The sequence below is a fragment of the Macrosteles quadrilineatus genome, unplaced genomic scaffold (genome assembly GCF_028750875.1).
Source record: "Macrosteles quadrilineatus isolate MER2022 unplaced genomic scaffold, UCM_ALF_1.0 Scaffold_2__2_contigs__length_208266976, whole genome shotgun sequence".
Lineage (NCBI taxonomy): Eukaryota > Metazoa > Arthropoda > Insecta > Hemiptera > Cicadellidae > Macrosteles > Macrosteles quadrilineatus.
In genome coordinates this window covers 147,838,428-147,960,323 of record NW_026542595.1, presented here as the reverse complement: position 1 = coordinate 147,960,323, position 121,896 = coordinate 147,838,428, and the positions used below count along the sequence as shown (strand labels likewise).

Below are 121,896 nucleotides of genomic sequence, written 5' to 3'. Positions count from 1 at the left end.
TGAGTGTTTTGCAAATGTCGAATGAGGTCCCCGATGTGAGGCTTTACCAGCTGCTGTCCTCGGAGAGGGTCGCCCGGAGGGACACTCCTTCTTCTGCCTCCTTGGGCTGCCAACGGCCCAGCTTCTCCGGGGACCATTAAGCCGCCCTCCGTCTTCTGAAATCCAGATGGACCACCGCCACTAGTGTGAAATGAAATGACAAGAGCCAACTAACGCAAGTTATTTTTGAAAATATAAACATTTTTTGAAAGACTTCATTTCTAAAGGGGGCCCCAAAACTATTTACAAGTCGTTATTTATTTGTATAGTAGCCTACTTGTTATTTATTTAATTGTTAATTTTTTTAAGTTTAATTAATATTTATAGTTACCGGTACGATCTTTTATTTATTCATTGTTAGGCCTAATTTATTTGTTACTGGTACCAGTTTTTGTAAATTCAGAAGGGTAAGTTTTTTGAATTTAAGTATTTTAGTAAATTAATTCTTTGGATGGATGGAATTTGTTGATTTTTGTTTTGTTGATTATTTTGAAAAATTATAGGCTTTGTTCACCTTTTGTCCTGTCTTGTAATTCACCCACGGCCTTTCAGTTTTTAGTTAGGGTTGTGGGGCGGCCACTCGCACTGTCACTATGGGGGACACGCTTCCAATAGTTGTTCGTCTGGGGACGGTGCGAGGGGTCGGCTCACTAGGCCTACACCATTGAAGTTTTAAAAGCCATACATATAATCGACCTTGGACTAATTTTAACACCTTTTTTATTCATTTTCTCAAAGACTCAAACGTAGAAACAGGATAAAACAATTTTACTGATCGCCGTGAATATTCGCAAAGAAAGAATACTGCCTAATTTTACTTCATGAAGCGAGAGAGCACAATGCAGGCTTGCCTTGGCACATTCATTAATTCAATTAGTGACGGCCAACAATTAGTATTGTTGGCAGTAAACACCTTTCCACCGCGAGCCCGTCATCGCTGCGATTTATGACTTGAGGCAATTGGGAGAAAGCATTTGAAGAGGTGCCAGATTCAACTAATTAATGCAGTTAAGTGATCAGTTATCTTCAGGTGCCGCATGCAATTGCTCCTTGGGAGGTAGACGATGCTGATTGGCAAAATAATCTGATACGGACCACGTGGTGTCTGTTTGTACAGTTGGAAAGATAAACTGATTATCATGCATCCATAAACTAATAACAAACTTTGCTTACTGCTTGTATAAGCCTACTTATCATCTTAGTGAAAAGTCTGTGTGTAAAGTATATTACTGTTTGAAACCATTTCTAGACCTTTACCGCGATGCTTCTGAGACCTTACACCTCTTCTGATTCCCTTTATCCAGCGATAGCTTTCAGAATCAGAAATCGGTTTCAGCTATCATTAATCATTGTACCAGTAAATTGATTGAAACAAAAATATCAGCCACTTCAAGCTGTTATTCAATGTAATGTACACTCATTCTTCATTCGTCTCCACTTAGAACTACGCACATGACAGCATCTACAGCGATTCAGTATAGCCAAAGAATTTTAAGTGTGACAGTGACACTCGTTATTCTATGGTGTCACCTATTGTTATCCAACAGTGGCTTCACTAGATAATAGTTTCAAAATTTTCAGCTTTCGTTGTCAAAGGTATCTTACGACAGACTGTTGAACAGTACTCACCTCCCTCCCAAATACAGTGACTTTTCCATAAGAGATCCCAAATCTTCTCCTTTACTCAGGCCGTAACTATTGTACTATATACGCGTTGGAATTTGTTCCCATCCACCCATTGACTGTCGATATTAGCTTAACGACCCTCTTCAGACGCACCCTAAGTCTACATCATGGAAGTATTTTTATTGCCCGACATTCTACTCTGGCGAAAGTTATGAGCGCAGCCCCGCCTGGATTTTGGACCGTCTTCTCCAAACTGCCCGCGGGGTCGGTCAGCCTCAGCGTCTTCGGTCCACATTCCACCAGAGGATCGACTCGTGTTCGGCAATCGAGTGATTAAGCTCTACAGCTTGGCTATCTGAAAGCTGTAAAATGTTTGTTGGTCGTCATGTTCGCCTTTGACTACCAATTTGTCCATGTTGCGAATCGGTTTCTGGAAGGATTGCGTCATTGAAATTCTTTCGAAATGAATTCACTGGTGTCTTTCGGAATTTTCGCGTTAAACTTTCTTTCGTTTATTCTTCAGTTGGTGAAATATTTTACTTAAAACTGCACACGGCTTCATAACTGTGTTTGAACTTGGTGACACTTTTTAAATCAGAAGCATACGTCCTAAATATTGAAGGCTTCACGAGCGTATAGAATCGAGCTTGAGTGTACAAAGTAATCAAGGTAGAAAAGATTATTTTACAAAAATCACCCAATGTTGGATAAGATAAAACATCGACTTCAGCTACTGAAGTAGACACCTTTTGTAATCCAGCAGCCAGTGAACATAGTTGATTGAGCATATACGTTAAGAATGAGTTCTAAAAAGTATAAGTCTAAAATGTATTACAAATTTAACATGATAACAGTGGCTATTTTACGATAGTGTACCTCTCTATTCAGAGCTTCGTGACACTGTTGAAAATATTATTACTCATCGTAATTGACCACTTACTTAGCCAGTACTCAAACCAACTTTACTTACAGTACTCAACTTTACTTACCTTATATTACTCAATATTCAATATTACTATTAGTTTTTTTCTTGATTTTTATGTTTCAAAACAAATCTCACAATAGTGATACACAAACAGAAATCTTTAACACAAACTTACCAACAAAACTATTCGGATTTCCAACTGTAAATGCATTAGTCAATTGAAAAAAATGGAAAATGAAATCTCGGATTGACGTTGCATGACAGTCGGGGAAACCAGTAACCTTACCAACTGCTTCGTCATACCGTCCTCGTTTACCTGGTCGTCACTTTCCCAGATACCGCGTGTCGCTAGTTATGTTTTGTGTTTGTGTGTGTGTCTTGTGTGTCTGTGTGAGAACCCACGGTCCGTGGCGCAGCAGACCTACTGCTCTGTTTGAGCGCAATTAAGGAGCACTAACAGTTTTACGGTTGCTCCAAGCGACTGGTGGAAAACGTGGAGTCATTATGACCCTACCTGTCCCTTCTGTAGGGCATTTGAATATGGACAGGATTATACGGTAGAAAAAAGATTAGGGCCTACAGATCATTATCTCTGGGGTCTCTGACTTTTATTTTTGTCTAGTCTATCCGTGCTTCACAAGGAGTGTGGGCACCTTATAGAAAAGTTTAGGTTCTTTACTTTAGGAGCACAGTTATAGTATTTATATTCACTATAGAATTTCACATATTAAGACACCCTCAGTTTTTTACTAAAGGAAACATAGATAAATGAATATCTCGCTAAAAAATTATCATTGAAGTTATCTATTAAATTGTGACTTATGACGGTTGTTAGAGTCACAAAATGTGCTTTAATTTAAAACTAGAGGACCCACGCTGCTCTGCAGCGTCAAAATAAATATAATATCCAAGAAATAATGAAATTTACGATTTTTTATTGAGTAATACAGTATCTTGAGCTTAACTGATTCAAACGATCAGTAGCTCAAATTAAAGCATATAATTTACTGATTGTTTTGAGTCCAAAACATATAGAAAAACATGTACAATATTGGAGCTATTAGGCTATATATATTAAATCATATAAAACCCTTATTAAAAATAATGTTTATGTTGGTTTTTCACCTTGCGTTTGCTTGAAACTCCTCCGATTTGAATAACTAATAGCTTAAATGAAAGCCAGTATTTCATTAAAGGTTCTTAGACTAAAATATATAGGATTATACAAATATATCCGGCGAAGGTACATCTTAAATTGATGTAAGAATTAGAAAAAAGTAAAATTATGTGTTTTGGTTGAGTAATATAGAAGGAAAATATTTACCGATGCTTTTTGTTAAAACTTGGCATGCATGCCTTCAATTTGAGACCTCAATCATGAAAATCGGTCGGGTAGAAGAGCCTAACAAACTCGGAAAAGAAAAACCAAATTTAACTCCCATAAGAAATACATGGGGAGCAAATTTCGTTTATGCATACACCGAGTGAGATTATACATAATTATATGCCGATGCTTGATGACAAATCTATGCGTGCATACCTTCAATTAGAGGCCTCAATCATGAAAGTCAGTCGGGTAGAAGAGCCAAACGAACTCGGCAAAGAAAAACCAAATTTAACTCCCATAAGAAATACATGGGGGGCAAATTTCGTTTACGTATATGCCGAGTGGTATTATAGATAAATATGTGCCGATGCTTGATGGCAAATCTGTGCGTGTTTACCTACAATTGGAGACCTCAATCATGAAAATCGGTTGGGTAGAAGAGCCAAACGAACTCGGCAAAGAAAACCCAAATTTAACTCCCATAAGAAATACATGGGGAGCAAATTTCGTTTACGTATATGTCGAGTGAGACTATAGATAAATATATGCCGATGCTTGATGGCAAATCTGTGCGTGCATACCTTCAATTTGAGACCTCAATCGTGAAAATCGGTCGGGTAGAAGAGCCAAACGAACTCGGAAAAGAAAAACGAAATTTTTTTAATATATAAGATAAGATAAGCTGTCCTTGTAGTTAGACATAAATAGAAGGTTATTAAAAAAGGTATTTTACAGGAACACATTTTAAAAGTGGAACGATAACATAGCAACAAAAGTGAAACCTTCACTAGGGTCGAAAAGAGCCACTTTACGCCCTAGCGATGATAGTGACTATTTTAGGTTGATGTTGGTTTAGTGTTTTAGGAAAAAGGTAACGAATTCAAAAGGTTATACTAAATAGGTTTTGACGAATAACATAAAAAAACTAGCCATACAAGTTTGCAAAATATAAATATCACGAGTTACATTTAGAACAAAGTATTATCGGAATAATATCCCCGCAACCCATCGAGATATACACCGACATGCTACAACTGTCGTTTTGTTTCATGTTTCCACAATGATCAACCCTGGCAGGAAGGGAACCGCTATGTAACGCAAGTTCCGCCGTGTCGCCCCATAAACACACATCGATTGGCTGGATACGGTTTAGTTTTGTCATTGTAGATGGTTTCGGTTCCCGATCTGTGGTCAAACTGCGCTCCAAAAGGATTAAAAGATTCAGAGACCATCTTTATTACACACTTTATCACATCTTTATTAACACATCTTTATCCGCGTAAGTTTAGGACAGGTTGTTTTGCAGGCAATTTTTAGAAATTGTTTCTTGTGTATCCGATTTTGATTTTCCAATTTTTGGTTTCTGTGTTAGGCATATTGTATCGTCAGAATATAAAACTACTGTTATCCAAATCCATATTGTGATCAAGAAAAGATCTAATGACTGAGCCTTAGAGAACTCCATAAACTCGAGGACAATTTGTTTGGCTGTTAATTGCTATTAAAATAATTGTATGGTTCAAAAGAGGGGGTGATTTCCAATGAAGAAATAGGTCTACAATATAACTGTAGACCTACAGATTAAAGTGGTCTCCGACCTAACAGGTAACATAGGTCTCAACATTATCACATACCGGGATAGAGTGGTAGTTGGCGGGATTTGAACTTGTGCTTTCTGCACAGAAATCTCTTACCCTCAAAACACTTGACCAGATGTTCTCATACCAAATTAAAATCTATCTGTTTCCTCTCATCAAGTTATTTAAGACTCATCCTCTTAAGTTTTAAGAGGATGTTGTGCGAGACCAAGTCACATTTTTTACAACACATTGATCACAGGGGTTTGCAACAAAGTGTTCTATTCATAAACAGTACTGCTTATCAAAACCTCTTTGATAACTGTCTCTTAGGTAATCCATAGTGCTAGGGGGCCGCCGTCCAAAAACTCCTTCTGTAAGGTAACTATTGTGAAACGTTACCAAATTGAAGGGGCCCAGTAACGAGCCAGTCGCGAGCCAATCAACCTGTTCCGCCAGAAGAAAGTTATCATAAAAGCTCCATCACAAGTGGGGACTAGGAATGCTGACTAAATACTAGCCTACTTTCCTTTTCAAGATGAATTTTCAAACGCGGGGGGCCGCAGTGGGTCAGACAGCTGGTGGGGGGCAGAGGGGGTTATTGGAAGGGGGTTCAGGGGGGACGGACTGTTCATTCATCCCACAGTACAGCCTGTCAGTATCAGTTTGCGGTTGGTTAGTGGTGAAGTGAGTGTTTCTAGTGGTTACTGTTCACTGATAATGGTGAGTCTACTTTACCTACATTGTAGTATGTAGAATTAAATATAACTGTGATCAATTATTTCAATGTTAGTGATTTCAGTAGTTGTATATTGAAATGTTGTGTTGTAAGGAATTGCATATTTTTTCAGTATTTGTATATACATATTGTGAATTTATGTGGAGATATACATAATAATAGTACTGGGAATTTAAATAGTAACTGTATCTTGTTGTTTTTAATTCATTTTGATTGATTCGTTGGTTGCTTAAAAAAAGATGCATTTATAAGGAACATAATTAAAGTCAAGACTTTAGTGTATGTTTACGTAAAATTTTGTAAAGGCAGTACGTTTTATTTATGATAGTACCTGTATGAGATGAGAACATATTAAAAATAATACACGCTTGAAATATAGAGTTAGTCCTACTGTGAAACCACTCAGTTAAGTCTCTCTAGTACTAGATATAACACATGTACTCGCATTTACGACGGACATTCGTGCTTAAATGCTACGAATAAAAAAATATTTAGCTATATCAATAAATTATAATAATTATGCTTTAGTTGAGGAGAAGTATTAAACATTAGTACAGTGGCTCATACAACTACGTATTTCAGATTTTTAATCATTTTACCTACGACCATTTTTTTCTTCTTTTTTTAGTAGCCGTTTCAGTTCAATTCTTACAATTGAAAAGTTTCACATAAAAGAATTGTTTACTTTCATATCAGTATAGTTTTCACTCATAACAACACGGACCAATAAGGTTCAAGGATTGAGAGAGAAGAAGTAACATTGTAATGATTTGAGCTTCAAATGATCAGCCAATTCAGGCCAATTTAATTGTTGAGTGCAATTAGTGTTTGGTACAATTTTTCGTTGCATAACTATCAATGAGTGGTTATAACCGAAAACATAACCTCTCTTACAAGTATGATTTTAGTAAAACACTGTCGTAGATAAAGTAGTGTACACAACTCGCGTAAATAGTGTTAACGACACTCGTAATAGTTTTAAGACACTCTCAAAGGCTTGTACCTTAATTTTTTTACTCGTGTCGTTTACACTATCTTTACGCAATCATTGCGTTAACTGCTATACTCATAGAAATTGTAAGTGCTTGGATTAAAGTATAGTCTGATTTTTAGAGAAAGATCTCCCCCCTGAGTGAGACCTTCAGTGTTTATGTACGTTAAGTTTGATATGAGCCATAGAGCCTAGGCATATCACAGAGCTAAACTATTGTCATTATTGTATCAGGATAAGAGCCCATGTCTTCTTAGCAGAAATTACCCTCTAGACCAGTCGTGTCCCTAGTTAATGTATTCTTAATATGATTAGAACTATTTGATTTTAATTTCAAAATAGTATTTTATAATTTGACATAATTGTATACATCCAAAAGACTATTATTTTGTTTCGTTTTGGTTTTTTTAATTTGGATTATTATTTAATAACTTACAATCAGGATATATTTGGCATAAACCATAATCAATTGTAGAAATCGTAAGTAATTATGTAATTGTGTCATTTTCAGTGTAGTCGATTACGATCGATACAATTTGTCTTTCAGATCAAAGTATTTATTCTTGAACCAAATATTTAGTGTTAGGGATAAACAAATCTTATATCTTAGAGTTAAATGTGTCTTGGAATAATACTTTTTGTATACAGTACAAACTAGTTTGCCAAAAAACAGCAATATAGACTTGTTTAGTAGCACGTCGATTGTTATAGCAGTATTATCAATGGTTATAGTCCATAAATGTTAAATTGGGCTTTCAAAACATGGTTAGTTACATATTTGATAAATTGTTTAATCCAACCAGGATTAAATAAAGGACAGTATTAACACTATCTTTGAACTAGCCTTGTACTCAATTTCGGTCAAAATATTGCTCTTACCTTTCTGGCAAAAATATTATGAAGGCGTTTGTTGCTAACCCCTATTCATTTTACCATCCTTGTCGACTTGTTAAAAGGAACTATATAAAGTCTCTATTTATTAGCTTTGTGTTTTAACACATTAGAATTGATAATTGTTGTTAAAGTATAAGTTAGATAAGCTTTATAAAATCTCTAGAAAGCCCGAATGAAACATAAGGTTTGCTGTTTGCATAAAATACTCGAAGAATATCTTTAAATTAAGTTAAGGAGAAGCTTTATTAATCAGATAATTTTTAATTTGATTTTCAATGAGTTGACGATTTGTTTAGTTAAAATTTGCACCTGTTCAAAGCATGTCTTACCGATAAGGTTTGCTTAAGTTTTATAAAATCCTAAATCTTTAGTAAAACATATTTTAAATTTTTAGCGTGCTTATAAAAGTGTTGTTAAACTTAACTTTAATGTAATTTGACATATTTGCCTATAGAACATACCTAGCTATATATTTATTTATTCATTTAACTAGTTATTGTCTATAACTAAATATTTTAGTCCGGTAAATCCGTTGTAAAACCATGTAGACAAAAATAGCCTACAAATATTGCTTGAGCGTTCCGAGATATTCGCATAAAATAGCGAAATGTTATGGAAACCTTCCTCCCTAGCATTATTTATCACATTCCGCACGGGAAACGTTGGAAGAACAGGCTTATCCATAGCCGTCTCTAGTATATATACTACAGACGGCTATGGCTTATTCCAACTCCGCGCAGTGTTAAAAAAAAATCCCTTAGAAACTAAATATTTTAGTCCGGTAAATCCGTTGTAAAACCATGTAGACAAAAATAGCCTACAAATATTGCTTGAGCGTTCCGAGATATTCGCATAAAATAGCGAAATGTTATGGAAACCTTCCTCCCTAGCATTATTTATCACATTCCGCACGGGAAACGTTGGAAGAACAGGCTTATCCATAGCCGTCTCTAGTATATATACTACAGACGGCTATGGCTTATTCCAACTCCGCGCAGTGTTAAAAAAAAATCCCTTAGAAAGAGTAACTGTGAATTTATATGTTCCAAAGTATACAGTACATAATCATTAACATAGCATACATATTCTAAGCTAACCTAACTTGTTATCTGAATTAAGTAGCTATGGTCAAACAAAAGTTTAACATTACTTTTGTGACACACGGTATGTATAGGGTTTTGAGATAGTTATGGGGAGGAAGAGGGTGGGTGTTAGCTGAGTATAAAAATCAAACCAAAACTTGAATATTTTAAAGTAAAGAAAATAGTTAATTTTCAATGCGCTCTAGCGGAGGTTATTTCTAATCGTGACTAGTGCAATTTGAAGGAAATGTTATCAACTTAAATTTTTATATGAGGTAAAAGTCGCTAGAATTCATATTGGTTTTCGACTTATAACATGAAAACTGAAAAAAGCTTAAATTTCGCAAATTTTTGCGAATATCTCAGAATGCTCAAAAAATATTTGATGGACAACTTCAGATTTGGTAAAGCACTTCAAAAAACATAACTTTCAGATTAAATTCCTTTTACGCCACTTTTCTCACCGTTGGATACGGATTGACTGTACTTAATCTGTCTATATTCTTTGTTTTAAAGGGTTCTCAAAACGATTTTGTGTTTGAGATATCCTTAATACTACCCATTAACCACATAATATACTTGAGTCGAAGGTTACAACAATTTTGTTCATTAAAAGAATTCCAGTTTTTTTTTTTCAAACAAAAATTTATTTAAATCCACAATAATTTTTATCCACATGTTTTTCACCATCGCCCACTGGGAGGTAAGCTACGCTTTTAACTTCGGTGTCTTGAGTCTGTCGTGGTACACCGTACCTCCGCAGTGCAGATCCTCGTCTTGTCTTCTTGACGGTATTCTGGGGCAATGCCCGGCGATGGCTGATCATGAGGAATGGTCGAATTCTTAGGTCACAATAATTTTAATCCTCATGTTTTTCACCATCGCCCACTGGGAGGTAAGCTACGCTTTTAACTTCGGTGTCTTGAGTCTGTCGTGGTACACCGTACCTCCGCAGTGCAGATCCTCGTCTTGTCTTCTTGACGGTATTCTGGGGCTATGCCCGGCGATGGCTGATCATGAGGAATGGTCGAATTCTTAGGTCACAATAATTTTAATCCTCATGTTTTTCACCATCGCCCACTGGGAGGTAAGCTACGCTTTTAACTTCGGTGTCTTGAGTCTGTCGTGGTACACCGTACCTCCGCAGTGCAGATCCTCGTCTTGTCTTCTTGACGGTATTCTGGGGCTATGCCCGGCGATGGCTGATCATGAGGAATGGTCGAATTCTTAGGTCACAATAATTTTAATCCTCATGTTTTTCACCATCGCCCACTGGGAGGTAAGCTACGCTTTTAACTTCGGTGTCGTGGTACACCGTACCTCCGCAGTGCAGATCCTCGTCTTGTCTTCTTGACGGTATTCTGGGGCTATGCCCGGCGATGGCTGATCATGTGGAGTAGCCAATAATTATAAACTCGTTCATTGTCGTATTTCACTGGAATTTTGTTGTAATTTGGAGCAAGTGCTAGTAGTCATCACTTGCTAGGTCTCTCTCCACACTACTATCTTCGTCTTCTAGGACCACCTGCTGGCGCTCCTGGGTTTTCATTTTTTCTACATACCGGTGGCGTATAACAGTAATCATCACCGCGCCCCCTACGACTCCTAGGTAGGAGTATGCACTGAGTTTTAGAAGAAGCGGTAATTTATATCTATACATGTTTCCTAATTGTTTGAATGATTGATTAAAAAGTATGTTGTTTCCTAGGCAATTTTAACCCATTTCAGTATTCACAATTTATTTTATCTCCAACGCTACCAATTCTACGAATGGTGTCTTGTATTATATTTTTGACAGAGATTTAGTTTTCTCTACTACTTTTGAACATTAATACTTTGATGGTTATAAAGAATTACGATTATTATGTGTAAATCATAAGCGTTTTCTTTGTGTTGGTTTATTTAAATTTTTTATCCAATTATTATTTTATTTTGTTTGCACTGTTTTTTATCGATGATCTTCGCAAATAAAATTTGTTTACGTTAAAACAACCAACATTTTACAAACATTTTAACTTTTAGCATACAGCGTTTTCTGAAAAAGTAAAACAGTCAACGTTTAGTGTCCAGGTTCATGAGCCATACAAACTTGCCAACTGCTACTGGGATGATTATGATAAGGTATATACATTGATTTTGGTTTCTCTTGTCAGCCATTTGGACTAAGTGTTTTTCTAACGGCCAATATTTACAGTACTTTACAGCGTTAAGCGTCCATTTTCAACTATAATTTTAGTATACCGAAACCGACAGACAGTCATTTAAACATAAAGAAACCATCAACATGGAAACCACTAATAACGATAGTTTGCCGACAAAACATTTGCCTAACACGAGTTAAAGTCTTTCATAGCATATGCTTAATTCTTTTCTAGCAGTTATCATCACTTAGCCATTTGATAAAGGTGCCAAAACCTCTTTACCAACCAGTCGCAGTTGATTCAATATTTTACTCTGGGACTTCTTGCACTTGTTTGATTATACCTTAAACGGTTTATACCGGATATCTTACGGATACCGGATGCTGTTAAATCGCGTCCTGCCAATGCGGTTACAGGCTGGGAATGTATAATATCGTGAAAGTGACAGCCCGGCGAGGTGACAGCAGTCGTCAACTCGTCAACCAGCGACCGGACGCCGGATTTGGAGGGAACTCTCTCGCTTTGAGAGGGAAAGTTGAAGACTAAATAAACGCCACGCAATGACACCTCCACGTGTCATTAGGTTAGGAATAAAACGAGGCGAAGATGTTGTTGTGCTTTCAGGCGTTTTTAACGAATTTCGTAAAGAGAATAGTTTAATTAATTTTTAATGAGGTAGGTGGATGGAGTAGATACGTTCTACAACAAATTGTGTTTTTGTTTCATGAGAGAGATGTAATTTGAAGAAATCACATAGGGACAACAAATTGTGTTTTTGTTTAATGAGATAGATGTACTTTGAAGAAATCACATAGGGACAACAAATTGTGTTTTTGTTTAATGAGATAGATGTACTTTGAAGAAATAACACAGGGACAACAAATTGTGTTTTTGTTTCATGAGAGAGATGTACTTTGAAGAAATCACATAGGTGCATTTGAAAATTTAAACGTTTTCTTTCGGTTTAGTTGCAATGTTAGAATTCATCAATACGTAGGGCTATCATAAGCGTAGCTTATATTTCTGGCGAGGAAAACTGGGTAATTTATTGGTACAAAGTTCCTCCAGGGTGGCAATTTTCGTGAAATGAAACACTGTGCTTGTTTTGATAAGCGTCAACACGGTTTTTGAAAAAGTATTTAAATTTTTTTTCTGTGATTCATAGTAAAACATTTTTTGTTATTTTATCAAAAGGTGTTAACAGCGAAGTAAAATTCATGTTTATCAACCTACATAATTAATTCTGTAGACAAAATTCACAAATAGAGACTACAGTACATGTTTTAGTGAAAATCGTAAAACTAATATTAAGATAATAGTAGTGTAATTCTTCAATGCCACGCTCTACAATAAAGTTAGGTTAAAATGTTAAAATGTAATGCTTCACTGAAAATATAAAATATGTATCTCATAGTGATCGCTTCTTTGTCCAGGACATCGTCAAAACCACCCGTTCAAGTTTCCCATAATACCAGCGTAGATGTAACATAACACGAGCTGTTTTGCTCGTTACCGACATTTTAATTGATGAGAATATCTCCTTAAAACTACATTAAAATAGCATAGTTGAATCTTTTTGGATACGAAACAACTTATCTCAACACATCTCTCTGAAAATAAATTAAAGCCTTAAATTTCAAAACTTACATTATTACATTATACATTTAAAGTATTATACATTATTACATTATTACACACAAAAAGTAACTTTATTTTTAAATCAAAGTCGACAGTATTTAAAACAAATATTCAGTTTGAAAGTAGATTTTCCCAGTAAGCTTTCAGTCAATAATCAATAATCCTATACTAGTTACAGGATATATGATTTATCAACATTGTTTTATGTAGGCAGGTAAGCTGGTAGTAACATCCTGTTCCTAATCTCTCAGATTCTGGTTTAACTCTCAGTTTTATTTATAGGATTTCTCTGTGTAAAACCACTTTACTCTATGCATTAATCACCTTGTTTTTTTATTCGGATGGAGTGATATTTAACTGAATATTTTTTTCTAGTTTTGAGAATTTTTAAACTTTGTTCACATGACGTCATCATTATTTCTTTATACTGTAACTATGTTGTGGTATTTCTATTAACTATACTGTATAAGGATTTGGAAAATTATATAATTTTGATTTAAAAAATGTCAGTTTAGTGACAATTATGAAAGACTATTTTCTGTCGGATTTAAACACTCTCGGTTAAGAACTCATGCGAGAAACATTTAAACATTAAGGTATGAACCGAATACTGTACAGTATTAGGGGTTTACCTATTGCCATACAAATCAAGTACAAGGATACCATATTAACGCAGTACTATTGAACAACCCCTCCCTATATGAACCCGTTTACATCGTGGGTGTATCATGCTGTTCTCCGTGTATATTCATCAATCTTATGAATTAACTGAAGACAGTTTAATGGTTTGTTATTATCCCTTAAAACTTACATATTGACGTCTTCTGTTTCTCAAAGGACTGCGAAGTGTAACAAATAAAATAATAGGCTACGTAAATATAAATGAAACTTATAAGTGAGTTATAAGTGTATATGGTAGATCTACGTGTAGATATGTAGATGTAGATGTACAGTATTAGTATTTCTTGGTGTTTAAGGGTCCAGTAATATAACTTCGAAGTCAGTATGACCACAGAGAACTGTATGTCCTTTGATCCTGAACCCAAATCATATTTTCATGTATAATTTGACTGGCTTGGTAGCTGAGTGGTCAAAATGCTTTTCTGACAATCAAAAGGTCACCGGTACGATCTTGAGAAAATTGAAGATTTTGGTTCGAAACCGGACTCAGCTGTTCCTGAAAATTCGCCTTTAAAATGATCCTGACTGATAAACCAGCTGATACTATCAGTAACATAGCTACACAGATCATCTCACTCCATTCTACTCTCATTTGGGTTAAAATACTCACTTTAGGTGGTGACTCATCTCAAATAATTGATAATTGATAGTTGATTCATCATTCAGTCTAACATAAAATGGACCCTTTGGTTGATAATGATGAATAAATAAGAGAAAACAATACATTTTACTTTTTACAAGTACAGTATTTCAAATGCCATGAACTAATACATTACAATTGTATTAATCCCTAATTCGATGCAACTCATTGATGTCCATCGAGGATTCACGGTGTTTTCCACCGGTTGTTGGTTTTTGTTCCGCAAACGTGTCATCCGGCTAGACTTATCGCTGTAGAGAAAACACCGGACACTCGCCACTCGCGTCACGAACCCTACATGACGTCACGTACTTGTACATCACGTGACATGATAACGTCCTGGACAACTGTGGGTCCTCCGAGAACACCAGGACTTGGCTCATAGTAGCCTTGACACTTGTCATAAAATATATAATGCAACATAGCTGGGAAACTGTTTATAATGTAGATGAGGAGGTCGGTTTGGACCTTACCAAATAGACAATAGCTTGGATAGAAACTGCTTCTCTTGATCATTGGTCTTTCAATAGACACCCCTAGTGGTAGGAACAGCTGAGCTTAGCCATTCATAGCTACAAAGTACCTCACTTCATTGTACCTTAGACTATTGATAGACGTTGACAACTCACACTCGCTATAGCCAGTTTTAAGGTGCAATTGAACTATAAAATCGAGACTCAGACTGCTGTCAAATATGCCAACTATTTGGCTAAAAAATCAACTTATACTAAATTATTGCAAATATTATGTTACATAAATTATCATGTTACCAATAATTATAGGAACTAGAATAAACTGTATCTCACAGTGAAAAGCTCATTCAACAATGTTGTATTATTTGTACAACGGTATAACCTTAACGTATAAAGTTGTTTATATTAAACACGTGAATACGTTGCTGTCTTGGTTGTGATTATGCTTCTGGGGTGTCTCAGTAAAGTTAAGATTGTACACAACAAATCAACCATTTTAGAAGCTTGATTGTCCTATGGTAGGTAAAACAATAATATTCTCCTTCTTCACGTTCTCACCCCTTAGGAACTACAGGCGGGGACACACTTGTCATACACCCTTCCGATCCGACTCCGATCATACTGTGGTACGACTGTCGGAGAGGGGAATGGTACTTAACTTTGAACGCGGGTGTTTACACCTCTCAGACACGCGTCACGTCATACTCCGATCCTACTCCGATTTTGACTCCGATCATGCACCAACACTGCAGTCTATTGGTTTGTCGGATGCAGGACGGGTTGTTTCTTAAAAATCACCTTTATTCTTAAGGTTTAAGAATAATGGTTTAAAATAAATATATTCCGATGCATGATGTGAAATCTGTGCGTGCATATCTTCAATTTGAGACCTCGCTCATGAAAATCGGACGGGTAGAAGAGCCAAACGAACTCGAGAGAGAAACCCCAATGAGCTTAATATATAAGATGGGCACTTAAGTAAACAACCTAATATTTCATTCCATGCAGAATGGACCCAAATTCTCCGTTTTCCACTGCCCTCCAGAGATGTCTGACTTTCTTCCTCTTCATCTAGACAAACCGCCATAATGGCTGAATCCCGAAGTCCAAAGTTTTTGAACATGTTTACCACCTTCTGCACGTAGTCTACAAATCAGACTGGCGAGTGTTGATCAACCGGTGGAGGAAATCGGAGACGGGTCGGAAGCGTGTATGACATGTGCGTTCACCCCCTCCGATCCGTCGCCGATCCCTCTGGAATCCCGCAAATCGGATCGTAGTAGGATCGGAAGAGTGTATGACAAGTGTGTCCCCGCCTTACGGTTAGAGATACTAGTACACACTAATTCTAGAACAGAAACCTACATGGGCCTTCACAAACAATTGACGTAACTGGTCCGAATCCCATACTAATAACATTAACATATGGTTTAGAGTTTAGACAGTTCCATTGAAGCATTGTTAAATAATGTTTATTTTCTGGCCAGTAACATATTTTTTATTTTTATGATCCATAGTCTGTTCTAGTATTCGTGCCAGTACTACATAAACTAAGTTCACCAACTTTGGTTAGAAGTAACTTTGTTCTGATCATCCCTCGTTATCTCAAGAAGTAGATCAGTCAGCTACAGCTGTGGTTATGTCACCTGCTCAAAACCGCACGTTTCTCTTTAAATAGAGCAGTTTGTATAGTTTACACGGCTACTGATTGCGGTAACCCAGAAACAATAATTCATCCTAGCATCGTCCTATGTTGTAGGTTATCCTCAACCTTTTGATCAAAGGTACAATAGACTAGTTCAGTTTTGGAGAGGTTGGGATGCGTATTTCGGTTCAAAATAATCGTAAATACTGCACCGAATGTATACATCAGCCCAGCGATAGTGACCAATGGCGCATTAGAGATACGAGTATAATACGTTTCACCTTGTACGATTTGAATTCATTTGTAGCATAAAAACTCACTTTTTTAAATTTAGAAAGCTCTCAAATTATTTTTCAGTGGACCTACATTCCTATGTAAAACCCAAAGAATAAGACGAGTTTGGAACCACTAGGTTGAATCTTTAGCTGTAAGATTCATGGTCGTAATCCATTTAACCGTCACTTAACATCTTAAGATTGACAGTCAACTGGCTTGACGACCAAAGTAACATGTCGGACAACTGGTAGGCTCCCGTGCCTAGTATTTAACGAGACCTACAGCCACTAGTGCTCATGGCGGTGTTTGAAGTGGTAACATCTCGACAAAGCATCACCGTTGCAACGTCCTAGATCGTGCCTACTATAGGCCTCCTCTCATCGCTGACACGGCCAACACTGCGCAGTACCGTTAAATGCCCGCTGAATACAGTTTGAGTATGCACCGTTTAGCAAAGTCACAATCATACTTGAGTCTTAATTACGTAGTTTATAACTGTTTGTTGACATTGGAACCAGCTATTAAATATATCAGTAATATCAAAAGGCGAAGTTATTTTGCTTTGCAGGTCGAAACTGGGCATACTGTTAAGCAAAGTCATGAGTGATTGACTTAGAATGCTATAACTGTTTGCTGATATTGTTAAAAATATATATTACACAGACCAATAATAACAGAAGGACTTCTATTGTGTTCCGCAAGTTAAATGAGGAGTAGTATGTAGATCTCAGTGTTATACTTAGGAACAGCAGTAGGCCTATATTGTAACGCATGCAAAAAATTATAAACTTTTTTCTAACAATCCTTGCTAAAATAACTCATATATAATACAGTCTCTACTATTTCACAACATTTAACTCATATAGGACTTTTTCCAACACTTTATAACTTGTACGTAACAATACATAATTGAAGTTTTAGGTTATGACTCGGTACTCGGTTCTTACCCAACCTAACCTAAACTAACCCAAAACAGAAATTATGGTCGTCGTATATGTCCCAATTCTATTACAACATAACGTATGCTGTGGTGTCCAAGAAATGAGAATCAATTACATGCACTCAATACTACTAAATGGTAAAAGCAGTAGTAAAATAATCACATGAGTACTTGATTGACCTCAATCACCACAGTGTTAAGTGTTGTTGGAAAGTCTAGGTTTATACAATGTCGCCAAGTGTAAGATCGCGTGCTTACAGCAACTAAGTTCAAAACGGAGGTGGGAATGCAAGGCGAGCAACTATCCTTGCCAAGATTAAAAGCTGTAAATTCAACCTTCACCACTAAGAAAATGGATTTTATTTCCGGGACTGAAACTATATTTCGTCCTTTCACAGGTTGGGCAAAACACGAGTGAGCTAACAAGACGTGGGTGGGTCTGCCTTTCGAAACGAATAGATACAAGAAAACCTAACGATAACATAACAATATCAAATAACTGGAACTTAACAAACATTAATAATAACGATTGCCATTGCGAAGCGTTTTATATCTAAAAAAGATTCAAAACGTTGTATTAAATTAGCATAATAAAAATCGGTTTTAAACACTATCTTCGTTAAAATCACAATAATTGGGAGCCCATAATAATTATAATTGATCTATACAGCCACAATGAATAACTGTTCTTCGGATCTACTACTGTAACTGTTAAACTAACTTTCGGACTATAGTTAGTATATAGTAAAGAGTATAGGATTATTGTAGAAATAGAGGATAATTAGGGTTTCAAGAAAATACAAAGATGCTACATATTTCAAGGCCTATCCAATACAGTACATAACAAGAAAGTGTCTGGGTCAAGAAAAGACAAGAAAGTTGTTTTAAGAGTTTGGAATCAGTTCCATTTTATCAATAGGTTTTAATTGGTAACGGATAAGGAACCAGATGCCGTTGATCCATAGCACAACAACACTTAGGGTGCACACTGGAGAAATCCGTTTCAGGAAACCGATTTCATGAAACGAGAAACTTGAGTTGCTCGCAACAGATGGATTAGTTTAACACAGGGCAGTGCACACTGCGTTGCATGGAACTGTAATTGCATTTGTTTCTTGCAACTGGTTTACATGAAATCCAAAAAACAGATTTCGTATAGGCTTCAGTTTCACGTTTCTATTGGCTTTTATTGATTTACCTCAGTGTATTGCTATTTTTTCTCAGCACTCGGAGCTAACCTCTGGTTGGTGTCCTTCATTGTTATTAGTGGGCTAAGTAATTCCACCAAACGTTCAAAAAGAGGATTTGGCATACTAAAAAATTTAAAAATGTACAGGATCACTGCATAATTAACGAGCTAAAATGTAAGTATTGTGTTGACCATCCCTAATCAACGGCGTGAACCCAATACTTCCTTCTTTTACATAGTTTTATTTAGCCACCACCATCATCATCATCCGAGTTCATATCAAGAAACTGATGGTATCCCGATTCTTCTGTGTGCGTTTGTTAAAGAAATGGTGTGCTTGAACTTGAAACAAATTTGACCAGTTTCCTGAAACGTGTTTCTCCAGTGTGCACCCTGCCAGAAACCATCCAACCAATCGATCGATTACAAGTTAAATACCCAATGCTGTATTTAACTACTCAAATTGAAAATTACCAAAACCAGTTTGTTTTCTCAACACACGTTTGAAACAATTATAAAATTACCGATTTCGCACCGCCAACTCTCCCCGTGCCACATTCTGCACCCTGACATGTTCGTGCATGACGTGGCATGTTCAGGCATCGCGTGACGTGTTCCAACACGTGTTCGAGTCCAGGGCTGCCAAACGGCTGTATGTCATTACTACCAACCTTTCAGATCCGACTTGAGTGTGTCAGTTTTTTTGCGACGAGAACCGACTCAATTAACAGTTCTTCCACTGCAAGTATGCCGGACATGAAAGTAGGAACATAATGTGTCAAATAGGCCTATTTCAGAGAAATTATGATATCATATCTTGTTGAAGTTAATGAAAACCCGTTGTGAAAAGTGTCACTTGCTGAAACTAGAAGCTATTATAGTTTTTATAGTGGTATATAAAACAACGCTTGTTACAGGAGTAGTATTAAAAAAAACTGGAAATGTAATATTTCTCATGTGGAAAAGCTGTTGCGACCACTCGAGTTTAAATTGTGTATTCGCTATGTAAATGCCTTCTTAAAAATGTGTAAGTCAAATACTAAATTTTAGTTTTCTTCCTCAATAAATCAATCGCAGAAAGAAAGAACACCCTAACGAAATCCTATATTAAAATTGCACTGACTGAAATAGTTTTAATTTTATATATATTTCATAGGGAGAACAAACCCCAATATAATTATATAAAAAAATAGAAGCCCTTCTAAACAAGATTTTTTTTTAAATTCAATGGGTAAACCTATACTAGGGAAACCTCCTTGACAAATAACTCAAACTATAATTGATAGCCAAAAGTTTACAACTAAATGTTGCTCTGATCAAATTTGAAAAACTAGTGGAAGATTTGTTGTGGAAAACCAAAAGTTGCTCCTCACTAATATCATAGATAAAAGGAGTAGACATACTCATGTACATACTCCTTTTATCTATGCTAATATTGAGCAACTAGTGGAAAACTTAATCCAAAGAATCGGCCACACCCGGGGTGCGTGGAGTGGCCAGGGGGGTTTTCACAGCTAGTCGCAAAGCGCGTAGTAACTAGTCTTCCACTTTTTGTTGTAAACTTTTGTATATTTACCAAATATCCGCGGAAAACCAAAATTTAGTGGAAGACTTGTCTCTACACTAGTGGGTTACAGGAAAAGTAGCTGTATTTGTTAGAAAAAACAACTAGTTACCAAGCAACCAGCAACTAGTGAAAAACTTTTAGTGGAAGACTTTGGTATAAACGCGGCATAAAATTTCTCTTCCTGGCGAAGAATTACGGTACCCTATTGCATAATAACTTTGGATACTGCTAGTATAATCTCATTCAACCAGCGATTACATGATCTAATGTAATCGCTGCATCCAACTGAAGCCTATTTTAATGAGTGTATCACCATCACGTTACCGTTTTGGGACACTCAGGAGTATGTTTAATCTACAATTCACTTCGACTTACGCACTATCCAACACATTTTATCTCACTAAAATCTCCCCTCTAGTCATTACACTTGGTCGAACAAAAGATACTGAAACATAACTGAATAAACTCATTACCTATTCAATCAACACAGCCCCTTCTGCGGTAGCTGTTGAGTGTTGTCATGTAACAGTTTGTCTCATAAATATGTATAAATGTCCCACACCTCACTAACACACCGGAGATAAGGACAACCAGTCCAGACAATAGTGTTCTTCTATTGTTTGCGACAACGTTACGTCAAGCGTCCTTAACCCAGACTCTAAATTACTTGATCTAAGGTCTTTCAAAGCTTCCTCAGAGCTATGATTTAATAGGTTTCCAAAACGTTGCTGTATTTATAAAATGTCTTTTGTGTTTTCTTATGTGTGAGTAATTTCTTAACGTTTTTCAAAGGAGTTTATGGTCTTGTCACTAACATAGCCCTGATTCTTAGAAGCATATTTAATAAACAGAACGATATTGTAGCTCATATAAATATTTATTTATTACTTTATTAGACTCACACACATATGCACTATCACATATTAAGTTTTATGTCAAATGTAATTTTTGCGTTAGTCTGTACTGAATCATAAAAATGTATAAGATAATAAGGATAAGTTATCTCTTGTAAATGATACGATGTTTACTCGTTTCCTGTCACTGCCTAAAAGAACTCATCAATCAACACACCTGTGAAACCTCTTGAAATATCAACATGAAAAGCCAAAGTTTAGAAAGTTGATCATTAATTCATCCACCTCGTCAGCTGGCCGACATATTTCCAACTGCTAATTTTCGATATTGTCAAATCAAAACCCAATCATAGGAGCGGAAGCGGCAACAGCTAACAGCTGGAGAGAGTGAACCAGGTGTTGATGCTTTATGACAGTGACATAAACTTTAATGTCGCCGCTACAATGGAGTGAGGAGCGGTTACTTTCACTTCAGGTAGAGATAGGTGGTCAAGGACTCCTACAGTGGGAATGGCAATAGCTGTAGCGGTCCACGGCGCTGCAGAGAAGTAACAAGGATACAGAGAGTAGCCTATTATTTTGGTACTGATATCAAAACGGTTACTAGGAGTTTAGGGGGTGAGTTTGACGTGGTCAATGAATCTGATAAATAAAGGGAATGACAAAACTAGATACAGCGGTTGATATTAGCCTACTGCTGCAGAGAAGTAACTGACGTCAAGGTACCTATTATTTTGGGATTTTCTTAAAGGCGACTGAGTTTTGTTGAGGGTTCAGCTTGACGTTGTCAAAAAGTCGACAGAGTGGGGATGGAAATAGCAACTGTAGCAGTTCATGGTACTTGTAGAGAGAAGTAACAGGCTCCAAGGAACCTACTATTTTGGTTCTGCAATAAACACGGAAATTAGGAGCTAAGGCATAAATTTTGCATAATATGGGTTGAAACAAAAGTGGACTACTCAGAAGACAGGAATACAGTGGGAGAATATAGACATCCCAAAAACAAAAGAACCCTGTGCCATTTCGAGCCCCGCAGGTTTGAAGGGTACGCCAGATATAACGGCGCGAACCCCGTGATCTTTTCGTTTCTGCACAGGTTGTTTTGTTCTTGGGATGTCGTATACGTTGTGAGGCTGCAGAAAAGTAACACGTTTTGAAATTCCTATTATCTTTATTGCGCTATCAAAATAATAAGATTTCTTTAGATGTGAGCTAGGGGTGGTCCGTACAGGAGGAACTGCCAACTGCCGATGCAAAACGTCATCACACTGCTGCAGATAAGTAACAGGTTCTGAGGTAGTCGTTGGTAGCCTACTGTATACAACGGCAACAGTGACTTTTATGGGATGGGGGGGGGGGGGGGGGGTGGGACGAATGACGAAACAGCTGTTTCAAAATTTTGTTTTTAGGTTTGAACTCTACTAAGTTGAAATTGTTTAAAATGCAAACAAGATGGCCGTTGCTGAGCATCAGGATTGAATCTGAATACTGCGTTTGGCAACCTGTTAGTGATGTCCATTGTAAAGCGCAGAAGTAACTATGTAACTTTGAAACATTACTATCCATCTGTTGTATCTTTTTACTTTGAACTGTAACTGCGATTTAAAACTTAATTGAAGCGATTAAGGTTTACTTGTTACTCTCGTTTCATAGATTAACTAATGTAATAGATAAAATAATTATTACAGTCTGCTTCTGTTATATTTGCCGTTTTCCTCGGCTGAGGATGCGTGGTACCATTGACTATTTTCATTTTAAACAGCTTAACGAACTACTTCGGAAGTAGACTATCACATGGTCCTCTGGTCATTTCAGCCATCACATGAAACCAAATTGATTTAAAGCCACCATAAACCACCACGATAATTTGCCTATCCTACAAACTGCTATTGAATGTCCTGTTTTTCCGAACCACACCAAACTCCTTGTGCATAGCCTACATTGAGTACCAACTTAATTTACAACACACAACAAAACTGTTTCTCAACGTTTGCTCGGTTGCTCCGCTCAGTTACTCGTCCTGCACAATACATCGTTAGCTTGTCAACGACAAGTATTGTTGTATTGTAGTATTGTGGTATTGGCGAAACTTGCACTCGTATACAGGTCAACGAACCTGTCATTACTAACCTGAAATGTTTGGACAGGTCGTATTCTTTTTGGGCAACAATTAAAATACATAAGAGTTTAATTAAACACTCGTAAAGCAATGAAAACTACTATTAACTCGTCATTTAAGGACGAGTTATCATACTTGGCGAGATAAATACAGCTGCGTCCAGTCCCTCTGCAAACAGCTATACAGTTAGCCATATTCCTCCAAAGGCTATTGAAATATGGGGGGCTATTCATTAGGCAGCTATCACTAAATTACAAACCAGTGAAAATAACTTCTTTGAAAAAACTGAAATAATTACATAAAATCTTGGATAGGAATAAAAAACTATTGCAAAACTCTACTAATTTGATAAATGCTCTTTAGTAAAGTTGGATAAGAAAACTAAAAGCTTAACAAGTTTAAAAGGACATGAATAGTTTACAATAAAGGTTTTGATAAAGTTATTTATTTTCCTCCTATTTATAACGCAGTCTCAACAAAATGAAAAAGTTCAAAGCTCACTAATAAAATTTCGTAAATCATATATTTTCACGATAATGGTTTTAGGTTTTAATGTGCGGGTATTGTTGGCAAATAATGATTTAACCTAATATTATTAAACTGAAGAGATTACGATTAATTTTGGTCACTCTTAAAACATAATGGTAAGATTGTCATAATAAAGGTTCATGTTTGCTTAGTTTCGAATGTACTACTATCGACTAAATGGTTCTGTTATACATGTGTAAATTCTGAAGTTTGTGATTTACTTTTTACTGAAATACTAAAGAACACGCAATATTAAACAAATAAATAAATTTGGTTACAAAGTGCCATGAATAGTTTCAGCAAATCTGTAATGATAAAAATTGGACGAGGCAGTGCTGTATGTTCTACGTATTGTAGGCCTATTACTTTTTCTTATATCTCGTATCGACAGTTTTGTCGCGTCGTAAATATCAAACAAAGTACAGCCAACCCACCCGCATACAGGTAAATCAAATCCCACTTAGAAAATTGCACAGGTCCCATATGGGGGAGAAATTTGAGTACTTATCTCGTGCCCGGGGGCACCACGAAATGGGGGCAGTATTGCCAAAATCACCCGCGAAAACGGTCCGCCCCGCCAAACCGCAACGCTCCCTGTCTCGTGCTTCATTCTGGCGCGAATTATACTTTGCGAAATTATCTTTTTGGCTTATAAATTATATAGGTAAGTGTCTGTCGAACACGTTGTAAATCATTCGGATCAAACGGAAACCGCAGAGAATCGAATCGTAATATAAATCTCCTGACAGATTGGATCCCAGCTGGTTGAAAGTAGTTATTTGTGAATTTAATTTGATCGATTCGGGAATGTGTTTCGTTCACATATAAAAAGTGTTTCAACGTCTTCAAGAAGTAAACGTAGCAGCTATCCCACAAAATTATATAAGTAAAGTGTTTGTAAACGTTTGTTTGGATGTTTGAATTGATGATTGATTGATTATAAACTGATTTAGCATAAATCAATTTACGTTCAATCTAATCTAATTAAGATTTATTGATCTTGTAATTATTAATTGATCCAATCACAAATACGCCTTATAGTGGGAGAATATTAGGAAAATTGACCTAACAAATTCGGACTAAGTGGAAACTTTGCACAGTTGTTTAGTAAGCCTAAATAAATAAAATATCAAAAGTATACTTTTGGTAAAAATCCAGTCAGGCAAATGGATATTCATTTGTTAATCATATTAACAAACATTTTTTTTCTTATTAGTATTATGATTTAAAGCCCACTTACTATCTCTTTACTACTATGTAACTACTCAAAACTTACATGGTATGTTATTACTCCCGGTATAATTATTTTGTCGGTAAATATTATGAAATTAAACCTTAAAATCCGGACTAAATTGAAATTTTGCACAGTAAGCCTAGTTGATGAAAATGGCAAAAGTCCCCACAAATTCCGGCTGTGCCTCAGCCGCATTTAGTCTGGATTTTAAGGTTGAATTTCCTAATATTCACCGACAAAATAATTATACCGGGAGTAATAAGTAGGCCTACTATATAAGTAGTCACATAGTAGTGAAAAGATAGTGAGTGGACTTTAAACTTTAATACTAATAAGAGAAAACCATTGTTAATATGTCAAAAAATTAATTTCCATTTGCCTGAATGGATCATTACTAAAAGTATATCCTAAAAATGTAAGATATATTCCCTATTTAAATAACTTTAAATTTAACGAGTACTAGGTTTACTGCTTTAGGGAGGGTAATAAAGTGTGTATTTATGTTAAATACTAATAGCTTAGTATAAAATAAATAAATTTGCAAAGTTTTATCCAAATATATCCATAAATAAGCAAACTGCAACAATTTTATTTTCCTCCATAAGAATAACATGGGAATTTTAAATTTAATACTAACTTGTATAATTTATCTCAACAACCGTTAGAGATAGAGCAAACCTTGTAATATAAAAAAGATGTATTTTTAGACGTTCTTTAACTTTTGTATTTACAAAAATTCTCTAATACCAATAGTTCGTGAAATATTGTCAAAAAAGTGAAAATTGGCCGCCATTTTCCAAGATGGCGGCTGAAGCACAGCCGGGATTTATGGGGACTTTTGATATTTTATTTATTTAGGCTTACTAAACAACTGTGCAAAGTTTCCACTTAGTCCGAATTTGTTAGGTCGAATGGCAGTTTTATCCCTAAAATTCTTGGACTATTAAACATGATAAGAAGTTATTGAATCCTTACATAGGACTTTCCTTTGCGGACCAACAGAGAGACGATTTTAAGCTTGTAGTGATATGATGATTGATCAGAAGTAACGACGATTAGATAAACTCTTTTTGACGTGACAGTGACTTTAAATACTGATATAGACATCCCGTGTATATGGACCAGTTGTAACCTATTTTCACATTGAAACAGAAACAGTTAAATGATCCTCTTACAGAATTAGCTACAATGCTGAACTTAGCATACAGATTACGAATTTGCATACATTCGCAAATAATCAAGATTATTGCGAAATTAAAGCAAAACTAGATTTTAATTTGCGTGTGTTTATCTTCACGTGTTTTTGAATTCATGGACAAAGATTCAATTTTCTCCATGAGTATTTGCATTGATAAAACATACTCCCTTAGTATTTGTTACTGACATACACATTGATAGGATATAAAATATGCTAGATCTGGCAATTTATTTTTCTATTAATTGACTTGGTCGAAATATTGTCTTATTCGACACAAATTATTATTTATGTCAGTGCAATCTTGTGGTGACTGAATTCAAATACATCAATTTCTAATCTAAATCGGGTGACAACTTTAACGTTGGTATTTAGGTTAATTATCATTACAGCATTATTAGTAGTTTAATGAGGTTAAAAAATAAACTAAGCTAAACACAGTCAAATAATTCTTCAATACTGTAGAAAAAAAAATAAATAGTCATAATGAACTAGATGTGTTGAAAAGACAGACTGTTATACGCTAACATGTTCAAAAGAATATGGCGCACCTTGCTCATTCTGTAGGATCTAGCTATTGAACTGCAGTTTCTTGTATTATAACTATGGAAATGTTTACAAGAAGTGTATTGGTTTTCTATGGTAGAATTAAAGAACCACACAGTTCGCAGTACTCTTATGCGTTATCTACCCGCTACAGATCATGATACATTATTTGTAAAATGTGTACCAAAAACCCAAATAGTATTGTAAGAGCCAATAAATACGTTGTAATAGCATATACGCTGTTATTTATTGTCCATAATCCGCTATATTGCCAATGATAAGTTTTCTCCCGCATGATTATCAAAGCACTTATTGCGTAAGCTCTAAAATCTGACGTAATATTTGTAGAAAGCTAATCAATTAGCTTGAGGCCGGAATCCCGCATCGCATAAAAGCTTAAGTTTGACGAGTTATGGGGGTTATGGGGGAAGTGTCAAGTTACACCATAGTGTTGATGGTGACGTGAATGGTGTAACTTTGCTGATTAAGGTCGAATGTGTTTTGAAACTGAGGAAACTTCGATCTAGGACACGTAAAAAACTACGAAATAGGAGTAAATTAACATGTATTACTGCTACGTGTCCATGTATCTGAGTTTGTTATGGTATCCAAGTCTAGTAGGACTAGTAACTAGCAATAATGTATGATCGAGTAGCACTCTATAAACAATAGTCCTACATTCCACCAATCTTAGCACGGAGATCGGAAACAAAACAGTAGCTAACAAATAAACGACATCAGAAACTAACACCTACTTCTAGACTTGTACCGGTACCCATAAACAAACACTTCTAATCATCAATCGTTTTTAAAATGCAAGTAAAAAACTGCGCTGCTCCATTTCTTTTGAAAAAGCTACCCATTCGGTTTTATTTATTTCAAAATAATTTGATTCAGATCACTGTATGTTTGTTTGATCTTCTCAATTCCTCAAATTGGGAAAAACTAAGTACGATGGCTATTAGAAGACCCACTGTTTGCCTGGAGTAATTAAATTTACTCATCAACATTTGGCCAAAATATTTCTTACATTTTTTTGCTAACGGACACTTTGATTGACAAATACCAATGTTCATACCCAAGGAATTTCCAAAGGTGCAAAGACCTTACAAAGCCCCTATCCAAAACGTATTTACTTTCTTCACCAAGTTTACTTTGAAGCGGTGTGCACAAAGGAAAATATGACACAATATACAAAGCCCGATTAGTCACGTGGTCATCTGGCGTGACCAGAGACAAACCGTGGAGTGAGAGAGAGGGAAATAGAATGAGAAGAGATGGAGGGAGAGAGAGAGAGAGCCATGTCCTCCTCGGATGAACCTTATAGATGGGGAAAGTGGGTTCAGCGACACTAGGCTGCGTCGAGGAAATCGAAAGTTCCAACTCGAGGTCAAAAATATCCCCGACTTCCCCATTGCTCCTGGGTGACGCAATTTTTTGGAAACTTCCGTGCTGTAACTAGGTTTCAAAGGATTCTTTTTGATATTTTGCATATTACGATTTTTTTTACATGAATGAATTGCACCTGTATTCTATGCCAGGAAACGTCCATGGTTTTTGTAAAGAAGTTAATTTTATTTTAATTCAAGGCTTTCTAAAAAATTTTATGAGCACCTCCAAAAACTTTCAAATAAATGGTGAAATTTCATTTTCGTAAATGTAACGTGCCTTAAAGTTTTGCAACTACATTGTTTTTAATTGGACAGGAATGCACCATTAGAAAACTTCTCATATCGTGGTAGACCTATATAAATATTTGTTATTATTTGATTGGTTTACCTACAGTTATAAGTAAAACTGGCTCATGGCATTATCACATTAACGTTGAAAATCATCGGAGATTAGAAGTTTAGAACTGACCTTCAGCTGAACGATGAAGCTTCAGGACGTCCCATTACATAGATCTTGCTTGGTCAGACGCGTCCATTACCTTTCGGCATAGAATAACAAGTAGACACTATTCCTTTAATTTATTTGTCTACTCCTTTTATCTATGGTACAAGTAAGCAGTACATCACTTATTTTCTCATTATCGTAAGAAAAAAACATAAGCTGATTAAAATACAGGATTTTTTAAACGCTACCCAAACATTACAAGTACTGTGATGCATCACTGTTTAACAACAAAACAAGCTTAGATGTTCGTATCACCTTTGTATGTACTTCATTATCGATCAGCTGATGAGTTTTAGTGTTATTGTGAATTGATTACATATAGTAATCAACCTGGTGTTTTCAGAAGCTCAAATAATGTATGCATTGTAGGTCTTTGTTTATTTAGTTAACTATGGACCCGGTTTCCTGGAATTTGTACTTGTAAATAAAAGTTTATTTAGGTACTGAAATAACAGAATCTTAATCAAACCTTTCTTGGCGTAAAACCAATGACTTACTTTTAACGCATTCTTCTAACTCTTCGAGCTTACGGAAAAACCATAATTGTGTATCGTAAAAATACCTTACTAAACATCATAGATAACGATGCAACAATGCATATCAGCTGATCGACAATCCTAGAAAACAGAGATACCAACATAAAGCTTCTTTTGTCATTCAATGTGTCTTACAGTACTGTTAGTTTGGATTGCGTTACACAAAAGCACCCTCTAATTTTGACTAAAATCTGTGCATTACCCGCTCCCCATCTTGTTTCCCACGTAGAAATATTTTTAGAACGCAGAAAGTGATTCGAGGTCAGTAAATGTCATATGGCTCATTAGAGCGCTGGCCGCGGACATTGAACACCGGAGTCCTCTGTGATAGGCTGGTCCGTTACTTGTAATGGATGCAGCGAGATACCATATCCTGGGCATTGTGACATTGTGTCTATGTCACTGCCCTGACTGACGATAAGGCTTTAATCGAACCTTAAACGGGTGAGAGGAAGCTCAAATCCATCTGATAATGAAAGTAAATTATGCAAATATTTGAAAAATCGTGTGTTTAAGATGCTGTGTTTCGTTATGGGTTTTAATTTTGAGCCAAATTTGCAAAGCTGATTTCTTCTCTACAAATATCTCTAATACGTTTGGAACTCTCCTGACGAACGGTTACTGGAGTCGGCACGAGGAAAATTAGGCGGAATCTCGCAACTCTTGAAACGATGACCTAAATGAGTGAGTTTATGATGAAGAATGATTTGTATCAAAAAGAAAAAGAGCACTTAGTTTGAAAATTAGTAGCTCCTCAAATAGATGTGACGTTTTTGATGAGTACAGGGGAAGCTTTTCTATACCTTGATTGCGAGGAATTTCTAAAATAAACTAAAACCAAAGTCAATAAGAAGAATCAGAGAGCAAACCTAGCGAAGACTAGAGGAGATGTTAGAACGCGTTTGCCTAGTTTCGTGATTTGAGAAGCGCAAGCTTGTCCCAGAGTGCGCTTGCCCAGTGGCGAGCACTGTAACCACCACTGGTCAAGTCGCCACCGGTTTCCTGTAATCTGCTACAATTTTGTTTCAAAGGGCAAGCTTGGCCAAGTGTTCGCCACCATTTTACTTGCCCAAGCGTGCCTCCAATGTAAACGCAGCCTACTTTTTGATTGCGAAGACTCATTGAAACATAGGATTCAAAAAACCTTAAGTGAAATTAAACTAATCAAACATGTCATCGAAACATGTGAGGACTAGAAATTGGCACACTTGTTAATCACGTAGACCCCCTGAAAATACCAAATGTAACTAAAACATGATCAAAGTCGAGTATAAGAACCAGACTTCGCTTGAGAGGCCTAGAGACTAGAGCTAGGCCTACTTGTTAATTGGTGCCGACCGCACGGTTCCGGTCCGATACAAATCATTCTTCATCATAAACTCACTCATTTAGGTCATCGTTTCAAGAGTTGCGAGATTCCGCCTAATTTTCCTCGTGCCGACTCCAGTAACCGTTCGTCAGGAGAGTTCCAAACGTATTAGAGATATTTGTAGAGAAGAAATCAGCTTTGCACGGCTTCATCCATCAATTTATTGGGATTTCAACATTCAAGTAATGCTAAATTACGACTATCACGAGTTTCAATACGCATAATTTAAAGATAAAAAGAAAACTTGTTATCCCCACACTATGGAAATAAATAAAACTAAGGTGATAAATAAATGAGTAAATATCATGTCCATAAGCAACAGAACACATGGATGTAATCTATTATTAATAGGCAAGCATGTTTCTTTTCAAACCTTTTTTCTCAGCTAAAAAATACGCATATAGATATACGTTAGAATTTAAAATAGGTTAATTAGAATGTTCAATCGTCACCTGATATTTTATTACTATCTGAAGGTAGAAAGGGGATTGTAAATCGTACTAACATCTCACGCGGCACCTTGGCATTAAGGTAATACACCGACAACGTGCATAACCTGCGGATGGGTTGTGGAATTGCAGAATCCCTTCAATATTCACGACTTTGCTATGGATTTTATTTTAGGTTTTGTTTTTAAACCCCTATTTTAGTTGCTGATAGCACTAACTGTTTGGTACTAAGGTTAAGGTATATCAATATTCAACTCCAATAGTTACGTAATAGTCTAAAAATAAGCTTTTATCAATGAGTATCAAATGTTGCATTGAACTAGTATGTGGATGATTGTTTATTTATTCACTGACCTAATGACAACTATCTTAAAACAACTTTGTTGTCAGATATACTCATGCGTGTTGTTTTGTTTCAGATGGCGTTGACAGTGCGGCTACTGGTGCCATTGTGTCTTCTGATTGTGGGATGTCTTGGCCAGAAAGTGCAAGAGACAAGGACAAAGCTGCATGTAGCCAGGAGTCTCGACCCTGCGTCCATGGAAGAAATGCAGGTGAAGAGTAGAACAGGAGAAATTGCGACAATATTGGTCAAGAAGAGAGACGGCAGACAACACTTCCCTTTTGTAAAAGAAAACATCAACCACACGGAAAACAAAACTAGTAGTTTAAACACTACAGTCGTGAAGAACGAAAATGTCCCCCAAAACGTTCCGAAACCAGTTGTTGTGTCATCGGAACCGATAAATACTAAAGATGAAAAAGAGATTAGCCCGGTTAGTAATGAGCCAAAAGAATCTGTTAGAGACTCCAAAAACCAAGCTGTGCCTCAGCCGGTTTTCGTAAGATCGACACAAGTATTTGTGAAAGGTCAGCAAAAAGATAGCAGTGACTGGGAAAACAGAGCGCGCAGCTTGATGACGGTAGACTCTGACGGCATTCCGGTAATTGAGGGAGTCAGAATGCCTGATGACGAGAGTGATAAAGTTGTATGGAGAAATGCTCGCGTTATCGATGGAAAACTCACACCTTATGATAAGAATCAGCCCAAGCATACTTTTGACGTAAAGTACAATACTGAAAAGAAGAAATTCAATCCTCAATCAACATCGACAGTTCAGTGGGTCAGAGTAGAACCTGTCAAGCAGACTGTTCCAAAGGAAAGCTACAATTCATACAAAGGCCCCTGGAGTCAAGCTCCAGTCCTTCCTCCACCTGTCCAAGAGAAGTTCAAGCCATCGGAATTGATCGCCGTTGTGACAACTCCAAGTGCTCAAGAGTGGTATGAATTCCACCATCCTCAGCAACAGAACGTCAAAATAGTCGACGAGCCGACTTCATACCTACCCGAAAACGAAATGTACGTACGAGACAGAATTCTAGATTACATCAAGAAAATCAACCGCGAGGAGGTGAACAAAAAACAAAATATTTTCAACGCTGAAAGAGAATCTCGAACTGTAAAAGAAGCTGCACATCCACAAATTCAAGCCCGAGTGCTACAGAATCCAGGATCACCTGTGTATCCTACCTCACTTCTGTACTCACCTCCAAGCCAACAACCATCTAGAGTTTCTTTCGAGGAAGGAGTCCGAACTCCAGTACTCCAGTACGCCCACCCGGAACTTGGCGTCCAGCCGGCAAAAGTAGCTCCTACTCCAGACAGCGAATTGGCCGACGCAAAACTTTCAGACAGAAGAGAACAAGCCCTGGCATACTTCGCTCACGACATTCACGCAGATAGAAGTCCTTACGCTTTCGAGCCCGGTCTAGAAGACGAAGCTAGAGTCGAAGACTTCAGCAACAACGGGAAACGTTCTCACAGCGGAGTTCCTCAAAGGCCGAAGAAAACTTTACCATACTTCTACGCAGATCAGGCTGTCACTGATAACTACCGGGACAAATACTACAGTAAATACAGTTACAGCTCCAACAGCCATCCAACTTACAGTGCCTACCAGAGCTCTGTAGACAATAGACCGTTCTGGCAGAGGATGAGTGACTCCATCAAAGAACATGTTCAAACCAGCATGGACAAGGTCAGTGACCTTACCAGGCCTGTGATGGAACCCTTGGTGGAAGCTACACATAAGATCTCCAAGAACTTGGGGTTGGAATCTACAGGGTACAGGGAACTTAACACAATCAAGGAGAAGCTGGGGATGGCTGGAACACCGTCTGTGATTTTCCCAGCGCTAGGACTCGTGGCCGGAGGAGCGGCTTTGGGCTTAGGAGCGGTCGCAGTGGGGAGGTAAGGAGAAACGTTATATTTTTTATTCCTGCACTACATTTTAGAGGGAAAAAATCTTACGAATTAAATTTACTTTCTCCTCCCGTAAAGAAACCCGGCAGTTATTATCTAGGCTAATTGTTTTTTCCCATTCTATTATCCCTAAAAATTATTAAAGAATTATTAAATTATTAATTAGAATTATTAATGCCTAAATGGCTTTTCAAAACCAGTCAATTGTATATCATCGTTCGTAACAATTAATTAATCAAATCCATTAATATTTTGTGAACTGATTTACATTTTAAATTGAGGTAAACAAGCTCTGCGTAAAATTATAGCCAAAGGTCTTTATTTTATGACATTTATTCCCAACAAATCTGTACAAACGTGACAAACTTGTAAATTAGTCATAGTTTACTGTTACGATGTATGACTAATACCCTTAGTTTGGATCATTATCACACTAATGATCATGACCAAATATGGCGAATGTTTCCCAACATCGTAGCTTACAGCAACAAGCCATCATCACTCATATCACGTCTGCATATTGTTGGTGAAAGTCAATCACGATTCAGTTTGCATATAAAAGAACTATTCAACTTGTTTAGGAAGTCCTTGTTACGTAGTGTGGGTGAGTCTGATTATGTTATGTAACAGACTTTCTTGCATCAACTCATATTTCACACAATCTAAATCCTGTTATGGTGTTGGATGTTTTAAATACACAAACATGACTTGAAATAAGTGAGAGCTCAGCAATAGAACTCCTTTCAGGTTCAGTAGAGGTTAATTGAGTTGAACAGTTGGAAGTCATGTTATCTGGGCTGGGTTCATCTACAGGATTCATTTGTCAACCCCACTTCTAAAATTCCAAAGGAGGACATGCACTCATCTTCTTATCCGACTACTTTCTACCAGTCATGTGTCCTCGCTCCGGGATGCCATGTTAATATTCTTTATCTTGAAAGACGTATCAATATCAAAACCATAGAGTATATGAGAGATATTTTTTTTCCTGGGATATAAGAGCATGTGTGTTTTCTATGGATTCTTAAATGTCTAAATGTGCAATAAAATTGTGATTCATCTACTTTGACTTATGGGTCAACACCCACTCATTTCGCGCATTGATTTAGAGTAACAGAGATCTGTATGATTTTTCTTTTCAAGGTTAGGATTTAAGTTCTTTTCCGATTTATTGGGTGCATCATCTCACTTACATAAACAGGCTGTTTTAATTGCCCCAACGTTACTAATTTAGTAGTTGTTTTTAATTGCAGACACATTATAAAATAAACTAATTATTTTTTGTAAGATATATGTATGACAACCTCAAACGATTCAAACGATTCAAACGATTTCGGTAACATACGGTTCGGTTCGAACGGTTTCGGTTGGTTCAAACGATTCTCCTAAAACGATCTTTGCTCGTCTTTTGTTCATGAAAGGTGTTATTTCATGACTTTTATGAATTTAATATTCTTATACCAAATCTTCTTCCAGGTATTTGGATGTCGACATGCTTAAGAGGAGCAAAGGGTCTGACGGGGCCATTGACGACGACCTATCCGCGGAACATAAAAGAGCGATGGAATCCATAGCAAGAACTCTGGCAGAATCTCCGTCCGTTGTGGAAGGGAGAATCGTCGTTCCGGCAGAGGCGAAGGAAGCCGAGGAGGTCATCAGGGTTGTCGAGGCGGCTGAGGAACAGAGGAAGGTGGAAGAAAAGACGCGAAGGAGGAGGTCTGTAGACCCTGATGAAGCCATGGAAGCGGTTCTGCAGAGTCTGGACTCTCAGAGAACCTACGAGGGGTCCATGCCATCCCATGCGGTCTGGAGTACGACTCCGTGCGCAAAGAAGGTGTTCTGCGAGGTGATGACGGTGCAAAGTGACGATGCGGTCATCCTCACGGAGAAGAAGATGGATACGTATTTAAAAATGTGAGTACCAAGACATATTTTATTCATGGCTTTATGGTTATAGTGAATGAAGCCCATTGTATTTTATGCACAAAAGTCTTTAAAAGTAACCAAGTTGCACAAAATTCTACATACTCGGAAATAAGTGCAATTTGTTCTGCACTTTTATTGTTTTGCTATCTAACACATTGAAGCCATGTAGATCTACTATTCTAAGCTCATCAAATATGTTGGTTTGTTGTTATGAACAACTTAAAACATTTTCGGTTTATAAAATGCTTAAAGCCCACACAATATTTCAGAGTTTCGAAACATAAATATAAACATGCCTTGTAATCGATACATGTACAAATAAATATAGGTTTTTTGTAGTCCAATCGTTTCCGCACAGCAACTTTGTTCGTATTTGCAAAGTTCTACCGAGAAAGATTTATACAAATTATCCATTTTGTAGTTAATGCACTTCAAACTTGTGTAATTACTTTACCCCAAATATATTTACTCCTAAAATTAAATGAGCGCTATAATTGTCGTTTTATATAATGTATAGATTTCTTGATCGACGGCTCATTTCCGCGCGACCTTCGACGTCCTTGCCGCGTTGCCGGTCAACTTTCCGATCACTTCAGTCCACTTTTTGCAGCGACTGCTTTCTATACTCGGCGACAATTAAACGCTTTTGGACATTCTGCCTCTCTCTTACACCACACTTTCTTGGATTTCTTGCATTTTTGGCGGGTGTTTCCCGGTGCCAGTACAGCTTTGCTGACCACTCACTGCGATTTCTACGACAAGTCCGGTTAGAGTGAATGTGGCGGATGTGTTAAGTACATTCTCCTCCTCAAGTTGTTGATGAGACATTGACTTTGGATTTTGCAAGTTCGCATTCTGTACTTGAAAAATCGAGGTTATGTAAAACTTGTTTTAATATGTGTTGTCTGCCTGGTAACACTTGATGCGTTAGTATCCACTTTCTTTCTCTCTTACCGAAGGGCAATCATTACAATATGAGTTAGTCTTTGGTTTCACTTTTAGCATCCAGTAGCCATGTAGTTTACAGATATCCTAACCATTTATAATTTTAAAGGAGATAATAATAATAGGTTAAATACCTTGTATACGTCCTCAATCCAAGTCGTCTTTTAAAATGACTATAGTTTCGGGGCCAACAGCCCCATTGTCAAATTTTCTGTCTTGTTAATTACTGTTTATAGCATTGGTCACCGTTGAAGTACATATATACACATACACTGACACACGAAACATTTATATTTACACGTAACATTGAAAAATTATACTTTTTGGCCGGCCTAAACAAAAGTGATTAACTCATTGTGCGGACCGGTACACTGACTGACTGACTGATTCATGTTAGCCGATAGTGTGATCAGTGTACCGGTCCGCACAATGATGTAATCACTTTTGTTTAGGCCGGCCAAAAAGTATAATTTTTCAATGTTACGTGTAAATATAAATGTTTCGTGTGTCAGTGTATGTGTATATATGTACTTCAACGGTGACCAATGCTATAAACAGTAATTAACAAGACAGAAAATTTGACAATGGGGCTGTTGGCCCCGAAACTATAGTCATTTTAAAAGACGACTTGGATTGAGGACGTATACAAGGTATTTAACCTATTATTATTATTATTATTCAATCCAGGAGGCAAACATGGATAAATTTAAAGGAGAGTATATCGACAGAGTCAAACGTTCTCGGACAGGCACAGGTCTTCGACTGATCCATAAGGAGAAAAAAACTTTTTGAGATGTGTTTTTTCTATGGACAAGTATTTAGTAAAATCGTGTTTACTTGCTACTGTATATAGTCACATGGGCATAGTTTGCTTACAGATTTTGCAACCGGATAAAATATTTTATGAAGCATTCGGCATAATCTTAAACCAATCGATATGTGCATAAACCACACGAACAATATATGATTAAGCCCATCTTCGAATAAGTTAAGTCCGTAAAACAGCATTTAAAAACTGTTAACTTTTATTTTCGAATATTTGCATATGCTAAATGATGTTTTTAACATCCGTAAAAATACCTTTAAGCTAATAGGTGTCCTCTGTTCGTAAAATTATCAACGGTAGTATATGTTAAATGCAAGGAACATAACCAAGTAATACGTAATTACCACTAATAATGGGCTAATAATTAAATTTACAAATAATTTTAATTGAAGAGCAATGTACGTTTTCATTTATTTATTTGTAGATGCTTAATGTCGAAATCGTATTTAATTACCGTGCCATTGTAATGAAACCTAAACGAAGGAAGCCATCAAGGAAAATTAACCATTACTATTCCATCTCGCAAATCCAAGAAGGAATTGTGCAAATGCACCTATAAAAACAGATGGCCCATAAACCTATTCAACTGTACGGAAATCACAGTAAAAGTCCTAATTCTCGGTGAAACTCGTGATAAAAGCCGCTTTTAGCCGCAATAGCTGCTTGGTTTGCGTTACAAGAATGTGTTCGCATTCTGTTGGCGGTGCGGCGTCGCGGCGGCAGATGAGTGGCTGCAGACTTGTGAAAGCAGCGCAAGACGAAGACTGCAAGACCTGTCTATGTGTAGACTTTCACTGCGGCGCGATACGATACAAGCCACCGGCTACCGTCCACGGCCACCGGCTTCCGTCCACGGCCACCGGCTAGCGTCCAAATAAAACAGTTACCGTCTAAGGGCACCGGCTACCGTTTACGGCCACCGGCTACCGTCCAAATTCACAAGCTACCGAAGACCACCGGCTACTGTCTACGGCCACCGGCTACCGTCCAAATTCACAAGCTACCGAAGACCACCGGCTACCGTCTACGCCCACCGGCTACCGTCCAAATTCACAAGCTACCGAAAACCACCGGCTACCGTCTGTGGTCACCGGCCACCGTCTTTGACCGAACGTTTCCGTCTGACCGCCGGCTGCCATTTATACAGCTACCGGCTACAGCCACGACCACCGGCTAGCGTCCAAATTCACCGGCTACCGTCTGACCACCGGCTACCGTCTCTGACCGTACGTTTCCGTGGTCGTAAATATATGGTGTATACATGTACAGTATATAAAAAATTGAACACTCTAAACCATAATGCGTATCTTATGGTTGGTGGTCTTATGGATCTATTAACCAAGTGTTAGGTAAGCATGATTCTTTAAAACCTTTTTTTCAACTCGTGTGCATGGTAAAAATTAGAAAAAAAACATGGACCTTATGGGTTGCCATGCTGGTGACAAAACAACAACGAAATATAAACAGAGGATTAAAATAAAATAAATGGAAGAAATGCCAATCACATGTTTTGTTTACAGTGTGGGGAGAAAATAAAGAAGTCTATACATTACATATATTTTGGTCGATTTTTCAACCACTGGACGACCTCTAGTTGTTATCAAACAATTCTATTAGTACTTATAAAAGAGGAACTGCTACTCTTTTTCTGGAAGATGCTATAGATTACAGTTCATTAGTTTACCAATTTTAAATCGACAAATGTATGTAACAAAACAGACGACCACCTTTAAGAATTTTAATAATTTTAAAAATAAATTGGTCCCAATTTTGGGTTTGTTTTGCACAGATTTTGGTAAAATGTTACACGGATTTATTTTAAACCAATAGTATACATTGGTACACCACTGATACACATACCAAAAACCACAGACAATGGATAACGGTTGTCGGTTAGCCTATCCATTGCCTGTGCAAAAAATCAAATGTTTCGATTAAAAAAACTACAATTGGCCATTTTGATGCATTGGTCACGATGAGTGTATCAAAATCTACCAATTATTTAACATAACTTATAATTATGTCATTTTAGATAAAAAGAATTTTAAATTTATCTAAAAACGTGATGAACAGTATACAGTATGTTTGAGCATTCTCAAATTAGGTCTAAACTTAAATTTATTTTAAATAAAATAATACTTGTTTTGTCATTTAAATAATAGATATTTAAATGTTTTGTGTGTAAATAAATCACTGCACTTTTTGGTTCAATTCAGAATAATATTTTAAGTGAGTTCATAAAATAAAATTGTATTAAGTTAAGCCAGACAGAGAGAGAGAGAGAGAGATAGGCAGACAATGCAGAGGAATGTGCTGCGTATCCTGCTTATCAGTTCCAGCCGACATGATATAGACTGACCAGTGGTTTTTCCTGTACACTGCTCCAACTCACGCAGTTACTATGCAGTCTTCATGTGAATCAAACATTATGAGGGTCTCTGAATCCCTCTAATTATTTTACCATGGGTCTCAGTATCCCATATTAAATCATCAATTATTGACTCTATTGTTTCAACAGAAGTTTTATTTAACCGTGAGGAACATTCACCAGAAGTTTGTGTGCACACAGTGTTATATTTTATTTTCTCAAGAAGTGTTAATCTCCATTACTTGGTATTAACGAACATTCATTAATTTCTTCTCTTCGAGGTCGTGAGTACATCTCTACACATCATTCCTCTCTGTCTATTCCAATTTGGACTTAAATATCTCATCAAGAGAATAGTTTTGATTTGATTTGTAAAGGGTTAATTTAATTTTGTATCATTATAATATTTTCTGAACTCAAATGAATTTATTATTTTTCCAGTAGGTAGTAACTCACTGTTTAGACAGATCAATAAACTTGATTTCTACTATATTAACAAATATCTATTGAACCAGCAATTATTCAGTTTGGTAGCAAAGTCAGGAATTTAATTTTTAATTCCCCTTTGTTCAAACATATTGGTCCTTCGAGCCGGATTAACTTAGTCATTTGTTAATAAATAAAAAATTGTAAATTAAAATATCCTTTTAAAGAAACATATTTAAGGTCATTTTTAAATTGTCAAAGTAAGGTTAATTGTATTTGAAGGTTATTGTAGATTACAGTTGAGAATTTGTTTGTTTAAAGGTAGTTATCATATAAAATATTTGGTATTCATTTGATCTTTGATTAAATTAGATATTTAATCGTAAAACGCTCATACATTTCTCCAGAATTGGATTTGTGGTTTATTGATAATTTTAAGAGTTATTAGGGTTGTTTTGAGAATTTAATCTGAAAATATTTTCTTATGCCAAATAGTTTCTTAACACAAATAAATATTGCTGATTTATATTCTACAATCTTGTTCTATGTGCTACTGTAATATTATATAGGCTACAAGCATTATTGAATAATTTTGCAAATCATGATGTGAATTTTTTTATCTACTTTCATTCTGAATTAGTGGTATTCTTTGTTGATTTTTTTTACTATCTTGAAGTATATAGTACTTGTCATGTTCATACTTTTGTAAAGATTGCTCAAACATTTGTGCCTTTGATTATTTAAATTTTCTCTTGGTATTCAATTTCTGAGGGGAAAATGGATGCAGAAGATTTTAAGCGTAAGGTTTCTGCCTTGAAGCGAAAATTATCAGATAGTGCTAAGGAAGTCCAAACTATTAATGAGAAGGGTAGAGCAGCTCTCAAAGATCCTGCTCAAGTGAACTTATTCAAGGGTATGTTTAAGGTGTTAGAGAAATATTTTTCCAAATTTGAAACTCTTTGGGATGAACTTATTGACCTACATGAAGATGAAGGAAAAGTCTCAGAATTTCCTGTCGAAGCAGATCTGACTATCCAAACTAAGGCCAAACGTTATTACTACGAGGCACACACAAGCTATGAGGCACTTATGGCTCTTGTTCAGACAACATCACCTCCCTCACGCCAAAGCATTAATCCTAATGAATCAGTTATATCATCTGAAAACAGATCAAATAAAATTTTACCTCGGATCAATCTGCCCCACTTCAACGGACAAATTACAAACTGGCCTAAATTCCGTGATGCATTCTTATCAATTATTCATAATGATGCTTTGTTGACTAAAATGGAGAAATTCCATTACCTGGTTTCCTCACTTGTAGGCACAGCTTCTGCAGTTATAAGTAACTTGCCATTAATAGAAGACAATTATGACTTGGCATGGAAGGCATTGAATGACACGTTTAATAATAAACGTATGCTAGCCTCTAACTATTTAAATCAGCTCATCCAGTTTAAGCCACAGCAAGGCAAACCTACCATTGATTCTCTACAGAACTTTGTATCACAAGTTTCAGACAATATTGCAGCATTTAAACTGCTAAAAATTCCAAATGAAGCAGATTTTGTATTGTTTCATATTGCTGTTCGATTATTAGATTCTGCGACCAGAGAACAGTTTGAACTTCAACACAAAGATAAAGATTTTCCTGTCTTTGATGATCTTACAAAATTTCTACGGGAACGATGCCTAGCATTACAGCTCGCCCTTGGAAATTCTCATCAATCCTCACATGACAATAACTCTGCGAAGCCTAGTGGCGCTATTAAAGGATATAATACTAGATCTTCTAGCCGTGGTATGCGAGCTACACTCTTGGCTAACTCACCAGGAAATAACATGCAATCGAAAGATAACAATAAAGGTTTCACATGCTTTCTATGCAACAGTGGTAGTCATACACTCTGGAGATGTAAAGATTTTATGAATGCAACAGTTGATGAGCGACACAAGATGTTAAAAAATTGGCATGGATGTAAAAATTGCTTGTATGCCAACCACACTATAGGAAAGTGTAACTCAAAGTGGACTTGTAAATTTTGCAAGAAGAGACACCACTCGTTACTACATATTCCAACCTCAGCTGATGAAGAACTGAAAGATAATGCTACTAGTGCACCAACTTCGTCTTTGACCGCAACTCTTCCTCAACATAGCAACATATTGTAGGTACTGTAGTTGCTGAGATAAAAGATGCTTCCGGAAGATTTCAACCCATACGTCTAGTGATAGACTCAGGAAGTCAACATTCCTTCATAACTCACAAATGCCTCACCAAACTTGGTTTATCGACAACTCCATATCCAAAGAAGATATCGGCTATTGGCCAGACCATATTTGATGGTGCAAAAGGCAAAGCACTTTGTCATCTGAAGCCAAAAAATCAGGAATCCCCTATCCTCAAAACAGAAGCTGTTGTGATCAACAATATTACTTCATACCTACCCAACTTCACTATGCCTTCTAACTTATGGTCGGAATATACCAAATTTGAACTAGCAGACCCTAAGTTTTGGGAACCTGGACCTATTGAGTTTTTATTGGGCTCTGACTTGTTTCCAGATGTTTGGCTTGGATCTTCGATTACTCTTCATGAAAACCAACCCAAGCTGTTTGCATCAGTCTTTGGCTACATTGCTATTGGGAGAGTTCTTGACTGTCAATCATCCACTAATATGAATGCTTCTTTCTTCACCCTTGCTTATGATAAAGATGATATTCATAATCAGCTGCAACGATTTTGGGAACTCGAGGAACCTGCTTCTATCCCAGTCAAAGAAAACCCAGAAGATTTAGCTTGTGAAAAGCATTTTACAGAGACTCACTACAGACTTGAGAGCGGCCAGTACGTTGTTCACCTACCGTTTAAAAGTGAGCCAAAGCATCTTGGTGACTCTGAAAGAAATTCTCTGAAAAGACTATACAGTCTAGAAACAAAACTGACAAAGAATTCTCTACTTAAGTCTGAATACTGCAATTTCATGAAAGAATACCTTGAACTGGAACACATGAGCCCCACATCATCTACTTCAAAATATGTGATCCCACACCATTCTGTCACTAAAGAAGATCGCTCACAGATTAAGCTCAGAGTAGTATTTGATGCTTCTTCCCTTACTGACTCTAACACGTCTCTAAACAACCATCTTATGATAGGCCCAAAGTTACAGCAAGACATAAAAGGTATCTTGACAAGATTTAGGATGTATCCAGTAGTTTTTGTGGCTGATATAATAAAAATGTACAGGCAGATTTTAGTTCATCCCTCTGATAGGGTATATCAACACATTTTCTGGAGATTTGATCCTTCTGAAGCTATTCAGAAATATGAACTGAATACAGTAACGTATGGTACTACCTCTGCACCTTTTTTAGCCTTGAGAGTCATGAAACAGCTAGCAACCGATGAAGGGACTGACTATCCACATGCAGCAAAGGCTATTCTTCAAGACATGTATGTCGACGATCTTGTCACTGGTGCTTCTACTGTTGATGAAGCCTTGAAACTCAAGGATGAAGTAATCAATCTTTTACACAAAGGTCATTTTGGTCTAAGTAAATGGGCCAGTAACTCTCAGAAAATTTTAAATGCAATCAATCCTTCAAAACATATCAAACAGATCAACCTCTCATCTAGTGAAGATTCAAATGTCAAGATCCTAGGACTTCAATGGAACCCTTCAAGCGACACGTTTGCATACCAGATTGAACAATTTACCCCTGTGTTTACTAAAAGGGCCATCCTATCAGCTGTTGCAAAGATTTTTGATCCTCTAGGATTCGTTTCTCCTGTGATAATGATTGCAAAGAGCATAATACAAAGCCTATGGAAATTGAAGCTGGGCTGGGATTCGGAAATCCCAACTAACTTGAAGACTCTATGGAATGACTTGACTACTCAGCTAGAGAACCTGCAACATCTTAGTATTCCAAGATTTGTAACATCTGACAAACCATACAAATTGCAAATAGTAGGATTTGCTGATGCTTCAGAAAAAGGATATTGTGCTGCACTGTATCTGAGAGTTATTAGTGACAAAATAATTACAAACCTTCTAACAGCCAAAACTAAGTTAGCCCCAATCAAGACACTGTCTATCCCACGCTTAGAGTTGTGTGGAGCCTACCTGCTTGCAACAATATTCCACTCTGTTATGGAAACCCTCAGCCAATTTGCCAGTAATCAGTTTCAGAAGCCTATTTTCTTCACTGATTCTTCAATTGTCTTAGGATGGCTGAATACACCAACTTACAAGCTTAAAGTTTTTGTAGCAAACAGAGTTGCACATATCTCAGAACATACTCCTGTTTCATCGTGGAGACATATTAAATCAGAGGAAAATCCAAGTGACCATGGTTCTAGAGGACTTTTACCAGATAAACTAACTAACTGTGATCTATGGTGGCATGGCCCTAAGTGGATGAATATGCCTGAAGATAAATGGCCAGAGTCTACAGTACAGTTCCAGCAGCAGCCCCTACCTGAAGTGAAAGCTGAACCACAAGTGCTTGTCTCAAATAGTACTGAGCCAGAGCTTATCAAGATGATGGAAAACTATTCTTCATACTACAAACTTCTACGTGTAATATCTTGGATCAGAAGATTTATCTACAATTGTCAAGCTAAACTACACAGTACTAGTCGTCTTAAAGGACCCCTTCAGCCTAAGGAAATTCAAGAGTCCTTACTATCCTGCATCAAGAAAATTCAATCACACTTTTTCTCTATTGATGGCGACAGAAGATGTGCAACTGCTGTCCTCAATAAGTTTCATAAACTTACCCCTTTCTTTGACAAACTGGGGATACTCAGGGTGGGCGGCAGGCTAAATAATGCAGCTATCCCAGAAGATCAAAGACACCCAATCCTTCTGCCAAAGTGTCATTTCACCTTATTGTTGGTAGATTATTACCATAAAATCTACCTACACCCAGGACCCAACTTGCTTCAAGCTCTGATTCAATTACGATTTTGGATACCATCACTGAGAAATATTGTCCGTCAGCGAACCTTCAAATGTCTAAGGTGCTTCAAGCTAAAGGCTGAAACCTTTTCCCCGATGATGGCTGATCTTCCTTCGCAACGAGTGAATGTAAGCCGAGCATTTTTACATGTTGGTGTTGACTTTGCTGGACCTTTGACTATGAGAGAGTCGTTAAGAAGAAAAGCAACCACTGCCAAGACTTACATCTGTGTTTTTGTCTGCATGGCTACTAAAGCTTTACATTTAGAGCTGGTAACCGCACTCTCAACAGATGCCTTTATGGCTGCTTTCAGACGTTTTATTTCTAGAAGAGGTCTTCCTGAACAAGTGTATTCCGACTGTGGAACCAACTTCAGAGGAGCAGCTAATCGTCTTCGAGAGTTAGGATTATGGTACTCCAATCAGACTACACAAGAAGAAATTCTACAGCAAACTACTAAACTGGATGTAAAATGGAATTTCAATCCTCCCTATTCCCCACACTTTGGTGGACTGTGGGAGTCGGCAGTTAAATCAACAAAGACACATTTGAGGAAGATAGCTGGAGAAACTGCTTTGACTTATGAAGAGTGGTCAACCTTGCTCACCCAAGTAGAAGCAGTTCTGAATTCAAGACCACTCTGTCCTTTGTCAGCTAGTCCAGAAGAAACTAATTTTCTTTCTCCAGGACACTTTCTTGTTGGATGTCCTCTTGTTGCTCCTCCCGAACCTTCTCTTCTTGATCTTCGAGAAAACGTCCTTACAAGATGGCAACTAGTCCACAAGATGGTTCAACATTTTTGGAAGAGGTGGCGAGTGGAATACTTGAACATCCTGCAAGCGAGAGGAAAATGGACAAGATCTTCTACAAACCCTAAAATCGGAGACTTGGTTCTTCTTAAGGATCAAAATGTACCTATCTTGCAGTGGCCTCTTGGAAGAATCATCAAGACTCACCCAGGCAGTGATGGAATTGTTCGAGTGATGACTGTCAAGACCAGTGACTCTGAATTCCAACGTCCAGCTGTGAAATTGGTACCTCTTCTTTCAATCAATTCTGACCCTTTTAAGTAAGATGCTAGAAATTTCCTTTGAAATTTCGGTGGGCGGTATGTTTGAGCATTCTCAAATTAGGTCTAAACTTAAATTTATTTTAAATAAAATAATACTTGTTTTGTCATTTAAATAATAGATATTTAAATGTTTTGTGTGTAAATAAATCACTGCACTTTTTGGTTCAATTCAGAATAATATTTTAAGTGAGTTCATAAAATAAAATTGTATTAAGTTAAGCCAGACAGAGAGAGAGAGAGAGAGATAGGCAGACAATGCAGAGGAATGTGCTGCGTATCCTGCTTATCAGTTCCAGCCGACATGATATAGACTGACCAGTGGTTTTTCCTGTACACTGCTCCAACTCACGCAGTTACTATGCAGTCTTCATGTGAATCAAACATTATGAGGGTCTCTGAATCCCTCTAATTATTTTACCATGGGTCTCAGTATCCCATATTAAATCATCAATTATTGACTCTATTGTTTCAACAGAAGTTTTATTTAACCGTGAGGAACATTCACCAGAAGTTTGTGTGCACACAGTGTTATATTTTATTTTCTCAAGAAGTGTTAATCTCCATTACTTGGTATTAACGAACATTCATTAATTTCTTCTCTTCGAGGTCGTGAGTACATCTCTACACATCATTCCTCTCTGTCTATTCCAATTTGGACTTAAATATCTCATCAAGAGAATAGTTTTGATTTGATTTGTAAAGGGTTAATTTAATTTTGTATCATTATAATATTTTCTGAACTCAAATGAATTTATTATTTTTCCAGTAGGTAGTAACTCACTGTTTAGACAGATCAATAAACTTGATTTCTACTATATTAACAAATATCTATTGAACCAGCAATTATTCAGTTTGGTAGCAAAGTCAGGAATTTAATTTTTAATTCCCCTTTGTTCAAACACAGTATACGAATCGTGATCGAATCTCTTAATACCTAGTAACAAATAATTCAACATATCAAAGGAACCGATTATAAAAAGTTAAGCGATCTTCCACAATCCGTTGCGGCAGAAGAATTTAGAGAAAGCAACCGGTAAGATCTTAACCGGACTTCCTCTTCTGGTAATCGATTCGAACCACCGAATCACCGACCATCGGATGTATCGAATGTCGATGTATCGAGTTATGTCGATCGCGGATCTGTTCGTCTTCATTTACATATTTTTAGCGACGCGCCGCGCTGTAGCCTACTTATCTGCACTTTCCAACCAATTATTTATTTATTTATTCCTCTCTTCTGGACGACCTTGAAATAAATCCGGCGCCACTTACTACGTGGAATTGCCGGTAAGATTATCGATCTCACTTATTTAAAAGATTTACTGGCTACTACATTGTTGTGCACAGCTATGCGATAAACATTTATGGAAGTCGTATAGCCTACTATTTTTTATTGGTTTTCCATGTTATACTCGATGGTAATCTGGTTCTTACCACGGATATTAAAATATAAGCGGTATGGATAATAAACATAAACAAATGACATCACTGACCCGAATCTACATTAATTAGGCCTACGCTAACATTTGGACTTGGTGTTTACGTTCGGTCTAGTAACGTAATTTACTTATGTTTCTGATCCATGTTTTACCAAAGAATTGCACGGGTCAAACCTAGAGATATAGCCTCTGGATCGTTATTGAACATAGTTAAAATTCAAGGCTTACCTTACAATCCAATTTATTTTATATTGGAGACCTTGGATAACGTTTGACGTAGATGCCTAGGTCTACACTATAAAATGAATTGGTATGGTAAGCTAACTAACTATTGGTATATTAACTATAAGAAATATGTAGTAACATACCATTGACTACCGTCAAAGATATTACTTACGTCAATAGCTCAATACTGCGTTCATATACTGGATGGTGAATTTCAATCAGAGCATGTTTTGACACAATGAACAATGAATACAGCTCAGGGAATTTAAATAAGAAATGTGTGTTTAAAAATTGTGTAGTTGCAAAAATTTTAACTCACCTTGAGAAGGAGATACAAAATACTTCATTGTATATGCGTTCCTTCAACAACGTGCCACTCATCCTACACTCATCCTTCACTCATATTTGGGTTAAAATACGCACATAGTGGCGTCCCCATCTTAAATAATTGATATAATATCAAGATAAACGACTGCAAATGTTTATATGTCTTTTAACTATAGTTAATATTGAAATGTGAAACTTTAATTAACACACATTGTTTATATTGCAGTCCAATTTAATGCATAGGAAAGTCTGTTTCGAGGAAAGATATTGTTTAACTGCTTTTCAAAGAGTTAACAAGGAGTCTTTGAGAAACTGATGGTAAGGGGGGGGGGGGGCAAGGGTTGTGTCTCAATTCCACAACAATTTAGTAGAACGACCCGTTTTCTGAAGTTACTGCGTTCGTTATCAAAATCACGGTCATGGTTAATTTTCAGTTACTTTCAGTTACTTTTCTCAAAGATCTCACCTTCTCTCCTGGTTTCAGGATCGACCCCGCCATGGCGGCTACGGTCGGCTACCATCTCGATGACGTCATGAGAGCGGTAAGACACAAGGACTGCTCGACGTTCGTCTGTCCATCGGTCACCCCACGGGAGCTCGCAGAATACCCAGGACCGAGATAAACGGGGTGTGGCGGAACTCCTTGACTGTTTACAATTAAGGAGGAGAGAAAAAATCACTGGTGTATACCTAGAAACAGGAGGATACTTAAAACATGTATAGCTCATGTGAATTACATGTTTATGTTTCCTAGTATTGTATTTAAAGAACACATTTACTCGCAAAATTTTGCATCCACAGAATACCTGATGTAAAAAATTGGAATTGACTTTTTAGTATTTGATCGAATTAGAAGCAACAATAATGTTTTGCCTGTCGCAAAATATCTTAAGCTACCTTTGCAGTAGGTGCTGAGATTTGGTTCAGCTTTTTTTCTTATTCCACTCTATAAAAATGTTAGTTAAGTAGGCCGTAGCACGAAAGATCTGAAGATGTATTTTCAAAGTTGAATAAGTTTGACCAGAGGTATTTTGTGACATTAAATTATTCTTCCCCCAGCGTTTGGTCAAAAGAATTGCCTAATTTGTTGGGATATTAAATTTGTGGCCAACAAATCACCAAACGAGAACAAGTTATCAATTCTAAACTTAGATTGACAATGCTTTAGTAAATTAATATGAAATTTTACTTAACGTTTGGTCAATAAATCAAATTAAATAATTATCATCGAATAAGTAAGTTAGAGCCAATTGATCAGCAAAAAACACGTAATCAATTTGTTGTACATATATTTCACGTGTAGAATATTTTTTTGTACTTTGTAAGTTGTAGATTATAATCTAAATATTTATTTACTTGATTTAAATCACTATGTATTAAAACACTACTGAAATACCTTAGTAGTTTATCCTCTATTTGGTATTTTGTTACATTTGGTGTATATCAGTCCAATGTTCTTCTTGTTTGTACATAATTATGTTGTGTGTTTCGATAGTCTCATCATGTTTATCCTACTCTATGCCATAGATATATTTATAATTCAATATTTATTTAGCACTCTAAATTTCCAACCATGGATTCTTTCCAGAGTATTGTTTGATGACGCATATATAGCCTAATCGATTATTGTATAATCCAATATGCAAGTGCCTAGATATTGAAGCACCAAATATGCCACTTATCTACTAATAAAATTAAATTGCCTACACAAAAGCTACAAACTAAGCTTTTCTGATTGTACAGTTCTAGTCATAGATAACGTCCTTTAATAGTACGAGTGCCAGATTATATATATTTATTCATGCTTTCCCGAAATGGCAGACCTATATGATAAATAATTTGTCTTCCTTAAAAATAGACAGCAATTGTTAACTCCCTTGACAAAAATAATGAAATTACTCTAAACTAATATTTTTAACAATTAATAGCTTATATACCAACTCTCTATTAGTTTTGATGAGTATAAAATCCTATAGCCGACATTACAGACTATTCCAAAGTTTATTTTCACCTATTAAAGTGTTTTCTTGGCTAAACACCACCTTGGGGTTGTTTTAGTTCTAAAATAATATACCAGGGTAAAAATCTTAACAAACGTCAGGAAATTCATGTAACATTACCGTAAGGAAACTTGCATACACATTTACCTCCAAATTGTACATTTATTCCTCATCTATTCTTCTGGTCACTAGTTACAGTTGGTCATTAATGTTTCTTAGTTAATTTATTCTGCTATTTTCCATTTAATCTATTCAGCCGATCCCAGTTAATTTTTCGACTGCTCCCTTGTTCATCCGTTTCGCCGATTCCTATTGCATTTTCCTCAAATCTTTGTTCATTATCCAAGTATCACCCTGTTAATCTGTTCAACTTTTTCCCAGTTCATCTGTTTCACATTTGTAGCTCATTTGTTCCAGTGTTCCCTAGTTCATCTGTTCCACTGTTCCAACACGGCCGAGCCCCTTCCGTTTCCTTCTGCTTTCACTCATTTGCATTCCAATCAATTTTATTGGTCAAATCAGAACATAATTTGGATCTGCTGAACGGTCGATTTTGGGGGATCGCGCCATTCAGTTTAATTGTTCACAAGTCAACGATACAATCTGTACCTATATCAAGACCAGTTAGTTCCTTTTGCAAAAAAACACCTTTTTTATCTGGCACGATTTTTAACGTATTAGTATTTGTATTCCAATATACCGTATAACTCTTCAATTCTTCTTTATAGCTTTATATATCTTCTTAGCATTACGTTAACTATTGTAAATATTTAAACTCTAGCTTTGTAAGTATTGTGTATGTAAATTATTTGAAAGTCAGGTGTATTTATCAAAATACAATGTGTGGTTTGTTTTCATTTGCTTTATTTCCCTGTGTTTGAAATTAAACAACTTTTTTATTTGATTTTGTGTAAGAACTAAACTCACGCCGATCTGGGTAGGTAGCACATACAACAGCAGAACCGGGTCAGCCCTGTCAAAGAAGGGCTAAAACTCGGAAAATGAAAGAGTTGTATTAATGAACGTTTTTCTTTGATAAGCAATTGTTCATTCCCATAACCAGAAGCAGCCCTTACTTTATTGTGAGAACTGATCTACATTAGAATCGTTGTGGCGACAGAACAACTGACTGATGGGTCGTTTATTTGTTCTTTTATTAGATTCTTAAATAGTTATTTAAATAGTACACTGACTAGATAATATGTATTGAGCGGCACCAGATGGATTGTTGTTGCTCAGATGTAACCCACAAGGACGAAGGAGAGCTGAGGTAGAGCTCCCTTTAATAAGTTCGCCAAACCCAACCACAATGTTGTGAATAAGTTTATCTTCCAGATATTTATTTATATACTGTATAAAGGTTTCTCTGTTAAAACCTGTTAAAGTAACTACTAAAATACCTGTTCATACGATTTCAATGTATACTCACAGAAGCTGAATAAGCTGTAAAAAACAAGATTAAAACAATGAAAAAAAACTCAAAGCCATTATCTGTACCTTTGCTGTACGTAAATTATTACCATATCCTAAAAGAGGTGTCTGATTATACTTATGTTCAAGATTATTACTGTGCACTTGCCCACATGCAAGCAAAATCAACCACACTGGCTTTCTCACGGTTATGGGTAATTCACAACCGTACTTATGAATTGGGTGATTTCAGACGATCAGGAGTCAAGTTGCGACCATACATTGTTTATTAGGTTGAATGTTTTACTTAAGAATTGCAAGGATCGTATTTAAATTTCGTTCGTACATTACACAAAATACTTTTTGAGATCTACGTAAGTTTGCATACAAAATATGTACAAATACATTTACTTAGATAAAAATGTTAAATCGGTAAAACTTCAGGATCACGATTGAGTAAAATATTCATCACACTCAACTGGAATTCCTGTACTTTTGTTTTAAAGGCCCATTCAATAATTCACCCGTCCTCACGTATCCCAAGTAGTAAGTTTGACTTCAGTTCTAGCAATTCTTTTGTTCTGGTTTACCTTTCATATTTCTCGTATTTTCTCAGCGCTACTGCTTCTTTAACATTCTTGTTATCTGGTAAATCTTCGTTTGTCCAAACTACTCTTTTGATTGAACCATGACCAAATTCATCGCAGGACTCTTGCGCGGTAAACTTTGGAATAAAAATGACGATTTCAAAGCAACTGCAAAAAAAGAATCTAGTTACTTAAAGATAGTGAAATTCGGCCTGACTTTAAACGGTTGGTGGAAAGGTCCACACGATTCCTCCATGAATATACCGTTGGTGCTTTTGATCCAAACCTTTCTTTTTTCCGGCCTCATTGGGGCTACTCACCAGCTTCTTTTTGCCCCGCAGGATCTGAATAAAGCCACCGAACTTATGTTGCATATATTATTTATTGCTCATACGATCATAACCCATTTCACCCTCGCCTGGAAACAACAAACGATCTTGAAAATGCTGGCTCTAGTGGAAAATCGCTTCGATCACTTCAGCGAAAACATATTCCACCAGAACAAAATCGCTGAGGATGAAGAAAAGAACAACTCTAGATATTTAACTGCAATCACCGTGATCATCTCGTCCGTACACCTCAGCTTCATAATAACCTCCAAGGTTTACATGATAAACCTTCCTCCAGAGCAGAAGTCACTCCTGTACCCAGTCACCGTGCCTTTTGAAATGTCCAACACGGTGTACTACATAGTCTACTTATTGCAGTTGATCACTACATTCTTCGAAGGCACCACTCACATCACGAGCATCGCTATTTGTACAGGCTTCATGAACATCCTATGTGCCGAGTACACAGTGCTGGGCAAGTCCTTCAGGCACATGGGCAAGCTGGGCAGACAGCGGGCACTGCAATGCCCAGGAACAGAAGTGGCCCTAGGATGGACCCCTGCGCGACACCACGACTATCACACTCAGGCGTTGCTACGCTCCTTCGTCGACCACCATATACTTATGATAAAGTAAGTATTTATGTTATATTTCCACTTCATAAGCATTATGAAACTTACTGGGAATGATGTATTAGGTATAAAATTGGATAAATTATATTTGCTACTGTACTATGTCCAAAGCAAATTTAGGTCAAAAGTAAAGGTTAGTGCTGAAACAAGTTTTCAAAAGTTCAATCTAATGCAAATTTTGATATAGTGAAACAGCAGAGTTTTATCATATAATATAGTAGGAATGAACAAACAATATTAGAAGTCTCCCTTTTATAGTATTCTAAATGGTGGAAGAATCATACTATACAAAAGCTGAATAAGTAAAATATAAATCACTTTAGATTAAATATATTATATGTTTATATATATGTAATATATGTTTATATATTACATGTTGTTGTAGTGAGTCGGTGGCTCAGTCGGTAGCGTCGCGGACTTCGGGCCCAAGGCAGCGATGTCGTGGGTTCGGATCCTGGTCACTTCCGATAACATTTAATCAGTACAGTTCACCTTTGTACTGTACCGGCTCACTCCTTGCTTTGCTGTTAACGATTCACGCACGGGTGCTTAGTCTATGTGGATGGGCAAATGCAAGGTTAAAAGAGGCCGCCAACCTCTTAAAAAAAAAAAAAAAAATTAATTAAAAAAATAATAAAACAAGAGGTATATGCCCTCCTCTGGTTCAACATTTAACTTTTGAACTTAATCTACATTTTCGTGAGCTAAGTCACGACAGGTTTGCTAGTAATAAAACTAACGGTTTCCGTGGAATTTGGTATTTTGAAAAGTCGCCATTTTTAAACGGTTCAAGAGTTTTTTTTCATATTTTGCACAACAATTGTGGCAAATAAAATAAACATGTTTAAAGAATTTCAACGCTGTAGCCCAAACAGTTAATGAGTTACGAATGTTTTTTGTAAAAATCACATACAGACAGATAGGCCAAAAACGAAATGAGATAGGACACAAATGTTATGTTACATTTGTTTAATCTTTTGACATGCTGAATAACGTGACGAAGTTTGTTCATATGGTTGCAAGACACCCTGTATAGACTAAATGTTAGTAGTTTTCGGGTAACGAGGGGCCTAAAATGAAGCTCGATCTCCATTGTGTTTATCTATAGTTGGTTGACGAACTTGCACAATTCGCCCAATACGTATTTACCAGCTTATAACTTTAACACTCGTATATATTTTGGCGCCCGCAGTTTGAGTGATGCGCATGTTGGTTCGCGAAAGTATTGCACAAAGCTTCCTTCAGTATAAGCGGGAGCTGGAACCGGCAACAGATTTGTCAAGTGTACTTACTAGATCTTAAACTTAAAATCCTACCGTAGAATTGAGTTTTTTTAAGCACAAAATTACTTTTTTGTTCAGTATACTAGGCTAAGTAAAAACTTCATTTATAAAGAAATATGCTCCATAAAAATGTATTGAATAGGGCTATTGTTATAATCTTTAAGGAACAGTAAACTTCTTAGCGCTGTGATGGAAAACGTCCACTAATAATATTCTTTGAACTGGTGTAAGATGTAACTTTTTACATTTATTTGACAAATATTTTAAAATATAATGTCTGAAACAAAAAAATCAATGAATGTATGTTTGTTTAGCAATTAGCTTTGTTTTTCGGGCTCTAGTAACACTGCTCGGTTCTAATACAGTAATTAATTGAAAAATAAAATAAGTTTGTTCAAAAACTCTGCTGTCCTCACTTGTCCATAGGTAAAATATCTAAACACAAATTAAAACTTTAGATGAACCAACATAAACACTTCTCATCAACAATATTAAACATCAAACAAGTTTTACTGTAAGATAAAGAGTTTTTCCAGGTAGAGATATTATTTTCTCCGTGGTATTATTGTGTGATTTACTTGCTACGTATATTTAATTATGTATTTACTTGTCAGTTTTCACAAGGCCCTGCAGTCCACGTTCGCTATCCCTATCTTGGAGATGTTTCTAAACTGTGAGATAATGCTATGTACCTGCTGCTTCCAGATGTTCAAGGTATGAAATATACGGCATTACAATATTTTACTTGAATTCCCTAAAACCTACTATGAACACACAAAATCCTTGCCACATCACAAAAATTTACTTGAATTCACTGAAACATCATCAACTTCAGATAACCCCATTTCCGTATGGATGTAAACAAAATTGCTTCATGGCCATCTGTTTTGATGTAAACTTGAAAATGTGCATATGATTGACAACAGAATTCAGTACAAACTATGGAATTTTAAGAGACTATAGGACGAAGGGCTTTCACGGGATATCATCCAAACCCGCAAAAGCCACATCTAGAGGATAAGAGCTTTAAATTGACACCTAATAATATTAGTACAGGCAAATTAGATCAAATATAGGGAGTGCTCCCCAAAAAATCGTCTAAAGCTGGAAAGTGTTTTAATACCTTTTGGGGGTCCCAAATAAGAGTCCTGTGAGTTTGCGACGGATTCTGACGTCTGCTTAAGTTCTATTTGGGAGTCGAAAAACCATGAAGATTTTGCACTTTTTTCAGCTTTTCGCTTATAACTCCTAAATAACGAATCCTACGGAAAATGCTGCTCAAAGGTTTCTTTTAGTGCATTGAATTCTGCGTCGATTGATGTTAACTACAGGTGCATTTTTGTATAGCAAGTGTCGATTAGGAGTTGTAAGCCGAAAACTGGTCAAATAATCAACTTTTTGGCCTAGTTGATGAAAATGATCCAACTTTAAAAAGCTACAGCGGCCAAACGGCTCGGCCGATTTTGACGTATTTAACACCAATCGACGCAGAATGTAATGTACTAAAAGAGACCTTCGAACAACATTTTCCGTAGGATTATTTTTTTATGAGTTATAAGCGAAAAACTGAAAAAAGTGCAAAATTTTCATAGTTTTTCGACTCCCAAAACTTAAGCAGACGTCAGAATCCGTCGCAAACTCACAGGACTCTTATTTGGGACCCCCAAAAGGTATTAAAACACTTTCCAGCTTTAGACGATTTTTCGGGGAGCATATGTCTAATTTGCCTGGGCTATATGTCCATAAAATAAATATTTAGGGGACGATTTGCTGCACACAAAAATACAACAAAATTCTTTTCATAATATAGATGAGATATGATATTTGGTTGTAGGCCTATTGATTTTTTGTTATGTATCACTATTTATGATCATATTTAGTGCAAGGCCCCACTACAAAAAAGTTTTTTTTTTGTGGGGCCTTGATAGGATGAAGGGCTTTCACGGGATATCATCCAAACCCGCAAAAGGCACTTCTAGAGGATAAGAGCTTTAAATTGATACCTAATAATATGTCCATAAAAATAAATATTTAGGGGTCGATTTGCTGTACACAAAAATCCAACAATTTCTTTTAATGTAAAACATTGATTTGGTTTAAATGATTTTTGTTTAGATGTATCAGAAAGGGGAGTTTGAGAAAGTATCCAAACTGCTGTGCATGTTTTTTGCTCTTCTCGCTCATGAATTTGTATATTTCTGGTTTGGAAGTAGGGTGACTGAAAAGGTATGTTCATTTACTACAGTACCACCGGTGTTTACTGTACTGTATGTTTATTTTTTCCTACCACTGCATGGAAATTATCACATTGACACACCTGTAAACGTACCACGCAAAATGGATCATTACCGGTGATGGTGTCACTCTATCATGCACATAAAGAAAAAGTTAAGCGTATAGTTAAGAGGCAGCATACATGTTCGGCAGCTACATGTGGGTCAAACAAAAAAAGTGTTGATGGGGTGTTTTTTTATTGCAATATGTGACAATTAATGAATGTGATAATAGAAATCTCGAATGATTGGTTAGAAAAGGGTGCTAGTGACTGGCGATCTTTTAAGAAACTAATTACGGTTGTATATGACGTTCAAACAATTCAAATAATTATTTGATTTACTTATGTCATAAATTACATAATATTTGTCATAGTATTAAAATAAATTTTTGTAGTTTACTGTATTTGTATTTGTGGGGACTACTCACTATTCACTACAGCACAATTCAACTCAACTACTTTTGATGCCAAAACAGTTTTTAACAGAATCATATTATACTGTAGTATCAAAAATATTTTAAGTATTGCAACCATTGCAAGTGTCGGTTACTCTTTCACCATTTGAAAACTAAGACTAACAACAGTCTCAGATAGCTCAGAGGTAAGGTAAGAGGCTCATAATAGTGCGGGGTGGTTTGTAAGTATTCAGACTCTGGCTCGATTGGAGTGTTAAAATTGATTTGTTGATTTTCCATGCTTAACAATACGTTTGTTAGAAAAATCACCCTGTTGCCATTTTTATCACTTTTTTTACTTTCCAAATCTAGTAAGGGGTATAACCTTAACCTTGCCTCATAAAACCGCTACCTTCTTTATAACATTGCTACCTTCCGTAGCAAAATATGATAATTTATTGCATAGAAAATACCATAAAACTATTATTTTCTTAAAGAGGAGATTCTAACCTTCATTTTCATTCGGTATATAAAAAATACCCCCGCCACAGCAAGCCTGCCGACTATCGTATTTCCATTTGTCCGAATTAATTTTTAGTTAAATCTATATTAAAAAACCATTATATTTAATGAGTACGGTACCTAGGTTTGCTTCTACAAGGAAACTAATAAAGTGTATTTTTTTAGTGAATAGTTGGATACCTCCAAGTAATTAGATCACAAGATTTGATTCACAAAGTTTAGCGCCCTTTTGTCATTAGATTTACAACAACATACATTCATTTGTAACAAACTTTTCAAAACTTATTTTCCATTTATATTCTTTCTTGGTCTTAAACAACACACAGCAGACAATCGTCACATCCTGATGTCATAATTGTAGTTTGCTGATTTATTTTCTAGGTTCAGAGTTTCTGCTACGACGTCTACGCTTGTGACTGGCATGAGAGATCAGTCAGTTTCAAGCGCAGCTACCGCATAGTGCTGGAGCGCATCAAGCGCGGAGTCACCATTCAAGCGCTCGTACTGCCTGTTAACCTAATCACATTTGCTAAGGTAGGATGTTGTCGAATATATCCAAGAGAGATTTCGGAACAAAATTTGTGGTACATACATCCTAATCATTCCTGAGTCTATACTAACTTATACACTATATTGTCTATACTATACTATATTCTCTATTTTCTCATATTTCTTCAGGCCTCCACACTCAATAGCCTCTTTTTTCCATCAGTCAAATTCAAAACCGGAACCAGCTTTCCTTTTTGGTTTGATGGTAAATTTTACAAGGTATGCTTTACTTTTTAAACACACCTTAAAATGTTATCTGCCGATCCGTAATACAAACAAATCAATTCCATAATGTTAAATCAATCCCTAAAACAATGAAAATATTTTGTATGTTTTAATAGGTTGTTCTTGTTAATGATTTCCTACTTACATTGTTTACAGTGTCTACAAGCAGCATTCTCTTATTTCAACTTACTGCTGGCTTTAAGTTACAAGCAAGACAAGATTCTGAATCAACTTGGACATTAATTATCAGGTTCTGCAGATTGTCAAAGGCTGAAGAAATAGAATACACATTGCTAAGTAGTTACAAAGTGAAAGTACCTCTAGTTAGACACAATCTTTGCATAATGTTCAGACCAGAATATTTTATGTGTGTCTTGAAATTGTTCATATTTGATGTTAATAAAAAGATTAAATGAAAAAATAGTTTTTGTCTTATAATGCTTTAAATCACCTTAAAAGCATTTTGTTAAAAATCACCTGCCAGAAGTACAGTTATATATCCATGATGTTATTGGAGTTCCACGAAACATTCCTTGCTTTAAACATCCTTTATAGCTAAAACACCACAATACTCTTTTTAAACAAGGCTTTACCTCTCTTTGTGTTAAAAATACGTTTTAAAATGGTCTTATGGTCTGTTAAATATTTATCAAGTCTCAAATACAATAGAAAATTTGACAGATAAAGATATACAAAAGATCTGGACCAAAGACTGCTCTCAGATGATTATTTTACACTAGCAAAGCTCGGTCCCCTGGTACTTCTTTTAAAGCTGCAACACAAGATTATAGTGGTAATGAAAACTTGGGGTACACAGTCCTAGATCGATACTAAAACGGAAATAAAGAGGTACGTGAAAATTATTGACCAAAAAGTATCAATCAGACGGAAGATTTACAAATACATTAAGTATGTCTGTACAAAACCCAAATATTAATTGAATTTCAAACAATATAGTTGAGCAGATTCTTGGTCTTTGGGCGATGCACAATAATTCAATTCACCAATATAGATAACCACCACACACCAATATACATCTATTGGAGGTTTTAAAGGGCACCAAAATTCAAATTACACATTTTGACAGTCTTACTTCAAGATAACTACACGATAGAAAGTACACTTTCGATTTTTCTTAGAAAGTAGCCACAAGTGTTTTGTTGATCTTTGGATGCTGCACCAGATAATCTGAGTGGTAGACATGCGATCTAGGAAGTGGAGATAATAGTCCAGTTGTCTCTGAGTCAGCGAAGCATTGCTTCCTTCTGTTGACAAACATGCGTCTCCGACATTTAATTTTCACTTGTATTGTCTTCGGTTACGAAACACATCTGGGGGAGGATGGGTAAAAACACATGAACAAGTTGGTAGGGCTTAGTCTGCTGTCATTGGGGAAGTGAGCAAGATCTGGCATTAGGTTTTGAAAGGTAAGAGAGTTTATTTAGTTTTAGATATTGGTAGATATATTATTCTTTTGAATATGAAATACGAAAAATACTGATGCTAGTAGAATGTTTATTTGTATTAATATGTTTTTTAATCACAAATTAACTTATTTAATTCAAATTATGTAAATTATAAAAATATTCTGATATTATTAATTACTTGAATATTCTTTTTAAGTATTCAACACATTTAAATAAATATAGGCATGTAGAAACACAAGTCCCTAAAATCAACAAGTTATTGTTATATTTAAACTAACTAAAAATCAAATAATCTTTCACGCAGCAGCTCTGAAAATTGTAAGTTAATCATTTTTAGATCACTTTAGTGAAAGCAGAATTTATCGAAATTATTTGTTGATTAGTTACCAACTTTAATTAAAAGTATAATTACAATGGTAGTGTAATCACTTGTTTAATGTAAACGAAGCAGAAGTTTTTTGATCCCAATGTATTTTAAATAGAATATATTTTTTTGTTTTTTCTCCTTTTCTGGTAGATTTGTATATATAATCTGCTATTTTCCTCGACTCTCTGGGACCAAGACCTTTAGTTTGAGCTCTCTCCCATCATCCTGCGAGCTGTCAAACTCTCACAATTTAGATTTTAAAACATTCCTTACATAACTAATAATATAGATTATCAACAAAAAGGATGTAAACATGGAAAATTTGGAAGCCCATGGGGCGTAGCCCAAGGGAAATATGAAAATTAAATGATATAATATTGCATTAGCAACCATTTGTGAGCTATGTTTCAAATTTCAAGTCTCTAGCTCATCGGGAACTTCGTTTAAAATTGATATCAAAATTTGTAGGAAAACGACTAGCGAGCTAATAAAAACAAGCCCATGGGGCGTAGCCCAAGGAAAATATGAAAATTAAATGATATAATATTGCATTAGCATCCATTTGTGAGCTATGTTTCAAGTTTCAAGTCTCTAGCTCATCGGGAACTTAGTATAAAATTGATTGCAAAAATTGTACAGGACAAGAAAGCGAGCTAATAAAAACGTTTTAAAAATACATCAATTTGTAACCAGGCAATTGCAATATAAAATATTTAATCACTAAAATATGCTCAACAAAATTTAAGTTTGTAAGTTATTTTAAAATCATCAACCATGGCTATTAAAATATAAAATATCAAAGTCAAACGAAACATTTAATGTAATTTAGCTAGCAAAAAGTTAGTACCTTTTAAAAAGAAGAGATAAAAAAAAAAAACTAAATAGTACCGTCTTTACAGTCATTACTTAGGTCTTAGTTGTAGCTTTAATTTACTTATCTCTATTCATACTTGGCTTAAAATACCTACTTTATATGGTCACCATTTAATAAGAAAGTATTAAAGTTAAAATAAACCATGCTAGCCATGTTACTAAGTCGTGCTAATATTGTTGAAATACAATTTCGTGCACTACTGAACAAAAACTTGAGACGATGACTAAACTACCACCACCAGGGAGGGAGTAGGTCCTTTATTGTTTTCCCTTTGTATAAGGCAGATTCACTGTTTACAGATGTGGTCCTACATCCCCCTGGCCCTATTGGCCTGTGTGTTGGTGTCTGCAGAAACCCAGAGTGAGAGGGAAGAGAAAGCCATGGACCCAGGAGCTGCTAGATCCATGTTGGCAGACATTGCTAAGGAGCTAATAGCACGGTCTGGCACTAGCAGTCAGGTTAGCCAAAACATGTCTTAGTTCGTAACAAAAAAAAATGCTGCTGAAGGTCTGATGTTTTAAGTAGTGGAAAAATTTATTTTTCAAAATAAAATTAACAAAACCATGTTTAATCTAGAAAAGATACTGGGGAGTTACTGGTCTAATGGTAGATGGCGGGACTTAGATAAGAAAGTTAATTTATTGAATCATTTAGACAACTAGCGGTACCTGGCTGACATTTAATTTTAATTGCAATCAATAATTTATTTTATTCAGTCCCCAAGCATCATGACTATACATGGTCTAACAACTAAGCACAGCATTACTTCTATCCATTTAATCTGGCTGCTTTAGGCAGGCACTTAATTTCCACCAATTTTTATCCTCTCATTTACAGCGATATTTACTATAGTCTGATCCTAACAGGTTCTTAGTCTCAACCTGACCAACATGATCATCCTGCTAGTGCTGAAGGGGTTGCTGCTAGGGGCGGCCATGTGGGGTACAGGAGCGTGGAAGGGACGCAGTGTAGACGAGGTTGTGTCACCCCCCTCCATATCACTTCTGACAGAGTCTGAGCTGGTGTTGCTCATTAGCTACTTGATGGGCGAAGGAGACAACAAGTACGACTGCTTTCTCCGAGTCGCCTGCCAGGAGCCCAAGAAGGCCAGGGAGTATTTGGCTGCTGGCACCATGTTGATCAAAGGAGCCAAAGCCATGGGGAAGTAAGTAAAAAGTGCATTATTTAATAATGCACTTTTTAATATTATTTAATAATGTTGGGTAGTGAAATTTTATTCTTCACCATTTGAGGTTCATTAATTCTCCTTCAAGGTTCATTCATTTGAGATGGGGACGCCTGTGTGTATTTTAACCCAAATATGAGCAAAGCACGAGTGTAGAATAGTGTCATGCCTTCTGTAGCTTTGTTACTCACTGAGACCACATGTTTCAATAGTCTGGAGCATTTTTTGAAATGGTTGTATAGTATTGTATTGTTGAGGGTGGACTCAGGGTCCCAGCACGTCAACCGAAGCTTATTGTGCATGCCATGCCGCTAACTAGGCAAGCTGTCCTTGACCAGTTCCACGAGCTTTGCCTATGTTAGCTTTTGACTTTTGACCAAACCGAGCCGTTCTCCTAGCACCATGTTTGTAGCAATCCAGAAAGATGTGCTTTGCAGTCTCAACAGGCTGTTTGCTAAATCGACACTCCCGGTTGTCATTGTTGATTACTAGAGATTAAATATGTTTACTGAAATACCAGGGTTAATCAGACAAGGTTGCCTTATTTTTATTTTGTCTTCACCCCATGAGGTATGGTTAACTAGCATATGCATTATAATTCTCTGGTATCAAACATGTAGTATTCCATGTGAACAACTAGGTTCTTACTTGAACTTCTGGATAAAGTTATTTGACTATAACCTCACTATATGAACTGCAATAAAAATTGACACCCTGGAGAGCGATGAATATTACTGTTAAGACTTAATGTTTTTTGAATATAGCAATTATTTAATACTCAAATTCTGTATTGTAACCAATAAAAACCTTTTCATTATAAGTTTCCCCATGTACTTTTGATAGTATTCTTTTTTTAATATGCTTGATAAAAATACATTTTGTTATTGAATTTACAGCCTTGAGTACAGTAGACTCCCTCTTATCCGGACTCCTCGGGACCGAGGCCAGACCGGATAACGGGGTTTCCGGTTAAACCGACGTCCCCAAAAACTCGTTAAAACGAACCGTTTACTGTGATATTCAACTTAAATTTAGGAGAGCATTGTATTTAGACACGTGATCACTGGTCTCAAAATCTTTTCCACGAGAACAGTTGTTTCAGTACCGTCCACTTCCTGCCGATCTAGTCTGGTTAAACCAATGTGCTGATAAAAATTGTCTGGTTAAAGAGATGTCATTTCCGCCGAGTGTAGTCCGGTTAAACCGATGTCCAATTAAAAGGTGTCCAGATAAGAGGGAGTCTACTGTAGTGTTATTTCACATTTTGTTTAAATTTAGGAGTACCTATTGTATTGTTTAAATTGGTTACAGCAGTCTTCTTTGTATCTCAAATTGTTTTGAAAATCACCTAATCGCAGCTGAAACACAGCTGGACACTGAAGGTATCACACCAGCTATCAGCTGGATTATTAACTTATTAGGTCTTGAAGAATAATATTGTACAAAACTATAATCCTTTGTGTCCCCTAACAGGATTATCCCAATCAACCCTAAATATGAGAGGTTACTGCAAGAGCTACACAGAGCGGTACAATACAGCAGTTCAGGAGGAGTATGTGATCAGAGGTATTCCTGTGGCCAGAACAATGTGTAGCTAGCGAACAACCTTCAAATCTCAAACTTTGCAGCGACTGCTCCAACAATCAAAGTGGAAACTACTCAATATATTAAGATAAATTATGGTCCGTGAGTTAAACCCACTTGTTACAATTGACTGAAACTGTTATGTTTTTTGTTGAATAAATGTTATCAGTATTAGATTGTTATTAAATGTCCTAGTGACTTATAATCAATGTTTCATACTTTACAGGTTTATTTTTTTAACCGCTAAAGACCAATAAGAATCAGAAACCATTCTGAAGACCAAGGCATGTGAGAGGCCACAGAGAAGCAAAGAAGGAAGATACACTCCATGGTACATTCAAGTGGTGTCTAGGTCAAAGACTAACACCACCCCCCTTGCCATCAAGTAGGAAAAAGGTGGAGGAAGACTTTGAGCCCTGTGCGATAGGAGTTTCTGCACAGAGTTTGCCGATTGGGCTCTTCCTTGCTTGTCACAAATTCCGCCCAAACATACGCTAAAAGCACACGATTGTCTCATAAGTGTGTTTTCTCTATACAATACTTTTGTGGTTACACCTACTTGATGACGGGAGTGCTGCTTGCCAGTCAGTCAGTAACAAAAGTGATATTGTTATATTATTACTAAACAAGTAATTTCTAATCGTTTGTAGGCCACATACAATAACATAACAATTATTATATGCAAGCAATCATTTTAAACTTTGACAAGGTTATTTGCAAACAATCTTTTTCACTACCACTACTTTTTTATTCCGTAAATTCACTACAGAACTTACTTTTCCAGTTTAGTTATGAAAGGTTGGATCAGACATATTCAAACATGTTTACTAAACAGTAGTGAATTAACAGAAACAAAATAAGATAATGATAGTGATAGTTCATTGACATAAAAGGTCCCAATAATGATCATATTTAACATTAAAATCAGTCTTTGGCAAGAGACAGCTCTCCTATTATTTATATGCTGTTATACAACAGGTTGGATTAACATAGAAAACTGCTGTTATTGATTGGCAAAATATGAACTCTGTATCCAAACATGGCAACCTTTAGTTCTAAAAATTCTACGTTAAAAAAATGTTAAATAAGAAATAATGAATCTGTAATTTTGTAAAGGAACTGAGGACTTTCTCAGAAAATACAGTCTCACTCAACTATATAACTGTATAAATAACAATATATATTTTACATCCAGCAATAAGCTGTTAAAAAAATACAATGTATAAATAAATACCAACAATAATGATCAAGTCATGTCAGCTGGAGTGCTTTTTCGTCAATTTCATGGTCAAGGTGAAGATGTGATCTAGCTTTGAACTTTTCCAGTCGTTGTAACCAGTGTTTCCAGTAGATCTGGCAGTGTTTGGGAGCCAATAGGAAGACATCACAAGGATCCCCACTGGTGTATGCCACTGCTACTAGGCCATGGTCCACCTGTCACAAGGAAAGCGCAAAAATGTAATAAATTTTATCCTTCTGCTTCACATTCTAGGACACTTGTTCTACTTACACATAATTTCAGGCAAGGCCTAAACGGTTGCAGCATTATCATTAAGATAAAAATCCATCAGTCATTATCGTGATTAGAGCCCGAGATCTCGTCTGGCCAAAGTCCCTCACTCTACTCTTTATACATGCTCGCTCCAGATGGGTAGGCCTAATATTAGGCCATACGTAAACAAAGATATTCGTCTAATATGTAGGTCTAATTAGTATTAGACAATGATTTGAACATTAAATGGTGTTATAGCTTATAAGAAGTGTGGGCAGTCGGTAAAACAGAGGAACTGAGGTGAGGGATGATGCCAGGAACCATGTTGAGCCTAGGGCTGATAAGCTATCCAGCTATACCATGGAGTAATTAGGACCCAAAAGCTATCCAGGTATATCAAGTTAGATTATTTCTGAAGCATACAACTCAATTATGTACTCATGTTCAATCAGTAGAAAATAAGTTGGAATACAGATTTGAAAAGTACATGTTTTTTACTTTAAAACAAAAACAGTTTAAATACTCACAGCCCATTTGTAGTTAGGATCGTGGTTAATGGCACCAATATATGCTGTTACTTGGACAGGAGCGTCATATGTGTCTTTCAGATCTTTCTTCGGCTTGTCTGACAACTTCCAGTCTATTACCACAGGAATATTTCTGAAAAAATATTACAAATCAATCATACAGTTGACTGAACTCTATTTTACCTAGGATGTCCAAGATGCTTTGGAGTAGTGGTGTACAGTAACTATTCTATACTCTATGCTAGTTGCTAATTCCTATAGGGCTATTCATTCATCTGAATGTTTTGCAATACGTTTTTAAACCAATAATAACAAATTAATAGGGTAAAAAAAATTACAGGTTCACTGTCTTAAATTGTGTTTTCTGAAACCTTTAACCATTACTAGACCTTCCTCATTTGTAGAAATCACAGAGGTTAAAGATCCAGATTCCTCAATTAATTGTTAGGCTTATATGTTTAATTGATTGCATTTGAGTGGATGAACTAGCCAAATACACTTTTTATGGTTTTTTAAAAATAGTTTTAAATTAAACTAAAAGTGTGTACGTCTTTAAACACTTGGTCTGGGAAAAAATCTTATATGTGTAGGAATATTGTGTTCTAAAACTAGTTGTTCCATGTGTCTTAAAAGGGCAATTGAGTTTATAGATGGTAAGTATTAAATGTCTTTTTACAGTGGATAAATGGCCACTGTTTTAAAAACAATTTTTATACCTATATCTTTTAGCGCTATAAACATGGTTTTCTTAGAAAGCTCGAACAAATAAATCATAACCAGTGACCACAGAATAAAGGTCCATCACAGGGAAAGGGCCGATCATAACATTAAAGTCAATTGATTGTAGATTCTGCTAAAGCCCCAGATCAAGTTGATAATTAGATACTCTTTAGTGATCTACAACAGGTGATCAAGATTTAACTGAATATTTCGTTACCTAGAAACTCTATTTCTTTATAAATATTTAAAATGTGAGAGAATATTTTATTTTGCAACAGAATAAAACTTGATCTCACATTTGAAATATGCCAGACTCTCGGCCCCGGATCACCCTACATCATGGTGGAAGCGAGTAAAGTCTTCCACCATGACTTTCCGTGTTCTTCTTTGTATCCACATCAATTTTAATTTTTTTTGTGGGGTTGGGGTAATAGCCTACCCCTAGCTACTTCGGCCTGGAGACCTTTTGTAGCACCCTTTAATTTATTCTGACATCCACATCAATTGGTATACTTATCTTCCACAAAAAAAACCCAAATCTTCCCAACGCCAGACCTCACTTCCTTAATTACATCACTTTATCGGCTTATCTGCCTTTACAACCCCGACTTCCAGCTCTTTCAGTTGAATCATCTTTTCACTATTTAACATATAGCCTACCACATACACTACGTTTCACCTCTTGGAATTTTCCTCTTAGATGACCAATCGCTTCATTTAAACTTCGCTCCCTCGCTTCAGCCTAGCCTACCTTCCCATTCAAAGCAAAGGAAAAGAAAAGTACTCCTGTTGGCGGACAGCCACGCAAGAGGTTGCAGCAGACTACTTCAGGAAGAGCTTGGTAACAAGTTTGATGTAACAACTTTTTTTAAACCTAACGCCAGGTTCTGTGATGTGACCAGTGACATTAAATTGAGCAAGGATCTGACTAACAAGGACTTTGTAGTAATTCTTGCAGGAACTAATGACTTTTACAACAACCCAGTTTATCATTCAGTGAAATCTATCAAACCAGATATTTCCCACCAGTTCAACATTGAAAGACTCTTGGAAAATACTAAAAACACCAACATCCTGGTCAGTGGAATACCTCTCAGGTATGATAAATTAGGAGTTAACCTGAATAGTGAAATCAAAAAGACTAATTCATATTTATTGGATAGGTTAACCGATCTTAAAACCTCCAGGTTTCCTAATATCGTGACTTTGAAGAAAACTGCCTTCAGCAGAAGTGATCACACCAAACATGGACTGCATCTGAACTACGCTGGTAAGCATAAACTTTGTAAAATGCTAAAGGATTCGATCTCTTACCACTTAAACCAGCTAGACAAAAGTGAAACATTAGGCCTACCAATTGTAGATAAGTTGGTGAATCAACCTGGACCCGAGCAAGTGCAGTGTGATAGTAGCCTAACTCTTGACCTTTCCTATAATGGACTTGTTCCTAGCGAAAATGACTCAAATAATGGCGACCTGCAGAGTTCTGATTCAGATAGTAGTATTGTAAATTTTGCTGGTTTCCCTACACCTGAAATTACTAGGTCACAACAATTAAAGAACACCATGTCAAAAAACTTACAAACATCTCTACTAGATCAAAAGGCTTAGATAGTTGTAGGCCTACTGATTTTTCTGAAAATAGGACCATGTCTATAGTATGTACAACAAACCTACAATCAATCAGAAACAAAACTTTGCAGTTGGATATTCTATTAGAGGAATATGGTTGTAACATTTTCCTGGTTAATGAACATTGGCTAAATGAAGATGAAGCAAAAATCTACATTCCTGCTGGATACGACCTCGCCGCAGCCTACTGCCGACCTGGTGGCCAATATGGAGGAACTGCAATATACATAGTCCAGGGCCTGGACTTCAGGATCATCGACATTCATCGATGGACAGAGGTTAGCGGTTTCGAAGCAGCTGCAGTTCTTGTGAGTGACGTTTATCTTTTTGTTTCTCTGTACAGAACGCCAGACTACTGTGTTTATGATTTTTTAGAGAGACTCGAAGAATTTTTAGTTTGGGTTGACTCCAGGTTTAAAAATAAATTCCTTGTTATTGGTGGGGACTTTAATATAGACATACTCGTTGATAGTCCTCAATCCAGAGAATTCTCTAATTTATTAAATTCTTTTAATTTAAGATTGACAAATTTTAAGCCCACTCATAATAAGGCCTGCCTGGACAACTTTATAACAAATATTGATTTCACCAAATTTGTTCAAGACTTGGTTCCTTATAAAATTTCTGACCACTTTTCACTTAATATGAATATTTTAGATGGCTTTGTTAATGCTAGATCTATAGTTCGGCCGCTTAGAAAGCGACCTCCTCCAGCATTGGTTTAGCATTAGCGCGCAGGTCGTTTTCTAAGCGGCCGAACTATAGTCAAAATAATGATCTCATAGAAATTCGTAAAGTAACTAATGATAGTTTATGTAGGTTAAATATATGTTTATTGAACACTGACTGGAGTGACTTGTTTTGTATTAATGATGTTAACGAGGCCTTTGATTATTTTTTAAATGTAGTTCTTTGTCAATTCAATGAGTTTTGTCCTGTAAAAAAAATTAAATCCAGTAAAATCCACTCTAGACCTAAGAAAAATAAAAATAAATGGTTTACACCTGAACTTGCAAAGATAAGGGAGTTTTTGACAATTTTTCACAACAGATTAATGGTAGAAGGTGATATAAATAGAAATAGAGAGTTTTATGTTAGGTGCAAAAAAATTTACAAAAGCAAAATCAAAGAGGCACAGCTGAAGTTTAATGACCATTAACTCAATACTTGTGATAACAAAAGTAAGGAGGCCTGGAATATTATAAAGTCTGAATCTGGTAGTTTTAATAAAAATAAATCCAACCCTATTATAGATGTTGACAACTTCAATGACTTTTTTGTCAATGTAGCAAATTTTGATGGTTCAAACAACAATGCACTCTGCAACTCAAATAGGCCTAGTTCTTTTGATTTATTAATAATCATCCAATGCATTGTTATACTGAAAATCTTAACTTCATGTGGGAGCGTGTATTTCCACAAGATATAGACTTAATCATCAATAAGCTGAAAAACTCCACCAGCAAGGATTGTTATGGTTTAACAACAAACATTGTAAAAAAACTCAAGTATGCTCTTGTTCCTCCTCTGACATTCATTATCAATTTAGTTTTACGAAATGGTGTTTTTCCAAATAATCTTAAGCTTACAAAAGTTGTGCCTATTCACAAGAAAGGCGACACTTCATGTCCATCAAATTACAGACCGATTGTGCTTGTCCCGGTATTTGCTAAGGTTATTGAGTGTTGTATTTATAACCAAATAAGTGCCTTTTTTAGTAATCATAATTTTCTAAGCAACTCCCAGTTTGGCTTCAGAGCCGGTTTATCAACTATCGATGCTTGTAAGTCAGTTGTTGATGACATTCTGAATGCTTTCGAATCACACGCCTTTATAGAGTTAACTTTAGTAGATTTAAGTAAAGCATTTGATTGTGTTTCTCATAGCCTGTTGATTGATAAGTTAAGTTACTATGGTGTAAAGGATAAAACTTTAGATCTATTTAAATCATATTTAGGAAATAGATATCAGATGGTATCAGCCAACAATAAAACCTCTCAGTGGAAAGAAGTCACAGCAGGAGTACCCCAGGGTTCTGTACTTGGCCCTTTTTTGTTTTTAATTGCAATAAATGATCTTCCATCTAATCTCCCTTCAAAATCAGTACTGTATGCAGATGACACCTCCTTAATAGTCTCAAGCAAATCTTTGCAAGAGGTAAAAATTAAAACTGAGGAGATGAAAATAGCAGCCGATAGTTGGTTTAAGGCAAATAAATTTTCAGTAAACAATGACAAAACTGTTTCAATTATTTTTTCACAGACAAATCTTGTATCTGAAGTATCAAATGCTAAACTGCTAGGAATCATATTAGACTGTAAGTTATCTTGGCGTAGTCATACTGAAATGGTTGTTGCAAGGTTAAGTAACTCTTTGTTTCTGCTCAGGAGGTTGAAAAATCATGTTAATCAATGTTTATTATGCATTCTTTCATTGTCACTTAGTTTATGGGGTAACTTTGTGGGGCAGTAGTAGCGGGGCAGTTAACGTTTTTAAAAAACAGAAAAAAGCAATCCGTATCCTAGCTGGCATAAAAAGTAGAGTTAGTTGTAAGACCTTTTTTCCTGAATACAAAATTCTCACTTTACCAAGTGTGTACATTTTGCAGAATACCATTTTTGTAAAAACAAATATGGAACAATTCTCATCTCGCTCATTAACTCACAATCATTACACCAGACTAAGGAATAATTTAGAGTTACCATCATTAAGACTGGCCTCAACACAGCGCAGCTATAAATATTTACAACTCAAACTTTTCAATGCCCTCCCTGAAAATGTACGCAACTTGCCTATTAAGTCACTGAAAAATGTATTGACCGATTTTTTGAACAGAAAGGTTATCTACTCTATCGAGGGATTTTTATCTTTCAAACATGATGATTTTCTGTAAAATTCTAATTGTTAAGTAGGGTATTGTTACTAAAGTATTTAATAATGGTTTCATGAACTGTGATATAATAGTCTTTCATAATAATGTTATTTCTGTCAACTTTATTTAAAAATTTATTGTTATTTAGTTTTAAGCTGTATCTCACTGCCAACTTTAGCCTTTATTATTTTATTATAGGCACTTACCCAACTTGTTTGCTTAACTATAAACAGTATTATTATCATCATTATCAATACATCTCAAATACTTTTGTACAAAAACCCAGTATTATTAGTTTATTAGTATACAGTAGAACCCCTCATCTCCGGCCTTGGTTTTACCGGTCCTCTGTTTATCCGGCCCCTTCCAGGAAGCCAATAAGAAAATGTTTTTCTCGCATCTTACAGACATTTAGATGTTCTCACTATTTATCTGTTTGTTTATAATTTATTTACTGTTTCACTATACTCAATTGAGCTAGTAGGCCTAACCTCTGAACAGTTGGTTGATTATTTTCCAAAGGGGTTAGTACAGTACAGTACCGTACCGGTACATTAATTTTTGTATTTCACTAAGTGGATAAGAAAGTTGAGTAACTTATAAATGCATGTACCATTTAAGTCCTAATGATCTTCAAGTCCAATTAATTCATTGTCATTTTACCTCCATTATTGTTTAATATTTTTTGTAGGCCTACCTGGAATCATAGTATTTGTACTACCATTACTTAACGACTAGCTTACAAATAATTTTTTTTTTTAAGTTATAAACATGTTTATTCTTCTAAAAATAATCCCAGAACAGACTTGAATGATACTTTTGACTGCATATATTGATTAGATAATATTATTAGATCAATGGTCATTTTCATAGTAGGTTGGTTTATCCGCCCAAATCGTTATCCGGCCAGGGGCTTGGTCCCGTGGTGGCTGGATATGAGGGGTTCTACTGTAGCATGTTCATCTATTAACACTTGACTCTCTACATTGTACTTTGAATTGTATATTATCTCCATTGACCTGGCCTATTGTATGACATGTATACTTAATGGCAATTAACTATTTGAATTTGAATTCTCTAAACCCCCACCCCCCACCACCTGTCACATACTGGCGCCTCTAGGCTTGTCTATATTTTCAACCTTCTTTACCATACTCAACCTCCTAAACTCCTTTCCCTCTGGGGCTTTGAGGGTCAATACTTTTAATGACCCGAATTACTTCTTCGGGTAATTCGACATACTACAAATTTAGACACACAATTAGCAGTATATCACGCTTATTTTTCTTCCATCATGAATTACGGTTTAACAGTATGGGGTTCTTCTAGTCACGCCGAACAAATTTTTATCCTCCAGAAAAGAGCAGTTAGAGTCTTAGCCAAAGTGTCTCCAATTACTCACAGTAAAGAGTTTTTCATTCAGTTTAAAATTCTTACATTGTATAGTTCTTATATCTTTAAACTGGCTTTAATGGTTAAAAGTGATTTTGACACATTCATGGAAGATCAACAGAACATCCTCATAACACTAGATTTAAAAACAATATAAAACCAGTTCAACACAGACTTAAAGTATTTCATTTATCTCCTCAGTATGGACCCAAAAATATATAACAAATTACCTTCTTCAATTAGGGACCCATGATTCATTCCCTAAATTCAAAAAGAAGTTAAAAAACTTTCTTTTGGAGAAGGCCTTCTTCTCATTGGAGGAATATATGGAACCAGTGTAGATGTTAAGGCTCAGCATATGAAATTTATTTTAGTAATAGTTTTAGAATAGAAACTATAAATTATTGTAACAATGACGAATCACCTGTTTGAATAAGATGTTATGTGATTATTGGAAAATAAATCAATAAATAAATGCGGCCACTGGCAGTCTCAAGCCTGCAAAATGAGTTTAGCTCTTGAACGCAGAAACTATTAAAAAGACAATATTATTTCGTTAAAGCTAGTTTTTATTGCACTATTATATTGTTAAAAGAAATTTAATAAATATAAACAGCACAAAGCCAACTGTAAACAAACAACAAACCTGAATAAAAGTATGAAATTGAGACTAAAAATGTCTGTTAATTTTAGCTTTACACTTCTTGTAAACTTACTGTCAATTATTATTTTTATCAACATTACAATTAAATTTTCATTTCAATCTCGATATTGCCACAAGAAATAAATAGTCAAGAACCCAACTATGATCTTAGCATTAACGAGGGATCTCAGAACCAGGGTTGCCATCTTTGGTTAGTTAAAAAAAGGGACAGCTCTCCTTCACCCGAGGATCAATACAGATTGAAACAAACAACTCAGAGTCCTTATGAACAATGACTTCAACTTGAATATGGAGGTTTAAGCTATAAAACTACATAGCTTGTTGCTACCACACAACTGACCTGAACAGCGCCACACAGTCAAACACGCCTTTGTAGCCAAGTGTGGGATGAGCGATGACACTCTCCACAGCCATGGGATGAGTGACCTCGTCTAACAGCCACGACAGACTGTTGAGTGCGTTCCTAGTCACCTCACTACACTCCCCCACCTCTCTGTTGAGTACCCTGTGTAGCACTGCAGCGTGGAACTCCCCACCTCGCGCCTTCGAGGCTGCACAAACAGTTACATATTACACTGTGTGAAATGATAACATGTATACACCTGAATTACAAAAAAATAAGTAGTTATTCAATAAATAAAAATGAAAAATTAGAGTTTAAATATATTTGGTTTAGTAAATTCCTTACATGATAGTGATTTTAAGGTCCATTACATGGTCAATACCCTTAAAATAATTTGCTGCTTTGCAACCATCCATTTGATGGTACATACAGGGTGTTAGAGATACCACCAGGGCCGATTTACCGAATAGGCACGGTAGGCACGTGCCTAGGGCGCGAGGCAATTGGCTTTTTTGGGGGGCGCCAAAAATTTGGAAATTAAAAAAAAATTTTTGGTAGTATTTGCATGATATCGCGGTAAACTTCTGATAACCACTCGCGGCCGTGTAGGCATCGTATTCGTCTCCCGCGTTTGCAGCAAGATTCTTACTATTTTCTGCAGTCAGGTCGTTTGGACATAAAATTATCGTCTTCCATGATCGAGGCAATATAAGAACGTATCCCGCAGTCGTGAGGAGATTATTATCATCTACCGAAAATGAGGCAAAATTCTGATATTTTCCCGCGGTCGTGAGGACATTATCATCGTCTTCCGTGATCGCGGCAATATTCTGATCATCCCTCGTGGCCGTGTAGAAATAGTTATTATATCTCCCGCGGTCCTGTAGATATCGTACGTATCCCGCAGTCATGAATCCATGGTAATCGTCTCCAGCGATTGCGGCAAAATTTTAATCATGTCCTGCAGTTTTGTGGAGATCATCATCGTCTTCCACGATCGCGGCAAAGTTCTTGAGGTTTCCCGCGGTCGTGTGGACATCAATCGTCTTCCGTGATTGTGGTAATATTCTGATCATCCGTTGCGGCTCATCTGTAGATAGTAGATACCATCATCGTCTTCTGCGATCGCGGAAAATTCTGATCATCCCTCGCGGCCGCGTGTAGACATTTATTATTGTCTCCCGCGGTCACGGAAACGTCACTGTTGTCATGCGCGATCACGGTAAATTGAAAACTCTAGGTAGGAATACAAAATTCACGGTTCAAAGATCTCCCGCATGATTCCCGGATTTCCCGGTCGATATACACCCTGTTATATACAGGGTGGCTGAAAAGTAACTTGCACCCCCACTTAACTTTTCAACCATTTGAGATATTTGAAATAGGTTTGCGGCAACCTTCTTAGATATGACGGGCTACAATAATTATGGTCAATTTTGAAAATTTTGCCCTTAGGGGTAGCGGGGGTAGGGGATAGCTAAAAATTTTCAAATAGCAAGTATAGTCGAGTTTGGTATCATTTTGTAGGTCTTGATGAAACATAACAATTAACATAAAGAAAATATAAATCGGACCATTAATAACAAAATGGCAGCTAAAAATGATTGAGACAATGGTTATTCAAAGTAATTTTGCGCTGCCATTTTGTTATTAATGGTCCGATTTCTATTTTCTTTATGTTAATTGTTATGTTTCATCAAGACCTACAAAATGATACCAAACTCGACTATACTTGCTATTTGAAAATTTTGAGCTACTCCCTACCCCCTCTACCCCTAAGGGCAAAATTTTCAAAACTGACCGTGATTATTGTAGCCCTTCATTTCCAAACAAGTTGCCGCAAACCGATTTCAAATATCTCAAATAGTTAAAAAGTTAGGGAGGGTGCAAGTTAATTTGTTTGCCACCCTCATTGTTATTTGGATTTAAAACGTTTTAGGGCACCATTTTGTTATTAGTGAGCCGATTTTGGTTTTCTTTATGTTGATGTTCATGTTTCGTCAAGACCTGTAAAATGATACCAAACTTGACTATACTTGTCATTTGAAAATTTTGAGCTGCCTCTTACCCCCGCTACCCCTAAGGGCAAAATTTTCAAAATTGACCATAATTATTGTAGCCCCTCATATCTTAGAAAGTTGCCGCAAACCGATTTCAAATATCTCAAATGGTTGAAAAGTTAAGTGGGGGTGCAAGTTACTTTTCAGCCACCCTGGATATATTGCAAAGGGGCGCTACTATTAGACGTGCCTAGGGCGCTGACAGGGTCAAAAACGGGCCTGGATACCACCGTTGTGCTCGGGGACTATTCAAGATAATTAAATGATTTAAACGTCAAATTGAAGGGAAAAGAACAAAGTTTTTTCTCATACTTTGATACAATTTGAAATAATTTAATAAAATTCAGATTTTCATCCAATCTCATATGAGGGTAAAACTGGCTTAGTCTGTACGCTTAGGGCGATCGGCGGGTTTATCTGGTGTTTTAACTGAATCTTTTTAAGCACAAAGACTTTATCTTTTACAGATAACATCATGAAGTTTTTATTTAGGTATGTTCAACTGACTTCGTCAGGCAATCAATTTTTTGGGGCTTCTGATGCAGAATTGTCGGATTTCTTCGACTATGTCATCGCTTGTTTTTAGCCGGCCAGGTGAATGTCTTTTCAAAACACTACGGTACTACGAAACGGTACTTTCGTGTTAAAGGGAACATTCATTATTATCGATGATTTTTTTCTCGATATATCGATATTAACAAATTGAATCATATCAGCTGACAATTACGATAAATTTTGTCCAGTATCAACAAACAATAATACAATGAAACTGTTCTAAAAAATAACCTAACATAACTAACCAAACTTTAACATTTAAAAATTCCGTGTTTTACTTGCCTTTACTGTTATCAAACGGAATTTTTAAATGGTACAGCAAGTTTGGTTGGTTATGTTATGTTAGGTTTAATTTCTTAATCCATATAATAGACTTTTAGCCTAAACAAGATCAGTTGTCAATTTGTTATGGATTGGAAAAAAATATCGATATATTGAAAAAAAATCATCGATAATGATGAATGTTCCCTTTAACAGGAAAGTACCTACAAAACTCATTAAAGCAGCGTCAAATTTCTTTATCATCAAGTAGATTTAAATTTAGTTTAATTTAGCAATCGATAAAAACTCTGAAAACCACGGATTACACTTTATGCCTTCTGTTGCGCCGTAAAAATTGCACTGGCGACTGGATTCAGGCGCGTGAGTCGCAATAGCGGCCTTCCACCCCGCACCTGTTTTGCGCATGCCAAGGTCAAAGTTTCCTCCCTTGCTACATGGGAAACAGAACTTAGTTAGCTTAGCTTCAATTTGACCTATAACACGTTTAGTTACCTTGAATAGTATCCAAGCAATTACCATTTAAAAACCCGGCATTCTTTTATAAACACCCTGTATAAGTGCAAAGGTCCCACATCTTTCTCTTTTAGGAGTGGAAAATGTATATCTTATTCTTTCTCTCATATGTACTAATAGACAATGTTTTTCACACAAACGCTATGAAGAAATGACAATGATCAAATCTGGGTTTGTTGAGTCTATGATTTGAGGCTATCTACCTCTACCAGAGTATCAATCCACTTATTTGGGATATAATTTAAAGAAAAAGGTTTGCGGCAACCTTCTTTTTCAGCTATGAGAGGGCTACAATAATGGATAATTTTGAAAATTTTGCCCCTAGGGGTAGGGGTAGGGGGTAGGGGATAGCTAAAAATTTTAAAATAGCAAGATTAGTCGAGTTTGGTATAATTTTACAGGTCTTGAAAAAACTAAACAATTGACATAAAGAAAACCAAAATCAGACCACTAACAAAATGGTGCCATAAAATGTTTCAAATCCAATAACAATGAGGGTGGCGGCTGAAAATTAACTTACACCCACCTTCAATTTTTAACCATTTGAAATTGGTTTATGGCAACATGTTTAGATATGATGTGGTAAAATAATGTTAGTTTATTTTGAAAATTTGCCTTAGGGTTAGTGGTGAGGGGGCCCCTAAATGTTACTTATTAATAACCACGAGAGGTCGTCCAGTGGTCGAAACTCGACCAAAAACATGTAATGTAAACTTACTCACTTCTCTATTTTCACCCCACACTGTAAATTAAAACATGTGATTGGAGTTTCTTCCATTTGTTTTGATTTTCTGTTTATATTTCGTTGTTATTTTGTCACCAGCATGGCAACGCATAAGATCCATGTTAGTTTTTTCAAATTTTAAACTCATTTTTTGTGCTTATCTGTGAGCCTATTTAAATTTATAAAGGGATTCTGCACACCTACAGGAAAATAGCTTTCTAACGGTATGCGTAGATTTACCCAACGATGCACACGAGCTGAGAAAAAAGGTTTTAAAGAAACGTGCTTGCCTATTAATATATAGATAGATTGTTTAATCATTTTTATCTGCCATTTTGTTATTAGTGGTTCGATTTCAATTTTCTTTATGTCAATTGTTTAGTTTTGTGAGGACATGTAAAATGATACCAAACTCGACTATTCTTGCCATTTGAAAATTTTGAGCTACCCCTTACACCCGCTACCCCTAAGGGCAAAATTTTCAAAATCAACCATAACTAGTGTACCTGTTGCTCGAATTCGAGCAATTGCGAAGCATTACAGGCGACTCAAAGATTATGGAAATACTCACGATCTACACAACAGTTAGATATAATCAATATCTTTTGTAAATATCTTATCTTTTTTCAAAAAGCTGATCTTGTTTTTTTAGTGTTTTCTACAAATTTTTCCCTCTCATAGCCGCATTAGGTTGTCTATGATAACGATTATAAATGAAAAAAAAAAGATTATTTCTATTTCTTCTACTTGGTTGTGTTCTATGACTTTTTCTATGTTTCCATTGTTTGCGAATCGGTTATTTCAATGAAAGCTCAAGAAATGTAGAACAGTGTTAATTCAGTTTAATTTTTAGCCTATATCAAATTGTCCAGGATTTCTCACCCTTTTCCATTCTGATAATTACACCAACCCGTTTCGTCTACAGATGCAATATGCCAACGAATATCACCTACGTACAATCTCCAAGTAGTGGTAAAAAAGGCAGAAACCAACCCATACAATAGATATAAGATAACTCCAAAAGAAATAATTTTAAGAGTTACTGTGATATTAGGATTTTCCACTGATTTGGTAATAGAACATTATATTGCAAAACATGACACGATGCAGAAGAAAATCCATTTTAAAATCAGGAAAACCCGTTGCAAATACTGTACTTCATTTTGACAAATTCAATAAATCACAATTTAAATATTAACAGCTGTTTCATTAAAAAGTAGTGTAGAATTATGCATACTAGAGGTCGTCCAGTGGTCGAAACTCGACCAAAAATATTTAATGTACAGACTTCTTTATTTTCATTCCACACTTTGAATAGAACATGTGATTGGAGTTTCTTCCATTTGTTTTGATTTTCTGTTTATATTTCGTTGTTATTTCGTCACCAGCATGGCAACTCATAATATCCATGTTAAATTTTTCAAAATTTTAAATTCATTTTTTGTGCTTATTTTTGAGCCTATTTTAATTTATAAAGGGATTCTGCACACCTACAGGAAAATAGCTTTCTAACAGTATGCGTAGATTTTCCCTACGATGCACACGAGCTGAGAAAAAAGGTTTTAAAGAAACATGTTTGCCTATTAATATATAGATGGTCGTAATGTAAACAAATCTGAAGAGGCAACTTTAAAGGCTTCTGGGGCAGAGCCCCAAGGGAATTTACCTCGTTCCTCTTTTGATGGCTCATCTACAGACCAAGACCTTTCTTTAGAGACCCCTACCAAGTTTTTACGCCCAGCCGTTCTCTCAAATTAGCTGTGACAAAAACCCCGTTTTCCTCCATAAGAATAACATGGGATGGGAATTCAAAGGCCACTGGGGCAGAGCCCCAAGGGAATTCACCATGTTTCTCTTTTGATGGCTCATCTACAGACCAAGACCTTTCTTTAGACACCTCTACCGAGTTTCTACGCCCAGCCGTTCTCTCAAAATAGCTGTGACAAAGAAAAACAGTTTCAAATTAATAAGATTATTATAGCCTCTTGTTTCTAAGAAGGTTGCCGCAAACCGATTTCAAATATCTCAAAAGGTTCAAAAGTTAAGGAGGATGCAATTTACTTTTCAGCCACCCTAGCTGTATAATAAGACAATAATATTTTACTTTACCTTAAAAGAATGAGCAAGAACTACATGTTATAATACTTATTACAGATAGATAAAACTACTCTCCTCTACATTCAGTGTAGTCTAGATCTCAAATTAGTCTACACAGGATTTACTTTAAAACCACTTCTACTCCCTGCGGTCAAGGAAACTCTATGCTCGTCTACCGAATTTTATGTAAAATTATAAATAATTACGGTACATTTCCTTTTTACGAAATAAGTGGTGTACGTTCTAAAAGAACCTAGATCCCCAATTTTCCGAGTAAAAAAATCTTTAATCTTGTATCCTGTAAATGAACAAAGAACAAATAGTGATATTTAATAGAAAATAATAAGGGAGCCTTAAATGAGTACGGTACTGAACTAGACAGGTTACTTATTTAAACAGGGTTATAATTCTTCAAGAAGAACTGGTAATATTGGAATTAATATTAATTTTAAATAACAACTTCACCTATGTTTCTGAATTTTTAATTTCAATGATTTATCGCCTCTCAAATACCCCACTGTCCCAAGAAAATTATAATAAAAAGCTTAACTGTTAAGATATGTAATTATCTGTCATTTCAATAATTTTCCTCTATGTTTTTTTTACAGCTGTGCTATTATTATTAATTTATAATTTGACTAGCTGTGTACCCGTTCTACGCACGGGGATCTTTTAGTATTCAGTTGAAACCTTCATATATAAAAACAGCAGTTGGTTTGCATATTTTCAGATATGCTGGCCAAGCTATTATACATAACTTATATAGATAGATAGATTATATAGATTTATATAGATATTTGATTTTTTTTTATATTTGATCAACTGTGCTGCTTACATCCTCAATCGCACCGGCCCTTCTTCAGAAGCTGACAAAACCCCGTACGAACTATGGCTTGGAAAAAGACCTAGTATGAAGCATCTAAGGATAATCGGATGTATACATGTATATAATATGTATGTACCAAAACAAAAAAGGAAAAAGATGCAGAAGAAAGCACAGAAAAAAATACTCGTTGGGTACGATGAATGTGGCTATCGTATCTGGGTCAAAGAAACTAACACACTGGTGAGATCGAGAGATGTCATTTTCAACGAAGAGCCCTTATTTCAGACAAAAGAAAATCAAATCCCTTTGTCAAGTGAAACAAGTCAGGAAAACGACTGCCGAGGCTTAGAATACGAAGTTGAAGATAATGTTTATCAAGAACCGGAAGAAAATGAAGACGAGGTGGAAGCTGACCTACCTGAGGGATCGAACATTTATGATCTACGAAACAGATCAGAAATCAATGTTCCGAAGAGGTTTGACGACTACATTATGACTGCAGTTACTAATGTTCAAGAACTGAATGAGCCTGAGTCATACATGGAGGCAATGCGAAGTAAAAAAGCTTCCTACTAGAAAGAAGCGATGGAAAGTGAAATGAAGTCGCACAATGAAAACCAAACTTGGACCCTGGAGAAACTGCCTGCAGGAAAGAAATGTATAACATGCAAGTGGTTATACAAAGTAAAAACTAATCCTGACGGCTCAGTTGACAGGTTTAAAGCAAGGTTGGTGGTTAGAGGTTTCTCGCAGAAGAAAGGAGTGGACTTCAACCAGACTTTCAGCCCAGTAGCAAGACTCAGCACAATCAGATCCTTACTGAGTGTAGCAGCAGTGGAACATTTGAGTTTAACACAATTCGATGTATAACCATTCTTATACGGCCAAGTCGATGAAGTTATTTACATGACGCAGCCAGAAGGATACAAGGATGGTACAGATTGTGTGTGCAGGCTGAACAAGAGTCTCTACGGTTTGAAACAGGCACCTCGCTGTTGGAGTACCAGATTCAACAAATTCATGGAACTTTAAGGATTCAAGAAAAGTGATGCTGATCCGTGTCTGTTCATAAAAGAAAATGGAAAAAGTAAACTGATTGTACGTAGATGACGGGCTTATAGCGACAAACAACACGGGAATGCTTCAGAACTTCATGGATCACCTGACGAAGGAGTTCAAAATTACATCCAAACCAGCATCTTTCTATTTAGGTCTAGAAATAGAACAGAAAAGTGACGGAAATGTTAGAATATCGCAGAAAGCATATACAAAGAAAGTTCTTGAACGTTTTCAGATGAGTGACTGTAAACCAGCTCCAACACCCATCGTGAAAGAGAACGCAACGCAACCAGCAGGGAAAGCAGAGAGCTCAAGAGACAAGTTTTCATACAGAGAAGCTGTAGGTGCTCTGATGTACCTGATGACAGCAACTAGGCCAGACATAGCCTATGCTGTGAGTGAAGCATCGCGTACTCTTGAAAACCCGTCTCACGAAGACTTCATAAGGGTGAAGAGGATACTGCGATACCTGAAAGGAACGATTGACTACGGAATAGAATACCAGTCCAAAGAAAACAACCATGTTTTGGAGTGCTTCAGCGATGCTGACCATGCTTGAGACTCATCGACCGGACATTCTACAACAGGAGTAGTCTGCAGTTTTGGAGGAGGAGTAATCGCCTGGCTAAGTCAGAAACAATCGAGTGTGGCAATCTCAAGCACTGAAGCCGAAATTGTTGCAGCCAGTGAAGCCTGTCGTGAAATCGTTTGGCTGAAACGACTTTTGGAAGAGATAACTACACTGAAGAGTGTGCCAGTTCTCAACATCGACAACAAAGCAACAACACGGTTAGCTGAAAACCCTGAAAAACAAAGCATATCAAAGTTAGACATTTCTTCATCAGGGAGCTTGTAGCAGAAGGACCAGTCAAGCAGGCCCGGACTGGCCCGCCGGCCCATCGGCCCGAGGGCCGGTGCGCCCTCCGGGAAATATGCACCCGCGCCCTTGGGCGCGGGTGCATATTTTCCGTAGAAACGTTTCCGTACATTTAAAACCCAACAATTACGATAAAAATAGTCTGAGTAAAAACTCTGTTATGAAATATCTCATATAAATGCGTAGTTTAACGTCGACTGCAGTCAGAATAACACTTGACGCGGACGCGTGATGCTTCACTGCAGCACCACTAAAGGTCATAAACACTCCCCCCCGCGCCCCCTCCCACTCGCCGAGCACCAAGGGTAGTATAGTAGAGGAGTGGGGCGAGGGCGCGAGGGTGTAATCGTGCCAAACAGCCTAACCTGAGTCGTGAGTGTTGAGTGGATGTAGTATAGTGTTTTAGTTGGTGATCTTTTTTGTTTTAATATCTACGCTTTAAACTTCTGCAAGAACTTGTCGTCCATGAAGTCGCACCATATTTAAGGTAAGAAAATTGAAATTAGTTTTACTTATGTTGTTTAATGTCTGATCAAACAACGAACCGAACTGAAGATGACCCTCTAGGAGTCTCAATTTCAAACCAAAATTGATAAGACGATTGACGCTTCCCGGACTAGTTTTTTTTTTCCAAATACAACGTCAGCAGTGTGTTGTTTACAGTACAATACGAGCTACAAAGCATAGAATTATAGAACTGTGACAAAGCAGCTCATGACGTTAGCTCGCCAGCTACTTAAGAGTCATTGGAGGTTAGCGGCCATCTTGGATTAACTCCAAACAGTTGCTGAAGGCTTTATCATCCCCAAATATTATTTTTCAAATACCAAGTGATTGTAATATAAATATCTAGGGCAATGTGAGATTATAAATTTTCTTAGTAGGCCCCTAGTTTTGTAATTGTTTTCCAAGAGAGTCCATACTCCATGGAGGCTAACGGCCATCTTGGATTTTCCTGCCATAAGAACAATGTTAATTTTGTTTATGATTTCAAACAACCACTGCAGAGTCATTTACCATGTTTTCATTTTTTTTTACCAAAGCGATTGTAATCTATGGTACTTTGGGGGGTTACAATCTTTCTTTGTAGTGTTTTAATTGTTTTATTATAAGCTAAAGTTAGTAGGGCGTCTAGTCCCCAAAACAAAATATTCCGCCTAGAGGGCAGGTCAGTCACGGTTTCGGCCGCTCACTTAAACGCAAGCAGTCATGCAGACAACACAAACTCAACTCAAAACTCAGAGGTCGGGTTGGATTAGAAAACTTCCCCAACCCTTCTCTCGTTTAAGAACTTTCACTTTTACGGTAGCGGCTTGCCTGGACATCAGAACGTAGCCCAGCTTGGCGTTCTTGGTCATGGGGCTAGATTGTCTGCATTGGTTTGTATTCATTATGAGGTATCCAGAGCCGATAATAAATCTGATTTCACTGTTTCAAACGTTTTGTATGTTCCATCGGCACTTCTGTGAGGAATGACGGACTAACCAGTCTTTCATACCCAATTGCAAATAAGATACTAAAGTACAATTTAAAAACGCGTATTTTGTACAATATACAAAGTTTTTATAACTGAATTGTGTGCCTTTGAATCCATAAAAAAATTGTTATTGGCGTAAAAATAAAATATTTAAAAATCTGCTTAATACCGCTGGATCCATAGCTAAATAGTAGTTTATTTATAGTTAAAGTAATTTTGCATAATCCGGAAGGTTAAAGGAATTTGAAAAGAGTCAGTGACGCAGTACAGAGGAATGCAGGCATGTTGGGATGTTTATATTGGCATTGTTTTGTGCTACTCATCACTATTATGACATCGCAAACGGGATTTGTTTATGAATGTGGGTTTTTAATCTTTACCAATGCGTGTTAAAGATAATCTATACGTCAAAGAAAAAGAAAATATAGTTATCACCATAAAATTTTAATTATAAAGGACACAGAACTAAACAATATTTTTCAGGGCACAATGGAAGGAGACAGGCCGAAGAAAAAAAGAAAATCAGGAAATGAGTACAGAAAAGAAAAGGACGCTAGGCAGAGACAGAAGGTTGCTAAAAACTTGCCCAAGATAACGAGTTTTTATGGTCATGGTCCACAGCCAAGTTGTTCAACCGATGCTGACGGAGAACCTGGAACACCTGTCGAATGTGGAAAACGTATCGTGGTGGAAAACGTGGAGAAAAGTGTTCCTCAATTCGAGATTTCATCTTCTGAAGTAGTACAGACAAGTGCAACGGAAGCAGCAACAGACGAGACTGATAAAAACTACGAACTTGACACAAACTTTAAGACTCAAGTCAATGATGAAAATTTAGCCTCACTAGCAGTAAAATGTGAAATAAATGAACCCCTAAATGAGGACAACGATAAGTATTTTAAAAAGCCAAATCGGTCAGACTTGGACATTGCTACTTTCTTCAGATTTCATCCTATCCAGTGTGACAAATATTCCAAACTGCCTTTTAGTGAAAGCATATTTTCCATTGATATTGATGGAGAAAAATTCAAACGCAGCTGGCTTACATACAACACTAGTACAAAAAAATTGTTTTGCAGTGTTTGCTTGGTTTTTACAGATTGTTCGTCAGTTTTCTGTCAGGGTTTTGACCGCTACAGACATTTATCACAAAGTGTAATTGAACATGAAGCTTCAGTAGGTCACAGAGAATCAGTTAAGGCTAAAGTTGCACACGAGAGGGGTTCAACTATAGATAAGCAGCTTTTTGAGAAACAACTTGAAAAGAGAAACAAGGAAGTATTTGATCGAAGACAAGTGGTGTCTGCTGTTATAGATGTTATAAAACTAATCGGGAAACAAGGCCTTGCTTACAGGGCATCAGAGGAAAGCGCCCATACCCTTGACAACCATTCAATAAACCATGGAAATTTTCTGGAAACAATTCTTCTTCTCTGCAATCATAACAGTAACCTAGAAAATCACGTGAAAAGAGCAATTCAAATGAGTAAAACCTTAAAATCAGAAGACAGAGATACTTCGAAAACAAGAGGAAGGGGAAGTAAGGTGTCGTTTCTAAGCAAAACCACAGTCAATAAGATAATACAAATTATCAAATGTATGATAAAATCGAATATTGCTGATGAAGTAAAGGAAGCCAAGACATACTCTGTTTTAATGGATACTACCACAGATGTCTCTGGTTTTGACCAGTGTGTGATTGTTTTACGATATGTTTTAAAAACAGAAGTAGAAGAGAAAATTATTGGCCTACAGTGCGTACAGTCGTCAACAGGAGAAAGCTTATTTAATGCATTCAACGAAGTAGTAAGAGGAGCAGGGCTTGACACAAACAACTGTATTGCCAACTCATTTGATGGGGCTGCAAATATGAGTGGTCAGTATAAAGGCGTTTCAGCCAGGCTGCAAGAGCAGATCCCACACCACATCCATACATGGTGCTATGCCCATTCGTTGAACTTGGTGATGATAGACACATCACAAGTTGTAACAGCTTCCATTTCGTTTTTTGGTTTATTGCAGCAAACCCAAGTGTTTGTAAAGGAATCTCACAAGAGACTAGACATTTATTTGGAGCAACATCCAAGTTATAAGTTGGGTGCGATTGGAGCAACTAGATGGAGGTCAAAGAGTGACGCCACTTCAAAGATTTTCGGCTATTATCATAATTGGGTGGAATTGGTGGAAGGTGAAGGAAAACCCCCCAAAACGGTGTACGTAGAGTTGATCGTTTCGCTTTCTATTGTGGCAAATAGCGAAGAATTCAATTCCAAAACAAGAAATGAGGCGAACAGTCTTCTACAAAAATTGTTGTCATTTGAAACGATCCTTACTGCAATGATTTTTTTGGCCATTTTTAAATATACTACACCTTTATCGGACTATCTACAAACAAAAAGTCTTGACTTTGCACAGGCATGGAATTTGATTTCATCGACTCAAGATAGCCTCAAGAAAATAAGAGATGAATTCCCAGTGATTATTGATGCTGCAAAAAACTTTGTCAAATTCATGACTAACAGTCTGAATTATAAAGTTGAAGACAACCCAGATTTGGATGAATATTCCATCAGCATCGAGAGTGAACTACCAGTCCGAAGACAGAAAAAAAGAAGGAAAATGCCTGACGAAAGTAATGAAGCCGAAGAAACTACATTCAGCAATGAAGAGAGTTTCAAAATCAATGTTTTTTATGTCATAGTAGACCGAATCAACGCCAGTATGGAAACACGGTTTTCTGATCAAAAGAGAGTCTACCTTGATCTTTCATGTTTTGATCCTGCCAGATTTACCGAACTCAGAAAAACAAAAATTCCAGAGCATGGATTAGAAAAAATATGCTCTCTGATCCCCAACATAGACCAAGGCAAACTTCGGGAAGAACTCGAGTCGTTTATTGAGCAATGGCCAAGCTTGAACATGAATTTAACCGAACAATACCAGAAGGACATTGACATTGACATTCCAAGCTCCAGTTCGGATGATGAACTAGAAAAAATTAACCAGTGCAAAAGTGACAAAAAATGTCGGTCCTGCATTAAATGCGCGTACAAATTGCTGTATCAGTACAACATGTACTCAATTATGTATCCGCAACTACACAAGACGTATAAGTTTCTGTTAACTATACCGATGACACAAGTGAGCTGTGAACGAGCATTTTCTAAACTAAAGCTCATAAAAACAAGAATCCGTGCTTCGATGACCAATGAGAATTTGGAAGCTCTTCTCCTGATGCAGACAGAACGAGGCCTAGTGACAAATATCAATAATGATCAAATTATAAACGAGTTATGCTCACAAAGCACGGAAATGAGCCGTCTGCTTTCTTTCCGTTAGTAAATTCAGAGACGGGGTTTAGTAGCTATGTTTTTATTTTTTACTAATACTTTTAAATGTTTAATGTATTTGCCGATTTTTTTTATTGGATGTACAATTCAGAATATGTTTTAAAAGACTATACTTCATTGTTAATTTATTCTGTTTTATGTGTTCATTGTTTCTTGTTTCTAGTCAGATTTTTATTCTGATCTGATTCGATTAATGTAGCCTATGTATGATCCAGGGTTGGGATTTTCAAATGCATAAGATCATTTTGATTGCTAATTAATTCAGTTTTATTTATTCAATGTTCTTGTTGCATTTTTTTATTTTGAATGGATAAATTTATGTACAATTCAGAGCAGGCTTTTAAATTTCCATAAACTTATGATTCATTGTTATTTAAATCCGTTTTATATTTTCATTGTTTCTTGTCGCATTTCTTATTTTGATCTGATTTGATTAATGTATGAATTATCCAGGGTCGGGATTGTCATTTCCGTAAGGCCATTTTTATTGTTAATTAGTTATGTTTGATATGTTCAATGTTTTTGTTAGGCCTACATTTTTTATTTTGATTGGATAATTGTTGTACAATTCAGAGTAGGCTTTTAAAATTCCATGAGCCTATGCTTCATTGTTAACTAATTCCGTGTTATATGTTCATTTTTTCTTGACGCATTTCTTATTTTGATTCGGTTAAGGTATGTATGATTCATGGTCGGGATTTTCATTTTCATTAGACCATGTTTTATTGCTTATTAATTCTGTTTGATATGTTCCATGTTTCTAGTAGTAGCATTTTTTATTTTGATTATATAAATGCATATGAATTAAAAAGGTTTAATTGAATCAAGCGCAATTTTTGTCTTTTCCTTGTTTCTCATAAGTAAATAGTGGCATTTGTAACATTCATAATAAATATGCTGTATTTGAAAAGGGCATTATTTAGTAAATAACTTATTTAAATACAAGCATTAATTTAGAAGCAAAAGCCAGCGAATCTTTCGCTTTTAACTTTTAAATTATTAAAAGTTGTTGTTAACTTTGAGTAATTACTGTACATTTTACATCCAAATTGGAATATGGTTTGTTTTGATTCTCTTATAGCAAAGAGCTTAATAATTTTTACTTTTGTGTTTGCACTTCAACACAAGGTTTTCTATTAAACATCAATGTGTTATTGTGGCAAAAACTTTATATTTTTTGTTTCATCAAATTCAATATAATATATTCTGCGTTAAGGTAATACATCTAGGACAATATGCCAAAAGATAAAAAAGGTTATTTTGAAAGTGATAAAAAATTCTAAGGTTAAGTGCCAGAATTCATGTTATATTTAGAAATGGTAAAATAAAACGAACGGTAGACATGGTTAACAGTTCAGTTTGTGTTTAGTGAATATGTGGCAACACGTAGCGTAAGTAACGAAACCTATAAAAATGCATCAATAAATGAACAAGCCAATCATACAATTTGCTTGTGAAAGAATGGCTCAAAACACGTTTTTAAGACTTAATTTTTCAACAATTTTCCGGGGGAGGACCCCCGGACCCCCCTCCCCCCTGGGGGGTATTCCATACCCCCCAGACCCCCGGAAGCCTGGCTGACAGCAACAGATTGCGCCCTCCATCAGGTAACAGGCAGCGCCCTTTTAGGTATCCCAGTCCGGCCCTGCAGTCAAGGTTAACCATGTACCAGCTGAGTTCCAACTGGCAGACTGTAAGACCAAACCTCTTCACAAGCCAAGATTGATGACTTTGTGGCAAGCTATGGGACTTAACTAGTGACTTTAAAAATTCTTTAAATGAGGGAAAGTGTTAAGATAGCCTATGTAATTATCTGTCATTTCAATAATTTTCCTCTATGTTTTTTTTACAGCTGTGCTATTATTATTAATGCAGCTTTGTCATGTAAACAAATAATATGAGTTTGTAGGTAGATGTGAACATAGAAAAATGTCTAAATACAATTATTCTTTCCTGTAGTAGTTATCTATATAATTAATACGCTACACGAAAGTTTGTCGGTTGAACTCCTCCGCCATTTCTTAACTGATTTTATCCATTGACGTCTCATTGGAAAGAGCGTGTCGCGTAGATTTGCAAACTGACCTTACATTTTTGAAAAAGTCCCTTGGGCTCTGCCCCAGTGGCTTTGAAAGTTCCCATGTTATCCTTATGAAGAACATAATTGTTTACATTTTGATCAGCTGTATAATTTTATTGCTGTTATTTACTTTTCAATTCAATGAAACACATTGAGTACATTTATTTACTATTTGAGTTTGTGTAAACATAACCCCCAAGACGGATCGTGGTTGTATTTTAAATTTGTGTATTTATCGTTGTTTTGTGTCGCTATGATGGATTGTGTTAGCATGATTGTAACTTAAATTTGTGCATTCATACGGTTGTTTTGTGTAGCTATAATTTGTTTATTATTTGTTGTTTATTTCTTTTAAATGTCTCCGACGCAACGACAACGAAACATAGACAGGAGGCGCAATCGTGATAACGACACAGTCTGAACCTGAACCTGGACAACTTCAACTATTTGGTTACAAATGCGCCCTTACACTACCCCAAAACGACTTTTCGTTCTCAATTGGCCCTCTATTAATGACCTGTGTTGCCTGTACAGCGAGGCATTTTGAGAAGGAGAGAACCGTCCGGAATGCTTTAGGTTTATCAATAACGAAGATAAACAGGATCTGAGTTACACAACAGTAATATTTGAGTTGACTCTTTTAAACTCATTGTAAATATGTCTGTTATTCAATCTGAAATAACTCCTGTAATACTTTGTAATTGCTCGAATTCGAGCAACATGTACACTAGTTTTAATTAATTTAAACATTAACTACATAAAAGACGTGGCTAAGTGTAATGGATATGAAACCAAAATTGTAGACAATATGTTGACCAAAGCTTTAAAAAAAAAATGAGAAAAAGAAAAGAACTAAACTGGAACCAATCAAAGTAAAGAAGAAATGGGTAAGCACTACCTATACTAAGCAATATAAAGACGTCAAGAAAACGTTTCAGAAAAATGCTGAATTAATAGTTTCATTTAAAGCGAAAAACAAAATTAAAAACATTCTTCGAAATCCAAAAAGTAAATTATTAGAAAATACAACAAAATCTGGCATTTATCAAATTCAGTGTGACAGTTGTGAGATGAAGTATGTTGGACAAAAAAAAATTAAAACTAGATTCAAAGAACACACTTCTCACATAACACACAACAGACCTGAAAAATCAGCAATAGCAAAACATTGCTTAGAAACGGACCACACAATATCAATCAATAATACTAAATTACTAAAAAATATAACAAAATCCAATGAACTAAATGCATGGGAATCATTATTTGTAAATAAAATGGGCAATTTGGTAAATAATAATAACGGTCCAATTCAAAATGTTACAATTACTAAATTCTAAATTTACAAAGTTATAAGTTAATTCTACTTTATATTTCATTTTTATACATATATTTTTGTAATTTTAAATAAATGTACTTAACAGAATAGTTTTTATTTTTAACTACCCATATGTTACATTCTTTAAAATTTATAATTGTATTTTTTAAACATAAACATAACCTTCAGTTTTGTGATGTGTCTGATGAGCATAGCTGGCGAAAGGCCTCAGAAATATTGGTGAAGTTGTTATTTCAAATTAATAGTAAAAATTAGTAGTAGTTTATAATTAATCTGTAATGTGAACTAAATCTATGAATGAACTTTATGAACTTTACTTTATTATTGTTGTCGTTGACAAGGTTTTTTTATAAAAGAGGAACTATGTATGTATGTATGTACCTTATGGACTCCGAAACCGCTTGACAGATTGTAATGAAACTTTCAGGCATTATAAAGCATTATTCAAGGATGGTTTGTGTGTAATTTGGTGCAGATCCATCAAAAGGGCTCCGCCCCAGAGGGTTTTAAGGGGTCCAATGTCGGACTTTTGGAACTACATTGTTTACAAATCTATATAATAATAGGCAAGCATGTTAAAACCTTTTTTCTCAGCTTGTGTTCATCACAGGGAAAATCTACGCATACTGTTAGAAAGATATTTTCCTGTAGATGTGCAGAATCCCTTTATAAATTAAAATAGGCTAAAAAAATAAACACAAAAATGAATTTGAAGTTTTTAAAAATTAAATTAACATGGGCCTTATGGGTTGCCATGCCATGCTAGTGACAAAAATGACAACAAAATATAAACAAAAATCAAAACAAATGAAAGAAATTCCAATCACATGGTTTATTTACAGCGTGGGGCGAAAATAGAGAATCCTGTACACTCCATATTTTGGTCGAGTTTTCGACCACTGGACTAGGCCTACCTCTAGTAAATTAATAAAGAACATGATCCTTTAAACTTGCATGATCATTTTAAAAGCAAATACCCAATCACCAATGATTTTATGATTCTCTAAGCTATAATTTATACCTATAATTTATCTCACCTTCATTTTGTTTCCGGAAACCATCCTCTCCCAGCTCCTTGATCATATTTTGCCGCCACCTGTCCAATATTTGTTTATTTCTATCCGACATGGTATCTTCTATTATTTTGCTAACTGAAGGAAATTTCATAAACGATTTGACAGCTGAGTCGCTGAATGTATAATTATAAACATTTTTGACAGCACACTCTTGAGAAAAAAGCTGACATTTTTCGGGGTTAGATAGTGGATAGTTTTCTTCATTCAATGGTATGGCAGATTTAAAAATAAATTCGTCAGTTGTTAATTTTGGTAATTCACTTTTACTAGGGATTTGGCTGTCTACATCTGTAGTAAACTTTTTAGATGATTTTGACTTTTTAGCTCTGGTCTTAGTGAGCTCTTTATCTGCAGGTCTGGTTTCATAATCATCATGAACTTCATTTCTGGGTGTACCTTCACTACAATTTGTGGTGATACTTTTATCATCAAAGGCTTTATTTACATCCTAAAAAACAATCATAAGTTAGTACAAATAATTTGTTCTTAAGTTAAGTAGGTTGTTCAACACGAAACCAGAATGGCCTGTTTAACGACTCCCAATATGGTTTTAGTAGCGGTAGAACTACAAATACTGCAGTTCTTAAACTTGCCACGAAGGTAGTTGATGTTTTTTAAAGAGGGAAATTCGGTGGTAGGGCCTACTCACCCTAGCTGATCTAAGCAAAGCTTTTAATTTTGCGTTTCCCACAATCAACTGCTCGACAAGTTACCGATAGGCCTACATCTGTATGGCATTGGGGGGCCAGCACTGCATGCCTTTAAATCCTACCTCATTAACCAAAAACAGATACTGGCAGTAAAAGGGGCAAATTCGCAACCATTGCTAGCTAAACATGGCGTGCCCCAGGTATCTGTTTTGGGCCCTGTGCTTTCTTGGTGGTGGTGAAGACCTCGGGCAGTTTGGCAAGGTCTTGCTTTTTGCGGACGACGCGACCATCATTGCGGATGCAAAAACTCTGGAGGAAGCAAGGGTCAAGGCTGAACAGTCCTTCGAGAAAACTAAGACGTGGTTCAAATCAAATAAGCTTTGCCTAGAAATGTAAACAAAACACAACACATGACCTGCAGTCTGGCACTGAATCCTAATCCCAACAACCTGCCTGAAGTACAGTAGGCTAAAGTTATTATACAACCAGTACATATTATAATTACTCTAAACAACTTAAAGACTACAATTTCCAGTTTTGTACTGAGAGAAGACTACCAGTAACATGATCACAATAACTTACAAGGTCAACCATGATATCCCTATCTGCAGACTGAACAATAAAGGACAGCTTTCCTATGTTGGGAATTAGGATATAAAACCGACTGCCCCTGTACTTTTAAGACCTTGACGCCTCAGGTTTTAAAAACGAACTGAGAGTGGCTACTGGCAAGGCCCTTAAAAGTACTCCCTAGATGATTTTTATAAAATTTGCATTTAGCCTGCCGCCAAAACTTGTAAATATGTACCTATATAAATCTAGGTAGCCTAGTTATTTTTTGACTCAGTCTATCTATCAAGAGCTGGTCAATGGCGTCGGGGAAGTAAATATGCAAGTAGGTACCGTACCTAATCCAACCTAGGCACTTGTCTTCAAAGGACTTACAGTCACTAATTCGCATGAAGCCCAACCGACCACCCTGACATGCCTTTTATGACCAGTGACGTATTAAACTATCTCCGTCTTTAGGCAGCGAAGTTAGCCGCCCCCTCCCGCCACCACTTGTCACTAAGATTACCCCAATAAATGTCAATAAATTACTGTAGGTACCCCTGTCAACTGATTTTGTAGCAAAGTAATTGGCAATTGCATGCTGAATCAACAAATCTAATATAGACTAAGTTATTAGAGTCCTTTTTACGGACATTTTTGTTTTGTCCCGTTGTCCTGCTAAAAGCATGCAAAAACAGTATGTCCATATTACCAATGTCATACGTGCTGCGGCTGCATAGTAACGAACAATAGGTTCTAGTGAGGTAATAAGTTACACTATATATGTACGGTGCTGTACCTGTGTGTGCGTGAGTGTGTTTGTGGGCAGGCAGCCCATGCCCGCGACATGTCCGCGGCAGACCAACAGGGCAGTATGGAAAACACAACACAGCTGTATAATAAATTATCGACTTTGACTTTAATGTGTTCTGAAATCATTTTATAAACTTAGGCCTTACTTTTTTTTAAGAGGTTGGCAACCTATTTTAATCTAGCATTTACCCGTCCACCTACTAAACTGTGTGCGTGGAATGTATCCAGCAAAGCAAGGGGTGAGCCGGTACAGTATAAAGGTGAACTTTCTTTTATCTTTACCGACACTACGCAGGAAATCAAATAATTTAGTGGAAGACTTGTATGTCCACAAGTTGATGAAAGAAAAAGTCACTGTAGGCCTAACTTATTTTGTAGAAAAAGCAACTTCTAAGTAATTGTCGCACCTAACTTAACTTAAGTTAGTGTGGAAGACTTTGATGTAAATGTGGCTTTAGTAGGCTAACTTAAGATCTTTAGGCCTAGGCTTTAAAAAATGACTTCCTCGTATTTATTGCAAGGTCCACTGACAGGAGGCTAAGTAATTATTTACCGTAAACACGTTACAGGCAATTAGGCCTAAGGCCTATTGAACAGATAACTTCACATTGGCCATAACTTGGTCCTATTAAGTTACCTCATTGAATATCTTAAGTCTAGTAGGCCTATGGTGTTACTGCAAAGATACCAGTAGCCTTAGTTAGCTGATTAAAGTTGGAAGTGAATGTAGCCTTTCTAGTCTTGGCCTAAACTGATTTTTGTAAACTAACCTTAACAATTTTCTTTCTTCTTTCTTTTTGAGTTTCTATTAGATTTCCAAACAAATATTTGTTTTCACAGTTCAAAATTTTTATAACATGGAATTTACCACTGCTGCTAAAGCTAGTAGAAAGCGTACTGTCACAAATAATTTTAAAATTTGCTAGTAAGCGGGAGGATATCATAGTGTGGAGTTAGGCCTACTAAGTTATGCTTGCACATTCACTTCATAAGTCACACATGTTATTTATTCACAGTTTATTTAATACAACTTTTGATGGTTTAACGTGTAATTACTTATGTTTTAAACTAACTCTTACAAATTGAAAGAAAATTTAAGTTACGGGTTAGGTTAGGGTTTGTTTGTTTGAACTTGAAGTGTTGCAGGCAGACAGAAAAAAAACCATTTTCCGATTTTCCCATAACCACAAACCACAACACACTATGACTATGACATGGCATGGCAAGGCATGTAACCACTAGCAGTAAGCTTTCAAAAATAGACTACTGTCACGTAGTATTTCATCATAGATTAAACATACTTTAGGAGTATCAAGCATATTTCAAAATAATATCGTAGAGTTATTTTACATCGATGATAATATCAAGCAAAGCCACCCTACACGGCCACCTTTAAGGTGGCCGTGCACCCTATCAAGAACGGCCACCTTTATAAGGCGGTGCCGGCCTGGCCGTGTATCAAGGCTGCCATCGGGCATCGGCATCAATAACAAAGCAAAATTTTTACAGCACTGCCGTTGGTCGTGCATACCTTTTAAGCTGACAACGAACTATTATGCATATTCTTAACTTATGTTGTTAATGTGATTATGCATATCAATACAATGGGTTGCTAGGGTTGCTAAATAATATTAGCCGCAACTTATGAAGATAACATAACTATGGTGTTTGTTTAAAGAATTGTAGGAGCTCACCAATAAGAAGTGTCACTCCATTATCCCACCACCATGTGGTGTATTATTGCCTAATTAATTGTTGGAGTGCCACAAAGACGGCTTGAAGAGGTGAAGAGTGTGCACTCCCAGATTCATTAACTCGTTACCTTATACCTTATTCAAACCAAGGGTACGCGTCTAATTGGCACCGCGTCAGATTGGCACCGCGACAGATTGGCACCGCTCCTAGAGGTGCCAATCAGTCATAACAGTACACGACAGATTGGAACCTGGAGAAAGGGGTGGTCCCAATCTGTCGTGGTGCCAAGCTGACGGCTGCCGCAGAGGTGCCAATCAGTCGTAACAGTACACGACAGATTGGAACCTCGAGAAATGAGTGGTGCCAATCTGTCGTGGTGACAAGCTGACGGCGACCGCAGAGGTGCCAATCAGTCGTAACAGTATACGACAGATTGGCACCGCTGCCCTCAATAGGCCCACCTTTTCGTTTTACTTACTAGTCTGATGTTTGAAAGCAGAAACGTGTCAATACTTGATGCATGTCAATTAATGTATACACATTGATAATAACATTAACTTTAAGGGGATCCAGGCTTTAGAACATACATTTTTTAATTTTTTATGTTTATCATTTTTTAAAGATATTTATTATATCAAATGGGCCTAAAAACTGTTATTTTATTTGTTGTAGCCACTCTATGTACCACAGTACCATTTTATGTATTTTTATGTATCATAACGTAACACATTTTTATTTTTGATATAACTCATAAAATAGTTGATCAATTTTGTTCAACTAGGTATCTTTTTGTAGCTATGTACACTTACTGAAATCCTGGGTATTACTTTGTTTGTAGGATGATTAGTTTTTATTTTATAAAGGTTGAAAAACAAAAAACAAAATTCTTAGACTATATTTCAAATATAAAAAAATATATTTTATTAACTATTTGACTTATATTAATAATTATGTTTGTAAATACTATCAAGAACATCTGGTAAAAATTTCAACATGATAGGGCAAAAATTGGCTGAGATATATTAACTTTTCTGTTACAAAACACTAAAAACCACAACTTTCGGGGAATCGCGATCGAAGTCCTAGAAAATACCAAGACGCGCGCATGTAGTATCTGGGGAAAATACATTTTTTGTTATGAAAAACGTGTAGGATACCTATAAAACTTATATTTTCTTGTACATAAATAACCAAATAACAATAAAATACTATAAAAAAAAGAAGTGAATTTTGGCCATTTTTTCACTTTCTGAAGCCTGGATCCCCTTAACAGCACAAACCGCTTCGTAAATGGTCCATCTAATCAAAGTTACAGTTCCTCAAGGCTTTTAATATTATGCCATTAAATTTAAGTTTATAATTTGGAAAACGTCTGATACCTACTAAAGTATTTGGCACAATTGAATTAAACCTTGCAGTCATTTTTCGGAAGGGGGGTGTGCGTTAACCTGGTTAAAAAGGGTTTTTTCATTCAGAAGTTACAGCTTGTCAAAGATATGACAATTTATCATTCAGTTAACTAATATTATTTCAATGAAATGATATTTTTTATGCATTATAGAGTGATAAATTATGTTATATTTGAGATGCTGTAATTTATTACTTAATTTACCTTTTTGTAAACAAGATGCGGTTGCACGCAAGTAGGCCTTCCCTATAAAATAATTACCGGTACTTCCTTCTTGGACCAAAACTCTAAAATCAGGTAATGTATAACTCGAGGTATGGTTAAAGTGAATACTGTATGCAAATCTTCTGAAATGGGGTTATTTAGGCGTGAAATTTACGTGAATTAAAATATATAAAGCTATGGAAATTGAAAGTGGTCGCCATGATGGATTTTCTACCTCATATCAGGACTTTGAGAAAAAAATACTTTTAAACACTTTCTTAGTATGCATCTAGATATAGGCTACATGCCATGATCAGGGCCGGACTTAGGACTTCAGGGGCCCCGGGCAAATTTTCTAATGGGGCCCTAGGATTTCAGTGTGGGGGGGCTTCCGGGGGGATTGGGAGGCTTCAAATAGAGCAATTTAAGGCCAAATAAGCAATAAGTTATATCAAAAATCGTTCTTAAAATATAACTATTTTAACATATTTTTATATACAGCATCTTTTAATTTTATACACAAAAAATAAAAATGTTTGAAACCTAATCTCTTGCATTCACTATTTAAACAAACTCTGACCAAATGTTTCAATGCTTTGTAGTACCAGTGACGGCATATTTGGTATGGTAGCATGGTAGGCTACCATAATATATTTGGATTAGAAGCATTGATATATTTTTGTTTATTACGTATTTAAATTATCGATTATTGCCGTCGATTTGTATTTTTCAATATTACTACAATGTAGGTGTGATTATTTGATTATTTTATTTTCATAATGGTTTTGGTACCTATGGCATTCTCGTTTTTATAATATGTTTAAGTCCTAGCATGAAAAGTACCATTGAGGACTTTCAAGTTTGAGTTTTTTATTGACGAGCAAAATCTTGCAATGTCTAATAAACACTCACAAGCTAACTATTTATATGAGTAACTAAAAGATGTTTAAATGGTTCCAATATCGATTAATACAACACAAACATAGCATTGAATGCAACATTACTCACTTCAGCTTTGTTTTCGTACTGTTAGTTTGCAGAATTACAATAAAATAACTCAAAAAGCAAGACAATTTCAACCAACTTGACGTGACCACTAGTCTCAAAGGAAAAGGACAAACTATGGGAGTAAAGTGATTTAAATTGTTTTGGATAGGCGATAAGGCATTTTATGTGTGTGTATGCGAGTGCGTGAGACTGACAGGACTAGACAGGATCCCTTATCAGCTCATTATCATTGATTGTTGCAGCTGCTTCTGCTTATCGCTTGTTTACGATTTCAGACGACAACGCCCGCCCACTCCCAATAAATGTAATTTTTTGTTAACATCAGACGACTCTAGTTGTTTTAAGCTAGGCGCCCACCGGGCAACCCAGCGGGTGACGCGACGCGACGCGGAGAAAAACTTCCGTCCGCTTCTCCAGGGTTCGCGCCCACCAAGCAACTCTAGCGGAAGCGCGGGGCAGCGCGGAGAATTATTCTTTTGGAGGGGATGCACAGTGCACTTCGATTCGGACCCGAACACTCCCGAAGGGCTCACGATACTTTCCGAAAACACCCGAATGAGCGGCAGACGAGGGGCAGACGCCGTTTCCGTGCCTCTACCCCGCGCCCACCAGGCAACTCAACGGAGGCGCCGCAACACGAGAGGAAGAAATTCTCCACCGAATTCTCACTGCCGGATTCGAGAAGAAGTTTTTTTTCCGCGCCGCGTTGTGCCACCCGCTGGGTTGCTAGGTGGGCGTCAGTCCATAAGATAACATGGCACGGATACGTGGCAACTTTTTTCCACGGCGTCGCGCCGCGCCGCGCCGCGCCGCGTCACCCGCTGAGTTGCCCGGTGGGCGCCTAGCTTTAAAGTGTCTATATAGATGTAAAGAATCTTACTGGCGCTGCATGATTTTGACTCCAAATACTAAATTGGAGATCAGCATTTCGACGCATAACTTAATTAATTACTATTTTACAAAACCTTTAAATTGAACGCATAATATACTTCTACCCCTTAAAATCCTGATTGGTATATACTTAGAGGTAAAAGAAAAGAATAAGATTTAATAAAACATAAACGGAGCAATGTTTTTATTTTTAAAAGTATTTGAACTCTAGTGAATCTCCATTTAACACAACACAATATTACAAGTTACGTTCTACGTTGGGGCAAGAGTTTTCATTATTATTATATTTTTGCCCCAAGCGTGGGGCCCCCTTCAACTCATTCGCCGCGGCCGTACGTTCGGGCGAGCGGCTTCATTGAAACTGAAATTTCGAAACTTGTCCATCACAGCCTAGCACATATGCTCGTGTAGACCAGGCCTAAGGAACTGAGGAAAAGTCCCTTAGGGCCAAGAATTTCGTTCCTAGTAATGCCTTAAAATGTACCTAACAATAACCTTAAATATACGATAACGAAAATAAAAATAAAGCTGTTACAAAAGAAGGCCATTTGGTAAGTGTCTGATAAACTTTTGAAGTTATTAATAAAGACTACTGTGCAAGGGGGCCCCTGTCGGGGCCCCCCTTGGCCCGGGGGCCCCGGGCGATCGCCCCCTCCGCCCATAGGTAAGTCCGGCCCTGGCCATGATGTCGTGTTAGTTAAGCAGTTTGTAACTCGAGACCGGCTGGATCTTTTTAATGATTTATGATTTGTTGGATTCGTCTTTAACCCGATTAACACATGTATCTTCAGTTCAGTATTTAAATTTAGGGCTAAGCCCCACATATGTATGTTATGCGTATGAAGAAAAATATGATGGATTTTGACCATATGCATACATTAATTTAAATATTTTCGACACAGCTGATTAAACATTTGACAGGTAATGTAATTGAAAGTCATTTTCAGCTGTTTTATGTTGTCTGTGATTGTTTTTTAAAAGGCTTATGAAGGTGGCCGGTTGATTTGGTTTTTTTTTACTTTTATGGGGTACAAAGTTTGCCGGGTCATCTATTTTGTAATGTACAGTTCGCTCAATGTTTCTGTACATAACAATAAAATACGTTTTAAATTAATCATTTTTCGTGTTAACATTAACAATTCGCATGTGTTTTCCTAGTAGGCCAACGCTTTATTTAAGGAATCTTGATCAACAGTAATAACAAAAACTAGTCGAAATCAAAATACTACTGAGCAAGGCTTGGTCCTAACAGTAGGCCTACTTTACAAATATTAGGATTGAGAAACAGATGGTGTGGTGTAGTTAACTGAACTGTCATTAATAAAAAACGACCCCTAAATGCCTCAAGGGTCACAGCATTGACGCTAGTTTTTATTTATGGCCTTGTCCTATTTCAAAAAAGGATCATCTTATAAAAGGTGCTTGAAAAAATATTCGAAACCCTCCCAGCGTGGAGTTTTCCGGCTTCCTCAAATTCTCTGTACGTCCGCTCGTTTGTTAATGTCAACGTTGATGTTGAAGACCAAATTGACAGTTGGAAATGCCACATAACTTGCAGACTCAAATATAGAAATCTCCGTAATTTGAATAGCGTGAGGATGCCAGCAGTCCCTGGTGGTCGCCCGTAACAAAGACACTGTTGTTTGTCAACAAGGAATTAGGATTGCCCGTCTACCTGTTATGGGGGGGAGGACGCCCCGACTTTAAAGCCAGGTTATTGAACCACGAGGGAAATAATAGCTAAGGTAAACCAGGCCAGATTTAGATTAAATTTGCCGCACACATTATGTCAGTAGTGAATTGATATACGTTACTCGTATTAAGTGTACTGTACACTGTACTGTCAATAAAGGGGTTTCAATGATTTTAATTAACTTTAATATGGAAATCATTTTTTTTTTTTGTAAGTAAGACACTGAGTTAATATGAGTAAATATGGTATGGTACATGTAATAATGACTTTTCTAACATTAAATTTGAACATGAGGTTAGGTTTCCCCAATACAGCATATGCAGACTCACGATAATCTGAGCCCCAATTGATCAAGCCTCCGTAGATAACCGAGCTCATCGGAAAAGTATAACAACAATAAAGCTATTAAACCCGTGAAAATTAACGTGAAAAGTGAAGTTTCTTTCTTTTAGTGCAGTAGTAAGTAGCAACCAGGTAGCAGCATTATTCTTACTAACAGTTGTTCGCTCAAGCTGTTGATTATCACAAATAGTACGTTCGTCTTACGCAAAAATCTTTAGTAGCAATTGTTACATATTTTACTGTGGGCCCTGACTGTGATATTTTGTATATTCCAAGAAGCACGAAATGGAAGAATCCTTATTCCCTAACTAATGCCACATCTGATTCAAACTACAATGCTTAATCAGTTTAAAAAAATCATTCTATAAACATGCTATCTGTTAGCAAAAGCGTAATGAAAAAATCACTCTAAAAGGGCCATTACACATTTGGCGAGTTTCTTGCAGACGTTTGGCGGTTTTTGCACTCAAGAAGTAGTTGTGGTTTCTTCCTTACGAAAAGGGATTTGTTTGAATTTTTACGAGCAGGAATAAAATAGTTTTGCCACCTGTTTCAACTACACAAGTTGGTTCTATGATATTAAATAACATTAAAAAGATATAAGGTTTACCAACAGGGTGCAGTACTATTAATTGTTTAAATTGATGACAACGGCTAATTTTCAAAACTAAACACAAAAATTTTTAGTTGCCTAGGTTGCAAAAAAAGCCGGTACCTTTAATTAAAATATTTACTATGTAATCGAACTGAAAGAAATTGACTCCTGACTATATCAACGTGAACTAGAAAGTCATGAAAGGTTTTTCATAAAATTGAAACTTCTGAGAAATATATTAGAAAGGTTATTCGCTTGTACGAAGAACATGTGTCATTCGTGTAGACATACAAACTCTTTAGAAAATTAGAATACTTTCATAAACCCATCAACAACAATCCTAGGAAGAACGGAAATGCTATCAGGTCCGTTTCGGAATACCTAGGGTTGAAACTATTTGAACACCTGCTGCCTCCCGGGAAAGGTTACATAGTACTTCACCGTAAAGAAATTGTAATTTGGTCTTCCAGCATTTCGCGTTGAACTTTTAATTATCATCCATACTGATCATTGAACTGATCATTCAGGTTTATAAAAAAATACACATATTACAGTACATATGACATATTACAATAGGCATAAACTTAAACCACATGCATAAGTCCCTAAAGCACAAATTTTTTTAAGAATTATATTTTCTATGTGTCAGAATAAATATCCCTGTACACGATATCTTTTGTGTAAACAAGTTTTTTGTTTATCATCGTTTGCTTCTGTTGACGTTATTTTCAATAAATAATTTATTCACTCCAGAGGTTTAACTCTGTAATGCAGCAAACATATAATTGTTTGTGAATAAATACTGGTTTACTAAGGTAGCTTTGGTGTTTGGTCTTGTGGTTAATGGTCATAAATAGGCTTCGCTGATTAAAATTTTGAAATTGTCTTCGTCAAATATGAGAGTGTAGGACTTTCGGCCTGGGGTGATTATGAGAAACTTACCCTCCGCAACAAACAATAGGGAACGTGGGTAGCTCTGAGTCTGCTGTCCCCAAAAGATTCCCTATAGGTAAATTGAAAAGATTTTGTGGGTAAGAGGGAAGTAGGGAAGGGGTGATATGGGGTGTTTGACACAGCAAGCTGGCCAAAAACTATGAATAGGATTAGGTACGGTACTTCCAAGAAGGACCTGAGCCCCAGAGCACTCCAGAGCAAGAGCAGGTATTAGATGGATTTAAATCTAAGTTTGGGCTAGTTTAGTTACAAACACCGTGCTAAAAGTTGTATATTTAAACAGTTTTTAACCAATTTTAACGACGATTTGACGACATATGTGTCACCTCAGTTCAAGATACAAAAACAGTGGATATGTATAAATTGACCATCATAATATTAGTTATAGATATTATAGTTTTGTATACTGTATACATTATAGCTTTTATAGATAGGCTACTGCAGAAGGTGGGGCCACCATCCGCCTATTGTCACTATAGCTTTCATAAATCACAAACGTTGACGAATTAGTCTCACTTAATATGATTTCAAGGCTTGTGAATCCATCCACTCAATAGTACAAAAATATTACCCATACAACAGTATATTATATTATTACAGTGATACAATCAAATTTTATGCAAACGGTTAAGGCCATTTACCAAATAAAAATATAGGCATATGGCATATCAAAATGAAGCTTAGAGTGTGTAGATTTTGCCGAAAAGTATTGATATGGACGAACTCCCTAAGGGCTCTGCCCCACAGGCTGATTTTCAAAAGGCTACACCTTGCATGTTTTGGAAGTTATTATTTGATTAATTTAGTGAACAACAGCTGGCCAATGCAATCGACAATATAGTTTGTTTGTTTACATTTTTGTTTACTTATTTTATTATTTACTTTTACGTTCTTAAAAGAGTCGCGGTGAATGGACAGTGAAGCTATTTATAGCTGTTTTTTACAAGTGAGTAACTAAAGGTGTTCGAACCATGATGACTAATTAACAAACCATGTATGTTGTTCATTCCAAGAGGTTGTCACCGATCTTTAACAGATCGCAATTTCATTGAAAAATATTAAAGATGTCGTGAAAGAGAGCTGCGTGTTCAGGTACAACCTCGGCCAACCTTAGGACGTAAGGCATGAAGGTTCCACTGCCTTTAACATCCTTACACATAAAAAATTTCTCGAACTTGGGCCCTTTAAATGAAATATAAAGTCAAAGTTGATTAAATTAATTTAATGGTGGTTTCTGTTCACCCGTGAATTCACGGTTAGAACCTCTTGTTTCAGTTTAAAGTGTGAATTGTAGTTTAACAGCTGAATGTACATTCGTAGTACATTCATTCAGATAATTTAAACAAGAGACGTAGTAAAATAATGATAGGCCTACTTTAATTAAATTACAGTCTGGTGTAAGGTAAACAAAAAACTGCAGTGTTTAAAATAATGTATACCTACAAAAACTTCTGGTAGTGTCCTATTTACAAGCAAATACAAAGTGAAAGTAAATAACAATTTGTTATGTAAAAACCAGATAAACACCAAGTATAAAATACGAAATTAAAAACTAAACCAATGTAACAAGAGACAAGTATATTATAAAAATGCGTTTAAAATATAATCCTATATATTAATTAACAGTCTGGTGTATTGGTACAACAAAATATTAAAATTAAACTTGTAACTGCAGTGTTTAAATGATCAATTACTACAAAAAGGCTTCTAGTGATGTAGATATTTACAATCAATAAAAGAAATTTACAGTTTGTTATATACAAAATCAGAAAATTCAGTTGGATGGAATTAAATGCCCCTATGCATTTCATTCAACAATTAATTAATGTAATTTGCAATTTAATAATTGGAACACACAATTCAACATTGTGCATTTCCAACAAAAATTATGTTGGATAGAATTAAATGTACTGTTGTTATTAGGTGAAATAACACAGAACAAGTAAGTATCAAAATTAAACTTTTACGGCCAAAATTTAGCGTACGCAGCCAACGAAATAAAGAATGCAAGTTAAAATTACTACAAGTATTTTGCATTTAAAGGTTTCGTAATACAGTAAAGTTAAATAGACACCTTCTAGTGATGAAATGCACTATTTTGTATTGTTTTACTACCTTACACAAACATCTGTTACTTTTATATTTAGTGTTCGTGGCCAACGAAATAAAGAATTCAAGTTCAAATTACTACAAGTATTTTACATATAAATGTTTCGTAATACAGTACTGTTAAATAGGTACCCTCTAGTGATGAAATGCACTATTTTTTATTGTTTAACTACTGTACACGAACATCTGTTACATATTTAGCGTTCGCGGCCTAAGAAATAATGAATTCAAGTTCAAATAACTGCAAGTATTTTACATTTAAATTTGTCATAATACAGTACTAAAAACCACTATCATATACAGTATTAAAAGAAGCATAAAAGATTTATTATATGTAGTTAGAATTTGCGTATTTTTGAATCTAAAATTTTGAAACAAAAATAGGTTTATTTGGGGCTATGCATTTATTTATCGTTACTTTTAGTTTGTTCTTTGTCCATGTTTTTCACATATATACTTTATTCTTATTATTGTTACAATTGACATTCCTTTCATTGTTATTATATATAGATAGGCTATCTAGTCATAATGAGCAAAAGTCCGTTGGCAAGTAGATAAAATAAAAATAAAATTCAACTACTTATTATACGCTTAAAAATTCGCAAATTTGAAAGGTTTCACAGTAAAATAATTCATTTCAACTTTCTAATATATAACTAAAAAGTCTTAATAATTATAGGTAACGTTATCCCTGGTTTTAAATAGTACTAGCAGTGTACCCGTCCTTCGTATGGGGTTAGCAAATAAGCATAAAGTGCTTATTGCAGTTATCCTCAAGCTTTGCTTTTGTAATAGGGAAGGACACGATTTGGTAAAATTAAATTTGTTTCTTTAAATTTACGCTATGCTATAGTACTTTATAACACATCTACCATAGCCATAATGTTTTACCATTGCACATAAATAATAGAAAAAAAAAATCAAATCACACAATATCACAAATGATTTATTAACTTGAAAACATAACCATAACTGTAAACAATCCTACTTTGACAGTTCACATGGAGTAGCACAGCATTTTGTTGCTGCTTAGTTCAAATTAGCTGTTGTCATAAATGCAAAAAAAATATAGTACTGCACCCTGTTGGTAAATGTTATAACTTTTAATGCTTTTGCATATCATAGAAATCTTTTTTTCAAGTTTGATATAAAAACTTTGATATATAAAATGTCAAAGAAAACATGACCAAAAACGTAATGATATTTGTTTTTGTAGATCATAAAAAGTTGCACAAGCTACATATTTATACTGAACATATTAATTATGAGTCAGTATCTCTTGTTTCCGTGGATGTACGTACGCCCCAACAATAGGAGTCGGACCCGGAAAACAAGACGATTAGTGATAATTGACAGACTCTCTGCCTCACTCTGACCGTTCCAAAACTTAAAATATTTTTAGAATCAACTTAAAATTTGATTAATGTTTCGGGAAGTCGTAACAGTTTGATACGTTTGCCCTTTGCAGTATTATTGATATGGTTTACACAAGAATCTATAGAATGACTGTTGAAGTGATTGACTTTAAATTAAAGAACTATATTTTAACGTTTAACGTTTTAACGTAATTTATAATGTACGTTATTTAGATGGAAAGTAAATAAAAGAAACGTCTTATAACATTAAAAACATATATTTACGCTTATACTGTTACAAGATGGTAAATACACAAAAAAATATGGTAAATGGTTACCACTTACCATCTTTTTTGTACATTTACCGTCTCTACTTGAATACTGCAAGTAGTTAAATCTCATTCACGAGGAACAGGTGTAGTATTGATTGACTTTAGAGAAGGATTGGATTAATATTCCAGCTCCACTCAATATTGCACGCAGAAAACTGCGTTGTTGTATTTTAAAACCTCATTCAAGAAAGGGGTGGTGCCAATCTGTCGTGGTGACAAGCTGACGGCGGCCGCAGAGGTGCCAATCAGTCGTAACAGTACACGGCAGATTGGAACCTCGAGAAAGGGGTGGTGCCAATCTGTCGCGGTGCCAAGCTGACGGCGGCAGTAGAGGTGCCAATCAGTCGTAACAGTACACGACAGATGGGAACCTCTAGAAAAGGGTGGTGCCAATCTGTCGTGGTGCCAAGCTGACGTGGGGTGATATTTCATGGCCTCATGTCAGTAGAAATCCCCCGCATTGAGCCCCGCGTTCTGATTGGTCGAGAGCTCGATGACGTCACAAAGATGGCGGAAGGAGTAGGGCAAAAAGTGTTTGGCGGGAGCTGGGATGGAACCTGGTCCGGCGGCATGAGAAGCCGAAACGCTAACCACTGAGCCACGGCGCTCGATGTTAGACTTTGTGTCGAGGTCGTATACGAGGGCCGGCTTCGAGGGCCGGCATCGGGGGTCGGTATCGTGGATGTTTTTTTTTTCTTTGGCACGAGATGATCGTGGTTCTGCTTTTCTCCACCAGAGTGTGCTGATATCGTCTGTTTTGGGGAAAAAAGGTGGTTCCGTCCTTCTCCACCAGAGTGTGTTGATACCTAGGTCGACTGGTCTCTAAACCTATTGATGTATTTTTGTTTGTTTATGGTTATATTAAATTGATTGTGGTTCTGCGTTTCTCCACTAGAGTGTGCTGATATTGTCTGTTGTCCACTAGAGTGTGTTAATACTATGGTTCTGTTTTTCTCCACTAGGTTTAACTGAATTATATGAAATGTCACTCTTATAGTTGTACAAGCTTGGTTGTTTCATAGTTGTATCCTCATTTATGTTAATAATAATATGTTTGGTACTTTGAACTATTTGAGATGTTACTGTTGTCACGATGATACCACATCAATTATTTCATGTTGATTAACGAGTGCTAATTACCATCTTGTATGGATGGAATATTCTTTGTTACTTTTAATTTTTGCATTCTTTGAAAAACTGAAATAACATGATTCTTATAGTATGGTAAAATGTCAAAAAGGAGAGTGAAAGTAAAAATATGGTTGAATAAAAAATGATGTGTTTATTATACTAAAAGATGTTTACACATGTTACATAACATTTATGAAATAGTGTTAATAAATGATTATTAAGATTTATATATAAAATCATTAATACTTAACAAAAGTTATTTTTACATATATAACAAGAATAAGAATATATTTATTTCCCTTAAAATCAGTTAAACAAGTCTATGATATAATAAACTAAGAGTACTTGAATACTAAGATATATATATATACAATTAAAAATAATATTAACATACAGGAATGCATTTGAGGTAAAATATAATAAACAGTATAAAATGATATAAAATTACATTTTCATCCATTTGTGAGCTATGTATCAATTTTTAAATCTATAGTTTATCGGTAAGCATAAAATCGATTGCAAACTGTTTACTGAGCAAAGTGAAAAGACTTTTTTAAAAATAAATATTATATTTCGCCTCAAAAGCGTTCCTACATGTTGGACATGTTCCAAGAAATAGCAAACAGGGTCCACAAAATATATGCCCACACGGTATCAGTACCACTGATGGAGTAGACTCCATACATATCGGACACTCAAGATGTTGTTCTCGGGCTGGCCCTGGGTCCATCGATGGTCTTGTGTGGTCATAGACGTTGTAGTCGTCATTCCTGTGTTCAGCCGCATACGATCGCATCAACCTGTTGTCTGCTGCCAAGGCTGTCGTCAGGGAATGATAAATTTCTCTGAAGACAGTAGCAGCTAACAATTGCTGTTGGATCGCACTTGTCCGAGCCACAAAGTAGCTGACGAAAACAAGTAGATCTCGAAGCTTCTGTATCCACTGTCTCACTACATTGGATGCTCTTGGATCTGTCCAGTCACATCGCCACTCCTCCCTTAGTTCTGCATTGGTGTTCTGTAAAATAAAACAGAGAGTCTTAGAGTTTGGAATTAAAAAATGTTTGGTATACAGACAATATGTTAGGAACTGTTTGGAATTTGAGTTTAACAACAGGTTAGTCGTGCTAAATATATAAAACATGCATGTTTTATGTAAAATGCATACCGTCACAATGTTGTCCACCCTGTCCAAGATGCGTTTGGAGACTAGTAGCTGGTTTGGTGATATGTAACCTCCAGAATGTTGGAGCATACCACAGCAGTACCCACACAATCCCCAGAAGCTTCTTGGGTCTGTAGAAGCTGTTCTCTGGGGCTGATTTGCTGCATTGCTAGTGGTAGCAATATTGACATTCTGGTTCTGTAAAAAATTAAAGACGATTAGTATTTACTATTTAAAACAAATGATTGATAACTTGTCTGTACCTATAGTCATTTACTATTTAAAACGATTTGTTGATAACTTGTCTGTACCTATAGTCTTCTAGAAACTTACACGGTGATTGGTTATGTCTTGTAGGGGTGTGGGTCGGTTCCGTTGTGGTGGTGGGAAGGCAAAAACGTCCTCGTCGTCCTCCTCCTCTTCTATAGGTCTTGAGGTTGGTTGTTCCGAACTGCGACGCAGGATGTTGGGCCGTCGAGAGCTGGTAGGGGTAGGAGGAGCATTGGTTGACTGGGCCTGATTGGATGGTGTCCTCCTGACCGACAACCAGCCTGATGAAGAAGAAGAAGCTTGATTTTCTGCCAGGATCCTCTGCATCCAGGCAGGGAGAACTCGTCGGTTCTCGTCAACCGGTTCGCTAGCTTGGGAGGTCGATGGAGTCGGGGCAGGGTTTGCAGTTTGCTGCCTGGCTCTTGAGGGTAGCCGAAGACCCATAAAACTCCTGCGGAACCGAGCTCTCAGGTGGTCAGGGAGATTCTCGATGGCTGTAATAAAGTCCTCCATCGCAGCATCGCAGGCCTGGGGGTTACCCTGAAAATTATAATAGTGCTCTTGAAAATACCTATACATGAATCTCTTTGAAGTGTTAAAAATCCTAGTTGTGACTCAACCCAAATTCATACATTATGTTTAAAGAAGGAGAAATATTGAATAATTATTATCATAGTAAATATCATTTTTGTAAAAATATAACTATTGCTAGTCTATTGAAGCAATATCTTGATAAACCATAGTTAAATATTTTTTGAATAAATACATACTCATTATTTGGATAAATATAGTCAGTTTGATAATATAAATCAATACTCTATGTAAAATAAATTGCATTATTATTATTAAATACATACGCTCGAGGCTGGACCTCGAAAGTGAGGCATGAGCCTATCTAGGCTTTGACGAACTCTCGTCCAAGCCTGATGATACTCGACATCTATTGAGTCTAGCGTCTCAGTCAACAACAGAGTTCGGCGTGCCTTAATTAGCATCTGCTGTGTAACATCCCTCTCCTCCCTTTCTATGTCAGTTGTATCATCTTCTTCGCTGGAGATCTCCTCGACCATGTCAAGGTTCTCTTCTGGTGCGAAGAGATCCCTGTCGTCTGAGGACTGCTGAGGAGCAGGAGGCTACATAAAAATAGTCAAAAATAATGTTTGTAATATAGATCTGATTTAAAAAGAATTTCTTTATAAAATTTAACTTATGTTTTTTGATAGCTTTTAGATTTTTAGTAAAGAGTAAACCCATTTATATGTAAACGTACTAGTGATTATGTTATAATAAAAAAAAAATAAAAAAAAAACAGGTTATGGTTAATGGAGAATCTTTAATAGTGAATAGTGTATATTTATAACATTGTTAATAACTTGTTGCAAAGGTTAATTTATAAGCGTATTAGGAGAATTATTAAACAGGTAGTTTTTAAAATATTGTAAAATCACATACCTGATTCGGGGGTCGGATAGCGACACAGCAGGTCACTATGAAGAGCATGTAGAAGAGCACAGCTGTAGAAGTTAGCTTGGTCATGTTGAAGCGACTGAGGCTTGCAACGATTGCGGGCGTATTAAATAGCGCTGGCTTCTTAACGTCAAGGCTCTACAAGGTCAGGCGTGTCCCGCCATTCTGAGACAAGGCATAGTTATTATGTAAGGGGCCTCACTTATAGAGATAGCTAACAAAAGACAAAACGCTATCTCCTATTAATATTTTTGACCCAAGTTTCCACACCACCCATGAGGTAGGGTCATGGCGCGTTCTTTTTTTGTTTACCCAGAGGCTTCCCCTGGAGGCCTAACCCTCTGGAGTCAAGAGGGACTAACATATGCTTTGACCAACCCTAGTTACATTAATATTACCACAACCCCCAGAGTTAAATTACATTAAGTAGTTTTCAGTTGTAAAAATGCTGTGTAAATGTTTGTTCATACTCACACACACCCATACTAGAGTTGTCACAAAGAAAACACATTTCACGGTTTTACAGGGGCTTATTCCCAACTTTGTTTCCTGTCAAAGTTAACCTAAAACGGATGACTTCACCTTTTTTTTTGTAACACATTAAACCAGGGGGAACATATCACGTTTTATGCTTTTTACGGCAACCCTGTGAGTAATAGTGTTGGTTTGGTCTGAGGAAAACATATTACGTTTTATGCTTTTTAAGGCAACCTCTCCGTATAGGATTTTACAACTGTTGACAGGATGACAGACTCTTTGGTTTTTAAAACTCACACACACACACACAACTCACACAGCAATTTTACATCTGAAAAGTATATTTACATCAATAGAAATCATATTTACAATAGAGCTAATCTAACTTTTTTTTTACTTTTTATTTTTCTTAGTAATAACGAGAACGTATTCATCGTTGTTTCCATGAACCTTTTTCAATTCAGAAATGAAACTAACGTGATCACAAAGAAATTTCCCACTTACTACCTGGTACAAAGCAATGTTAGTCCAATCAACTTTATCTGCAAAATCATGAATAAATGATTCGGATAGGGTTTGATTTTCACTGATAATAGACCAACATTCGGCAGAGAAATACGATGCAAACTCTCTGAGAATTTTCTCATCGATTTGGCATCTTTTTAAAAGTATGTGCCAGTTAATTCTGTGAAAATACATTCTAAGCAATTCAATATCAAAATTATAATGAGTTGACAGTAAATCCCAGTTGAGAAATCCGGCAAATCTCATTATAATTTTATCATTTAAAACACCTACCGGCTCTTTTGGTTCGGAGGAGAGAATATCCCAAGCGTTTGTGTCCATCTTGTTTGGTGGCTGATGAAATAATGAATTTAGTTTTCGAATTTTAATTTGTAAAATGTTTTGGCACTGCGCAGAGCACATTTACCCCCACTATTGTGCTGAGGTAAAAGACAAATCATCTGTAAGTTTGAAGAAGAAGAATTCGTATACGATTCTTCGATAGCTTCAACATTGACATGAAACTCTTTAAGAAACTTGACTTTTTCGCTACCTTTGGTGTAAAGTTTAGCAAATGGTTTACAAAGAGTTCGGATTAACTCTTCATCGTATGGTATACCTTGAGTATCCCATTTTATGAAGTGAAAATGCTTCGTTAACCACCTGGCTGATCGCAACATTTTATTATTTAAAAATGATTCGTTAAAAGGAGCATCAAAAACTAAATGTGTGTGAAAATGTTTACTCACTATAGCAAACTCTTTGATTATAAAACGATTTTGATTATCTTTGAACCCGTGAAATTCAACTATTGCTGACAGTCCCTTAGTTTTATTATCGTCCTCGCCCTTCTCCTGCTTTTGTTGCTGCTGCTGCTGCTCTACTGATCCCATATTAACCATTTCTTGAAAAACAAAACTTCGTCAACTAATTTATTTACAAAATGTGTAGGCAAACCCGCGGGTGGAATAGCGTCGTCCTCCTCCTGTGAGATCAAAACGCGGTCTATGAACATTCGAATCAGTTCTTCGTTGGTAAATAGCTCGACAAGGTATTTTTTGATTTCGTGGAGACTGCGCACGAACTGATCCCACTCATCACGGTTTAAGAGAATCACTCGTTCTTTGTCGTGAATGGACACATAGAGATTACCAAACACCTTTCTTACTTTCAATGTGTATCCCCCTTCATTAGTCGTGACACTGTAACCTTTTTTAGTTTCATCAGTCAAAGAGGATGTTATTTCATCAAAATGAACGGCTAAATCGTTAAAAGCACTATAGGGCCAAAAGATGTAGCTTTTCCCGGTTTTAAATAATACTCCTACAGTACGCATTAAACTTTCAAAATATCCGACTACTATGAATTTAGAACAGTCCTTGTCCAAATAGAAAATACTTTTTAAAAATATCTCTCTTATAGTGCTACGAGGAAGGGGCACCTTTGTGTTCTTCCTTCTGGGTTTTTTCGCGGTCATTACCTCGATCTGACCCGTGGTCTCCTCCACCTCCTCCTGCTCCGCCGGCTGTTGTGTTGAAAGAATAGTTGCTTTCTCGAACTCCATGGCTCACAGACTGATCCTCGAATGAATTTATTTTTACAATTATACAATTCCTACATATGTACCCCCACCCCTATTGTCTATTCGTTGTGATCATCATCATCATCATCATATTCACAATCATCGTCATCATCTTCATCATCTATTGCAGACATAGACCCGTCACTATCGGTAAACTGCAAAGACTCGGTATCCGAACAACTATCACTTTTGTACCAATCATTTTCCGATCCCCTGTTGATATTTTGACTAAAGATAGAGTACCGATTTACCAAATGGTACTTTAAACACCCGTACTTGTAAACGTTGAGTGGTGACTTTTTACTAGTATCCGTGTACATCACACGCTTCGGGTTATATGGTATTTCAGCTGTATAACTACTGTAAAATCTCAAACCGATTCCTTTATATTCAAACATTTCATTTACAATATTTTCCAACTCCTTTTCAGTGTACTCTTGTTTTAGTTGAGAGCGTGTAATGAATTCGATTGTTAAAAAATGAACATCTGACAAGTCGATAAAGTTTACAGGTTCTCTTCCGTTAATTTTATGTTTTTTTATCAAAACCATGTCCTCGTCAAAAAGATTTAGATTTATAAACGCGAGCTTGTCATGTTTTTCAATATTTTCACTTACCTCTGGATTTCCTTCCTGCGCGATCTTTTGGTCTTCAACACTCTTTGGCGTCTCCATGGCGACTGAATCGAAACAACACGTCTTTTTCACTTTGATTCACCATCGAGTGTATTTCGTCGAGTATTTGCAAAGCGCGACAGCGGTACATACCAGCTAAGCAGCATTTACAAGTATCTACTACATCAATTCCGGTTTCGTTTGTTTGTACACTTTCAACGCATTCTTTGTAATGTGAAAACTCGTCAGGCCCGGCGGTGTCCACTCTTTCTGTTAGATTGTGACGAGCAATATGATCGTCGAGACGATTTAAAAATTTCAACACTTTAAGTCTCTTTCTTAAAAGTTCCTCGTTCTCGACCGTCATAAATGCCGGATGGTTTTCTATATCTCGTTTGGCGTCCATGTCTCTGATGTAATTTTGCAAAATTATCCCGTCAAGATCAGAGGTCTGCGAGCGATTAATATTTTCAGCTCAGTTTCCTCAATTACAAGGCGACAGCACAAGGTGATCACGTGTCTGTGTGGCGCGCCTAGACCTTGGCCGGCCTTCGAACCCGGACCTCGGCCCTCGACCTCGACCCTCGACCTCGGACCCGGATAACCAGTTGGCCTTGGGCGGCGTCTCAGACGGAGATCTTTCGCACGTCGCCGGTTAGTGGCGTGTAAGTGTAATGGCAATCGTGAATGATGAGGCAATATCCCCAAGTGTTGGCGGGAAACTTTTTGTTAGTTTGAATGTCCAACTTCACTTCGACAGGGCCTGTCTTCATTGAATCGTTTTGTTTCGAACAATCGATTATGTAAATGGGACATTTTGTTGTATAATCTGTAAAGTTTAATATCGGTGAGCCTACTCTACCGTAATAAGAACTTTGAAAATTTGCGTAAGCGTCGTAAAACAACGCCGTATTTGAGAGTAGAGCGTCATAAGGGTAGTATATCGAATTTAGGTACACTTTTATATCTTTTACGTCACAAGAATCGAACTGTGACATATCCTTGGTGATGTCGTTTTTCCTACCTGTTTGAAAGCCGACAATTATGTACCTCGGTTTTTCCAACTGGTTGGTCGTACGGATAGGCCAGGAAAAGGAATCACTGGTCGTAGGTAAATTCGCATACTCATGCATTTCCCACTGTCTGAACGGTATGTGAATGTGTGGGTCTTTCTCGATGTACTTATAAAGTCTGAGTTTTGCCGAATCGTTTACCATCACATGAGGCACACGCCAGTATATCTTTACGATTTCCAATTTTAAAGTACCAGCTTCAGACGTACTAACGGCGTTCAGGTCGGTCGAGGACCTCAATAAAATGAGTTCTTGTTTACTATTGACGATTACCTTTCTATAATCCTCTGCGAATCCTAAAAGAAGTCTAAGCGGTATGGAGTATATAAAGTCTTTAACATTCACTGTCTCACCAGGCCCGAACCAACAGGCGTTCTGTAACACGTTTTTTTCTTCTTCCCGAATGGAAACCAAATTTTTCAAAGTCGTCGTGATTCCCACATTTCTAGTCCTATCGATTTCTTTACCACAGATCTCATAACGAACCTCGTCAAACAAAAATGCGATACCGTTGTTTACTAAATTAACATCTAATGCTGTCGCTCCTGTTGTTTTAGTTGCCTCTACTTTACCGTGAATGACAACGTAACTATCAAACGGCAAGGTAAGAATATCCTGTTGTAAGATCGGTATTCTGACTTCGTCGTTGTTTCTATAGCTACACGAGACGTATGGTTGATGATTATGATACTCCATACTAGTGACAGAGTCATCGTACATAGCAGCGTTTTCTATCGCTAGCATTGCCATTTTTTACTACTTTAAAACCGAGAGAACGTAGAAAACGTATATTTTTACAACTTAACTGGTCAGTCTTTCTTGATGAACTGACTTTTTGTGTAGTAGTTATTTCTCTAAATAGTATTCCCATCTCTACGTCTGAGATGGAGTCTAACACATATAGGCTCTCCACGAAAATTAACCAAATTACCGTCCTGGTCTCTTAAAGATACAGACAAGTTGTTTATCGTTTGAGCGATGACAGGCAAGTAAATCACATTCTTTGGAATCTCAATTATTTTATACCCCGGAGGTTCTGCAGGATAAAACTGGTGTATGACATGGCCTTCTATGCCGTTTAAAAACGAGCCTCGACTGATATTACACTCAACACGTATGGAATTCACTTTAATTATATTAATTGGCAGGTCTGATGTGTGAAGTGTTGCGGCTTCGTATACACCTGGCTTGAAACCTAACACCTGTGCCAAACTGTCTTTTTCCGAAAAGTTAACTTTTTCACTACAACACAATTCTGCTTGTAGAGTGTTATTGTTTGCTTTTAATGAGAAGGTAATATTTTCACCTAATTTAGATTTTATATATTTTTCTATGTCCTCGATCTCATAGCTTCCCTCGGGAATAACGACCTTTTTGTTTTCACCATAGTAAAACTTGTCATTGATATTTGTTTCAATGTTGGGAATTGAGTTGTAAGTTGTTAAATCGACCAGACCAAGCTCCCAATCCCCGGTACTTACATCTATTGGATATGCTAGTTCATGTGACAAAACGCTAGATGTTCCCGTGAGACAAAACATTACTAGAAAGAAACCTTAAGCACAAGTGTCCGCAAATAACTGAATCGTAATTTTGTTCTCTTTTGTAATTATAGTAAATTGTGCAATTCCCAAAATACCTCAAGAGCTCTGGTGGTGGTTTCAAACTACCAAAACTGTCATAATAATACACTCTGTTGTCTAATTTTCTAAAACATACCCAATGAGTGCCACCACCGCTTCCAGAATCCAGGTTTACTATTACTGATTCATATTTTTTGGGGTTTGAAGGTAGCATATCTCTCATGTACACTCCTCTAAAGTTTGGTATTTTAAGTAATTTTGCATATTTCTCCAACTCGTAGTTTGTTAGTGGTTTCACCGGGATTTTGATGTTTTTTTTTTCCTTGTAGTGCGTTTCTTTTTCTTGCCCGATCCTTGAACCTTTCTGTACGGTCTCAAGTATAACCCTTTACCTTTACTACTCTTGCGTTTTGGGGCTCGTTTCTTCTTGCGTCCTCCGCCGAACTTTGTTTTGGCTTTCATAGCTGTTGTAACTGTCCAGGCAGCTGCTTTTTCCACTAAAGACGAATCTGGGGCCTTGAATCTCTGCCAAGCCCGTTCAGCCAATTCTTGATCCGCACGTCTCCTGTTCTCTGAATCCTTATATCTAGAGTAGGCTATGTCGTGCACCTTACAAGCCTGATCTAATTTATTTATTCCTGGGTCCCCTCTGGCCAACCTTTTGGCTAGTTTAGTTCCAGGTCCACAATATTGATATCCTCCCGGTATATGAAGTTCGATGGGTAATAAGTCGATAGCTTTATTAAGAACCGAAGAAACTATACCTCCTCCTTGAACGGTTGTTTGTTTACATCTGAATCTCTTAGTTTTGGATTCTGACATTTTAAGTTGTTCACTTTCTTTAAGTAGAAGGTCTATTCAGTTCCTCGTCGATGAAAAGATCGTAGCTATTGGGTGGGAGAGGATGGACTTCTTCTTCTGCTCCACTCTTTTTTGCTACTGAATGATCGGCAAACAAAACTTCCCAATTTATGAAATCTTTTTCACCTCCTATCGGTATTGTAGCAGACCTACCGGTTTCCTTTTTATTTATATAATTATACAGTAACACTCCGAATTTTCTCAAGTTTTTATCATGGTAGTCTTTATTACTAGCTATTAAGCCCTCACATTTTGCAAGTCTTTCTTTAAATAATCTCAGATCCTCACGAAGTATTTCTAAGCTAGCAGTTAATGCTGAATGTTCCTTTAAACAAATGTTTTCTACAAAACGTTTTGTTGCAGCATCTCTTGGATGTCTAGGAACGGCTAAGTTATTTATTTGTTTTTTACCAGCGTCAAAGTCAGAGTCCTCACCCTGTGTCAAACACATTCGTTTTAAAGTCTGTAGATTAATAGCATCTTTTCCCTCAAGAGCGTCATCTACATTTCTCATCCTTTTAGACCCCAAATTAAAACCTCCACTCTCCAGTGGGATCAGTCTTGAATCCACATATAATTTGGACACCGCATCAAGTGATTCTACAGCCTCCCCAATGTTAGTTAGACGCTTGCTCTTTATATCGTAGTGCCCATCAGCTGTCATATCAAATCCATCGCCTTTAGGTCCTTTGACATTTTTTTCTGAGGACTTTGAGCTGCGTCCAAACTTGTCAATCGTCATTTTAACAATGCCTTGAATCTACTATTACCAAAACCCTTTATAAAGCCGGCCTCTTTCAACTCTTCCACAATACTAATAATTTCATTCGCATGCACTTTGTTTCCAGTTTCTGTGGACATAGCTATGTGTTCAAATCGCTCCACCAACTCGTTTGGATCGTCCCAATATAACACATCGTGGTGTTTTGTATTCTTCCACGCCATACCCTTACCACGACTGGGAAATAGTTTTTGGATAATTCTGATATATTTTTGCCCTCTACTTGATTTAATTTTACCGTTATGCCTGAAACCGTCTCTATGAGCATTTGTATCAAATAGTATACTTTTGTATTTATTTAAATCTTCATTCGTGTATGTATTACTATCTGGTAGTCTTTTGAAAAGTAATTCATAAAGACCTTCAGATGCCCCATAGTTTATACCACCTATTTTTATATTTCCCTCACTATCAAAATCTAATTCTTTTCCACCTACCATCAACTTTTCACCATCTAAAAACTGAGGTCCATAAACGTAGTCTATGGTCTTTTTATTTCCACCAGCATCTCTTAGATACATATCCATATAATGCTGTGTAATGGGATTCTTAAAGTATGTCTCAATAAACTGAGTTGTTGACGCTTGTTGTTGAGGTGTGGACACTAGCGCTGACAAATCTTTACCTTTAGGTGTTGACATGGTGTCGGGGGAGAACCTTTCAGTCTCCTCCTCCTCGTCGTCATCAGTAGAATAATAATTTAACGATTGTCCTTTGTCGTCGTCGTACACATGTTCCTCCTTAATAGTTGGTTGCTCCGTTTTTATATCGGTGACGTTTTGTGGTGTTTTTCTTAGCTCTTGTATGATCGGTTTGTATTGCTTTTCAAGTAATATATCACTTTCTTCAGCTCCTTCTTTGAACATCTTATACTTGTGTTTAATAGCTTTACGCAACTCAATAAGTTTGGCAGTAAGTTGTTTACTCTTAGGTTCCATAGTGAAAACTAAAAGTTTGAGTTTTACTTTGAGAATTTAAGGTAATTCCACCTGTCTAAAGAACATTGCACGCTTTTTGTGTTTTCGTATGAAATGTATTACATCTATTAAGGAGATTCCATAACTAAAGTCCAGTCCGTTATAATAATTCTGTACTCTAGAATCAAAACGTGGTATCACATACGGTCGTATAAGACTTTTAAATATAAATGTCCTTTTCCAATCATCTCTCCACTGAGGGATTTCTGATACTATGTACACATCTTTTTCTACTGCTGTCGTCATGAACCTCTTGAGCGTATCAATTGGTCTGTGTTTGTTAATGTTCTGTAATAAAAATGAGTTCAAGAGCCAAAACTCGCATGGATTTGCCCCTGTAAACCTTTTCCACTGTTCGAGTAATTTTGAATTTGTTACAGAATACACACAATTATTCAAACTGATTCCGAATTTTTCACAATTTAAGGCAACTGTAGGTAAAGCTTCTCTTAAGAAATCTACAGTATACAACCCTTGACAGAGATTATTAACACCACTGAATGGTTTACCCCTAGGTTGAGGAGGAATGCCGTCTGGGACAACATCATAGGCAACATTATAACTTATATTTATATAACACTTTAAAGACATAGCGGTTTGATAAATCTTTAAAGGTGACCTTATCGGTATTGTTCTTTCTGTCAAAACTATACATCTACTAGCATTCGGTATCAAACATCCATATTCTAACATTCTAAACACGACTTGTGAAAAATTAACGCTTCCATGTAGATCTCGCAGGGGTAGGGTCGGTCCAAATATATCAGGAAAAGGTCTGAACCTAGAAATGAGGTTTTGCGGGTTTCTTACCGTACAGTTGTTCATATCTTCATGATACATCACTAGTTCCAATGGAACATTCTTCTTTTGACAACGGTATACAAAGTTTAACCAAGCATCCCTATTATAAGTCCTCTCACTTGCTGAGATCATAAGAAGTATTACAGGTGGTATAATTGTTGAGCTTTTAGGTCTTTTATGTCTCCAACATCTCTTGTTAAACTGAAAACCATGTGGAGGGCTTCTACTACAATAGTTGCCACAAAATTTACCTTTATCTTTGTAATAAAATGTACATAAATTTGATTTAACATTATGAAGCTTTACATCGAAACCCTTTATATCATTGTAAGTATAAATGCGCACCATTAGAAAGCCGTTATAAAACTACTAAGACCAATCCTGTATCGTCCATTATATTGATCCTGACTTTTGTCAATGACTAAAAACCCATATTTGTCTTCCCATGCCTTTGCACACAGCTCTTTGAATTTTTCAAAAGACATGTCAGTAGTCACATGATCACCATACACATGTCTCAAATTCATTTCATCTTGTTTAAACAGTATGAGAAAATTACAATTGTCTCTAATGAGCTGTTTTGGTATAGCACTGTATGTTTGTCCTAAATAAAATGTATCAATGTCATTATGCCTACCCATGGTAAAGTAGCTACGAATGTTATTATGTTTTTCACAAGATATATCATCAAATATCATGATAGAATCCGGCTCAGCCTCATTCGGGGGAATGACTAAACTGTTATCGTCGTAAGCAAAATAACCAATTTCCTTAGGCATAGCTTTCTTTAAAAACTCATATTTTGATTGATATAGAGATTTTGAAAAAACATAAATGTTTTTAAACCTAACACCGTTTTTATCAAAAATTAAATTAAATAGAATATTTGTTTTCCCTGAAGAGCTAGGTCCACAAATTATACAACGAATAGAGTTTGGTAATAAATCCCCATGTTTGTTCCTCTTTACACATCCTGTACCGATAAACTGGTCAAAGTTCTGCACGGTTAAATGAACATTCTGTTTCTTAAGCCGCATACTGACTGATTACTCAAATGTGCTGACAGTATGATAAATACTTGATAAGGATTTGCTATTTCTTAAAATAACAACAGATCACAGTCGCAGGTCATCAGAATGAACCCAACTATCACTATTTTTATCGTGCCCTGCCCAACGAACTAAGAGCTTATTACCCTTTCGTTTCAAAATCTTTTCCACTAAATATACATCTCCAGTCTTGGACTTACTAATTTCCTCTGTATAAAACCCACCTTTTAATATTTCTCCTTTATGATCTTGAAGAATATAAGTGATTGGTCTAGTTGGTTTGACAGCATGTATTCTAAATATCTCGTTTGTCCAATTTGGTAAATATCCTTTTTTAAACATTCTTTTCGCCTTACTAATTCTAACACTGTCCCCTACTTTAAATTTGTATACCTTTTTTGGATTTGCTGCTTCATTTATTCTGTTTAATATTTGTTTTTCATGTTTTTTCTTCACTTCTTTTGGCTTCATACCAATGGTCCGATGTTTTGTATTATTATAGGAACTAGTAATATGATCTAATATGCTTACCCATTCATAACTTCCTCTTGCTGTAAATAACTTGTACATTTTTGACTTTAAAGTTCGATTTAACCTTTCAACAATACTAGCTTTTAATTCAGAGTATGTATGATAATGATTAATTTTATACATATTCATAAGTTTATTTACATGTTTATTAAACCACTCTGTACCTTGGTCTGTTTGAAAGTTTTTCATTTTATTTTTAGCTAAAATTGGTTCTAAAGCTTTAGCCACCTCTATACCAGATTTACTTTTTAGTGGTATTGCAAAAGCAAACTTGGAAAAACAATTGATCATAGTCATTATATACTTATAGCCTTTGTTAATTTTAGAATATGGTTGCATTTCCACTAAATCTGCTTGATATAAATCGTTGAGGCCCTTAAGTGTAACTTTACGTCTGAGGTAATTTTTTCTAGCAGACCTATGTAGTTCATCAGCAATTGCCAGTCTAGCTTCCATTGTGGAAATGACCATATTATTCTGTATTACATAATTTATGTATCATATCTAATTCAGTGATTCTCATAATGTAGATAAAACTCATACTTGCAAGAAATAATATTAGTATAAAAATCTTTTCTATTGAATCATTAATATTACAGAATATCATTTTAAAACACTTAACACTGTCCTAACATGTAATTACACTCACCAAAATCTCTAAAGATACTAAATAATAATTTTGTTTACCTATATTTGACTACAATAACTATTTTTACATTACATTGTCCACTTGCATCTTAAAACATGACCGTTGAAAATGAATGATAAATTTGTGTGTTCTCATGCCCCGCTTATGGAGTCTTACATTGTTTTTTGTATCCATATGGTAAAGTGTCATGATCACCATCGTGTTTTCTCTTAGGACCTGTTATTTTGAAATCCTTTTTCTCCACAATTGTTACCACATCTCTACTCTCTGTTCTTCTAAT

The 121,896-nt window shown here is 36.3% G+C and overlaps 6 protein-coding genes across 6 annotated transcripts in view; 3 read left to right on the top strand and 3 right to left on the bottom strand.

Annotated features, from left to right (window-relative positions):
* The first annotated feature begins 6,144 nt into the window (after positions 1–6,144).
* LOC128985522 (uncharacterized) lies at positions 6,145–50,754 on the top strand. The gene is made up of 4 exons (XM_054405107.1): positions 6,145–6,217; positions 31,536–33,367; positions 34,856–35,293; positions 48,386–50,754. The coding sequence occupies exons 1-4, from the start codon at positions 6,215–6,217 to the stop codon at positions 48,522–48,524; spliced, it is 2,412 nt and encodes an 803-aa protein (XP_054261082.1). The 5' UTR covers positions 6,145–6,214; the 3' UTR covers positions 48,525–50,754.
* A 730-nt stretch (positions 50,755–51,484) lies between these two features.
* Positions 51,485–58,382, top strand: LOC128985018 (putative odorant receptor 19b). The gene is made up of 6 exons (XM_054404392.1): positions 51,485–51,526; positions 52,240–52,859; positions 54,757–54,856; positions 56,258–56,368; positions 57,716–57,868; positions 58,359–58,382. Exons 1-6 carry the CDS (start codon positions 51,485–51,487, stop codon positions 58,380–58,382), a joined length of 1,050 nt encoding a protein of 349 aa, XP_054260367.1.
* A 2,223-nt stretch (positions 58,383–60,605) lies between these two features.
* LOC128988079 (uncharacterized) lies at positions 60,606–63,669 on the top strand. Its single transcript, XM_054409276.1, has 4 exons — positions 60,606–60,651; positions 61,076–61,234; positions 61,643–61,941; positions 63,436–63,669. Exons 2-4 carry the CDS (start codon positions 61,076–61,078, stop codon positions 63,554–63,556), a joined length of 579 nt encoding a protein of 192 aa, XP_054265251.1. The 5' UTR covers positions 60,606–60,651; the 3' UTR covers positions 63,557–63,669.
* Positions 63,670–64,692: 1,023 nt separating this feature from the next.
* Positions 64,693–94,575, bottom strand: LOC128986515 (mitochondrial genome maintenance exonuclease 1-like). Its single transcript, XM_054406922.1, has 5 exons — positions 94,286–94,575; positions 91,462–91,948; positions 73,186–73,396; positions 65,566–65,698; positions 64,693–64,980 (listed from the first exon to the last, which is right to left on the bottom strand). The coding sequence occupies exons 1-5, from the start codon at positions 94,457–94,459 to the stop codon at positions 64,798–64,800; spliced, it is 1,188 nt and encodes a 395-aa protein (XP_054262897.1). The 5' UTR covers positions 94,460–94,575; the 3' UTR covers positions 64,693–64,797.
* A 19,362-nt stretch (positions 94,576–113,937) lies between these two features.
* LOC128985017 (uncharacterized) lies at positions 113,938–115,134 on the bottom strand. The gene has a single exon (XM_054404390.1). The coding sequence runs from the start codon at positions 115,132–115,134 to the stop codon at positions 113,938–113,940; it is 1,197 nt and encodes a 398-aa protein (XP_054260365.1).
* Positions 115,135–121,758: 6,624 nt separating this feature from the next.
* LOC128985016 (uncharacterized) overlaps positions 121,759–121,896 on the bottom strand; it is a 1,920-nt gene continuing 1,782 nt past the window's right edge. Inside the window, exon 1 of the mRNA XM_054404389.1 lies at positions 121,759–121,896. This exon is cut by the window's right edge and continues 1,782 nt beyond it. Coding sequence (XP_054260364.1) covers positions 121,759–121,896 — 138 coding nt within the window.

What these genes read in the sequence shown, in the direction of transcription:
- LOC128985522 (XM_054405107.1), top strand. An exon ending in GGAGCGGTCGCAGTGGGGAG is followed by an intron (nt 33,368 to 34,855) that starts GTAAGGAGAAAC and finishes ATCTTCTTCCAG; the next exon opens with GTATTTGGATGTCGACATGC. An exon ending in ATGGATACGTATTTAAAAAT is followed by an intron (nt 35,294 to 48,385) that starts GTGAGTACCAAG and finishes TCCTGGTTTCAG; the next exon opens with GATCGACCCCGCCATGGCGG.
- LOC128985018 (XM_054404392.1), top strand. Translation starts at nt 51,485, where the DNA reads ATGCAAGCAAAATCAACCACACTGGCTTTCTCACGGTTATGG. An exon ending in GAAGTAGGGTGACTGAAAAG is followed by an intron (nt 56,369 to 57,715) that starts GTATGTTCATTT and finishes TTTATTTTCTAG; the next exon opens with GTTCAGAGTTTCTGCTACGA. An exon ending in ACCTAATCACATTTGCTAAG is followed by an intron (nt 57,869 to 58,358) that starts GTAGGATGTTGT and finishes ATTAATTATCAG; the next exon opens with GTTCTGCAGATTGTCAAAGG.
- LOC128988079 (XM_054409276.1), top strand. Translation starts at nt 61,076, where the DNA reads ATGTGGTCCTACATCCCCCTGGCCCTATTGGCCTGTGTGTTGGTGTCT. An exon ending in GGTCTGGCACTAGCAGTCAG is followed by an intron (nt 61,235 to 61,642) that starts GTTAGCCAAAAC and finishes TGATCCTAACAG; the next exon opens with GTTCTTAGTCTCAACCTGAC. An exon ending in GGAGCCAAAGCCATGGGGAA is followed by an intron (nt 61,942 to 63,435) that starts GTAAGTAAAAAG and finishes GTCCCCTAACAG; the next exon opens with GATTATCCCAATCAACCCTA.
- LOC128986515 (XM_054406922.1), bottom strand. Translation starts at nt 94,459, where the DNA reads ATGATATCCTCCCGCTTACTAGCAAATTTTAAAATTATTTGTGACAGT. An exon ending in GACTGTGTGGCGCTGTTCAG is followed by an intron (nt 65,699 to 73,185) that starts GTCAGTTGTGTG and finishes ATATTTTTTCAG; the next exon opens with AAATATTCCTGTGGTAATAG. An exon ending in ATCCTAACTACAAATGGGCT is followed by an intron (nt 64,981 to 65,565) that starts GTGAGTATTTAA and finishes TCCTTGTGACAG; the next exon opens with GTGGACCATGGCCTAGTAGC.
- LOC128985017 (XM_054404390.1), bottom strand. Translation starts at nt 115,134, where the DNA reads ATGGCAATGCTAGCGATAGAAAACGCTGCTATGTACGATGACTCTGTC.